Raw genomic sequence first — 128737 nt, 5'->3', positions numbered from 1 at the left:
ACCAAAATAATTCCTTCATCGAACTGAAAGGGCCGTCAAACATCGTTGATGGCACCTGCCCACCATCCAGTCGCACGACACCAATCCTTCTGCTAAGAGACAGGCTCAGGGCTACTCGCCTATCCGCGACAGCCCGCACTCCCTGCCCCTGCCCCAGGGAGAGTGAAGCTGACTCCCGGAGGCTTCGGGCTGCTCCACAAGGACCTGTGGGCATCTCCTTGGAGACCCTGCCTCAAACCGCGCGCCGGCGCAAAGGAACGCCCGCTCCTGCCCACTCACCGCGCCAGAGGGGGAGAGCCCTCGTTCAGGCCAATTTCTGAATCTTCCTCCTCATCGTTTCTGCTGCTGCCCCCGCGGCTCCGGATCGGGGGACCCGTCCCGCCCACCCCCCCCAACCCACTCCCTGTCCCCTCCACCTCGGGGACACCACTGCCTGCTGCACCGTTGGTACAATCAAATCCTGCTTTAGGCCACCAACCGGCGCTGGCTGAACCAATGCCAACACCTCTTCTTCCGCTTCGCCGGGGCACCTTGGCCAATCAGAAACAGCCGTGCTGCGGCGTACCGAGCGCCATAGCGACGGGTGACACCCGCCTCGGCGTTGCCGTAGCAACCACAGAACGCGCAGGTTCTAGCCCCAAGGCTGCAGGCAGGAGAAGAGGAAAGTGGCCCTTCGGGCTGTGTTGGGTCCAGTTCATCCTGACCTAGAGCTACAAGCCTACGTGCAGGTTTCTTAAACCCTGTGCATTTTTTTTTTTTTTTTTTTTGGACTTGGTGTGTGCAACTTTTAGCATATGAAACAAAACGGGTGGGATGGAGCTGCTGCTTCTTAGGGTGCTTAGTTTCAAGAACTGCTATGGACTAAAAAAATCAATTCTCTTCCAAAGCAAATAGTTTGAAAGGATCAATGCTACACGCTACATAGCTTTCATATAGTGCGAACACATTTTCGGTTATTCAAGGGCACTCCATACCTCAGGCAATGACAATAGAGTGTTGTAAAAATAAAAGGGCTGGGCATTCAAGACATCTGTATCTGTGTGGTTCACCTAGCATAGGCAAGTCTCTTCACCTTTTGTGAAATTCTGAAGCTTCTTGAGAAGAAGTTTGAATTGCATTAAAGTCAAAAAGATGAGTCACATTATGAAGCTTTAAAAAATGAAAAATATTCATGCTCATTTTATGCCAGACACTATTCCACGACATCCATGGATAGTAATTATTTTTCATCCTAGTTTAGAATTGAAAATGGAGGTAGAAGTTTCCTAAGTCGCCCAGCTAGTTACTGGTGCACCTACTAAGTGCTAGAGTCAGGGAAGAATGTACACAGTTCTGTGTAGGTAGTACCTACAGTTTGAAACGAGAGCCCAGTCTTAACCACACTGATGCTCCAGATTTCTTCAAGTATAGGGCCTATCCGATCCCATCTTAATATTGCTCAAAATGACCACCGTGTGTCACTTAGTACAGTGACTACAGCTCCCAAAACTTGACTTAAAACATATACAATGAACTTTTCCCCGATGTGTCTCTGCATTGAATAGTAACGAAAAGCAGACCTAATGGGATAACAATTAAAAATATGTATTCTAACCTACAAGAACAAGGTTCCATTTTGGAAATGTAGAAAGGGGAAATGGAAGCGACTCAAGGAAATACAACAGAACTAATTTAACTTCAGAGAACATAAAGCCAGCAAGGTTAATGTTACCAATTGGAAAACAAAAGTTGAGTGATGCAGAGTTGAAAAATGTTCTCTTAAAAACATTTTAAATATTTAGCTATGAGACAAAATGATTCCAATTACTTCTACCCTTCATCAGAATACTGAAGGTGCTTTCTATCTTTCTCTTTCTCAACAAAACGGTAAACTCATATTTTGGCCCTTCCTGAATAGAAGTGAAAGTTACATAGAAGATTCAGATGAAGGGCACTTGCCTCTCAAGAAGGAGTGACGAAGATCCATGCCCTGGGTGATGTTTGCTGAAGTTATGGCTTACGTGGTAGGGCTCAAACTTGGAAGACCTAACATCCATCCCCTTTTTTGTTTTCCAATACCCCTTCTACTATGCTGAAATGATTTCACAGACAATGTAAATTACATAGTTCAAAAGCAAAACAGAATGTCTGAACTATAACACAAAGAAAAAAATAAAATAAAATAAAAATAAAAGTAATGTAAACAGGCACCAAAATAGGTGTAAATTTTTAGGATTAACAAGAGGACAAAATCCCTTGCCCAAATTTCTAAAATACTCAGGACTAAAAAAGGGTATCTAAACACGCATGTACACACACTTTCACTAGAGGAATGAGAAAGATCCTGTAGACTGGCAGAAGGTGAGGACAATTTAAAGAAAAAGCAGAACTGAAAATGAGTCCAAAAGAGCAGCACAGAAACTGAAAGAAAGGTTTTCCAATCAGGAATGTTCTCATTCAAAGCCTAACAGAAGAAATGTATATGTTAGTCATAGAAAGAATTAACTGATACTCAAGAGATCAGATATGCTTTAATGAGCAAGATAAAACAAAATGAGTAAGATTTCCTTTCCTCTCAACTTCTTAAAAAAAAAAAAACAATAAACTCAAAGTTCTATACATGGGAATAATAAATTGACAAAAAACTTTTTCTTAAAATACATGTCAGAAAACTTTCAGATGAAATTTCTAAACTTCTAAGCACCTTTCTCACTCCCAAAGGTTATCAAGTTCATGTTGGGGTATCAGAAGCTGTTTCTTATTAAAGGGAAAATAATGGACCAGCCTACTCTGAAAGGGCTTTAATTTCGATACTTCTTAACTATTAAAAAGTCATTGTGAAACACACAATACTTTGCTTCATCTTCTTTTCTGTTTCCTCCCTGAAGCATATGAATATTAGGAAGCAGGAAACAGAAATCACTTAATTTCCTTCATCCCCCCATTCCTCTGCATAAGAAAGATAGGCAGCAATTCTAATAATCAAAGTACAAAATAAAGACATTATCCAACAACTAATTCAGTAGACTTTTATTGCTCTCAACTTCAATAACATCTCTAAAAAATAGTTTTCTTCTAACAGTTATGAAACAAATTTGAAAGGCAGAATTGTTCACATTATAGACTTGGTAGAGACCTGTACTTCATATAAATGAAAAATACCAGTTCTACATTTTAAATGTTTAATTTACCTTGGATTTTATTACAAAAGAAAATATTATCATTGTAATTATAAAAGTCATAAAAATTAGAACTGTACTGTGAAATTATACCAAGCTATCAAATACTATATAAATGAACAATAAAATTCAATTTCTATTTATTCAAACATAGTAAACATTGGAAGATAACCCCCTACAAAACAAACAAAAATCCCCCCAGATTTTTAATATTAAAGCAACAAAAGAAAAGCCACAACACAAAAATCAATCAATGCACAAAATCTGATTAAAAAACCACTGGGGTTTAACAATTACTATAAGTCAACTGTAGAAGTCAGTATGTGCTAATTAAATTAAAGTTTTAAAGTGACCTTTAGATGATTCCATTTCCAACTATATGTTTTCCTATTATTGATACTTATATTACTTTCTGATAATGTTAGAAAAGAACCAACTTTACATTAAAATTGCCAAATTTTGAATTTTGAACACTATTTTAATTTTCAATGTCCTTAAAATCTTTAAGCTTACTTTCTAAAAAATAAATAATTGTTGGACTAAACCAAAAAACATTTCACACATTTGTATTATATATGATTAACAATGATGTAATCTACATAAATAAATTTAAAACATTAAGTTATTTAATTTAAACATTTTTGAATTACAATGTTATATCAATGGCTTACACATCCAAAATCTGAGCACTTTAAAACAGGATTCACATGTTGAGCACATTTAAAGAACTGATGCACATGATATGATCCTTGAAATACAGCAAGCTCTGGTGTAATACCTCAGTTTCAGAAACCATTTTATGTTTTACAGAATTCTGAACCTGTCTTTGTGAAAGGAAAAACTTAGAAAGCCATTATATACATACATAAACTTGAAGCATGAGGAAGAAACAAATGCTTTTTGGATGGAGAAAACAAAAATCAGTAATTTTGAGTGGTAAAGAAACCTGCTTTATAAATACATGCATTAGCACATCATGTTTTACAAAGACTTGGCAAATATGAACATTGATATGCCACAGCTCTTTTCAACAACTGAAGAGATTTAAGATTTTAAACATCATTTTCTCTCTCTCTCTCTCTTACACCACACACACACACACACACACACACACAAAAGACTGTGTGCTTCACTTCAGCATATCTAATATAAGAGAATAGAAAGAATCATCCTTTTATCATAAGGAAGTTCGTTCATTGTTTTCTCAAAAGCTGCTATTTTAGAGTGAAATAGCATTCAAAAGAAGGTAAATTTCAGATGGTCAACATCAGGATTTATTATAGTCTCTGTAAACAGACATCTATAAATAAATAAAATAGGGTGGAGAGAAGAATATCCTGAGGTGGCTCTGTAGCCAGGGTATTCAGTAGCACTAAGCTCCATCCTGGAAACCAAGGCATCTAAGAAAGTGCAGGGCTGTTGATATTAATTTATTTTGTAAATGGAATATGTACAGGTTTAATTATTTTGCACCTTGAGGTAAATCAGTACACTGCAATTACTGCTCATTTATACCTATTTAAGGCAACATTTAAAAATTAATATATGTAGGAAATTATATTTTTCACTGTCTTGCAATGAACACTAGCCATGATTGTTATTTTTTTAAAAAATAGTGGAAAAATACTATAACCACGTAGAACAAGCAGTTAATTACTTAATAAACATGAGTTACCTTTGCTCTTCAATGGAGTAGTCGTATCAGATCATTTTGTAAGTCAAGTAGTCAAAAGAAAGCAGAAACCATTAACAATTAGAAATAGTGAAAACATTTTGAGTGCAAAGTATTTTGCAAGTCATGGTTTTTCTGGCACTGGACAATTACTATACATAATTAAATAAAATCACATAAACACTATGATCCCAGGTAGTTCTCAGTTTAAATCTTAAAATCCCTTCCTGTAAAATAAGCACATCTGTTAACCCTATGATGTCTAGACACAAAGAAATGATGTGAAGAAATCCCCTTGTTCGGGTACACCAGGGGAGTTTACAAAATATAGCAGCAAATACTGGGGTCTTTGGAAATGATTATGCTGCTACGAATAATAGGAATCATTTCAGTGGAAGCTCATAAAAAATAATAAGCACCGTGGGTAATACTCGATTATCAATTGTCAATAGAGTCTAACTCTTTTTCAGGCAGTACCAAATGATGCCGGCTCTATTTTCTAAAGAAAAGTAGCTACATTTCCAACTTCTCATTTGAGGCAGAAGTCGAATTCTTTAACTAGAATCAGACAATATGGTCTCAGATGGGGAAATTATATCAGCTACCGAGCAGTTTACAATGGATTCAAAACACTTCAGAATTGCTAAAATACCAGCTTTTGGCATTCCTCATGATACTCTATAAGATCAACTGTTCCTACTTTTGAACTTTAATTACAAATGTTTAAAGGGAGCATTGGAATTTCATTAAAATTTTCATCCTAATATTCATGTTACAATTTCGGTATTTCTGTGGCTTCTCAATACTCATTTTTTTGTAAATTATCCTCTTGCCAAATCACTTTCACAACCCCATTCATCCAGTCCTACAGGCTTAACAAGAATAACATTTATTTCATGTAGAGCGAAGAGTTTATAAAAGATGACTAAAAAGATTTGCTAGAAGTTAAAAATAGCTCAGAAAAGCAGAAACTAAATAACAAATACTAACACAAACTAGAAAGAATGCCATCAATCTGAGCTATACATAAAATGTTTAAATTCCTTTTAAAATACAAATATGGCAGTGCTTTATATCAAAGATGTAAAATCTGTCAACTGCTTTCAAAGATAATAAACCATAAATGCAAGTGAGCACCAACTATTTACATTAACAATTTAAATTATTCTGTATTTGCTACCTTTTCAAATGTTTATATATCTAAGTATCATATCAATGAAAATAAATAAAATAGTTTATAATAGGTCACAGATAACAATCTATTAAATATTATCTATACCATAGAAAGAATAACAACGTAAACAAGAAAATGAAAGGTAATTCTTTAGAATAAAGTAATACTGATCATAAACCCATTAGAAGAATTGTGATTCCTGATTATTTAGTCATATTACTTGTAATAGAAAAATAATCAAGAACTTGAACCTGATATAAACTTAACCATATTTTAAGTAAAAGACAGCAAAGGCAGAGAACAGAGGAAGCATTCTGGGCTCTTATAAAGCATTAGGATTCAAAAAAAAAATTCTACAAAGGCAACAAAATTTAACTATTATCAACTGGCATTTTACAGCTTCTAAAATCCATAAAGTTATGACTGGTATGGGGTTAAATTATAAAATCACCTGCAATTTTACTTGCCTATTCGAATAGAAACCTGGATGTGGACATTTTTTAAGATTTAAAATAAATTTTAAAGACACAAAGGTCAAGACTATAGTTCTTATCTAGACAGTTTCTATTGTTCTACCGTTAGAGCCAAAAGCTCTCCACTGCTTGTGAAACATGATGGACATCTGCATAAATGAAACATACATACAGAGAAGCCATGACATGTTACCATTTGTCCACAACAATGGCATAAAGACTCCCTGTTCTTCCCATAAAGAACAAAAGTGAAATAATATGTAAAAATTTTTAGTAGCTCAAGTAAAAATTATAAATATATGGACAAAGTACATCACATAAGGTTGGTATGAATTACCACTGATGAACAAATAGATTAAAAGGAAAAGTAGATTGAATGCATTTCCCCACATCTTTCTACTGCAGAACAGAAATTTTTTTTTCAACAGAATAAATATTTGATTAGTAAGAACCATGTACCTCATTTCTAAGAGACCATTTCATTATATACACAGTCTCCATGGTGTTCCTAACAAACTTTAGACACTACTTCAAAAACCCAGGAGCCACGCATAAACAGCATGACTTAAAATATTGTTATATATAATGACATGAAATACACACATTTTATATATATATATATATATATGCATATATATATATAAATAAAATATATATCTGTATAGCTATATATATAATTCCTCTTGGTTCAATACTATAACGAAGTTTCAGCATCCATGTATTTCTTTGTTGGTTCGTCTTCAAGATTTATTTTCACACTCACAGGTTTTTCAGGGCTATTTAAAACAAGGAATGAGAATAAATGATTCTTATTACTTTCAAAAAATGGCCAACACTTAGTATCCACAATAAGCCTTTTGAAATTACTATTAATACTATAAACATGTGATTCACTATTATTATTTTACTGCTTTCTTTTCCTACCAATAAATTTGATTGGAAAGACAAATATTAAAAATTCTTAGTTTTTTTAATGGATATGCTTGCCACTGAAATTCATGGTTTTTTTTTTACAACTGAAGAGGAGTTTCTTAAAATTAGTCATTATATGACTAAGTCTGATTTATTAGTTTTATTTTATAAATAAACAGTTGTAGCATGTAACATTTCACTGACAAATCCATTAAAAAAGCAACCTTTGTTAATATAGATAAGCATCAAATAATTTCCTGCAAAATGTAACAAATTTATAAACTTTCTCTCACCAAATTTGGTTTACAAATAAAAAATCAAAACACATATATTCTATATTTTCAAATTTATATCAAATACAATGATTTCATGTCCATGGATTTAAGTGACTAATTTAATTGTAACACATGAATATCTGTGTTTTGAAAAAACTTTTCAAATGTATAACACACTGGTTTGCTGCCTTCTCCAGACAAGACTGAAGGAAGGACCTCCAAACATTTTTTCTGTTAAATGACATAACCTATACACTGTTTTTCTTCCCCTGTAATTTGGAATTGAGAGGCAACCTCAATGAAAGGCAGAAGCATAAAAGATACTTTTATATTATTGTATAATATACAATAATATTATTATAAGGTCTTTACATTTGCAACTATACTAATAATCTGGGCCACAAGTGCTGACAAAGTGTGAAAAATTATTAAGAGTAAAAAGAGCATTAAGCTAAATTCTAGCCTCATGGAATAATCAAAATGACAAAGAGTTAATTTTTAAAAACTTTTAAGATCAAAGACAGAAAAAGGGAAATAGTCCAGCTTAAAAAATCAGAAGGCAAGAAGTGATTTAACAAAAAAAAAAAAAAAAAAAAAGTTGGGGGGGGGATAATAGAGATTAAGTAGGAGCAAAGCTCTAAGAAGAGGTGAGGAAGGAATGAATAAGACCTAACTAATTACTATCAAAAGACAGTGGCCAGAAAGACAGTAACTAATCAATCAGAAGCAGCCAGTGACCATTTGCCCAGAAAAAAAGTTTTGATCTGATGTCCAAGCAGAGTATACAGACACCCAACAGTGTCTGACACAAAGTGCACACAGAGTATTTGTGCAATATGAATGACTGCATGCACTACAGGATAATACCTCATTTCTCCACAGACCCAAGGGATTAAAGTAGTAACGGTTATCAAACTAGAATCCCTTAGATTCAGGCCTTGGAAGTGAGCGTAAAAAGAAAAAAAAAAAAAATGGATTCCTAACAAGAAATCTAAGAGAGGAGTTATAAAAATTGTCATGGAATACGTGGTCCATTATAAAACCAAATGGCGTTTATATCCATGGATTAAAAATTTCTTCCAACTATCTTCTAGGAAAATGTTTATCTCATCTGAAGAAATGCCAGGCTAAAGCAAAACAAGGAAAACAGTCATGTCTATCTTTTTTCTCGGACCATCAGAAAGCATGATTGAGGTAGTGTTCACTTAAAGAGTATTTATATAACCCCTAGTAATTATCTTTCTTTATATAGTTTTGATATTTTATATACTTATTCCATACTGCCATATGTATATATTCATTTTTATTATAAAATGGCTCAAATTCTTTTTGGAAATAGGCAATTATGAATTTAAAAAGTAACCAATCGGCATTTATATCTGATTTCCAGTATTCGGCAAAATGATGGATAGACAGATAAAAGGAAGAGGGGAAGAAAAGAAGAAGGCTGGCTTTGTTAAGAGAATATAACTTATGCAAATTTAGTTACATTTAATGGTTTTATGAAATAGCTATCTACCCATAAGTCGATTAAAAATTGGCTACAGTTAGAAAATGCATAAAGAGTTACAGCTACCTCGTGCTAGATCTGGTTACTTTGGTATTCTCAGTATTCATGGAAAGTGCCTTCCACTGTGCAGTTTTGGCCATTTCATCTGATATGTTAACAACTGAGGGATCAACACTGAAGAACAAATACACTTTTTGGTTAGTATTCAGTACTTGCAAAAGCATTAATATTGTCACTCTTTATTAATATTTGTCTTCATCAATTTTGAAATTGAGAAAACTCTTTGTCATGCATTTAAACCAAGGTCTAACAAAACATCAGAATTTCGGAGTTCTGTTATAAAGGTTTCATGGGGAATTACGTCCTTCTATATAACCAAAACTAGGAGTTAAGATTAATTAAATTGGCAGTGAAGCCCAAAGATGATCATCTTGGCTATACTCATATTATTGAAATAACAAAAGAATACATTACATATAAAAAAATACAGCCTCAGTCAATTAGAAAACTTTTATAACTAGGATAAATTTCAACCTCATCAACTAGAGATCCAAAGCACATAAGGAAAACTTAAGATCATGCTTTAAAAAAAAAACCCAAAAACTAGTTTTTAATAGTTCAAAAAAATCATTAAAATGAATGATGGAAAAGGCGACACTTTAAAAACAGTTCTGAAAATATTTGAACAGATAACACAGAAACAGACTTATAATATATCACTTTTAGCTGACATTCACGTTTTAGTTTCAAAGTGTTAGCCAATCAAATTTATCAAAATCAGAATCAAAAGAACAAAATACTGTCCTTTCATTGTAAGGGATAAAAGTAATCGTTCCCTGTCTCTATAAAATATTGCAAAATTCCTTTGAGACCACAAATTCAAAAATGATGATATCCATAAATAATTTTGGACTCAAGGTTGTCAGTTATTAACTATGAAGTTAATAGAAATATATTTGCAAGTCCTTTTTCCTCCCCAGAAGAGTAATATTTCATTCATACAAGTGACAAATTCAAATGTCAAATTAGGCCTTAAGTTCACAATGCAATGGCAGCTACATGATAAATAACTAAATGGCAGTAATTTTAGAGAGTGTTAGCTTTGTTCACATCTTAAATTCAAATGTCGTTTAAAATATAAGGCTTCTGAGAAATGTGACATGTCCCTGCAGAATCTCTAGAAAAGGTGGTTTACCAGGTCAGTTTATTTAAAGTGTACAAAATTTGAATGCTCAGATTCACAAGGACAGAGTCCACCAATTGGAAACTATCTACTCTGAGTAAATGTGTCTGTGGCTGGTTGCCAACTTCAAATAACTGAAGAGAGATATTCCTGAAGCACTTTCTAGCTTCAAATGTCCCCCTCTAAGAACTTTCCCATTAGTAGAAATCAAAACCTTTTTTTAAAAAAATAGTACATTTTGTTTTCTTCCCCAAAATAAAACGAGATGGGGTGAAAAAATTCTGTCTATATTAAATCAATTACTTTCATATTTTATGGAGTTTTATAGTTTCCCAATGTTTTTCTTTATTATCTCATTTGATTTACATGGCAAGTAATCCAAAGCTACTTAAGATTTTAAATTAGGACAGATAAACAGGTCAGCCAATTGCTGGCATTCTTTAATGTCCAAATTTTAAGCAAAGCAGCCTTTATCTTGGCCTATGTCATCACTTAAAAAGACAAAAGTAAATAGAGATCATCATTCTTTTTGTTAAACATCAGATTGTGTAAGTATACATTCCACTTAAATTTGTCAAGGCCTGTGTATAATCACACTGAGAAAGTGATAATGCAGGACCTATAGAAACTAAGTGACAAATAATCTCAACAAATTGATGAGTCAGTAATAACCATCATGGCAGTTCCTATACTCTTTTTTTAAGTACAACAAAGTTAATATATTAACTCGTTTAATGAACATTTATAGAATCCAGCAAAGCTGAGCATTATAGCTGTGTATATTAAGATGTCTGTATTTGGCATTTAGTTTAAAGTATATTATATAAGAAAGATTTGAAAGGTGACACAGAGTAATACCAATGATGAAAATTAATAGTAAAAAGTATAAAGGAATATTACTTGATGAATTCATTTATCAAAACTAATCAACATGTACAAGTCTAAGTAAGACCTCTGTAAAAACTATAAAGATTCATTAAAAATGAAAACAAACCCAAAGCTAATAAATACCAACAAACCTTTTCCATTAACTGGTCAGAGAAGGAACCTATATACATTCTAAAACTGACTTTTCTACTATCAATAGCTAATTAGAAATAGAAAAAATGTGGAACTAGGAATCAGATATGTACATAAATAATGTAGGTTTTTAATCTTTTAAAACTACAAAAAGGTAAACAAGAATTTACCACTGTCTTTAGTTCTTAAATTTACATGTAAATCAACAAAGTCATACATAATAAGCTATATATGGAACTCAACTTTTTCATAATAGGAGCACACTCACTGCCAATGGTCAAGTCACAATTTGGAAAGTTATCAGAAAATGGGTTACAAAGGTTAATTTTCCAGCACACACTGATGCAGACCTAATAAAGGACAGAGAGGGAAAGCTATACTGATTTTAAACTTCATTCAAACAGGAGTGATGCAACACAAATACTCTTGTCTGCTTGGCATGGAAGTTGGTTTAAGGCTCTGGTTCAAGTCAAGCTTTTTCTTCCCTCCTGCCTACAAACCTGCGAGGGGAAGGACCATGAGATTTCCCTTTCAAATTCCCGAAGACCTCCTTTAGTTGTTGACATTAGGCCAGGTATTGGTTTTGTCATCTTTTTAAAAACAGAGATCACTACTTTAACAAAGCATTAACATGGCTTATTCATGTACTTGACATGTGCACAAAACACATTTTACAAGATAAAGTTTTATCTCACCTATATTTTAGGGCCTTAACTGGAATCTGTAAGAGACTTCCCCCTTCAAATGGAAGGTGCACGGTGTCATCATCAACTTGAAGCATTCGTTCAGCTTCCTTCAGAGCACATACATGAAAAAATTACTTTTCCCAGAATATTTTCACAAGGACCAATTAATACCTAACATCTTCAAGAATTAGAAACCCAAACTGACAATATATTTAAACATATTTGTCATGACTGAAAAATTCCTTTTACAACTATAAACACATACTGGCAGCACAAAAGAAAACAACTACTTGTAAAGGCTAAATTTTAAATGGTTATAACTTTCATTTCTTTCAGTTACATGAATACCTCGTTAAAACTAATTTAACTACATAAATTTTATTATCAATTATTAGTATATAGTAAGATAAAATTTTGTAAAATCTGATGGCTTTCATTACAATACAATATAAGCAAAACCTCATTTGGATGAGGCAGGGTTTCTCAATCTTAGCAATACTGACATTTAGGGCCAAACAATTCTTCGTAGTAAGGTGAAGTCTTGCATATATAGGATATTCAGTAGCACCCCAGACCTCTGTCCACTAGATGCCCATCCAATTCTGACAATCAAGAGTTTCTCAAACACAGAAATATGAACCCTGAGGAGAAATGTCGCTCCAGGTGGAGAAAAACATATACTGGAGACATGACCTAAAATCATGATATCGTAATTACTGGGGACACATCAGGATGGACTGGGAGAACATCTACTCTTCTTTCTTACCACTAGAAATCCCACTACTTGTAGGTGACAATATGCCCAGCTTTTAAAAAATAATCATTAAAAAAAAAAAAAACAAAAAAAAAAACCAGAGCTAAATTTCCCAGCATTTGTAGTAACTCCACGTGGCCATGAGATTCAAGTGGAACTTACTAGATGACATTTCTGGAGACTTCTTAAAAAATAAGGATAGCAGGGGAGAACCCATTTTGCTTTCTCACCCCATCCTTTCTGCCATCTTTAATGCATGAGGGCTCAGGCTCAGCATTCATTTTGACCTATGAGGCTATTCTGAGACTGGAAACTGTGTGCCTAAGCTGGGGGGAAAGCGGCACAGGCTCTCCAGACAACTCACTCTTCTCAAGACTTCTATAGGAGAGCATAAACACTTGTGTTGAGGCCTCCTTTAATTTTGTCTTTTGCTATGTAAACTGAACCTTATTCTAACTTAATGCAGAAAATAATAAACAGGTAATTTTAACCTAAGTATTTTATGAATGAATTGCATCCTCTTTGAAAATTCACCAAAGCTCATAAACATTTACACATATTTCAGTTAGTATCCTAAATAAAGAGTCATAATTTCTGTTAAAAAATAAAAACCAGCAACTGTGCCATAAATTAGTACTGAATAATCAATCCAAACTATGTAAAAAAAAAAAAAAAATACCAAGGCCTAAACCCAGTTGTCTGTTAAGTTTTAACAAATCCATTTCCATAAATACTATACAATATAATAAGGTATGAATTATGTTGCCTTCTCTCAAAAATTAGGGGGAAAAGTAATGTTGAGATCCCTATTTAAACAGGACCACAATATTTAAAATATATATCTTTCTTCTTATCTTTGAATTTCAAGCAATATTCTCTTTCTAATGGGAAAACGGAGTCGGGTACTAAAATTGTACTCAATACAATCATCTATGCTACATGTGAACTTGCTACATGTCTACTTTTCCTTTTTACTAAGCAACAGCATTGAGCTGGTTATTTAAAAAATCAGATTCAGAATAAAATATTCATGTAAATCTCTGTATACAAAATAACTAATGGTACATAATACTGCAAATTAAGACTACAGTTTAACACTACTTTCTGTAAAAAGATTAAATTTAAAGTCCTTTTTGTCATTATGTATATGTCAGATTATTAAAATGTTAAAATTAAAATGTACAGTAAAATGTGCTTATGTATTTAATGTGCTTGTGTTACCTATGCTTTAAACTTTACCTATGTTTTAAAGACTGCTAAATTCTCTCACTTTTAAAATTAAGTACACATGTGATATATAATTTTTGGAAGTTTTTTTTTTGGGTCAAGGCTTTGGAGGGGCAACTTAAGTTGGTAAAATGGATTAAGAGCTAATGTTTGAAACCAGTTCCCTACTAACCTATGCTTCAGTTTCCTTATTTGTAAAGTGGGAATAATAGAAGTACCTACGCTTCATAATAATAAGGTTCTTAGGAGGATCAAAGGAGCGGATTCCTGTAAAGTGACCATAAGAGGGCCAGCTACTCGATACGAAATATTAAACAAATGAATAGCATAAATCTGAAATTCTGGTCTTTTTACCTCTTTCTCTTTTTTCTTTTTGTCATCTTCTTTCTTTTTCTTACTTTCTGGCATGAGATCATCAAGCCAACTAAGTTCTCTCTTTGTGAAACACAGATCCATGAGTTTGCGTACAAAGACTAATGCAAGAACCTTAAAAAAGTGGGGGAGAAACATATTAAGTAACATCTAAAAATATACAAATTATGTCATTTAAAGAGAGAAAAAGTATCAAATCACAAATAACAAAAAAGTACTTTGTGTATTTTATTTAAAAATCACTTCAGAGGCCCCTGCATGGTGCAGCTGATTAAGCTATCAGGACTCTTGGTTTTGGCTCAGGTCATGAGATCGAACCCTGACTGGGGTTCCACCCTCAGCAAGGAGTCTATTAAAGTCTCTCTCTGTCCCTCCCTGCCTCCTCCCCTCTCTCTCAAGTAAATTTTTAAAAAATCACTTTATATACCATCTTATTTCAAAGGAACTGAGTCACCTATTTATCTTTCAAGCTTCCAGCTCAAAGAAAACATATAAAAGAAATGGCATTTTTAACCTCTTCCTATATAAATCCCATACATTCTGCATAAAATTATAAAGCAGATTAAGCATGGTATCTTCACAGTATAAGATTATTAATTTTTATGATGACCTTAAACTATATACATTACATAAGCAGATATGTGTGTGTGTGTGTGTGTGTGTGTGTATGTATGTATTTATTTATTTATTTAGGAGAGAGAGTGTGTGGGGGGAAGGGGGACAGACAGAGAATGTTAAGCAGGCGCCATTCCTGCCCAGCACAAAGCCCAATGTAGGGCTCGATCTCATGACCTGAGCCAAAATCAAGAGTAGGACACTTAACCAACTAAGACACCCAGTCGCCCCCAAATTGAAATAAATTTAAAAATCTCTTGAGCAATTCATTAGAGAACCCATTTGCCAATAATGGCTTTAGACTTCCAATTACATACGTGAAAAAGATACACCATTACTTTAATTTGTTTTCCTTTAACTGCTACTAAGGTTCAAGATGTTTTCAAATGTCCACTGGTTTCTTCTTTTCTTACCATTTTCCTTATTACTATCTTTTGCCTGGTTTTCAATTGTCTTTTATGATTTTTATTCATGAGTTCATGAGAGCTCTGTGTAGTTCAGATAGAAGCATTTTATCTGCCCTGTATGTTACAAACACTTTCTCCTAGTTCACAATCTGATTTTATTACGTCCATATAAAACATTTAATTATCATGTGGTCAAATAGATCTTTCCTTTACAGCTGGGTTATCCTATCCTCTTGAAAGGATACCCTCCCATCACTAGACTACATAAATATTTTTCAAAAATTTCTACTACATTTTAACATTTAAATCTTCAATTCATTTATGGTTTCTTTCTGAATATGGTATCGGTTACAGAAGCAACCTTAGCTCCCATACACAGTCAAATCTTCTAAGACTATATACTCAATGTATATAGTTCACAATGACAACACCCTCTCTGAATACACACAAACACACATGTAAATAAAATTCATAAAATTCAAACTTGGAAGTGACATTTTTACAATACTAAGTATGCACAAAGAATATGATATATCTTCCCCTTTGTTCAGATCTAAATTTTATGTACTTCACAACATTATTATGGATTGAATTGTGTCCCCCATGAAAGATACATTGAAATCCTAACCCCTGGTACCTCAGAATATGATTTTATTTGGAAATTGGGTTGTTGGAGATATAATTAAGATGAGGTCATACTGAAGTAGGGTGGGTTCCTAATACAATATGCCCAGGGTCTTAATAAAATGGTCATAAAGACACAGTGATATACAGACCACATCACAAGGTGCCAGTTTGGAGTTACACAGTTGCAACACAATGCCAAACTTTCAGCAAACCACCAGAAGCTAGGAAGAGGCAAAAGAGTTCCCTTACAGGTTACAAAGGGAGCATGGCCCCATCCACACCTTCCTTGCAAACCTCCAGCATCCAAAGCTATCATATAATAAATTTCTTTTGGTACGTCAATCAGTTTTCTTGTAACCACCCACTCTAACAAAATTCTTGCTAATTCTACTAGGGCTTTTAGTCTTTTTTCATTTGAGTTATTTGAGTTAACAGGCAAACAATCATATTATCTACAAATGATGTTACCTCTCCCTTATAACAAATATTATATTATTCTTTTATCACAGTTAGAACCTTCAGTTCATATCAAATAACAACAGTAATAGTGTGCTTCCCTATATTGGAATTTATTTACAAATTTTTATGCACAATGACTACAATTTTATAAGACTTTCTATCTTTAATTATGTTGGTATTTTTTATTTGCTGCTGAAGTATCACACTCTATTTAATCATATTTTACTTAATGAAACACAAAAATTTATTTGTTAATATCTTAAGATTTTTTGGACTTATATTAGTTAAGTGAGAAGTCACCATCACTCTTTTTACAACTTTACTAAGCTTTGGTATTAAGATCTTGCTAGAATTTCATGAGAAAATAATGCAGACTTTTCCATCTCTTCCTTTCCTTTCCTAGAATAATTCCAGAAGTACTGGAATTAACTGTTCTTTAAAATCACTGGGCCTTGTGATCCAAGGGCAGATCTTTGGCCATTTTTCCAATCTCTTGTATGCAACTGAGTTATACAGATCCATAAATTTTCTATTTCTCTTTTGGCTAATTCTTGGAAATGTATGTATAGAATGGAAATAACCCATCTTCTCTAGACCAGCGGTAAACTAACCACAGACCCTGGGTTAAATCTTGCCCTACCTGTTTTATATGGCCTGTGACCTAAAATAAGCTTTTAAAGATGCACATTTGGAATTGATTTGATGATAGGGAACACTAACTTTGAACCTCAGCCCAGTGAAATATCTTCAAATGAAAAAGAATTATATTCTTCTCATTAGAAGTCTTTCATTTTAAAAAACTGTATAATTACTTTTTAAATTTTACCAATAAGAAATTGTGGAAATTTCTCTCCTGTTATAGAAGTGCCTATATATCTTGTGATCTACAAAGCTGAAAATATTTCACACTTTACAGAAATAGTTTGTCAACCTCCACACTAGATGTACAAACTTACTTCTATAGATTCATGTAGTACTTTCTTAAAGCCCCTCAAATCTCTTCCAATACTGTGATTACATTTCTTTTCTCTTTCTTAATCTTATATATTTTGCTCTGTCCTTTTCTTCTTTACTCAAATTGAAAGGAGCTTATTCATTATTGAGTTTTATAAATAAAAAATTTGGTTGCATTTTTTAAAAAGTCTTCTTGAATAATATATGTAGTGAAGGGTATACATTTTCTTTATGAACTTTAGATGTATCTCACCGACTTTGTTCCAAATTCTCTGCTGCAATACCCACAATGTTTTTTTAATTCAGTTTTCAACCCAGGGATTATTTCAGCATTTAATGTCTAAATACTTCACATGTTTTTAGTGCTTTTCATTATTCATTTGTAATTTATTTGTGATCAGGAAATGTAATTACCTGCATAATTTTTATAGCTTCTTAATTTTTAAAGACTTTCTCTGTGGCCAAATACATAACCAGTGTTTACATGGAATTTACGGAAGGATGAATATTCTCTGTTTGCAAAATTCAATATTCTGTGATAATTTAGTGAACAATGTTGTCTTCTTAATACTACCTAAAATTTTTATTATTTTTTAACTTCTAGATGTTAATTTCTGAGAAAGATGTATTGAAACATTTTGTTAAAGAACTATGCTGTTCTAGCTGCTTTGCTTTTTTATATCTAATTATCATCTTTGTTCCATAAACGTCCTAAACTTTAAAGTTGTTTAAAAATACAAAACAAGGGGCGCCTGGGTGGCTCAGTGGTTAAAGCCTCTGCCTTCGGCTCAGGTCATGATCCCAGGGTCCTGGGATTGAGCCTCACATCGGGCTCTCTGCTCGGCAGGGAGCCTGCCTCTTCCTCCTCTCTCTCTCTGCCTGCCTCTCTGCCTACTTGTGCTCTGTCAAATAAATAAAAATCTTTAAAAAAAAAAAAAATACAAAACAACATTCTGTAGCCCAGGGACTAAAAAACAAACAAAAATGTGGAAAATAACAAGCGAATTCAGTTTCTAAAGTGACTAGTTTAATAGCTACGAAAGGGCCAGTTCATATTTTGAAACACCTAAGGTACTTAAGGTGGGCTACTCCCTTTCTCAAATACAAATATTACTAGTATGTTATTATATTACTAAGAGAAAAGTAAAATACTGTTGAAACATAGAGTGTTATTAATTAGTGACAAAGTATGAAAAAAATTAAAAAAAAAAAAAAAAAAAAAAAAAGCCTTACCATCATGGGAAAAACTACCGCAGCAGCTGAAGCTTTTATCACCCACAAAAGAACCAGACAAGTGAGCTGAATGACTGTGAAAATATGGACTTTCCAGAGAGGCACGTAACGAAGATATATCAGATCGGGCTGATGCTTAGCAGGCATTCCAAATAATTTTATACGGTCAAAAAACTACGTATTGAATGGAAAACAAAACAAAGCAAGAAAAAGTTTTTAACAAAAGCATCATTTCTGCTACTTAGGAAATTATATACAACCTTAGAGTTTTGTGATTTAAACTGTAACTTCCTTAATACGTTCTGAAAGTACAGGAGAATACTGCAATACAGAATATCTGGACCCGAGGAGAGGGGCAAAAATCAGGGCAATCATTCTAAATTCATGCAATTAATCTAATCAGAAAACTCAAACCAAAATGTCTTAAGTTGGGGGATTAAAATATTTAGATATGCTTATTTGCTATAATCAACTGCATAAGCCATTTACTTTCTTTGACCTTGTTTTCTAATATTTACAGTAAAAGAACAACAATTTCCAAGGTTCTTTCCAACTCTAACATTATCAATGCTATAAAATAGCCTTAAGTCACAATTATTAAAGTTCCTCCCAACGCAAAGGAAACTATGAGCAAATTCCTTGGTCTTTCTGAACTTTAGTTTCTTCATTTATAAACCAGGAGTGAGATCTCACAAAATTATAAAAGAAAGTTGTAAAAGAAAAAATAAAAAAATAAAGTGAGTTAATGAGATCATTTCTTGACCAGTGGAGGGGAGATCCAAGACTACTGGGAAAAAAAAAAAAAAAAAGATGCAATCTCTGTGAAGCCTTGCCAGCCTTAGCTGGCAACATCAGACAATATGCTTTCCATGATAGGTGGTGGCCACGTGGTGCTAACAGTGCTTATGGAGCCAAATGTTTTACACAAAGAACTAAATAAATTTTATCAGGTTGTTTTCCAGGAATTATTATAAACAAGACAAAGAGAGTAGGGAAATCACTGGGTTCTAACCTTGGCTCCATTGCTTACTTGATTAAGAACAGTCCATAAGTCCCTCTGTTTCTTAGTTGACAAAATTAGTATTTCTTCCTTTCCTGCCTAACAAAGTTGTTTTGCAAATCACAGAAAATAATTTGTGTACTAGGTTTATAACTGTAATGCACTGCACAAATGGCAAGTATTAACCATTCCAGTCCTCAACATCCCCCCTCTTACTATATCAGTCTTTATCAATAGTTATAAGGCCTTTCACTGGCTTCTATTAAAAAGAGGTCATGATCAACTAAGGGTTGGCGGGGAGGGCAGGGAGAGGGTGGTTGGGTTGTGGACATTGGGGAGGGTATGTAATATGGTGAGTGCTGTGAAGTGTGTAAACCTGGCGATTCACAGACCTGTACCCCTGGGGCTAATAATACATTATATGTTAATATAAAAAAAAAAGTCATGATCTCATTCTTGAGGGGAAAAATGTGTAGTAAGCAATAATCACTTGGAAAATGTGAATTTGAAGTCATCAGCTAACCTGCCTCCCAGAATATCATCACTACCATTATAAATACATCACTACCATTATAAAAACAATCTTTGCAAATGTAAAATATGTTTTAAGTTTCTCTACAAAATTATTAACTACTTAAGACTTGCCTGGATTCCTTTTAATGAGGAAACTCCCATATAAAGGAAAACACCATACAGGACAGGCATTGGAATAAACTGTAAATAAAAAGACCACAGTTAGAACCTATGCTACTAAAACAATTTCATAGCAATAAAATACACAAAAACACAGTAAGTACCTATGGAGGTAGAATTAAAAGATCTTTCAGTGATGAGACCTCACTTATATTCTATAAGAAAAATGCTAGTAAACAAGAGCCTCCTTGAAAAACTATCTTCTACATGTTTTCTTCATTAAACGGGAGAATGTCCAGTGGTTAAGAATGTGAGCACTATAATCAAGACTGCTTGGTTTAAAAAGCCAGTTAACCTCTTCTTGAGCCTTAACCTCTCTATGCCATAATTTCCATAACAGATTGCATGAAGATTAAAGGATTTCAAATACTAAAATACTCAGAAAAGCACATGGTGCGTATCAATCATTCATAAAGCTTTAACCAGGAATTAAAATAAAAGCCTAATTAAAAAAAATTTTAAGGGCATTAGCCATTAATTTTGATATCACTACCATACAGTAACTATTATACAGTAGTACCATTTACTGATATAATAACTGAACTCCACTCCAAAAGAAAGTCCTTACTACTTTGGCAATTAGAGGGATCCCAACTGCCTATCTACCATGCCTAGGCATCCTATGGGAAAGCCATTAACAGGCTCCATCCACCTACTCAAAAACAAGAAACAAGACCTAACAGCTACAGAGGAAAACCACATTCATTCTCTATGAACAAATGAGCATGTCCTTCCTAAGAAACCCAGGAGGAAAAGGTACTACAGGAAGAGAAGAAAACAAGTTAAAAATCTAATAAATATCGTCAGGAAATTTTAGGAAAATATTTTAACCATAAATCAACTTTAGAATGCTAGGAAAAATAATCAGAAAGAAAAAGCCTTCTAGATTTAAACATATAATTATCAAAATAATTAATTTTGTCATAATGATTTTGATGAGACCAAAGAGATCTTTAAAAAAAAAAAAAAGGAAATTTTCATTAATAGTGAAGACATGGGATAGAAATATGAGAACATATTCAGAAGGTCTAATATCTGTAATAGGTAATAGGTGCTAAGAAAACTAACTGGGTCCTAAGGCTTGGGCAGTTATTCTTCAAGCAGCAACAGGAGCTTAGTGAAATAGGGTATATTTCTGCCTCCATGCAGGCAGATCAGATTGCTTAGTTCTCAGTGAACACATACGTATCATCATAATACTAATTATGTGTTCCCAGAGGGCTTACATTTTTATAATTTAACTTACAGAAAAAGCATGGACAGTTTAATTATAATTACAGCATAGAATGCAAATGTTGGTAACCATTACAATAAAACTAAAAACACAGTCAACCAAAGGCAGGTGATGGAAGGAAGACTGGCTGGTGGACACATAAGTGTGTTAAATCCTCATAAAACATCCGACCTTACATGACAGGCTCCCAAGCTTTTTGGTCTCAGGACCCTTCTAGGTTCTTCAAAGATAAACTGAGGACATGCTCCCCAAATACTTTTGGTTCTGTGGACTCCCAGAGGTCATCCTTAGACTAAACTTTGAGAATCACTGTCTTAGGTAAAGAGACTCAGTGTAATAATAATAAAGCAAAAAATAAAATTATAAAAGCATGTAAAACTATAATGGTTCTAACTACCAATATAACTTTAAAAAATAAAGATGTTAAAAAGAATTTAACTCTGGAGAGTTGGTTCTGGAAAGCAACGGAAAATAGGAAGACTAACTTCTCATTTTAGGGCTTTTCTGATGTTCTATTTGAATTTCCTGCCTATATACAGTCAATGCTTAAAAAATTTAATTTAAAGGCAACCTTCCTTAGTAGGGGACAATATCCCCAAAAGAGTGCACTAAATCTTTCTCCTCTTTTGCCAAGTACTTCCAACAATACACTCACCACAATGCAGTAAATGCCCCTTTCCCTCCCTATCTGCTTCACCAACTAGACTGCCAAGTTCTGAAAAGCAGACAATAATATATCCTATTTATTATTATTTCCCCAGTCTTAACAGCAGAGTAAGTACTCAACAAATATCTGGTGAATTAGTCCGTTGCTAGAAAGTTCATGAGATGAAGGCCAAAGAAGTCTAGCATACAACTTTAATTTTTTTAGTTAATATAGTAACATATATACATACTCCAAGTTTCTTCCCCAATATATAAATGTACATAGCTCTTTGCTTAATAGTTTTTTTTCAATAACTAAAACACCAAAGGAAAAAAATGGAGTAGAGCTCTTCCCACGATGAACTGAAAATCTCAGATTATATACTTAGCTACATTTGCTATGTTATATTTTTTAATCACTAGATCCATTAGGATATGTATAGTAAATACCAGATGTAACTAAAAGATATTTAACATAAAGTTAAAGTTCTTGCATTAAACGTAGTTCTTGCATTCTTCATTTATAGTAGCTGTGCTTATTTTCTAATGAGCGCTACTACCTTTACTTCATTTAGCTGATCAGAAATAATACATTTATTTAATTAATAGCAATTATTTTCACATTTTGGTCAAATAATTATATCAACCATATTTCACTATCTAAGATGCCTATAAAATCCTCTGGGTATATTCTTTTAGATCATAACAAAGCCATGGATTAACTCCTTCCAAAACTCTATAGTCTTTAATACTATCCTTTTATAATATTTCTAAAATGGACACATCTAACACTGAAATGCCTCCTATATTAAATACCATTTATCAGAATATTATTTTCCAAGTAAATTCCAGGAAATGAAAACTAATTTTAGATATTTTCATGTTTCATTTTCATACAAGCAAGTATAATTTTATGACAAAAAAGATTTTAAAATATTGCAGTAAAGAGATTTTACCTTTAGTACTGAAGTCATGAACACAGACAGGCCCATCAGAATAAAAATCATGAGCCCTGTAACTCGCTGTTCACGAATTCCCAAAAACTTGGGTTGCTCCCCGGGAGCAGAACATTCAGATTCAACTTTCAAGCTGTTGACATGACTTATTGACAACACTGTTGCAGCCACAAACCATGGAAGTCCCATGATAGAGCAAACTCCCAACATAACACCAACCATGAGCAAATCAAGGTGATAGCCAGCTCCCTTCTGAAAAGTGAAATGACATGAATATTTATTAGTCAAAACTGTTCTTTTAGGTTAAAATACTACATTACTTTATACACAGGGAAGAATTAATTTTCATCTCACACATTTTAATGTTCTAGTCATTATGAAAATATCTCAAACTCTTGAAGAAATTACAGACCTGAGGCAAAGTTTTAGAATTACCTTCAATTTGTGCTCCTTTCTGTTTATGATTACAGCCGTAATTTGCTGGTCCATAAAGATGAGAATGGTACAAAGCAGAGCTGGAATGGCAGCTATTAATAAAGTCCACCACGGGTTCTCTCCCAATGGGCTTATGATCCAGCCCCTACTTGGATCAGTGGGCTGTTAGAAAATTAAAGATAAAAAGACGTTTCTTCCTACTGCACAAAATTTCTGCAACATGGGTTGTGTCTATTCCAAGAAATTCCAAGGGGTTAAAAAGAACTAGATTAAATCTTGGAATGTGTAGTGAATTATCTGCAAAGATAGCTACAAGAATGCTTCCCATCCCTTGATGCAGGTCACTTGGCCATGTAGTCAATCTTTCCATCTACAGGAGAAATCCATTTCCTCCCCTTGGACCTAGGATGTCCTTACGGTTTACTTCAGCCAACAGAATAAAGCCAAAGTGACACTGTGTGACTTCTGAGTCTTGATCTCAAGGGACCTTGCAGTTTCTCTAACCCTCTTGGAACCCCGAGATTAAGCTGTTGAGTAAGCCTGGACAAGCCTTCTTGAGGATAAGATACAATATGGTGAGAGAGAAAGGAGCCAATTACCCCAGCTGCTTTAGCCATCTGATCTGAGCTCCCAGACAAGGGAATGAAGACATACTGCCACCATCAAAGCAATGGATGACTGCAGCCACACAGAAAGATCCCAAGCCACGAGACCAGACCAGTACCAGGCTAAGCTTAGTACCAACTGCCACCGATATATGAACAAATAAGGTGTTGCTGTTTTATAGGCTTTAGATTTGGGAGGTTTATTATAGACAAATAGGTAAATGAAGCAGAGTGTCATTTCAACATGCTCCTAACCTACTTCAAATAAAGTGAGGTCAATCTACCTACTAGATCAACTCCTAAACTAAACTGCTTTGAAGATCCTGCAGACTAGTGATCTTGGCAGGGTCAGTGCTAAAGGGTCAGAGGCAAGGTCAGAACTGGCCCTCAGGACATACTTTTCCAAAGATCTGGCAATTTATCAGACTCAAATACATTCCAATGCTGTAACATAAAATTTGTTTTGTAACAAAACATTTTAAAAGATCCTACGAGGTTAGTATTCTTGGAAGGCACGGAATATATTGAAATCTAAACATGTTTTCATTACCTGAACTTCATTTTAAGCCTGTTTTTTCATCACAAAAACATGTTAATACAAAAGGAACATTAAGTATTTTCAAATGCAGGTATTCCAATTTTCCCACACCGATACACATTAAGCTGTTTGCTATTAAAAATTCTACATGAATAAAAATATTTTATGTATACAATGCAAAGTTCTTAAGTGTTCCTTGATTTATTTCCCCAAATATATCTTATGCCCCTTGAAATCAGTTTGCTACTTGAAAGCTAGATCAATAAACGATTAACAAAAATATATTTAGGAATGAAAATAATGAACAGGGCCCAGGATTAAAGGAAATTACATCAGTATTTTGAACCAGTATTAATTTATAGTTTCATTTGGTAAAAGACTTGGTTTAAAAAAAAAAAAAAAAGAATTTCATATAGTCATCTTTTAATGGCCAAAAATCTTTAGAGGCTCAGTATCTGTGCTTTCAAACAAAGGTATCCAAATTTTATTATATACTTCCAGCAATAAAACAATAATTTTTTTAATATAATTGAGTATGCCCAATGGCTCTATACACATTTATGTTAGGTTACTAATGGTTTTCCATATAGTAAAATTCATATAGTAAGTATTACAAAGCTAAATTTTTCTTATTTTTAAATAAAAATTTAAGTAGACCTTCTTTATAATTTTAGTGGATCATTTTCCACCCGTGCACTCTACTTTGGAGACTACTGGTTTTAAAAATAATTTTTCCCCAGTGAGAAATAAAACAGACTAAAATTATATTCATTTTATTCCTTATTTCTAATCCCCTTTAGACCTTCTGTTTTTAAAATAAGTCATATAATTTGCTATAAAGATAAACATAACCAGTGACACAAATACTCAACTATAAGAAATTCCAGAAACTATTCAAAAGCTATCAACTCCTACTTAAAAGGGAAAACAATTTTTGAATGTATGTTATGCATATGCTATATTATGCACAACATAGCTACAGGCTACTGATGAATGCAAAGGGTTTATGGATGGTCACATAGGTATCATTCTTCTTGTGGAAAAATACGCTTAATTCTCTCCTCATTCTGCTAGAAAATGAGACATGGAGAATTCCATTTATTGTCAGATAACACTACCCTACTAATAACTAGGATCTCCTTGTTACAATTCTAAATTCAAGTTTGAGTCACTTCCTTATGAAGGAATAAAAAATGTTTCTTTCGCCTGGAAAATACATCATGAACTCCAGCTACAACAGCAGGGTCAAATTTTTTTAAATGACTCCCAAGTACCATGGGTATTTTCATTCACTATCCCTGATAGGACTAACTTTGATACCTTATTGCTTACTTCCTAAATAGGTTCACTTGTCTCTTCACATCTTGTCACCTTTTATGTATGTGAGAAATATATATTTCTATAAAGTGTCTAATTTTAAAATAGTTTGGTATTCCCAAGTAACAAATAACCAAATATTTTAATTCTTACCTCGAATTTTTCAGGAACATGAAGTTTAGGAGATGGAACTCCTACAAGGTAGTCAATTGCAACCATTATTACTATTGTGAGAAATACAGCAAAGTCACTGATTGTCGATCGCACCTATATTAAAGGAATTATGTTAAAATAAACACAGAGAAACTATGTGTCTTTTCTAAATAATTCTCACCTTTCAGATTAAAATATGCCACTAGAAAGTGTGAATAAGGTTTTTAATTAGTGACATGCCCATGAAATACATTTATATCTAATATCTTTTCAAAAAGAGACAAAACACATTTCACAACTAACATACTACTACCATCCCATTCCTCATGATACCATTATGTTCCTACTGTTAGTTCAGAAATGTGATATACATTTTTCACTATAAATAAGTTCTTTACCACTATTTGGTATCAAATATTAACCCCAAACAATGTATTACTGTTCTGAAAAAAATCAAGGTAACAAAAACTAAAAACATGAATACTATCAGGACTCCCAAAACCACACCCCAATTACCTTAGTAGGAAAATACCGCTTGGTCTTAAACTGCTTGAGGAATGAAGACAGAAAAAACGTTGTGAAAAATAAGATGACACACCAAAAGAGCACATCTGGAATATAAGGGCCATGAAGACTACAAGCTGATCCTACAAATACACCATGAAAGGTTCTACATTCCTGGGGAAAAAGGAGGAAAAAAAATAGAAAAAGGAGAAAATGAAGAAGATTCTCAGGTATCTAATAAATTATCAATGAACTCCACTGACTCAAAGATCCTAGTGACTGAAGACATGCCATTATTTTATATTTCACTTAGAAAGAAAAAATACTGCCAAGTCAACTTTAACACATCATCAACTATAAGATATACTCTGAGTTCAGAGATGTTACAGTTTGAAAAACATGTGTATCTTAAGTCACTGAACTGAAATACAGTGTTTTGCCAAGTTATACCCCACAATCCTTTCAATTCCATATTCCCTTTAGTGAATGTCTAGGAGTGCATAGTAATTCTCACATATATTGTATGCATTCTTGCTGATCCACAATTTTACTATCTTTTCTTTATTTCCAAACAAGTTGCTTAAAACAAAAGCAACCAACAGAAAATCGCTACTGCATCTACTTACAATGCTGAATAAGGAATGGCTACAGTGCTAAATTCAAATCAGGAATAAAAACCGGGTGGCTTTTCTGACTTAACTGAAAACCATGGGTTTGAAGCATGGGACTAGTTGCAGCAGAGCAATCATTCGAATAGTAATTCTATTTTTAAAAAATCTTCATCAATTATATGGCATAATATAATGTAATTTTCTATTGACCTAATTTTCCTCTTGGGGAAAAAGTACTGAAAGGCAACCAGAGATTAACAATGATACATATCACTAATGTTACTTATATTCTAAGGAGACTCATTTTAACAAACACAACTCAGGTTTACCAAGAGAGAAAGAGTCAAAGGTTCCATTATTCTTAATTTCTAATTGCTGAGATTAGTACAGCTACAGATTTACAACGTGGATCACAAAAATAAAAGCTGTAAGTATAAAAAACCAACAAAAACAAAAACAAAAACTGTGGGCCTTTTGAATATCAAGAAAACAAACGCAGAAGACCTTTATCTGTAGTATCAAGACCTCCTATTCACCATGGTATGAGGTCTCTTTTAACAGATAACTTTCATTTGAGCACCTCTATTAACTCTTTTGTAGCAAAACTGACTTTTTAATAAAACAGTGAAGCATTAATCTAGGTTGATTACTGATCTATAAATATGTTCTAAATCAGCACTGTCCTACAGAACTTTCTGTGCTGATGGAAATGCTCTATATCTCCACTGTCCAATGTAGCAGCCACACGAACTGACTGAGCTCTTGAAACATGGCTAGTGCAACTGAGAACTGAACTTCTAATTAATTGTATTTAATTTAAATTTAAATTAATTTAAATTTAAATTAATTAATTGGTTTAAATTTAGACACATTTGGCCAATGGCTACTGTAGTGGACCATACAGACTTAAATTATTAGTGAGATAAAATTGCAGATGGCACCCTTCCAATTATATATCGATACCCTTCCAATAATATAACTATATCTTTAGTGAGAAAACAATGACCTATAATATCTTATATGATATAAAAAGCACCAGAGAAGCTCAAGAGCTCTTGATTTTAATTGATATTGCCAGAATCACTTTATACCTTAATACCAAAGCCCAATCTGGGAAGTGCCCTGAACAGATACTCTATGGCCAAAACAACATTATAAGAACATGTGGTAGTATTCAGTACACAGCAGGTGCTCATTACGTGTTTTTGTCCTGTTTCCCTTTTTAGGTGCTTAAGTTACACTAGTTTCTACAGACTAGACTACAGAGTAGACTACTAAGCCACAGTTAAACCAAGTTCAGTTTGATATCGAGGACATTAGGAAAGGATTCGTGATCTTCTAAATAAGCTGTTCATGGAGGAGATAAACTGATACACAGAGAACAGAATAATGGATGTGGACTGTTCTATCAACCCCAGTATATTCAACCACAGTCCTAGTAAACACTTTCTTTGAATTTATCAATCTACAATCTACATGGAGTTAGAAACCAGAAGTATATTCACACTTTTTAATTAATTAAATCTTGGAAGTCACATTTAGTTCATTTTTATCCCCCTTACCAGGTTCACTCTTCCCAGCCTACACTTTTCACCACATAATACATAAACATGTGGTAACTCCTGTCTGCTCAGCACAACACTACACTCTGAAAACACACCATACCTACTGATCAAGAGGAAAATGTAGGTCTACTCATAAAAAGCTAAAGAACTAGGTTAATGTTTGCAAAATCCTTTATTTTATAATGTACTCACAGAAACAGTGAGATTCCCCCAGAAAATATCATCTGCTGTTAAATTCTTTTCCTTCCATATTTTTAGAGTTTCATTGCTAGGTTTAGGAGGTTCAACACATACACATCTGAGAAATGAGAACAGGATAAAATTTTAAGGGTCCTGCATTTCATGTTTACATTTTATTAAGTCAATCACACAATGTGGTAGCTTTTCGTTGCTGTTGTTAGATCTTATTTATTTGAGAGAGAGCACATGTGCACGTGTTGGGGCGAGGGGCAATCGGAGAGGGAGGAGCAGACTCCCCACTGAGCAGGGAACCCAGTCATGGGGTTAGATACAAGACCCTGAGATCAGGACCTGAGCTGAAGGCAGACGCTTAAAACACTGAGCCACCCAGGTGCCCCTGTGGTAGCTTTTAATTAAACTTTTTTCCCATGCTGCAATGCATGGAGACTAAAAAGTGAAAACACATCAGAAACAATGGAAGGGAAAAAGATTTGGCCTATGTATATAAAAACATAATTAATATACAAATATCAATACAATGATATTTTACAGAGTACCTTAATGAAACCTGTTACATATATCCCTTGGGGAGGGATACTATTTTCTTTAAAAATATGACAAGATACCACCATGTTTAGCAAGGTTACTCTCCACTAAATCTTACCTACTTAACCCTCAGGGGAGCTGTTCTGCCTCCGACCCACACATACACAAAACACACAGATTCCCAATAAAGCGATACTCCTATTAATGCTTTGTACTCTGACAAGCCCTGCCTACTCATGTTCATCCTTCACTGATCTTAAGATTCATTCTTACAGAAATAAAGTAACATGATTTTTCACCAGGACAGGACTAGGAAGGTCATAAGGAGATCACAGAGTTCAGTTTATATCCAGAACTATCTCATCTAAAGATAAGCTAGAAGCACACACAGAGAAATCTCTAAATGTGAATTTTAAAAAGAAAAAGAAAAAAATAATAAAAAATAAAAAGGAGAAACACACAGGAATATTCCCAGTTAGATTATGAGCTGTTCTGAACACAGGCAAGAGGCTGGACTTTGGATTCATTCCATGCTCTATCATTTACTAGCTGACTCAAGGCAGGTTTTAACCTCCATGAGGTTCAGTTTCTTCATATGCAAAAGGGGCTATGATACGAATAATCAAGTCACATGTGATATGAATTATGCAACACTGCTAACACAGTACCTGCAAATGCTCACAGGATGTCAGCTGACCGAATCATGATCACATGTAATTACTCAGTTAACCAGAAGCAAATACTGTTCTGATAGGCTGGCACTAGCTATAAAAGCCACGCTTCATAAAGATCAAAGGAACAGGAAAGAGGAAAAAAACAAGAATAACACTTAAAAAATTAACTAGTTTAAGAGCAAAGATGATAGCACTAAACAGAGTTGGCATCAGAGTGTCTCTCTTCTCCTCAAATAGGTCAATGTCTCATAGAAATTTTCATACCCCTCCCTACCCTGTCTATCAAAGTTGAGTATGCAAGGAAGGGATGGAGGGAAAGGGGAGAACACAGGGATTTGAGACTTGAGTAGGCAGAAGGAGGGAATTGTACCCCTGTTTGTTGGTGACCACTTTCTCCATATAAGTCAACCAAATCCAGGATCACATTTACACCAAGCATGACTGCTCAAAACAGCAAATATAGGTCTCTATCTACCTAGATACATTTAATTTTAACAACCTATTTGACTTTACTGAATATATTTGGCAACCATTTGTAACTATTATAATTACTTTTCAAATCTTATTTTATTCTAGAGTCTTTAAATATTTTCAATTCATGATTTTCTTATCACAAGTACTACACCAAATATTGCACATGAGAGTATACTGAAATTATACTTTAAAATAAATATTATCAGACTTCAAATAAAAATTATCAGACTTAAAAATGTTAATGAAAATGCAATATGCAAAAAATGTAAGAAACAGAGGAGTACCCGGGTGACTCAGTTGGTTAAGCGTCTGCCTTCGGCTCAGGTCATGCTCCCAGAGTCCTGGTATGGAGCCCTGCCTCAGGCTCCCTGCTCAGCGAGGAACCTGTTTCTCCCTCTCCTTCCCATTTATGCTCTCTCCATCCATCTCTCTCCCAAAAAAATAAATAAAATCTTAATATATATAAAAAAGAAAAAGAAAAATATAAGAAATATTACATCCTACTTCAGGATTTGGCTAAAGAATACAAGATCTAATATAATTGCCTGATTCAAATAGATGGTGGTTACCAATTAAATTTAAATTGACTGATTCAATTCAAACAGAAGACCAAAAATACACACACTTGAATAAGTTGTTTCAGGGAATAAAAATGATTGAATTTGTTCAACTGTATCTACATTCATGGAGTGCTCTGGTAAAATCTCATCTGTAACAAACAAGTCAACCTCCATATAGCTAGTTGGGTAGTTACAGCTAGATATACAATGAGCATCACAATGCAAAAAAATTCCTTTTTTTGGCTCAGACATCTCTGCATGTAAATGTAAAATACATTTTAATACTGGGGAAAACGGAATACACTTACGAGTAGTGGGTCAGTTCATCTAAATTGTTGTGCATATTAAATGCATATATTTCTCCTAAATGAAAGAGCTTCTCCAAAGCCTCATAGATGAATATGATGCAAATTAGAGCCGCAAAAGCCTCCTCTGTGAATCGAGTAATATAACACACAAGGCTGCTCGCATCTGTTGCAACCAAAACAATGCACAAGAAAGAAGTCCACAGACCAATACTGGTTCTTAACGACAGATAGGAAAGCTGATAATCTCTGTTTAGGGAAAAAACATGGACATGATCAACATACACACATGGCAATGGATATCTTTAATTAAAATTTCATAACAGGCAATAAAAAGAGTATGGAAACATAAGATCCCTTAAAAAAGAGCAAATTACCGGATAAAAATAACAAATAAAGAAAGCTGTCTGTACATTTCTTTTATAACTGAAGATTACAAAATTATAATGATTATATTTTACCTATACAAAAGATTTACAGTGAAAGTCTACCAGGTAATTAACATTCCAAAACCAAAGACCTCACTTTGAAATCAGTTCTAAGGAGTAAATGACAGATGTACATTCTATAGGACAACTGGATGTGACTCTCTGAAGACCCAGAAACTCTGTCAACATGGTAACCACATCCCTGTCCCCTTCACCACCACCACCAATACCATCCCTCCTGCCACCAGTGTCACTGCAGGAAGTGACTTCATTTTTTAAACTCAGTGTCAAGTAAGAAATTACTTTAAGACCACAGGGTCTAGAAGACTTCAGGACACTGCATTCCCTCTTAGTCTATGTACTTAGTATGCCAGACTGGAATCAAAATCAGCTTGTTCAGTGAACAAAGAATCAGAACAAGATGAGTTAGATGAATCAAATATTTAATAATTTAATTTAAGTTGTTTCAGGCTAAAATATTCAACTACACTTGTCTCACAAAAGGAACAGTACTGGCCATGTCAAATTCCAAGTCTACCAGCTATAGTACCATGCACTGATTCCCACTGTGAATGACCCGGCCAGTGGAGACTGACAACACACACAGATAGCTATGGCTGTCTGATTGATAAGGCCTGATAAAGTCAGCTTTAGCCTCCAAGATCCACCTCTTTTTAAAATTCCTTTGTACGACCAACATACCAACTAATCAACAATTAGTTTAACACTTTCTTAGTGGGTTGAAATTTGCTAGAACATAAGATTCTTACTGCCCAAGTGATTTGTTGACCAGGACTCAAATCCACTGATTTTATACTCAAGGTGACTGGGGTAGGAATGATAGTAGGGACCAGAGTAGGGTCAACTACATGGTAGCCCCAAAATGCTGAAAAAATATATACTGATCAGGTCCTCTTTTTTAGCTACTAAATACATAAAGTACCTTTAACTAAAGTTAATAAACAATGTAATTATACACATATGATAAGTAAATAACAATTACGTACCTGCAGAATTTAAATAAAATTTTTTCAAACACTAAAACTGGACCTGTGCTCCCCAATATTGTTAGAGGTTGCCCAGCAAACAACGAATAGGCAATCCCAGTTAATGATGCTCCAAAAAGAGACTCTATTGCACTCTGTTTAAGGAAAAAAGAAATGAATAGAAGTAATACATCATAAACCTATCTCTAACCTACTAAAATATATACATATAAGACATCTGGAAAATAAAAATACTAAACAAGCAGTTAAAAATATAAAGCAGACACAACTTTTAAGTCAAATTTAAATTTTAAATATGGAAAATTACAAATACATTTTAAATACATAGGGAAAACTGCTTTGTTTTCATATTAAAAGTGAACTTTTACAATCAACCTTTATTCAAAACATATTATTGTGGGAGGCCAGGAGGGAGGAGTAAGTGGAAGAGAGGTAGAGAGATTTTAACTCTATCTATAGGTATTTCATTTTTTAAGTTTGTGGGGAGTACAAAGACGTTTGTTACTTTGGGTGTTTTTGTTATGTCTGAAATAGTTCACTTAAAAAAAAACAGAAAACATTAAATATTCCATATGGTGTGCACAAAAACACTTTCAAGTAAATAAATCAGAAATTAACAACTGATGCTATCGTTCTCAAAATGATTTCTAAAAAGCAATTTTCTACACATTTTAAAGAAATTCATCTTATATGATGGGCTTAACTAACAGATATCAAAAATAAAATGCTTTTATCCTAATATAGATGGAAAATCTCTTTAAAAAACTCACAGCAACCATTAAATGAAGAGGTGGTTAAAAAAGATAAAATAAGAAAATGAAAGCCTCAGGAGAGTTTTACTTAAAGTGAGCATTTCGTTTCTGTACCACTACCAACATTACCTTCTAACTGATTAGGTTATTAGACAGTAAGGGGTACAGCCTATGCCACTAGACAGAGGGGAGGGATCAGAGAGAGAAGAGCAATTTACCATTTACAAACATCAAGGTCAACTGGAAGGCACTCTCAAGAGAAGAAAAGCCCGTCGTTGGTAAGGCAAGGAAAAGCAGCTCATGAGAAACACCCCTCCTGGACCTAGCAGGCAGCAGAGCAGCAGGCAAGAGTGGGCTTCAGAACCAGACTGAAGCAGGAGACCCATTTCTACTAGACTTTAAGCCATAGCCGTATCTCAAACATTTCAAGCCCAACCTTTCTCTTTTTTAAACAGGAGTGACCAAAGCCAAGAGAACTTAAGGAAGCCGTGTTTGGGCAAACACCTAGCAAGCTTACAGGCTGCCATACGAAGGCACTCAGTAAATGGCAGTAAATCTCATCATCAGAAATAACAACGTCTTCCAAAATCAAAATCACAAAAATAATAGTATGCAGTAAAAGCATTACTCAACTATTACTATAAAAACAGGATCAAACTCACATATTTTCGGCAAGACAAAGTGTCCATATTAACTGCTAAGCCATTATAAAATCCTTAGTTCAATTAGACTGTATAATTTAGGAATGAATTTAAGTAGAGCTCAAGTCAAAGAAAAAAATGTCTAAATGTCTACAGAGATAGAAAGCAGAAAATTCAGAAGAGAACCAAGGAGATGGCAAAGAAATGCTAACGGCGGGGGGGGGGGGTGAGAGGGATAGGCACAAAATTACAGTTTTCCTTCCAAAAATCACGTTGAAAAGGCAGAACCTGCCAGATGAAGACCTTCCCTTCACCACTCCCCCACTGCTCTCCCAACCTCTTATTGTCACATTCACTAGCTCCTTTACCCAGATCTATTCTTTTTCTAATTTTGTCTCAACTGACTTTATGTTCATTCCCAAACTGAAAGGTCTCTCTCCCTAAAGAAATCACTGCCCCACCACCCTGCCTTCCCCTCGTGACATTCACAAGTTTCCACTGTAGCCATCAGAAGCCCTACCGTTATCCTCCCCATACACCTCTCCACTGCATGGCACTGGCCACTCCACATTTCTCTTTCCTCTTTCTTTCTCAAAGCCTCTATTTTGGTTTTTGCAAAATCACATCATGGTGATTCCTCTTTTGAAGTTCTGACAGTGCCCATGTCTAATTTGCCATTTTCCTCCTCATTCTCATTCTTCCTCTAGTCCACAAATGTAACTTCCCACTTTTTCTCCTCTCCAGTCACTGTAAAATCTCTCCCTTGTTAACCTCATCTATTCCCAACCTTCGTTTTTCCTCCTTGCCACTCTACAAACTCTGGAACTGTACCTCCTACTTGAGGTTCCAATAAAGCACCTGAAAGCAAATGCATAATCTCCCCACCACTCTCCTCTGCAATACTGATTTCTCTGTTCCTGGTACTTCAGCTGCTACAGCTCTTCCTTGATCTCACTCACATGTGGCACAGCACACCATGACCTGTTACCTACATATACACTATGTTATCTTCTTCTCTTCGGTTATGGTCCATCTCACAGCTGTCTGCATTCCCCAAATGCCTCAAGCACTCCCACATGCATGCGGTACTAAACAGCAGGACGAGAAGGGCAGGCAGTGCTGGACAGTCGAAAAGCAAGCAGCATTTCCGTGATGGTAACAGACAAGACACATATCCAGGGGACCAGCAGAGTTACATGTACAGTTTGAGACAGCATATAAAAGCAACTTACTAAAAATAGATTCCCTTGATACAATTACTGTAGAATAAGGTAAAAGAATCTAAATAATCAAAACCAGTATAGTTTCAAGGAAATTTCAGTTGTCAAGTTTGTCTCAGGTTCAGCTCATGAAGTATTTTAATTATCATTACTTAGTTTTTGGCTATTTTTTAAATCTTTTATCTGTAAAAAATGAATTTCCTCCCAAGAGTAAATACAATTAAATAAAATACACTCAAGAATTACAAATAATCTCATTTACATGCCGTTAAAATGTATATAAACAAAAAAATTAGTCTTTCAACATTTTACAAAGCACTGGATACTCTGTTATCATGCCTCCCACAGCCCCTTATACAGCATTACCAAGAACAAAAAAATCATAAAAACTTTCATTTTAGTCATATCAAAATATGGGTGCAGTTTTCAGTTATACTTTCTAATTAAAATGTTATCTACCTTCACACAAATTTAGTAACAGCAAAATAACACTAAAAATCCACCATTTGTCTACAACTTCTGAAGACTAGTTGTAGAGTCAGGGCCTAGCCACCAGGGCTGATGAGTTAATAATTGCACAGCTCTAACTATCCTATGATGCCTTACAGAGTATCAAGTAGCCCTGCTAGTAAATCCCCCCACCCATGACCCACCAGGCATCAGTTCAACTTGTCTCCCACAGGCAACCCTTCCCCACTCCCCACAACAAAGACAGTACAAGCCTTTTACTCAATTTATAAAACCATTCATCCAGCAAGCCAGGTTAACCTTTTTTCTTTTTTTTCTCTTTTTTTTTTTCTTTATTTATTTTTTACCTCAACTGTGCATCTTCTCCTGCTCAAATGGCTTCCCCATGTTTTCCATAGCAATTACCTTTGGGGGAAGTCTGCTTTGGGACAGGTTAATCATGCTGTGGGGTAGACTCTTCAAATGAAAGTATGAATAGTGAGACAAATGCATACACACACTTGCCTCTGAAGAGCTAAGAGCCTGGCCACTACCAATCTTTGTACTCACTATTCTGCCTTCTGTAGCTTCTCCAAGCAGCCCTCCAAAAGTGATTACAGGAGACATACAGGCACAGTATAGGAAAAGAATCGAGGCCAGGCACTGTAGACTTAATGCATCCTTGAAGTCACTCAAGAAAAAAGGTGTTTTCCTTTTGATGTCAAGTATCAAACCACCAAAAAGCCTAAATAGGTGAGATGAAACTCGTCAAACTGTACACTAGAGGATTCTAGCTAGTTCACACTAAAACTATGGGCTACATAAAACTGCTGGTGCCTAGTGTTTCGTCAACAAAAATTAATATCCTATTTAAATCATGATATAAATTATAGAAGATACACTCATTTAGTCTAATCCACTGATAGAGGAAAGGCAGATCTCATTAAGTTAAAAGACACATAAACATCTGTATTTTATGGACTATATATTAAGAAGACTGCAGGCAAATGATTTTATATGAGTAAATGTAATTTCAGACACAAATGCACAAGAAAATATACAATAAAATAAGTAAGACCTAACACTCCATTCATGAAAATGAGCATAAGCAATTCTATCAGTTATTATCTACATTATAAATCTTAAAGGCAAATATCAGAAATATCAGGAAGGTAATTATAATATAAATCCTAAGTCCCCCAAATACCCTTTAATATGAATATAGTATGTTGTGCTTAAACTCAGTCAGTAGTGAATTAAATAATTCTAAAGACTTTTAAAATTAGTATCTCAATAACATAAGTATTTCTTGTCCAGGAGAAAAGCCTAAAAACCACTTCAAAGCATTTAATTTACTGAATATATACTCAAGTTCATGTGCACATTAGTAAAACTAAGAGGTTTTTTAATTAGGAAATTTAAAATCTGTATTTCCACATTAAAGCCTTATCATTTTAATGTGTTTTTTGTTTTTTTTTAATCAGACTCTTGGATACATCTTATATAAGCTCTGTGAGGGGTAGAGGCTTTTTCTTGTTCACTGCCTTTATCACCAGTGTCAGAACACTGTCTAGGACATAGTAGGTACTCAGTAAATACTAGAGACAACTCAGTAATTCAAAAAGGTTTTGTGACTCATAAACATACAATCACTCTGTAGAAAATACACCAAAAAATTAATCTTATGTTTTAAAATGCTTTGGATGTTTCAAGGTTTATCATTCTACCTTTTTTTAAAGTTAATACTGAAATAAATACTAAACACACATTGACAAGTATAAGTTACTCTATAAATAATCTGACAGCAAGGGAAATCAACTTGCAATAAAAAAGGTGCCAATCTAGAAAATGAAACTGTATATTCAAATCAACAACTCTTTTATATTTTATAGGAGGCTCTTGTGTGACCATGAAATCAATGGGAGTCCTACTTGGTATTTCTCAGTCACTAACCCGATCTCAGTCAGAGATCTAAAGAAATAACGCTAACAGGTAGTTTTAGACCACCACTTTCCGCACCAGGGCAATCTTATTCTCTATGATAGAGACTATCTCATATATATTCTACAGAGATTATTTTCTATGATAGAGATTATAATACATTAGGCAATGAATAAACTGTAAGTTTTAAGTTTCTCTAAATTTTATATTCAGGATGCCATTTGTTATTTTTCTTCTATATAGTATTCTTTAGGCATGTCATCAATGCCACCTAATAATGTTTCTGTATAAAATAACTTGATTTGCTAAACAAATATTTAAGATTCAAAATCTCTTCTGTTCACACCACCACCAATAGATAACAATATAAATATCCACATGCTTTGCTATGGTATGGAAATACTGTAACATTTCTCTACTTCTACAAAATATTTTAAGACAATGTTTGCACCCAGCAATATTTCTGTATTTATTGCAAAAATTATCATCTTTAATAGTTTTTCTAGCTAGGTTTCTAAAGCTTATTACCATGGTTTAATTATGCTTCACTCTCTAATTTTACATTATCTCATGATATAATGCTCATTTAAGAGTTTTAAGTGTAGGCACACACACAGAAAATATCAGTTACAATTCCTCTCTATTCCTATAATTCTCTACCTTCATATGGAGAATTTTAATAGCACTCCACACCTTCTTCAAGAACCTTCTGTATGGGTAATGTAAATCACCCTATATACTATGTAACTGCTTGATATTCTTACTGTATGATCCATAATATTTTCACTTTAAATTAAAACCTGATACTCAAAATCCAAGTATATACTAGTAAATTTATTTTAAAATGAATAATTTTCCTTAACATCATACATTTACAAAATACTTTTTTAAATATGAAAAAAACACTGTGTAAGACTAACTTCCATATATTTAAAAAGAAAAAGAGAATTTTTATGCCTTCTTCATCAAATCAACCCCTAGCCCCCAAGAAGACTCCCACACTGAATCAGTATTTGTACCCACCGTCCAGTCCTCTGTAGCTCAGGCCCAGCATGGTGGTCGGCCTCTTTAGGAGTATCACCTGAGCTGGGGGCAGATCCATTGGGAAATACAGGAATCTTTCTCTTTTCCTGCATTTCACAAAAAACACATTTTCAGAATTCTGTTTTTAAAAAGCTAAGACGGTACCCTTGAATTAGAGGGAATAGGAGATCTTATGTTGTTTACATATCTAATCAGTACTCCTAGAAAAAATGATTCCTAATATAAACTCCACTTTAAATAAACTGCACTTTAGAATAGCGTCTAATATTTGTCTCTATTAGTATTTTACGCTTATGATTGGCTTTTTATATTTTGTATTTTAATATCAAATACACTATGAAACACATTCATATACACTATTTCAAATTATGAATCAGCCATAGGAAAATAAACATCCAATAAAGCATCTCTCCAACCAGAATATTTAAAATACTGTTCATGCTAATGCAAAGTATTATTACATTAATAAAAAAGTAAATGCCATATTTATTTTATCAAACTATTTCCCTGAAGACATTAATACAAGAGTTCTCTGTTAAACACATTTTCATAAAAATAAATTTCCCATAAACCTTATTACTAATTCAAGATTCTTATGATAAAGGATGTCCCTGCCCCCCTCTCCTGAAGATAAAAAAGCTAACTTCTAATTTGTTACTTCTAGGGGTGAAAGGTTGTATGTGACACAGGGAGCAAGAGGGAAGGAGACAAAAAGAAAAACAGAAGAAAGAGAGAAAGGTGGGGGAGGAGTGTTCATCCTTGGATATCCCCTGAGTCAAAAGCTCTGAGTAAACTACAAACTTAAACTACTTGGTTTATATGTTCAGTAGCAAAACTTATCTATAATTGTATGTTTACCATTTGAAAATAAATTAAAACTAACATATCCTAGCTCAAAGGGGAAAGAGAGAACAAAATTATAGAATTCCTAAAAAACAAAAATAATGAAAAATACTATGTAACACAATCTATGCGATATAGCAAAAGCATCACTCAAGAAAATTAAGCACTTATATTAAGAAAAATGAAAGGATAAAAATAAATAAATTAAATATCTAACTCAGGAAATGTAAAAACAAAATTCTTTCCTGAAGTGAATGGAATGAAATAAAATAGCTAAAAGCAGAAACTGAGCCACAAAATGCTTTTTTTAAAAAGGAAAAATGAAATAAGTTGTAAAAGCTGCTCTATTTGAAAAAATATAAACCATTAGCTAATACTCAGCAAAAGATATGACAAGGAGGCAACTTCAAACTGAGGAAAATTTTCTAAACACATACACACACACACAGACTATACTGTATAATGTTATGCAAATAAATTAAAAAACCTTGATGAAATGGGTAATACACAAATAATACATAATTTCCCAAAACTGACACCAGAAAAACAGGAAATAGGTAATGTTCTAGGAAAACTTAAGACTGACCCCAGAAAAAAACAGAAAGCTTACACAAGCAAATCACCACAGAAGAAATAAGCATATTGCTGAAGCCCACCACACAACCAAAGACTCAGACTCAGAACACTTTACAAAGGAATTCTTCCAAATTTCTAGAACCAAATCATTCCAAGCCATTTAAAGTTTTGACACCACAAGGAAAGGAAAATTTACAAATTTACCTTTATGAAACAAATGTAACAAAGATGTCAAAGAGTGAATAAAGACAGCACAAAATACTGAAAACTAATCTACTTACAGTGATGCAAACAACTCAAACAAAATATTAGAGACAGGACGCCTGGGTGGCTCAGTTGGTTAAGCGGCTGCCTTCGGCTCGGGTCATGATCCCAGGGTCCTGGGATCGAGTCCCACATCAGGCTCCTTGCTCAGCAGGGAGCCTGCTTCTCCCTCTGCCTCTGCCTGCCTCTCTGTCTGCCTGTGTTCACTCTCTCTGACAAATAAATAATAAAATCTTTAAAAAAAAAAAAATTAGAGACAACCAGCACTTTGAAGCTGAGTCTGGGCTTATTCTATCAACATAAGAGTGTTTTCGTATTATATACTCCTTTACTATGGTTCACCACAATAATCGGTAAATAAAATTCATACAATCATCTCCAGAGATGCTAACAGGCTATTCGAAAAAATTTAACATCCACTTATATTAAAAATTTCAATGAAACAAAAATTAGGATACTTTCTTAGCATGATAAAAATGTGTATTTTGGCCCCCAATGTCAGTGACTTAATGAGAGAAACATTAAAAACATGGACTACAGTTCAGGGGCACCTGGGTGGCTCAGTGGGTTAAAGCCTCTGCCTTCAGCTCAGGTCATGATCCCAGGGTCCTGGGATCGAGTCCTGCATTGGGCTCTCTGCTCAGCGGGGAGCCTGCTTCTCCATCTCTCTCTGTCTGCCTCTCTGCCTACTTGTGATCTTTGTCTGTCAACTAAAAAATAAAATCTTTAAAAAAAAAATGGACTACAGTTCAGAACAAATTCAGAAATGCCCATTTAGGGGTGCCTGGATGGCTCAGTGAGTTAAGCTCTGAGTTTCAGCTCAGGTCCCAGTCTCAGTGTCACGAGATGAAGCAGAGTCTGCTGGAGATTCTCTCCCTCTCCTTCTATCCCACCCCACTCTACTCACATCTACACAGGAGTATTCTCTTTCTCGCTACATTAAATAAATTAATTTAAAAAAAAAAAAAAGAAAAGAAATGCCCATTTCAAGTCAACTACCACTTAACACTACTAGAGTTTCAGTAAGTACAATTAGACAATAGAAAATGTATTAGAGCTGGAAGAATGAGAAAAGGAGGGATAAAAATATCTGACTGCAGATGATATGACTGAAAAACTTACATACAATGAAAGAACTAGAAGGGAGGAAGATCAAAAAGAAACATACAGCAACAAATAGCATTCATATATAAAAGTAACAAACTGGTGATATAATGGAAAAAACCCTCATTTACAACAGAGACAGTAAAGACAAAATGCTAATGAATACACTCACCAAGAAGTGTGTAAACGTAGATAAGGAGAACTTTATTGCACTCCTTAAGGACTTAAGAACTGACTTGAAATAGGAAAACAAGTGAGGGAAAACATACCATATTCTTGAATGATTCAATGTTACAAAGATGTCAATTCTCCCTCAGTTCATTTACAAATTTCACAATTTTTGAAAAATCAGGTTTTATTTCTGGAAATTAAAAGCTGATTTTAAAGCTTTCATAGAAAAATAGACATGCAGAAACAGCAAAGAAAATTCAGAAAAGAAAGAGTAATAGGTCAAGAGGGAATCTAGACCTACTAGATATTCATATATGCTAAAAAGCCTCAGAAATTAAAGTGTGGAACTGGTCCATGAATAGACAGGCTATGGAAAAGAAATTCCAGAAACAGACCTGAATGAAAATGGAAATTTAGAAAACATAAGGCAGCAGCACTTAACACTTAACTTTTTAATATGCTAGAACAAAAAGGCAGCTAAAAATTTAGATGAAAAATAAACTTGGATGCATACTCCATGTAATACACCATAATAAATTCCAAAGGATCAACAAGTGAGTTCAATACTAAGAAAAGGTGTTTTTTTTGAGGGGGGTTGGAGTGATGAACTATAGATAACCAAGAATATTCAACTTCACTAATTACATAAATGTACATTAAAACCACTTTAAAGTACTTGACAAAGTAGGATAAAGATAGCTATCAGACTGATAAATACTGAAAGTCTGACAACACAGTTAGTGAGGCTGTAGGGAAAGGCCTTCATCAGTGTGGGAGTCCACAACAGTGCAACCCAGTAAGAAGGGATTCTGGTAATATCGACTAAAATTATAAGTAAGTTCCCATGTGAGCCAGCAATCCTATTTCTGGGAATCTACCCTACAAATACACCTTCATAAGACTAAATTGACATATCAACACTGTTCTAGGCTTTGTAAAAGCAAAAGCCTAAGCCCAGGAAAAGCACAAACTACGGGATATCCATAAATGACCCATAACAAAGCTGTGAGAAAATGAGAAATATTTCTAGGATATATTATGATTGAATCTCCAGGATATATTGTCATATGAAAAAAGCAAAGTGCAGAACAATCCATGTGGTATGCTAACTTTTGGTAAGAAAGAGGAAGAAATAGGACTATATTCATATTTCCTTGTACTGAATGAAAATTAGAAGGATAAATAAAAAACTAGTAACAAATGGCCCTCTCACAGGAGGTGGGTATAGGGTTTTATAAGAAGGTAAATGGAATAAGGTAGGAGTACACCTTCTCTGAGTGTACATTTTTATATATAGTTTTGATTTCTGAATGATATTCAATTCAAAAACATTTTAACTAAGAAAAAGTAATTCACAGAATTGTGTAGATTCTTACCTGAGAAGGAACACTTTTTGGTGGCTCTATGCGTATTGAAGGATCCCACTCTCCTGGAGGTAGGACAGTTACTTGATCTAAAAATTCATCAATTCCAGATAAGAGGTCATTTCTGTCTTTTGCCTTATAGGCTACATCATGAAAAATCTACCAAAAAAAAAAAAAAAATGGGTAAAAGGATTTTAAAGCTGAAAGAAAATTCTACACATAATAAATCCACTTTAGATATGATAAATAAGTCTAACAATTACAAATCTCTGCCCCAAATAGAGACAGCAGTCCTGGTCAATATAAGTCATGTTCAGTGAAAAGGTTCAAAAACGGAAGAGAGAAATTATGGAGAAAAAAAGCAGGAAGGGGGAAAAGACGAAATCCTGAGCAAAACCCAAAGAAATGATATCCTGAAATGCAGGATGGACAAAATTTCAAAAAAGTGGCCAATAACTTCAAATACGGGGGGATGGGGAGGGAGAGAAAAAGACCAAAAAGCATCCACTGATCTTGACAGAAAGGTCTCAAAGACCTTACCAAAGGCAAATAGTTGAAGAGGTAATAATATAAAACAGTACAGACAGCAAGGACAATTTTGTAAGCTTCACTATGAAGAAAAAGAAAACTAGAGTATGTTTCACAATCAGTGCCCACTTGAAAAGGATCTGAAATTCCACTTCTAAGAGATTTTATAATATGATATTCATAATGAGTATCTACCTCTTGGGGCATTTTAATTACCTCATCTGTCATGAGAGTGGCTATTGATCTTCCAATTTCATGGTACTGTGGTGCCTTGCCTGCGGGACCCAGTAACAGAAACAAAAATCTAAAGAAACATTAAAATACACAGACTTTAATAAAAAAAAATATACAAAAAGACCGAAGCAATCATAAAGAAATAATTCAAATGTAAACACAGAAACAACGTTCAGATCTCTTTCCCACCTCCCACACTAATCAGTGAGAAAAAGATGACAATCTACTCATAGTAAAGCAGACCACAAAACTAAGCAAGGCATTCATAATTAACTTTCTACCAAGTTACTGCTCCCCATCTTCTTTAGGGTAAAAAAGTAATTAGAGAATTGAGAGTTTTATGATAAAAATTCCCATTTTCTTTACCTTTTGAATCTGAATAAGCAATTTTATCTAATCTTTACTGATGAAAAAGTAAATTAGCGAATAATGGAAATACCAATCCCACTAAATACTTAGAAGTAAGGTTTACCTAATTAAAATAGCGCAGAGTATACACAAAAAATTCATAATCCCTCAAATTATGGTCTGGATAAAGACTCTACTGCGATAAATAAGGGACTATGCAGGGGCGCCTCGGTGGCTCAGTCTGTTAAGCATCTGCAGCTCAGGTCATGATCCCAAGGTCCTGCGATGGAGCCCCACCCCTCCTCACCAGAAAGCCTGCTTCTCCCTCTCCCTGCTACTCTACTTCATCTCTCTGTCAAATAAATAATTAAAAATCTTAAAAAAAAAAAAAAAAAAAAGGAACTCTGCAAGGAAAAAGAATTTTTATTCACAACTCCACAAATTTAACATCAAATTTCATATTATTTTATTTTTTAAATTTATTTATAAATGACTAATAAAAAGTATTTAACTTCGTACTTAGTTATATCCTCATTAACACTACAGTAAGATATTAATATTCACACCCAAATTGGAAGTACTCATCTTCTTGTTTCATGAGAATTTAAATGTGAATCTACAGAATTCTTTTTCTCACTTATCTTAATACTATTCCATTAATGTAACCCAGGAAAACATACCAGAAATAGGCACATATACTCTAATCAAGTTACAATTAATTCTTCATCTTTACTATTATAAAAATGATTTTTTTGAGTATTCTTAAAATTCTTCTTATTTACAATCAAATTTATATAGTCAGTAGCTAATAAACTGATTATCCTGTAACACAACTTGCTAATTCTTATGTATACTGAACAGAAATTTTTGGTCAGGTCAGAACAAAGCATTTTACCTAATTCAGAGGCATTTTATTACATTTAATCAACCCTATGAAGTAATCACATCTTCATTTTATAAATGAAGCTTAGGAAATTTAAGTCAGGCTTGACCTTCCCAGAAAAAGTGGCCCAGCAAAGATTCAATTCCATTCTGACTCCACAGAACATAATAGGTCTAAAATGATGAGCTGCCTTTTAAACCAAAGCTCCTAAAACACCAAACCTCTTATAAAGGTATAAATGCTAATTATTTTTTAAAAGGATGCTTTCTTTTTGTTTTTATTTTTTTATTTTTTTTTTTTTTAAAGATTTTATTTATTTATTTGACAGAGAGAAATCACAAGTAAGCAGAGAGGCAGGCAGAGAGAGAGGAGGAAGCAGGCTCCCTGCTGAGCAGAAAGCCCAATGTGGGGCTCGAACCCAGGACCTGGGATCATGACCTGAGCCGAAGGCAGCGGCTTAACCCACTGAGCCACCCAGGCGTCCCTCTTTTTGTTTTTAATTCCAGAAAGAAAGATAACTCTTTTATGCTCTACTAGTCAAAGCATTTGGTGCAATGACAATATTAACAATTAAAATAAGCTTTTAAAAGCAAAAATGCTCCTTCTAACCAATAGATAAAATTTTTTAAATTTGAGCCATGCTGAGAGTGTTAATCAGAACTAACTCTACCTCGTAGGAACAGGGACTTCAGTCAACCCTGAGAGGAGAACAGCAGGAGCCAGTCTCACAAATGCAATTATAGGTCTTTCCAAAAAGTCTACTTCTCCCACCAGAACATTGGATGCCTCAGCTCCCGAAGGAATTTTTCTCATGAAATTCATATCAACCTATTGACAAATAAATAATAATTAAAATCAAATTTATACGGTATTTTTAAGTCTACTTAGAGGTAAATAGGAAAGAAAAACTCCTTTTAAGGCTACTATTTGCTAAAAAACCAGAGATCTAATAGATGTAAAAACACCAAAACTCTCACACATATAAAGAACGGAGTAGACAAATACCAAAAAAGCAAGCAAAACACATCTATCAAACAATGCTCCCAACTGTTTTTTCTTTACTATTTCAGAGATCTAAATTTTCAAACATACAAACTAGAGAAAATTTTCAGTGATTATAGCACTATTCATTAAAAACTATTAACAAAAATATATTCACAAACTAACAATGGCTCATGAAATTATACACAGTGCTAAAAATTATTCATTTCATGATTATTTTTGTTTAATCTTAGAAATGAATTAGCCCTTTTATATTTTACATATATTGTTATAAGTCCTTTTTATTTTAAAAAAAAGCTCTGTGTATTCCTTGGTATTTTCATTAGGTGGCAAAAAACTGTTTTTATTTTTATTTAAAACTAAAGTAAATAGCCAGCACTGGTATAGATTTAGGATAGTGCTATAAAATCAAATTTAGTAGCCTGTGTATAATTACAAAGAAAAGGTTATCAACATAATATCAAAGTATGGGAACTTCATTTCTATGCAGTTTCACACAAGTCACTAAACGACCACTTACAGGGCTATCTATGAGAAATGAAACCAGCACTTACAGCGGGCCTCTTGAGTCCCACACCCAGTGTGCCACAACTACAGTGCCAGGAGGCAGACTCCTGCCCAACAGGAGACAAGGAGGGGTACACAAGGATAGGCCAAGTAAAAATAAGTAAAACTGTGACAGAGGAACAGAAATAAACGGCATCTGCCATGTCTAGAGGAGATGTCTAATGAAAGTTACATTTATCCATTTAACCAGAATTAGCTGCAGTATGGTTACTAAACACTTTCCACTCATCTGAAATAACAGAGGTACCAGTAAAAATATGGTCAAGTTAGAATAGAAGAATTAAAAATACTTTTATAATTTTAGAGCAAGAAGCTCAAGCAAAGCTATACTGCAAATCATTTATTTATACTCCTTTTCTGCAAAATGTGATTTATAGATTTTATACCATAAGAGGCTTAAGAAAATGCATCTTACTTGAAATAGTCACATTTAATTAAGTCTTAAATTGGATACAACGATGTTAAAATAGAGTGTCTTACAGCAAACTAATCAGAAGTTGTAAAAGCCACAAGGAATCAACTATTCAGAAGGAGTACTCATAAAGTATGCTTTAAATTCAACTGCAATTTGAACTTAAGGGTTTTTTTGCCCAGTTCTTTTGAAATGTTGAGTTTTCTATTTTTATTTCACCTAAATACTCATCTACCAAAATAAAAAATCACAGTTGAGATAGGTGAGTTGTATTTAAATCCATGCCTTTACCTACCCATGGGGATAAACCAATACTTTTCCCAGGGACATTCCAGAAAATATTGACACTGTAAGACAGTAATTCTGGGATCTTATTACAGCCAAGAAAAGGCTGAATCACCAGTGCTTTAACATAATTCCCAGAATTATTCTTTCTGCTGGAAGTAGCTCCAGAACAAATGACAAATTCAAAAGGTACTAAAGTTTCATGATATCTATGGGTAGGTATAAGATGGAAATACCATATTATTCACATATTCTTTTGTCAAAATTCCTGAAACTAGTAATACATAAAGATATTCAAATGCTCTTAAGACTGTTAACTTTCTCGTAATTTTTGACCTTAAGTATCACAAGTATCACATGTAGGCTTGTAATCACCAATCTATTAAAAAATTATTATAATCAGTGCTAATAAAGTCACATTGCTAGTAATTTTCTCAGTGATTATGAAAATCTCAGTGATTAAGAAAATTTACAGTGAATGACAGAATTACCTTGCTGAAGTCAACAGTACTATTTTCTCTGCTTCCTCCACCTCCATTACCTTTAATTTCTCCACTTTTACTATTGTCCAGGTTTCCAGGTGCAGATTGTGGAGAGGCCAAAATACCTGTATTTAAGAACCAAAATATTCCCAATCAGTAAGGAGGAAATTCACTTTGTAAACTGACTCTGCTCATATCCTGAAAGTGATAATTTATTAAAAGCAAATGTGCAAGGTTTAAAAAAAAAAAAAAAAAGTGCCAAGTGTTAGTATCATACCAGCAAGACTAGAATAACATTTTAAGCAATAATGAAGCTGTATATTTTAACATTTAAAAATAATATAATTGGAACTTACAAAAACGGTGGCCATTTGCAAAGAGAAGGAAAAAAGTGAGTAGGTGAGGAACACAGAAAATGGAAGACCTGAGTCTGACTACACCACTACAAATACTCAAGGAATGCACTTGCGATGTACATAACACACATGCCAACTGCAGAGCTTAATGATGCCAAATTACACTTGGCATACTTACATCAGTAACAGTATTTATTTTCTGATAAACCTTAAATGCAACTCAGAAAATCCAAGAGCTCCATCAACTAAATGTAGGTTAAATTTATCATAATCTTCCACCATAATGATTTCCTCAATAATTTCACTTCTCTTGAGTAGTATTTACGTGCTGCCTACTGCCATTACTCCTAAGAAGTATAACTTGAAAATATAATAGCAATGTTTTTACAGTATAAATACAAGAAGTTTTTTATACTCAAACACATCTGTGTTGAAATAAGCACCCTCGGCCACTTTGTAGCCGTATGACTTTAACTCTCTCAACCTAAAAGCTCAGACAAATCTGTAAAATTAGCTTGTTTAGATTACAAATGATAGATATACATTCTATCATTAGTATGCTCATTTCAAATGATATTCAGCAGCAATATTTCACAACAATAAAATAATCTAAAAAAAACCTATAGCCTGTGACCAATTGTTATCCCTATGAAGTCTGCAAAAAGCTCAAGTCTCAATGTTTATGAAGTACATAACACAGATTTCTACCACTAAATGTATCTCACTTTTTCAAAACACCCAGGATATTCTGGTTCAAGAATATAGCTTATTATTGCCCAAAACACTGAGCACAAGAAAAAACGTGGTAGGCTGACCTACAACAGACCTGACTTTTAGTTTTAACTCTGCCACTCACACAACAATCTAGCTACCCACAGAAATTCAATTAAGCAGTTTGTGCCTAAATCCTATAAACTTTAAAGTTAATATTGGTAAATTTCCTGAATTTTAAGCACATCGGATATATCTGATCCATGAGAGGGAATTTTCATTTTTCTAGAACACAGTGTAACTAATAATTGAATCTACGTCATTTGGGTTTACTACTCAAACTCAGTGACTGTAGACATTTGTGATATCCCCTTCTCTTGTTAAATACCTAAAACAGGATATTACCATGACCCAAAAGCCTAAGTATAAAAAGCATATGTAACTGTTGGGGTGGCTGACTGGCTTGGTCAGTAGAGTGTGCAACTCCTGATCTTAGAGTTGTAAGTTTGAGCTCCACACTAGGTATCAAATAAAATCTTAAAAAAAAAACAAAAAACAAACAAAAAGCATATACAAACAATTCAGCTACATGACCTGGAAGTGTTGAACAATTCTCAAATAAAAACTATATGCTAAAACTTATCTCATTTCTACCACTTTAGCTTAGCAGAATAGTTACTACGATTCCTCTTCTTTGACCTTTGCCTCTGAAATTCCAGAATAGAGTCCATTCCTTTATTAAAATACATGCCCAGTTTTGGGGGGGAAGGGTGGATAAAAAAAGGTTAACCAGTATTTTTCAACAGCATACCATTAAGGCCTTGGTGTCAAGGTGTTAACTGCACATGACCATCGATACATACACTTCTAACTACTAAACACTTCAGTCCACACATGTATAATCAAAAGAATATATATGCAATTTCCCAGAACAGTGTCAGCCACCAGATTTTAGAGAGAAGAGTAGAATGGAGACTATGGGGAGAATGTAAGGATATAGTGGGAGCGGGAAGAAGAAATGATGTGGAAATGCAATACAGGTAAAGTTAGAATAAGATCTGAAGTCATCCAGCTAACCTGGTCATCCTAAACCTATTAGAACTGGCATGAAGTATACGTTAGAGTTTTTCACCAGTATCTTCTCTATGTAGTCCTTCCCAATCTCAGCTAAGTTAAAGTTATTTCTCAACCAGTAAAGGAAGTCTCCCTGCTTGTAAAATAAATTCCAGTGCTCAGAATTAATTGAGTAAATTCCCCAAAATTAAAACTATCACTAGCACAGATAACTCAGAAAGACTGTACTTCTTGGCTTTAAGAAAAAACAATGTCTGTATATATATAAAATCAATACTTGGATTTAAAAATCATACTTTAGTAAATCTATTCTTTTGTCTTTACAGTTTTTCTCACAATAACATATCTATCTAGAGAAAGATAAATCCAAGATATCAGAGTCTTCTGCCACTAAAAGATTGAAAATAGAAGCAGCTGAAGCAGTGATGCACAAAGAGAAGATTCTGTCCCCCAAGAGACATCTGGCAATAGGGAGGGACATTTTTCATCACCACAACTAGGGAGTAATACTGGCAGCTAGTGCAGAGGCCAGGGATGCTGTCGAACATCCTACAATGCACATGATAGCCCCTCATGACAAAGATGAGTCCAGCCCAAAATGTCAACAGTGCCAAATTTGAAAAACAGGGAGTCAGAAGATAGTTACAAATACTAAAACTAAGCTTAACTCTTTTACATGTAATTATTCTCCAAAACATAATAGGAAACACCACTTTCTTTCTTACTATGGGTATGCACAAATCATGATCCCATGACACAAGATCTAGGACATCAGTCTCTCCAAAATGATGCTAAGGCCACTTTCCTCCTGTAACATAACAGCAGATTTCAAGGAAACTCAACCAGGGTGTCTAGGTGTTTTAAGCACCACAGGTAATCATACCAGGGAACAACATATAGCTGTTCCTATAATTTTAATTATATACCTTCTATACATGTCTTTTTAAACAGTAATTATGGGCTTTTCCTTGTCTTTAGAAATTCCTCTTTTCCTTCCATTCTAATTTCTTTAAATCTCATGGCATACTTATGGCAGAGGAGGAAAAAAAAGCTGAATTTCTTCAGTTTTCAGTTAATTGCTACCTTTATCTTCTTAACAACATGGCCTAACAAGCTACTGTGAAACTGTATATCATCTCCTAGTTCCCTTATAAAATTTATAATCCCTCATAGAAGCTGGTAAAACAAGAAATGTTCAGTATTACTGCTAGATATAAGTAAAAACAAATGCAAAGGATTAAGTTTAAAATCACTTTTCTTGGGACACCTGGGTGGCTCAGTGGGTTAAAGCTTCTGCCTTTAGCTCAAGTCATGATCCCAGGGTCCTGGGATAGAGCCCCACATCGGTCTCTGCTCAGTGGGTAGCCTGCTTCTCCCTCTCTCTCTGCCTGCCTCTCTGCCTACTTGCGATCTCTGTCAACTAAATAAATAAAAAATCTTTAAAAAAAAAAAATCACTTTTCTTCAAAGAAAAATAGTAAGTCTTGCTGGTTCTTTCTAATTAAGACTGTTGATTACTTCTGAGTAAATAATTATAGGTATTTCTATAGGTATAGGCAAGGTATTAAAATCTATAATGATATATTATACTGCAGATTTTGCTGTGGCTAGATCTGAGTTCAATTTCTGGTCATTTATGGCATGATCTTAGTAAGTCTTTGTTTTCTTCATTTGTAAAATAGGGAATAACAAGAACCTCATCAAACTGTTAGGAGAATTATAAATATATTTGAAAAGTAATACCACTGCATGTAGAACAAGCTAGAAAACAATGGAAGCTATAGTTATGGTCATAATTAATGTATAATGATTTGGCCACCATATGTCCATTTTTTACTTCTAGAAGTATGTAATTTTTTGGCACCTACAATAAGCCTTGATTAAATATACTTGGTATGTCTGGAGAAATTCAATACAGAGAAGGAGAAGTTTGTCATATATGATAGGACCTCAAGGATTTTGTCAGAGGACTTAGGCTATCACTTACTAATTCTATGATCCAGGGAGAAATTCTCTAGCTTTTCTGAGTTTCTGAGTTTTAGAATCTGAGTTTCTGAAAAATGGGTGTATCCACCTAACTGACACTAATTTTTATACACACTGAATAGCTAATACAATGAACATAAGTTATCAGTGAAGTGTTAAATGTTACTGGTATTATGAAGAAATGGAAAAATACTTATATGATTAAAACCACTAGCTAGCATTGACATGTCACACTGACACTTAGCTGTCAGTAAAAAAACAGCCACTAAAGAATACTTCTTTATATGAACTGAGTGGAAAGATATACATGTTTAAATGTACATATAACTAATATATTATGAAGAAACAAAATTACCATAATATGTAACACTTGGATGAATTATTAAACCTTTTAGCCACTTAGAAATAATTTTTCTAATTCACAGACAAAAATATATCCTAGCCACTACTCTAGAATCTCTGGTCTTAAGAATTTCAAGGTCAATTTGGAGTAAAGGTAGCTATGACATTAAACAGAGGACAAACTAAAGTCTATCCCAAAATATAATACTAGTCTTAAAATAATGATGATTCCAGATAGCCACTAGAGAACTTTGATCTTCTCAGAGACAAGAGGAAAAGAATATTCGATCCTATTTGTGTTAGGAAGGTTAAAATATACTGCAGTCCTTGGAAAAAAGCAACAGATAGTAGATGAAAGGCACATCACCTCATTGTAATTTATGTCCAAGATGTGTTCATTCATACTATGAAGGAAATGCACAAGAAGCCACCGTTTTTTTTAAATCTTGGAAAATTAAAAGATTACTTATAAAAATTTGTTTTTCTGAACTATTCAAATGCCCTGACCTGTAAAATCTCAGTAAAAATTTTTGAAAGGGCTTTAAGTTATGTGTAGTTCTTTGCAGTCTTTTTGTAATCTAAAAATGTTTAATACTTCTGTTCTTTTCTACAATATACTATAAGGGAAAAAAAAAACATGCAGAAGTCAAAATAAATTATAAGCATTATCTACATATGCTGCTAAAGCTCTGTGCTGAAAGGCATTCCAAGTGCAAGTGATCCGGAGGCAGAAAGCACCACACGAGGAGGATGCAAATAGTTGCCTGGAGTCATGTCAACATTTTCCTCCTTCTTCTGCTCCTGGCCTCTCAGTGCTTCTAAGTCTTCCTCAGGCGGATGAATTACTACTGTGGGAATATCATCACTGGCAGGTGAAACCAGTAGTTCTGGGGCCTGAAGCTGACTCTGCTGGGAACTTCTGGAGGTCAGGCGACTGACGCTAGGGCTGGAAGGAGGGCTGTTTTGAGGGGTGGGTACTGGGGTTGTACACCTTGAGCCTGCAGGGCTTCCAGCTCTTGAAGAAGGAAGAAGATGACTGAGAAGAAGAGATAAAGGCGATTCTCCTCTCAATGAAAGGTTTGAGGCAGACAGACCTGTTCGCAAAGAGTGGCGGGAGGCTGAAAGGCCTTCCCCTGAGATAAAACAAATAAATGAAAAATGATGAAGTTCATTGCAGAAGGCAAACAGACACACACACATAACATCAATTTACAATGTAAACTGCAAGCTTTAAAGCCCAAAATTTCAAATTCATGCTATCAGAGTTAGCATGGCGATCAGATGTTTAAATGTTAGAAAGGCAATGAAAAGCTGCTTAAATTATACTTAGTTCCCTGAAGATGTATCCAGAAAATAAAAAACAATGCAAATGATAGATGGTGGGGGGTAATATTCTGTTAGTAATCAGAATATTCAATAATGTGGCTTTTTAAAAAAAACTATCAATGCAAAGTTGATAAACAATAAATAGCAAATAAGAAGGTAATATAAAAATAATCTAAGAAATAAAACCTTAAACAAAACTTACAAGCACTGATAGATTATATTTAGTGTATTTTTCCTACACTATACCCAAGCTGCTAAAGATAATTCTCTCACAAAGAAAGTTTGTATCATCTAATAATTCCTAACTTAAAATTGATACCAAATCTTTACATTAGTCAGTAGAGCATCACCTACTGGTAGTGCTCTCAAGTAAAATTTTAAAACGTAAGGGAAGTTACAGGAATTTTTTTTTAAAAAAAGTGTCAATTTGAAAGGGCATTCTTCAGCCCTGTAAAGATACTAGTAATGTCCTAAAATATGCATCCATTTCTAATATAGCAGATAAAATTAAATACATACAATTTAATTTAGCTAGATAATAAAGTATTTCTCACCAACAGTGGCAAAGATGAAGTAAGTCTAGCTATTTCAAAAGGTCATATACATTTATATTTCAAAGACCTGGTATTCTAAGAAGTGTAGTTTAGTGGAATAATACTGATTTTAGGAAAAACATGAGAACTATGACAATCAATCCTATATGATCTAAGTTATCAAAGCCATATGCTCAAGAGATCCCAGAAATATTAAAAAGATGAACCTTAGTTCATAAACAACCACAACTTAGTTAAAACTAAAGCTGTATGCAGAAAAACTGTTAAATTACAACTATAATACAAAAAAATGGCATGCACATGCTAAAATGACATTTAAAAGAAAACAGCCATTGTCTTATGATTAAAAGGAAACAAATGACAATCAGGGAATATCAGGAACAATTCCACGTGAAGCATAAAGATTTAATAGGGTCTGAGTAAATGAACTCATTTCAGGAAAGCTAAGAATATACAGTACATGAAGATGAAAAAGACACAAAATGTGGCATGGATGGCTTAATTTTAAAATTGAACTTAGGTCCATAAGAAGAAAACGGACTTAAGTATGTCACGCTGAGCTGCAAAAGATGATTACTGTCCATTCCAGATATATTAAACCCCATCCCCAATGGCTGTTTGTTTGTAGAATACTTAAAAGCCATACTATTATTGCAGGGACAAAGAAGATGAGAAGAAAGACACTGCAGTCCATCAACCACCCCTCTTAACTCTAATCCTTGGGTAATGGTATCAGCTAGAGGCAAGAAGGATCCTCCTAAGCAACTCCAGCCCTTTGTACCTAGGTTTTGCAGAGTCACTGTCATCAGAGCTCTTTTTGAGAGCCAAAACAGAACCCCAGGGAAGTATCCTCTGCCTCCAGATGTGCCAGCCTTAAAACAGTGATGGAGGTGAATGGCTACAAAAACAATGCATCCCCACATAAGCCACCAGGTCCCACATAATCCACTGCTAGACCATGACAGCTGAGAGCTAAAAAATGGTCTGTGCCATTCTCAATGGTTTGGAAGACATCAAGGAGGTCATCCCTAGCTTAAGAACAAACCATCCATAAAAAACCTTACATAAAGTATATAAATAAAGGGCAGTCAAATCATCAAACCAACCCAAAAACACTTATTTATGCTCTGCAAATAAAGTATATTTGGGGAAACAAACAAAAAAATCACTATGAAAAATCTAATATAAATAATAAAGTTTCAAATCCAAGACTTAGAATAAAAGATTAAACTTACAGATCATGATTTATGTCTCTTTAATCAGTTATTCAAGTGTTCTTGACAAAAACAAAAAAGCAAGAAGTAATTCAGGATTGGCTATAGTGATAAATGTGCCATTATAACAAAGTGAATACTTGGTTTTTTCATCTGAATGATTTCTACAGATTAACTGTCATGTTATAAAGAATATTTTAGAAATAATATTTTTAAATACAAAAGTAACATTATTATTTTTAAAAAAATAATAAAAGAGATAATAAAATGATCTACAGAATTATCTGGAAAAAATATCTTTCTGCCCCCAAATGCTAATTGTACACTGGAATGCTGTTAGAGTAGAAGTGTTAGTGAAATTGGATGCCACAACTTATCTCACCATTCCTTTCAAGCAAGTGAGGGTCAGAATGTTTCTTGCCTATATCTGCAAAAGATCGAACAAGGGGAATGCGACTGGTGAATCTTTTCTCATTCTGATGATGATGTCTCTTCAGAAGAGCTTCTCTGACGTTCTCTCTTATGGACTCATCCAACTGGCCAGAGGCTATCATGTTATCCAATACCATATCTATTGAAAGAAAAATAACAGCCGCTTTTATTAAATAAACGAATACTTGGAGGGCTATAACATAAACCATAAAATGTACATGAAACCTTACTGAAAAATAAGACCTTTAAATAGTTCTGTAGAAAATATCATTCTCTTCTGATATTGAATAATGTATGCATAAGGATAAATATGTGCTAAAGGGGAGGTGGGTGAGGATGGGGTAACTGGGTGATGGGCATTAAGGAGGGCACTTGATGTATCGAGCACTGGGTGTTATATGCAAATGATGAATCAACATTCTACCCCCGGAAGTAATAATACACTATATGTTAACTAACTTGAATTTAAAGGAGGAGAAAAAAAAGAAAGAAAGATAAATATGAACATTATTTAAGAAAAGTAAACAAGTTACATGGAGACCCCTATCTTTTGTAAATACTGTTATTTCTAAAGAGGTCACTATTCTACACTAATAGCCTTCCTATAGTTGAAAGTGCTTTCTTGATATGGACACAATAAATTCTATTAAACTCAATATTCAGTAATATTGGCTTCCTAAGAAGTGAAGGTATTTTATTGCCTCACTTCATATTTTTTGTCAAAATTATAGATGAGTATTGGACTCTTTCATTCAATAATTAACTATTTACTGAGTACCTTACATGTTGGGAATACAGAATTTAGCTAAGGAGATCAAGGTTCCACTCTCACTCTACCAGAGGAAGAAAAACCAATGAACAAATGAAAGCATAAAATATCATGAAGTAATAAATTCTAGGAAGATGAGTATATCAGGCTGTGAAGGAGGTATGGGGAATGGAGAGATTGATGTAATGCCATATGATACATTATTGTAGTGACTGGACTATTTTTAAACTATAAAATATATATAAATATTTTAAAACAGTGCCACTAATTTGAGATAAAACAGTCAAGCTTTCAAACATAAAAGATTCCTCTGAGAGAAAACTGGAATCAACCTAATAGGTAGACTGTAACATTAACATAAGTACTACAGCCTACTATACAAAGGGACCTTGGATTAGAAGACATTACATTGTAAATAATTAAAACATTGCTCTGTGTTACGTGATACTTGCAAAGCCAAAGTAATGTCTCCTAATACTATTCAAGAAATCTGTATACTCACAGGGAACTGACTTCCATGTGAGATCCATACCTGTTTTTCTATATTTTTTAGACCTTTCTTCCTTCTCTTCCTCCTCCTCAGAATACTTTCTTTCTCCTGTACCACCTGCTCCTTGTTCTCATGTGTTCAAAGTCTATAAATAAGTAGTAAATAAGTAGTACATTTAATGTCCTTGTGGATTTTCCCCAGGTACCTTGGTCCAAAAACTGAAGAAACAAAAAGCTCTTTTCTCTACATTTCCAGAAACAGACTGCATATCTTGCTTATGGCACTAGTCACTTTCTTTTTGGTACTGTAGTTGAGCTTGTCTAATTTATTAATCTTCTAGACTCTAAGTTTATTAAAGACAAAGAGGGTTATTTATATGTGTACTCCTCATGCTGTCTTACCGAGGACAGAATTTCAACCAAGAGCAATTCATCAATGGTCTAAAATCCCACCTCATTTTCCTTATTTAAATATTGCTAATTTCAGCACAACATAGGTACTGAAAAAGTCAAACTGCTTAACCTGCTATTTCATCTAGAGTGCTTGCTCTCATGTCCAGCATCACTGTTCCATTTAGGATGCAACTTCTTAGTTCAAAAAGACTGTGCAAAGAAAGAGTTGCCACATAAGGTTTACTCCATCGGTCACCACCATCTTCAACATCCTCTTCAAATTTCAGCCATCTGAAATATGTCAACACATAAAAATATTTTGTAAATAATGATGATTTAATTTGCTTATTTTAATATAATAAACATACGCTTGTTCTTTTTTTTTATATATATATACTTGTTCTTTTAAAGAGAAAAAGATTACCACTACCAACACAAAATTTGGCTACAAACTCATTTTTACAAATCGAGCTAATGGTCCACTCTATTCACAAGTTACAACCTATACAGTTCCTCATTCTGTTCTAGCTACACAATAATAGGTCTACAAACACAAACTACAGATCCTTGTGGTTTCCATTGCTAATCCTCTTCTACAAAGACAAACTACAGAACCTTGTGGTTCCCACTGCTAATCCTCTTCTAAACTGAACATATGCAGCAGGACCGTGATTTTTGAAATTTATTTCTCTAATTAAAGACATTAAAATGTATAATTAACATAATTACTTCTATGCTATGTTGAAGTGGTAAGGATTACTTAAGAAAACCAATTTTGAGAATAAAGAGATAAACTATAGCTTCCAGAGAAGAAGAAATTCTCTCATTATTTTAAAGCACCCAGGAACTCACAAATTCATTATATTTACAACACAAGAAAAAAAATCAAGAAAAGCCAACTAAATACTGAGACTAATAATACAGGTATTATTACCTGGCAGTTTCTTTCCATTCATACTCTTCACCATCTCTGTAACACAGTTCATCCATTTCCGTAAAGAGATCATGCGGAATGTGCTCTTCGTCATCATCTTCAGTACCAAGAATGAACTGAACTCTTTGGGATGGTGTGTCTTGACAAAAGAATTTAAATACACTCAAAAATTGCCACAATTCCTTCAAAGATAAACTCAGTTTGAAAGTGAGATGCTTTCAAATAAATGTATTTATTTGAATATTTAGTATATTTCAATAAAAATAAATAAAAATACATTCCATCAAAACTTTTTTTAAAATACTATAAATCTGGAAGAAAACAAAGACCAACAATCCAAAAACAAAGAGTATCACAGAAAGATCACCTCCATAGACAAAAAAGAAAAATAATATCTTAAAAATAAACAAGTGAGGGGTGCCTGGCTGGCTCAGTCAGTAGAACATGTGACTCTTGATCTCAGGGTTATAAGTTTGAGCCTCATATCGGGTACAGAGATTACTTAAAAATAAAATCTTTAAAAAAAGTAAAATTAAAAATAAATAAATGAAACTAATATAACTGGTGTAAAAACAAATAAAAATATGCAATATCCGAAAACATGGAACACTGTATCAAAAATAAGACTCTTTTCTCACTAAAATTATAAGAAAGTGTTGGACAAAACAAATTTTAAAAATATGTAATTAATATGTAGCTAAGATCAAAACTGAAAAAGGAAAATCTCCCAAGGTCCAAAAAATTACGAGAAAAAGCAAAGCGAGAGGTATATAGAAACTGGCTTTTTGTATTACCACAGAGAAGCAAAACTCTGTCAGCTAAGGTTAGGGAGGCAGGACAAATCACTGATATGAACCAGAATCCCCACTCATGGCATCTGAATTTAAACTACCTACACAGTCAGTATAGGGTCCCTTGAAAAATTAGTATAAACTCTAGTCCAGGACAGTCCACAGCCCTAGGACAAGAAAACAACCACAAGCATCAGCTGAAAACAAAATCAACTCCTGCTGAATATGAGATATGAAGTCAAAATCAAAATCTACACCGAAGTAAACAAACTTGCAGGCACTTGCAGATGCAATAAACAGGTTAGAGAATAGGTTAGGACGATTAATAAAGGAAAAGACAGGGACACCTGGGTGGCTTAGTTGGTTAAGTTACTGTCTTTGGCTCAGATCAAGATCCCAGGGTCTTGGGATTGAGTCCCATGTCAGCTTCCTTGCTTAGCAGGGAGCCTGCTTCTCCCTCTGCCTTTGCCCCTCACCTTTGCTTGTGCTCACTCGCTCTTTCTCTCTCTCTCTCTCTGGCAAATAAATAAAATCTTTTAAAGATAAATAAATTTTTAAAAGAATTTTTTTTTATTTATTTTATTTATTTGACAGAGAGACACAGCGAGAGAGGGAACACAAGCAGGGGGAGTGAAAGAGGGAGAAGCAGGCTTCCCACCAAGCCGGGAGCCTGATGTGGGGCTCGATCCCAGAATCCTGGGATCATGACCTGAGCCGAAGGCAGATGCTTAATGACTGAGCCACCCAGGTGCCCCAAGAATTTTTAAAAATAATATTAATAAATAAATAAAGGAAAAGACAAAGCTGAAGAAATCAGACTGCATCAATAACAAACAAGAAGATGGAAAACTAAAGGTTCAGAAATGTAGAGAACAAAGTAAGAAAAATCGAACAGGAAAAACTCCAGAAATTAGAAAATACAGAATAGGGGAGAAGCAATAAAAAGCAAATTTGAAAATTTTCCAGTATGTATATCACATAGGTCCTCATATTAAAGGACCACCCTGAGACCTATGCAGGACAAACTAAAACATACTATGACTGAACTTCCTGATGTTTTGAACCTTCCAACATTTAGGTCTTACAGTTCTCTTGTCAGATTTACTTCCAGGCAATATTTTTGGTTCTACTGTAAGTGGTTTTTTTATTTCAATTTCTGATTGTTCATTGCTACTTGAGAAAAATATAGAAATATAATTGTATATCTTATAACCTTTCTAAATTCACTTAGTTCTATAATTTCACAGATTGCCTAGGATTTACATACATGATCTTATATCTGTAAATAAAGACAATTTTACTTCTTCCTTTGCAATCTGTATGCCTTTAATTTTTCTTGCCTTATCACACAAGCTAGGTGCTACAATACCATGCTCTACAGAAGTGGCGTAGGACAACCCTGCCTTTCTCCAAATGATAAGGGGAAAGCATTCCATCTCTTAGCACTAAGTGTGAGGTTGACAAAGTGTTTTTGTAGATGCTGTGTATCTGGTAGAGGAAGTTTTCTTTTATTCCTTCTTTGCTGAGAATTTTATCATGAATGGCCGTGGAATTTTGTCAAAGGCTTTTTCTGCACCTACTGAGACAATTACAGGGGTTTCCTCCTTTATAGTGTTAATGTGGTTATTTATACTGATAGTTAAATTTTATACCAACCCTGTTTTCCCACATGGTTATTATACTAATATCCTACTGCTGCTGTAACAAATTACCACAAACTTGGTGGCCTAAACACAAATTTATTTCTTATATAGTTCTGGAGACTAGAAGTCCAAAATGAGTCTTACAATGCTAAAATCATTGGCTGGTTCCTTCTGCAAGCTCTAGGGGAAAAATCCATTTCCTTACCTTTTCTAGCTTCTGGAAGCTGCCTATGTTATTTGGGTCTGAACCACTTACTACAACTATTTGCTTGCATGGTCACAACTACTTCCTCTCTGATCTTCTGACTCCCTCTTACTAAAGGATCCTTGTAATTACAACTGGCCCACTGGCATACTTCATTCAACTTCTCCATCTCAAAATACTTAATCTAATCACATTTATAAATTCAAGTTTGCTATAAAGTTAACATTCACAGTTTCTGGGCATTGGGAAGAGAGATATCTTGGGAACCATTATTCTGCCTACCACAGTAATGATACAGTATCCTTTTTGGATTATTACGGGGTAAAATATGTTTTTAGTTTGTTAACGCTTTGTGAATCTACATTCGTGAGAGATATTTATAGTTTTATTTTTTTGTAACAACTGTTATTCAGTTTTGGTATCGAGGTAATGTTGGATTCATAACAATGAAATGGGAAGTGTTCCTTCATCTTCAATTTTCTGGCAGTCTCTCTAATTTCTTCCTTATATGTTTGATCAGATTCATCCATGATGCCATCTGGGAGTAAAATGGCATTGTGGGAATGTTTTAGACTACAAATTTAATTTCTTTATACACACGGGGTAAGTAAGATTATCCATTTTTCTTTGTTAGTTTGTATTCTTAAGGAATTTCCCCATTTCATCTTAAATTACCAATTTTGTTGGCATAAAACCATTCATAATATTCCCTCATCAGTCTTTTAGTACCTGTACAATCTGCACTGAAATATTCTGATACTGGTAATTCATATCTTTTTTTTCTCCCTCATCACTCTGGCTATATATCAATTTTACTTATGTTTTCAAAGAATCAGATTTCAGTCTAACTGATTTTTACTCTTGTTTTTCTGGTCTTTATTCATTTTCTGCAACAGTTTTTATTTTTCTTTTCGTTTCCTTACTTTGGTTTAATTTGTTCTAGGTTTTCTCCTAGTTTCTTAAGTTAGAAATTTAGATCGCTGAAGATCAGATCTTCCTTCTTTTCTGATATAAGGATTAAATGCTTCAAATATTCCTCTATGCACTGCTTTAACTGCATCTAACGAATTTCAATTTATACACAGTCCTAACTTTGCACAGTACCATGCTAACAGAACCTGTACACCAGAAGCATGTCCTCACTTTGCAAGATTTTATCTCAATCATTGCCAGTACTGTGTTTTTATTTTTATGAGTTCAAAATATTTCCTAATTTCTTTTCTGATTGCTTCTTTAACCCAGAGATTACTGAGAACCATCTGTTTAATTTCCAACTATCTGGGGATTTTTCTTGGTATCTTTGTAATTTAATTCCATTGTGGTCACAGAATATACTTTCAATTTTTTCAGTGTATTAAAACTTGTTTATTGACTGGAATATAATCCATCATATACTAGGCCATGTACTACCTCTTAGTAGAGGCTTTTAAGAGATTCCCATCACATTTAGTCTCTCTAAGCTGAAGTATCTCCATCTACAAAATGAAAACAACAACCATCTTTTAAAAATGCAGAGAAAATGCGTGTGGTATATACACAATGGAATATTGTTCAGCCATAAAAAAGAACGAAATCTTGCCATTGGCAATGACATGGATGGAGCTAGTATAATGTTAAGCAAAGTTAAGTCAATCAGAGAAAAGTAAATACTATATGAAATGAATACCATATGAATGAAAATTCATATGTGGAATTTAATAAACAAAACAAATAAGGAAAGAGAAAAGAAAGAGAGAAAGACAAACCAAGAAACAAACTTTTAACTACACAGAACAAACTGTTAGTTACCAAAAGGGAGGAGGGTAGGTGATGGGTGATATAGGTGATGGGGATTAAGGAATGTATTTGGTGTGATGAGCACCAGGTGTTGTATGGGATTACTGAATCACTATATCATATACCTAAAATGAATATAACACTGTATGTTAAGTAACTGGAATTAAAATTAGAATTAAAAAAAATAAATAAAATTAAAAGCACAGAGAGAATTAAATCAAAGAGCATATGTCAAGGGCTTGGTGGAATGCTTAGCACAGAATTGGCACTTCATATATCACTATTTTCTTATGTTCACATTGTAGCTATATGACCCATAAGATTCTTTCCCTCTTTGTTACAAAAACATGCCTTTAGCAAGCACACAAATGCCTCCAAGGACAGCTCATGTAACTTTGCTAGAATGCACACACTAGAACCCACGGTGTAAAGATGGCCATGCAGGCCCATTATGTCCTAAAAAAATAATGATGCTTTATATGTCCACTAACTACAATATCCTAGAAGTCCTCCTCAAGCTGTACAGCATTTTTGGGGGGCTCTCACCATTTGCACATTTCAGGGCCTAACATTCTCTTTCCTCTACCATATGCCTTTTTTCTTTCTGATTTCCTCTGTCTATTGGCCCTTCTGTATTTCTCTTCTTTCAAACAAACCTCTGTCCTTTCACAGGCAGGCAATACTATCAAATGAGAGCACTATTTTTCTGCACAGATAACCAAATAGTTCAATTTAGTGGATAAATTTTTCTAGCCAAAAAATGGAAGAAAAATTAATCTTATCCAGGAGCCTGAAGATTCCAGATATTTGTTCACTGCACATATAAATAACGAAATATATAATAGAGAAAAATATTATTACTTCAATGAGTATATTCCTTGGAGAAAAAAATATTACTTCAATTAGTATATTCTTCAAGGTTTATAATGTGTCTAAATTACAGCAGACATAAAATTTAAGAAAGAAAATATTCTACTTTTTAAACAAAATTTGTCAGGAAAGAATTTTAAGGTGTTAACAAGGAACTACTGTTTTCTCTTACCATAAGAAGGAGACTCCCGTCCATCTTCTTTATCTGATTCTTTATCTTTTCTTCTTCGGTGGTGATGTTTGTGTCCACGATGCCTATGACGCCGACGACTCTCTTTACTAAATGGGACGTGAACGCCAATATAGACAGCTCGATGACCTAGCCAAAGGTTCAGAAACATTACTAATTTTCCAAAAAGGAAAGAATATACACAAAAGTATACCAAATTTTACTTTGATAAAAAAGAATTATATTTAAGCTCATGTAATTAACAATGCTATTTCCTGTTCTTTTCCTTTATAGAGCACTAAAAGAATGCTATGTCACGGGTTAATACCACTGACTGATAAAACAGTTACTTGTGTAAGCATTATTTTGGCAAGGTTAAAAAGGCATTTTGGGAAAGAAGAGGTTGGCCTAGCTGAAATCATACCATGTAGACATAAATTTATTCCACCAACATTTTGATGTCAAACCTAGTTAACAGACATCCTTAAGAGGTATGTTTTAATGATAATAAAATACCTTATAATCAATATTCATAGGCAGATATTTATAAATATTTATTAATTACAGTTTTGAAAATCTCAAATCAGCAAGGTCCAAATTACTGAAAGCTACATTAAATGTAAATGATCCAAATACTCCAACTAAAGGGCATAAATTATCAGATTGGTGGGGGGAAACAATACAATAAGGTTATCACATGCTTCTGGAATATGAAAAAGCTACTGCTGAATTTGCACAATTCCCAATTTGTATTGTGACCAACAAAATGGTTATGAAAGGTAGTCTCTGCTTTTGTCCACTAAATAAAACTTAAGGAACTAGAAAGCTAGCAGCACTATGTCAAATACTGAGGCATGAACTTGATTTCTTAAATAGTTTCAGTAACATTCCTTTCTAAGTTACATGGAGTGAAAGCAGTGGTGGGCTATAAGTTTAACTAATTTGCAACTCTACAAATGCCTTCTGACACAGTGCTGCTTTTTGACCTTAAGTACTTTAAAAAGTAACATGCTGAAATATGCATAGTTAATGACATTCTTTTCCTAACAAGTTCCACAAGATGGTCAGAAAATAAATACTTCAAGAAATTCAAGATCCTCAACATTAGATGAGATTTGAAAGTATAGTCAATCCTCATTATTTGTGAATTCTTTATTTTCAAATTTGCCAACTTCCTAAAATTCATTTGTAACCCTAAAATCAATACCCATGGCAATTCTGCATTCATTTACCAATATCCATTTACAAAAAAAATTGAGTTTTCTGAAACACACATACCCAGCTAAGTTTGAAAAGGGTGACTCTTGATTTCTTGCTTCAGATGCCAACACAGTAATATCAATAAACTAAGTCATTACATTTAAACTAAAACAGAACTAGATATACAATGGGCTATAGATATACAACAACTAAAATTATTTGCTTTACCATCTTCCAATGCCTAGTACATTGCCTAGTACACAGTACACACTAGATAAAAAAAAAATTATAGAAATTAAATACCAATTATTTTTTAAACCCAAAATTAAAAATCAATTTTATAGCATGGGGGGAGGGGAGATGATGGAAATGTTCTAGAATTAGAGTGGTCATGGTTGCACAACATAGTGAATACACCTTAAAAAAATTAACTATGCACTTTAAAATGGTGAAATTTATGTTAAATAAATTATATCTCAATAAGAAAACTAAAAAAATTATAACAAAACTCAATGATATTACTATTTAATTTTAGTGAGACTATTTTCTTCTGAATACTATAGAAAAGTGGAAATTAAAGAGTCAGATTCTCATCACTGAGCACTAGGAATTACAAGGTTGTACTCCAATTAGTACTAATGGCGCTGGCACACAGCCCTAATGCACCAAAATAAAAATAAATTATAGGAGTTTCCAATTTAGAAAGAATAAACAGGAATATGAAAATCTAAGCTTCGTTTATTTAGCTTTTATTATCAACCTTAGTGTTCTTGTTATGATTCTTTCTTTCCTTTCCTTTCTTTCCTTTTTCTTTAACCTTTACTCTGTCAAAGGGCTATTCAGTCAAATGCAGATAAACGTAATCTCTCCCTCAAACCCCATACTGAAATTTAGATATGTATCAAGTACGCAAAGCTAAAGGCTCTGGGGTAACAAAGGGAAGCAAAAAAAACCACATCCAAATGCTAGTCTTCATGTTCTAGATTGCACACATTTGAGAGGTAACATTATATGGTAATAACCTTGCAGATAACTGAGATTCCTTTCAGAAGCTCTAGGAAGCCTAGATTTCTAAAGATAATTTTAAAAGACAGGGCTTTCTTCCATCTCACAAAGTAAATATGGAGAACACTTTTTTGCCTCTTTCCGTCTCTTTTTTAAAAGCAACAAATTAATGTCCTTATATGGTACCAGCTTTCACAGAAGGCTTTAACTTAAAAACACAGTTCCCAAAAAGACCTCAAAAGTCTATCAGAACATTTGCCAGGAATACCACCCTAAGCAAGGGTTCAAAATTAACAATATTAATAAGTCACATTGACATCACATGTCCCCAGATATGATATGCTCACTTCTGTGGTAAGCTTCCCAAATATCAATAATCTCAGTTTGTTCATATGATAACATAAACAAACCCAAACTTAGAGACATTCTACAATGCATCTAACCACTACCCTTCAAACACGTCAAGGTCATGATTAAGGCACTGTCATAGAGGAGACTAAGGAGATGAGACAACTAAATGAACTAGTGGATCCTGAACTATTTGACATGATCCTGGAACAAGACACCAACATCAGTTGAAAACTGGTGAAATCTGAATTAAATTTAGTCTAGTTAATAAAACTGTACCAATGTTAATTTCTTCATTTTCATTAACAATGATGGTTACGTAAAATGTTAAATTTTTAAAAAGCTGCGTAAAGGGTAACAGAACACTGTACTATCTTTGCAACTCTTCTGTAAATCAAAATTATTTCAGTCAGAAGGGAAAAAAAAAAGAGAGAAGAAACCATTTGCCAGGACTTCTTCCTGGAAGACAGAATGACATATAATTCATTCGTTCCACAATTCTATGCTGCGGTATCATAGCACTTGAAAAGGCTGGTGCAACTGACCTATAAAATGAACATTTAGATGACTAGTAATAACTGTGGCTATGGCATTCTGGATTGCTAAAATTACCTAGCCTCTAGAAATGAAAAAAAAATAAAAGAATCAACTGACTTTTTAACTTTGGTATTTTAATTTCCAAGGTAAATAATGGCAACCACCAGGGAAAATTGAAAAGCATCGATTCTAAGGGTACCTAGGTGGCTCAGTCAGTTAAGCATCCAACTCTTGGTTTCGGCTCAGGTCATGATCTCGGCGTCATGAGATTGAGCCCTACATTAGGCTCCACACTAAGCGTGCAGCCTGCTTGAGATTCTCCCTCTCCCTCTAACCCATACTCCCCTCCCTGCTCATGCTCTCTCTCTCTCTCAAAAGAAAAAAAAAAAAAAAAGCACAGAGATTCTGAAATCTTTGTTATATCAATACTTCCAACAAAGAAAAATCAAGGAATATTCTAACTGCAGCTATGAGTATGGTTATATGGGTGTCTGTTGTATTATACCTTGAACTATATTTAGAAAAGTATTAAACGTTCTTTTAAATGTATGCTCTACCTCATAACAACAAAATGTTTCCACAAATAGGTAAAATTTAAAGCACACAAACAAACTTTCATTAGTAATTTATCCTGCTAAGCATAAGTTAAACAAACTTACTTTCTAGTTCTTCTTTTTCAAACTTTGTGTTCACAGTTGAACTGGTTTTGCCAAGATCCACAACAGCTTCTTCATCAGGACCCTAAAAAGAAATTATTCTCATATACTCATGACGTCAAATATATACTATATACCTACTAATAGGGGCATTATTTGAAAAAGCAAAAAAATAAGTAACAGATTGCCTTCCCCTCAAAGAAGGTAACTATAAGCTAACTAATTATAGCTAATCACATTCTTTTTCAACATAAGCTTATAGGCTTTTTTTTTTTAAATCCACAAAAGATTATTCCAAATTTCATGGTAAGAACTGAAGTGACAATTTTTTGTTAGTCTTCTATGGACGTTACTAAGTAACTGGTACATATATTCACTAAAACAGAAAGACAATCCAGATCAACAATTAGAGAAAAATGGGGGGGGGGTGAGGGAATCCCTTGGATATCAATATGGAATGCTTTTTTGGTTGTTCTTTGCTCTTAGGTCCCCTAATTAAAAAGGAAACACTTAACTCAGCTATACCAGATTGTATTATGGTTCCACATTAAAAAAAAAAAAAAAAAAGCATCTATAGGAGCGCCTGGGTGGCTCAGTGGGTTAAGCCTCTGCCTTCGGCTCAGGTCATGATCCCAGGGGCCTAGGATTGAGCCCCGTATCAGGCTCTCTGCTCAGCCAGAAGCCTGGTTACCCCTCCCCTCTGCCTGACTCTGCTTACTTGTGATCTCCATCAAACAAATAAATAAAATCTTAAAAAAAAAATGCATCTATAGACTAAACATGTAGTACACTTCCACTCATAAATTAACCAAGAGCCAATCAAAGTTACAAGAACTTATTTCTCTACAAAGGAAAAGCCACAGCAGAATTTGACCTTTAAGGAGGTTCTAACTTCAAATTGTCCAAGTCTACCTTCATAATTTTGTTCCCTTCTCCAGCTCAACAAAAAGAAACATATTTTTACAAAATACTGCAGACTATTTTTTTTTAAGATTTTATTTATTTTATTTATTTGTCAGAGAGAGAGAGAGGGAGAGAGAGCAAGCACAGGCAGACAGAATGGCAGGCAGAGGCAGAGGGAGAAGCAGGCTCCCTGATGAGCAAGGAGCCCGATGTGGGACTCGATCCCAGGACGCTGGGATCATGACCTGAGCCGAAGGCAGCCACTTAACCAACTGAGCCACCCAGGCGTCCCTGCAGACTATTTTTTAAATGAATAACATTTTAATTTTACCTTCCCTTCCCAACTTCAAACTTAACTTTGAAAGGAACATTAGTATGCTCAAGATTCTGCAGCACAGATATGAATAGCTGAGGAAATTCCCTTCCCTCAAAAAGTCTTCATTTTGAACTGTGGCCCATACGAAACCTTGCCCAGCATGGGTCAGCTGTAGCTGTCCAAGGAAACCTCGCCAACCTTTACCATTGTTAGGAGGCCTTGTACTTTGTCTAATATGACTACCGCAACACGTCTCAACAGGTGCACCCTGACTGGGTAGGCAAAGAAGACATCACCACTTCTAGTTCCTCAGGAAAGTCTATTTCATTTTAAGACTAGAGAATAGTGTACAATACTCAGTCAACAGTGAACAAGGACTCGGCTATGTTCAACAAAGCCAGGGATTGGGGAGACATACTGGAGAAGACATTCAAGAATTTGGAAATATATACAAAGGTTCTGAGGAAGAGCTGGCAATATTAAACAAAACTACGTAAAACTTTAAGAGTGACCTAGATCAGCTCACACAGTCTATGCTATATGTGGAGTATGCTGAAGAACCCAGGATATGAAACCTCCTTCCGCAAACCAATCACACCAGGGAGGTCCTATCCTATAATGCTTTTGTCAAAAAATCAAACTGAAAGATGAATGCAAGGAAAAGGATGGCCCAGAAAGAGGCTAAATATCCAGAAATAACCTGGAAGGCACTGGGGGGCATGACGAAGAAAGAGGTGGATAAGCTGAAACCACTGTTCAAAGCAGGCAAAAGGATGGGAAACAGGAAATGGACAATGCTCTGGCTCAGATGAAATCAAAGTACTACAAACCTTCCAAAGGAGGAGAGGAAAGAGCTTTCAAAAAAGAAAATAAATAACCTAATTCATTCTCTTAGAAGGTCCTTATGCTATAACCAGAAATTTTGCAGGCAACAGAGACAACTGGCGATAAGAGAATCAAATAATAAAATTATAATTTTAATTATTATACATAAATGTTTATATAAACATTTATATATAATATATAAATACATATAAATATAATTACAGTAGTAACATTAATTACAACATTAATATCCCACTGAATATTATTTTCCTAGAATACAGGTACTTTTTTATCGATCAAATTATAGCACTTTTCAAATTTTTCAAGACATATTTTCAGCCATTCCCATTTTATGGCTGATCTCATTGTCCAGGATCTCCTCTAACACTTAGAACAATAAACCAGAAAGAACACAGTTAGCTTCTAACCAATTTCAAGGGCCAAGCATAAACTGGAAGACCATTTAAGAAAGGATCCAACAGGAGGTTGGTTAAAATGATCGATTAACGTCTCCTCCAATTTTGATCTATACTAGCATATGTCTGTGTACAGCTTTTTTCAATGCATAGAATTCGTATACAATTGTGCCTTCCTACCCAGATTCTGTGTCTAAATTCTCCAATCTTTAAATCAGGAGCTGAATCAATTTGATTAACTTTTTATACAAATATCCTGCTATCCAAACTCTATTTGCGTCCCAAAATTCAGAACCAGAAACAATACATTAAGGCAATGCAGATCTCTTGATATCCAAATCCACTTTCTGATTAGACATTCAAATATATAATCAAATAATTTTAGAATTGAGTATCAAGAGGTTATTGTACAGAACTCTGAAGGATTGCTGTTCAATTTAATACAGAAAAAGCAGAACTCAAATGACTTGCTAAGGTTCCATATCTACAGGAGCGGGTAACAGACTGTGTATTTTCACATAATGGACTGAGAAAGACAGTGACAATAGTATATATGGTTCATCAAACTGCCTCACAACAATCAAACACCAATAAGTAATGAGGAAAGGCTAAAATAGGAAACACAAAAATACACACATAGAAACACACAAAAAACCAAAGTATAATTAGTAAGCATTTCATATTCTAAAACCTTTAGCTCTCCTCCAGTGATTTCATGTACAGGTTGAATATAAGCAGTCTCCTAAAAGATGATTATCCCAAGAGGTAGCATACTGTGTATTCTAAAAGGGATTAAGTGCTCCCATTCTAAACTTTCATTATCAGGAACACTGGCTAAGATAGGAAGGAAAACAACAGATTTTTCTCTTATCCCTAACCAAAAAAACCCTTTTATTTCTACAGATATACTTACATGTTTAGATGTACTAACAACACTATTAGCTAACACTCAAAATCAACTTAAGCTGGACATCTAAACATCTACCCTACCAAAAAACACCCCCAATATGTGCAAAAAGTGGCATGCTGAAAAAAGACTTATCTATCAGCACCTCCTCTCATGGTCCACCCAGCTCCCATTTACTCATGCCTGTGAGCCTTTAAGTAAGTCACTTAACTTAAAGCCAAGTAAGAATATTATTTTATTGTGACTGACTGGGTCTTCAAGAAGAATGTTCTCATGTGTAACTGGTAGAACAAACTAAAGTTCAAATTTTAAGAGTATAAGAAATTTATAATACTAGCACTGTAAACAAGGGGAGGAGCTCTGCATTCCTCCTTTCTCTTAAAAACTTTTCATAGCTTTTCAACAACTGTGAAACACAAATCAAAAAGGCAATCTGCTATAAATGCAAACATTAAATTAAGTAGGCCACACAAATAGTCATCTTGACATATTACAAGTAATTCAACAAAGTCTGCAGGATGCATATGACTTTATATACTGGAAATCCCTTAGAACAAATCCATTGATGTTTCAAGGGGACAATTCATTTCTGAAATAAATATACTGCATTTTAAATCCTATCATTTTAGGATAATGCCTCAAGCTGTATTTCTAAATAAAGAGCATGTTTATATACTATATAAAGTACACTTGTATTCTTTAAAGTATATACAAAAATGTATTACACAGTAATAAATATTTGGAAGGCTAACCTTCAAACTGTCTCATATTGATGATTAGGAAAGCAATAACACAGAGACAATCATATACTGTTTAATTTTTTTGTTACAACAAACATTTAATTTTAGTAATTTAAAAAAAGAATAAGTTCAAATTTCAATCTGTTAATATGTCAGTTATTTTTATATTTGCATCTAGGAAAAAACTTTTTTTTTTTTTAAAGATTTTATTTATTTATTTGACAAGAGTAGGCAGAGAGGCAGGCAGAGAGATAGGAGGAAGCAGGCTCCCTGCCGAGCAGAGAGCCTGATGCAGGGCTCGATCCCAGGACCCGGGGATCATGACCTGAGCCGAAGGCAGAGGCTTTAACCCACTGAGCCACCCAGGTGCCCTAAAACTTCATTTTTTAACTCCAAGAATATAATGGAAAACTAAATATAGTAATAGCAAAGAGCAACCCCCGACATCAAAATGTTTTCATTCTTAACATCAGATAAGTGAACGATGTAAGCCAATGCCTATAAAACCTTCCTAAAATGAAATAATCCCAAGGCACTGAGAAAACTGAAATACATGGAAGAATAAAAAAGCTACCAAGGGGCACCTGGGTGGCTCAGTGGGTTAAAGCCTCTGCCTTCAGCTCGGGTCCTGATCGCTCAGCGGGGATCCTGCTTCCTCCTCTCTCTCTCTCTCTGCCTGCCTCTCTGCCTACTTGTGATCTCTCTCTGTCAAATAAATAAATAAAATCTTAAAAAAAAAAAAAGCTACCCAAAGTATGTCAATGTAAGACTGACTCACGCTAATCTTTAGAAAATTATTTGCATTGGTTTCAAATTTCTATTCCATTTCTGTTTGTGAAATAAGGTTACTAATCAGATTATAAGTGCTCCGTAACAAAGAAGACAATAAAGAACTAGACATATAAGATCATAAAGAAAGTTTAAATTCTCTGTGTATGAAAGGACACATGTACAAGATTATTTATTGCAGCTTATAATGGGAAAAGATTGGACACAATCCAAAAGCCCCTTAATAGAGGAATGGCTATGCCAGTGGAATACCAAGGTACTGGGAGGTATTTTTCATGCCAGTACATATAGTGTGTAAGACCTATTATAAAATGAAATATACACAAGGTAGAGAACCATATATAAGGTCTGCTACTTTGTGTTAGGAAGTACCCAGAACAGGAACATTTTAATTTGCATAATGAAACACTAGAAGACATACAAGAAAACAGTAAAACCGGTTACCTCTGGCAGTAGATGTAGACTTTTGAATTTATTATTGTTTATATTCTCTGATTTATTTTTAGCCATGTGAATACAGAGGAAGACTTAAGAATGCAATCTTCTGAAAGTCACTTACTTATCTTGGTCCTCATCTACAGAGCATAATACCCACCTGAAAGGATTGTGGAAGGATATATTACATAAAATGCCACAAAAAAGTATAGAACCTATAGAAAATGCTCCCATTTTTTACTAAATTAAATGAGGAAACTATTCCATGTTTAAGGGGAAAAAAAAAAGTTTTCTAACTAGATTAGAGAGGGCTTACAAGTACAGAAACAAATACCTATGAGTTTCCTAATTAAAAATGAAGTGAAGATTTAAAATATATCCTAAAATAGTATTACGGTTGTATGAAGAATTATTCACAGGAAATACATGCATAAGTATCTAGGAGAAAATGCCAAGATACAGCAAGTAACTTTCATAAAGATATAAAACTATTACTTTAAGAGACTTTTAAATGTATTAAAAATTCAGGCACACCTAAAGAGTTTATTTAAATTCACCTCCCCTTGCTCTATGCTAGATGTGCTCATTCAGTGGGTTAAGGTGGGTAATAAGTATCTCTATCAAATAACCCCCTTATGCGATTCTAGTGCACACCAAAGTTTAAACACCACCTCCCTCCCTGCATTATGATTAGGACTAAAGTACTACACATGCTCTTCAATAAAGAGTGCTTCATGCTCTTAATCATTTTAGTAAGCCTGCCTGGGACTACTGTCAACTTCACTTACATTGTTTTAATCCTTCAGAAAATGAAAAGTATATTCCAATTCACAAGAAAATACTGTAAATTATACACTTTCACTGAAATACAAAGAAACCTAAATCAATAAATAGTAATTTAAAAGTTGATTTGTATGTCAGAATATTTTCCCAAAACGTGTAGGGCAACTTATCAAAATATGTATAAATAACAATGTTGTCCCCCCACCAAAATACAAGTTTCCTCCAACATTTCCAATGCCTAACCACATCCCCATCTACCACCAAAAGTTGAACTTATTTAGGAAACTATAAATTTATGGGCAAAAAGCTTAAGAATAGGGCAAATAATCTTTTCTAATCCAGTTAAAAGGAGATCAATCATCAATGCCTACCATTTCATAAAAATAAAAAGCCAAAGAATGATATTCATAGTTTCTAAAGAACTCACTTGGCATTTCTGATTCATTCCTCTAAAACATGCAGAAAAGACAGAAGAGGTATATGGGAAATTACTGCAAATTTAAAACAGCAAATTTCAAACTCAGGCAATCATGCAATTCCCACAGGGAAAAAAAATATATATATAAAGTCTTGAGAAAAATGCCTTGTGCCCGGTGCAGATAGATTAGAATGTTGGAGCAAAAAGCCTTCAACAATCTATTTTATGAAACAAGGTGGGATCGGGAGGGAGACAAACCATAAGTGACTCTTAATCTCACACAACAAACTGAGGGTTGCTGGGGGGAGCGGGGAGAGAGAGAGGGGTGGGGTTATGGACATTGGAGAGGGTATGTGCTATGGTGAGTGCTGTGAAGTGTGTAAACCTGTCGATTCACAGACCTGTACCCCTGGGGATAAAAATATATTACATGTTTATAAAATATAATAAAAAAAAGAGGATTGCTAGTGACACACTGTACTGTCACATGCTTCATCACAGGCACAAGAGTCATGAACAAATGGAAAGCCTCATCAAGGTTCTACTTGAAATTATAAATCACAAATATTTATTGTATTATTTCTATGGGGAAATGCATTCATTCCAAGTTCCAAATCAGTACACACACACACACACACACCAAAAAACATACAGATCACTTATTTTACGGTTATCAAGTAGTATATGCTTACTGAAATAAGCATAATAAAATCTATTTCTAAAACAGGCTTTTTAAAAAAACTATCACAATCTTATTAGTAATTAAAATGTGTAGAAAAGCACAGGCATTCTGCACTAAAGGGAAAACACACACACACACACACACACACAGATCCGATCAGTTTTTCAACAAAATAAGGCCCAGTACATGTTCTGTCAAGATTCCTCATCTCCGGTCAGCACAAGGTTATCATTACCTGGCTATTTTTAGGGTTCCTTTGTAGTTTTCTAGTAAAAACCAACAGGAGACAGCCAGAAAATCCCTTAGCAATATGGTCGGTTTGCCTCTTCTTCCACTACATAATAACCTTGTTCCCCGTAAATCCAATAGATCATGAGAGAAGTTTCATTCCCTTAAAGACTAGGAATTAAGGAACTCATCCATTCAACAAATATTTACTGAGTACAAACTATGTGCCAAGCATATTCCAGGTACCAGGGATACATAATTGAATGAAAAACTGTAATACCATCAAATTCCCAGCTTAACAGTTAATTTACAGCTAAAGTGGCTCTCCATGATAAAAAAAAAAAAAAAATCTAGAGGTAAATGAATTATCTTTTCCATTCCTAATCTTAATGAATGAGACCTCACAGACTCATAGGGATCAACAGGCTTTACTTTTTCGTTCAATGTTCAGATTTTATGCATACATTACACACACACACAGCTTAAGCGACATAAGATCACACTGTAAGCTGGTGAAAGAACTGAAATTAAAAGCCAGGTCTCTACAGAGTCCCAGTTACATGGGTTCTTTACCCCCAGGACAAGAGACCAAGATCACTATAATATGTGCTGAGAACACACAGTACTTTTTCTTTACAGCATCTGTTAAAACTTACAATTATATATTTATGTAACTACTTCTTCAATGTTCTTTACATACTTATATAACTACTTCTTTAACTTCTTTCTACTATCTTCCAATAGAACAGTAAGTTCCAAGAAGAGGGAAATAATGTTTGTTTTGTTCACAGTATACCCTAAGCATCAAGCAGAATTCTTAGTAAGCTCTCTAATACTGGAATGTTGAGTATGTTTCAAAGGACAAGACTACTCAGCGAAAAATTTACACTGGATTTACTTAAAGACTCCTTATGAACACAATTAAAGCTCAAACATACAAAGGTATTCAGTATTTTGAAATGTAATAAATCAGTTTATAAACAAAAAAGCCCATCACCAACACATGATAAAACTAAATTCAATTCACAAGCGGGAGTTCCCAGCAAAATCAAACTATTCGAAACAGACTTTGTAACTACGTAACACATTATACTAATTCTTCCGTAAGTTATTTTTCCATCTGAAAAAGCACAACCTGTGATTTGTTTTCTTGGCCAAATGACCAAAAACCAAACTTTAACAGGTCAAAGGCATAATATTAAAAAAAAAAAAAAAAAAAAGAATGTTAAAAGATTATTTAACAATATACCATAAATGTAGTTTTTTATCCTTTTTGGATATTTGAGGTTTACAAAATCTGTTTTAAAACAGCTTAAGATCCTTATCACAAATTAATTTCTTCATTACTTAAGACATATGGCCACAGGCCAAAAGTAATACCTCCAAAAAATTATGATTGTAACTACAAAGAGTTATCAAATATTTCAGTTTATATTCAAAACATACTTAACCATTAAAGACAAAGTGATTTCTTTCCCAGTATCTTGGCCAAACAGAATTTTTAAAAGCCTCATTCCAGTAATATTAACTGGTCAAAAAAACTAATTTTATAGAATAATAATGCTACAAACATTACTAACTTTACACCAGGATCTACTCTTTGCAGCATACGACTTCCACAGCCAAGGACACAAAGGATGATACTATTCTAAGCCAGTGCTAATAAGCCTGACATTTCTTCAAGCTTCACTAGTAAACTGAAAAAGTCAGATCTGTTTGTAAATAAAACACAAGATCACAACCAGGTACATACAGGTAACTTCTTCTCCAGGCGAAATCTTTCCATAGCAATATATAAATGGCTTGTCTTTGACAATGTAACGCAGTTAAGTCCCTTGAAGATTCCAGGGACAGTGAGTACATATCTGATTTAGGTCACTGTGCTTTGCACAGATGAACTCTCCTAAGTTGCTTTTATGGTACAGCCAATCACAGTCTTCTAAGTTACCTAATCTTCCAAGCTAATGACTACAACTTATATAGAGTGACAGCAAAAGAGACTAGGAGCATAATCCACACAGTTAGTAGTAATAGAAAATACCAAAAGAGAAATATAGCAACCAGTTTTCAACTGAAACTTACTGTAACAGTAGTTCAAAAGAGAACATACTCTAAGGATATATGGGGATGGCTACGTGAGTGAGTGAGGGTTAGATAGATCTTAGAGAATAAACTGCCAACAACATAGTTCGTTAAATCTAGCCCTTTCACTTAATTTCAGGAGGACCCAAAGATGTCTGCATCTGAAGAAAGTTTTGCCTTTAATTGTTACTCTAATATTTATACCAACTTATCACAACTATATTAATAGTATATAATAACTATATTAATAACAAGATTAATTCAACAAAATTATTTAATCACATTATGGTTTACAATTATTTTAATCTTTTAGCTAAAAGAGGAAAAAGAAAATGAGAAGCACTCCTCCAACTTTCAGACTCTCTCTTTACACTCTAAAAATTACAGAAGACCTCAAAGGGCGTTTGTTTATACAAGTTTAACATCTATATTTACTATATTGGAAGTAAAACTGAGAAAACTTTAAAACATTTAAATTCAATTTAAAATAAAGTCATTAACATTAACATAAATAGTATTTTAATGAAAAATAATCCTTTCCAAAAATAAAAGCTTTAATGAAAAAATAGGCTTTTACACATTTCTGTACATCTCTAGCACCTGACCTTAACAGAAGACAATTAGATTCTCATATCTAATTCTCTAATCAAGGATATGATTTGGTTGAATTATATAAAAATTCCAGATCCACGAAATACTCTGTTGTCAAGGGAGAAGTGGTTTAATACTCTTTTCAGGTAACTGTGGATATTCCTCACTGATACCGCACCAAATTTAAAAAGTAGTCATTTTTTAAAAATTTTTATTTATTTATTTTTAAATAAGCTCTATGCCCAAGGTAGAGATCAGGACCCTGAAATCAAGAGTCGCATGCTCTACTGACTGAGCCAGCCGGGCACCCCAAGAAGTAGTCATTTCTTAAACGTTAGTTTGCAAGGTAGAATCTAAAACCATTTCAAATAAGTGCTTTTGTACATGTATACTGAAATCCATTAGTCTACCATGCACTTTGAATGGCTCTCTCACCCATTTCTAAAATACGTGTTCACTGCGTACTAGAACTTTTCCAAACCTCACATTTCATTATATGATATTAAAAATATATATTGTTAATATCATCAATAACCTCATCAGAGAAGTTCAGCTGGTAGATAAAACTTTTCCAAATATCTTGTTTTATCATGAAAGCTAGATTTATTATCATTGGTAAAAATACTACCAGTTCTTTTTGTTTGAGACGGTAGGTTCACTTCCTTTTTTAGGAAATATCTGCCAAATGTCAAGTCTGAATAACCACAGTTTAGTCTGCAGTTACTTTCAAGTACAAAAGCAGCTAGCTTCAGCTCATAAGCCAAGCAATCACACCAGTGTTTATTCCAATTACTGTTACTTCAGTATGTAACAGAAGTGTTTTCATGCATACTTCCTATTTTGTCATTCAGAATATTAAAGTAATGTGCACTCAAAGACTCAGATTTACTAAGACGGTTTTTACTTCTTCATCAAGGACATTCCTAAGTGAAAATCTGTTTCATTTTTTAAACTGAGAATGCCTACTAGGGCTGTTTGGTGCCTCTGCCTTGTTTTGAGCTAAGGGACGAGCAGTTTTACTCATCATTGCTTCTGCACCCTCAGTACAAATTCCACAACAGTGGAAAAGGCAAATAATGTCTTGAACAATTAAAAATAGTTTTGACGTTACAGATCCCCTGATCTCAGGGGCTGGCAGAGGTCCATGGACAGCACTTTTAGAACTACTGTAAAAGGCTGTATCTTGAAAATATAGAATTAAAGTTTTGGGTGTGGGGTGGCTGGCTCAGTCAGTGGAGCATGTGAATCTGGATCTTGGGGATGTGAGTTTAAGCCCCACACTAGGCACAGAGCTTACTTTAACTAACTAAATAAATAAATAAATACATAGTTGTGGGTGGATTATATTCTTTTTAGTTTCTCTATGATATTGTTTGTTCAACAAACATTTTAAAGAATGAAGACTAAAAATTATCATTCTATTGTTCTGGGTATCTAAAAAATAAAAATACTTATTGAGCACCTATTATGTGTCAAAACTAGGCTAAACATGATGACACACACTGCATTATTACATAGTACATTTAACCTTCAGACATTTAATTTAATCCTCTCAACACTGACTAAAGCTCAGAGAAGTTAAATTACTTCTCCGAAGTCACAGATCTAGTAAGCAGTAGGTTTAAGATTCAAACCTAGTCTTTCTCAGTCCATGCTTTTTCCTCTATTCCAACGGTCTATAAAGAAAAATAGATGTAAGATATAAGACAGATATAAGAAATAGTGATATAAGAAATAGATATAAGAAATAGAAATAATAAAAAAATTTCAACTATAGATGATTAAAACAAAATTCTAACTGAACATGAATTAATAAAATAAAATGTGTACCAAATCCATATAGATTATACTCTTAATTTAGGGTACCTGGGTGGTTCAGTTGGTTCAGTGTCTGCCTTTGGCCCAGGTCATGATTTCAGTGTCCTGGGCTCCATCCTGGGCTCCCTACTTAATGGGAAGTCTGTTTCTCCCTCTCCCTCTGCCACTCCAGCACTTGTGTGCACTTACACTCTCTCTCAAATAAAAGCTTTAAAAAAAATTTTTTTAAATGCCTGGGTGGCTCAGTCATTGGGCGTCTACCTCGGCTCAGGTCATGATCCCAGGGTTCTGGGATCAAGCCCCACGTTGGGCTCCCTGTTCTGTGGGAAGCCTGATTCTCCCTCTCCCACTCCCCTGCTTGTGTTCCCCCTTTCACTGTGTCTCTCTCTTTAAAAAAAATTTTTTTTAAATAATTGTAATCTAAATTAAACTATTCTCTTTGGATAGATATAATTTCTCCCTGGAGCCATCAAAGCCTTTAACAATGCAAATAAATGATATTTTTTATAGAAATATCTATTTCCCAAAAACGAAGTCTTACTACCAGCTAATCCTGCAAAATTCAGATAACATATACCAGATAAATAACAAAGTAAGAAATTTAAAACCAAAATAATATATCAAACAGAAAAACAGTGTTTTAATTTTCCACAACTTTATAGGATACTGTACATAGCAGCCAAAAGACATACCAGAGCCTTCAAACTAAAGCTTCTATTTTATTAAACTTCTCTAAGATAGAAACTCCAGTGACATCAACAGTTCCCCTAAAGCATATAACTAATCATATTTTTAAAATATTCAACCTTTCTATGATTTATAGTTGGCAAATAAACATAAATTTTTAGAAAGCAACTAGAAAAGATATGTTAGTCAACAATTTTTTTTAAAAGATTTTATTTAGGGGTGCCAGGGTGGCTCAGTGGGTTAAAGCCTCTGCCTTCGGCTCAAGTCATGATCCCAGGGTCCTGGGATCGAGCCCCACATTGGGCTCTCTGCTCGGCAGGGAACCTGCTTCCCCGCCTCTCTCTGCCTACCTCTCTGCCTACTTGTGATCTCTGTCTGTCAAATAAATAAATAAAATCTTAAAAAAAAAATTATTTATTTATTTATTTGACAGACAGAGATCACAAGTAGGCAGAGAGGCAGGTAGAGAGAAAGAGGAGGAAGCAAACTCCCCGCCGAGCAGAAAGCCTGATTCAGGGCTTGATCCCAGGACCCTGGGACCACAACCCGAGCTAAAGGCAAAGGCTTTAACCCACTGAGCCACCCAGGCACCCCGTTAGTCAACAATTTTAAAAATTCTCAATACATCACAACCAGAATGAAAAGTGTCTGCAAACAATCAAGTTCAATAGCAAGTCCTACAATAACCTCTTGAAATTTACCTCCTGTAGAAACTCTTGGCCCTCCCCACTATATTTAAGAGCTTAACATCCTGGTCAGCCATAGGTCTCAAGCACTGGATTATAAAAACCCTGAGCACAGGGATTTAGGTAAAAGGAAGGAGGGAAAGCCGGGGTTGGGCGGGGGGAGGGAGTGTTGGACACATGTATAGGAGAGAGAGGAAAGGAAGGTTAAGAGTCCCCAAGAAAGAGAAAAGAAGGAATTAGGTACATACAAATTTTTAATTTCCTAAATTGCAAAACAAAATTGACTCTACATCAAAATACAAAAGATCCATTTCTGCAGCACATTACCTGTTGTGACAGTATCCTGGGTACTACTAAAACCAATATTCAAACTAAACTTTAAAATATCAAGTTTACAGATTAAATAGAAAGGTAAAGTAAGTTTTATTCTACCACTCTCTTGATAAAATAAAAAGATATTAACTCAACATATAAGGTACAGAATTTAAATCTATTTCTTTAAAGATTTTTCAGCAATCCTTATTTTAAGGAGATCTATTGAGGTATGATCGACATGTAGAAAGCTGTATGTATGTAATACATACAACTCTATGAGTCTGGAGATACACACCCATAAAACCATCTCCACCATCAAGGCCACAGACATATCTGTCACCTCCCAAAGTTTCCTCCCACCCCCCCTTATTATTGAGTGTGTGCGTGTGGTAAGAATACCGGACCATTATCTGTCAAAAAATTTTTAAGTATATAATACAGTTTTTTTTTTTTTTAAGGTTTTATTTATTTATTTATTTAACAGACAGAGAACACAAGTAGGCAGAGAGGCAGGCAGAGAGGGGGTGGGAAGCAGGCTCCCTGCTGAGCAGAGAGCCCGATTTGAGGCTCGATCCCAGGACCCTGGGATCATGACCTGAGCCGAAGGCAGAGGCTTTAACCCACTGAGCCACCCAGGCTCCCCTATAATACAGTTTTCTTAGCTATAGGCACTATGCTGTGTAACACATCTCCAGAACTTAATTACCATATGTAACTGAAACTTTGTACCCTTTAACCATCACCCCCCTCACTTCCTCCTACCTGCAGCCCCAGGCAACCATCCATTCCACTGTCTGCTTGTGTGAATCTGATATAAGTGAGAGCATACAGTATTTGTCATTCTGTATCCGGCTTATTTCATTTAGGCATACATTTACATGAATCAAAACAGTCTCGTTTATTCCCTTGTTCTCTCTGCCCCATTTTCAACCTTTTCTCCATTTCTGTAATGCAAATAGAAGTATATATATTCTTACCAAAAAAGAGAGCCATGTTACAACTCACTGTTATATACATAACTTGCTTTGTTCCAATTAAAAAATATACCCTAAAGATTTTTCTGTATCAGTACAAGGCAACTTCATCTGGAAAAAATTATTAAGTAAACCTGTACATGATAGAAGAAATCAAGACTTACACAAGGCTCCCTACTCCTCTCATATCATGTCCACTTACCAGACAGAACTACTTTCTGTTTTTGCCTTATAACTGTTCTTGGTAGCTAGAGTTGTCATCATAACTTTAAATAATGTATCATTTTAGGCAATATCTGCTTATTTTACAAAAAGAAAAATAAGGATTTTCCACAACCCTGACACACACACACACACACACACACACACACACACACACCTTTTTCACTTACATGAATTAGATTTCTATTTTTATATAAAGACTGATAACAACTACCTTCTGTTCCATATTTATAGTGAAGCCTTCTAAGTAAGCTGTGTCCTATGGTTAGTCTTGAATTTTAAAATCCATGTTAAAAATACATTTGGAGTACTAGGATTACTTAAACACTACTATCTAGTTCAGAATCAAGATTTATGACTGGACCATTAGAAAATGTCACTAAACCCCGTACTGCTCAAGAAACTCTCTCAAATATTACACTCAAGTTGATCTCTTTCAATATAACTTAAGTATAATTAGAATATGAAGAACCTGCCCAATAATGATAAATTACTGACTAGATACCAAAAGCAAACATATTAAAATGCAAAATAGTAAAGATTTCAGTCTTTGCACAAGTCATAAGATTCCACTGTCTCTAAGACAATCTAAGGGGAGGAGGGGACACTTTGCCTAAAAAAAAAATCCAATATACTATAAAATTATGATAAGTATGGTACCAACACAGAAACAATAATTATATATTTTATAAGGTAAAACTGAGTCAAGAAACTGAAACTAAGACTTCTTTGGTTTTCCAGTTTGATAAAACGAAGTTGTCTACTTCGTTGTCAAACCACAGGTAAAAATAAATTCTAGATGGATTACTTAGAAGGGTAGTATCTTGGAGTGGGGATATATTTAGTCAAGATGAGAAATCAAGATGAGAAATCTCATCTTAGTCAAGATGAGAAAGAAAAAGACTGATAAAGATGTATTTTACTCTATTAAAAACAAACATTTCTCTAATGCAAAGAACATCCTAAGAGACAAGGTAGAACATAAGGAAATATATGCAGAATGACAGACATGTCATTATATATCTCTAATACAAAAAATTTCTTGATTTAAAAAGGAAGTAAAAGGCATAAAAAATAGACAAAAAATATGAACCAAGTAATTTCCTTAAGAGAAAATATAAAAGACCAGTAACCGTATAAGACGGACATTCTCACTACAGGTTCAGCAAATTTTACTCATCAGATTAGGAAAAAAAAAAAAAAAAAAAAAAAACAACATCTAAACCAAAAAAGGAAGGGAGACACAGACACTCTCATAATTCCCAGTAGGAATATAAATTTCTCAAAACTTTCTGGAGTGTAAGCTAGCAAGAATCCATGTTTTTAAATCTTTAAGAATATTCTTTGTGCAGCAGTATCACTCCTGAGTATCTACTCAGAAATAAAAGCACCAAAATGTACAGATAAGGTCAAGCATGTTTACTATTCAAACCAGCAAAAGAGAAAACAACCTGAAAGTAAATAGGGAACAGCTAATTACCATTAGATATTAGTAAGACACAAAGAATGAAACAGAACCTGGAGGTTCCACCCTATAGATACCAGTTAATATATTAAGAAAAAAAAAGCAAATTGTAGAAGTATCATATTTAATATGATCATATTTTTATGTTTTATAAAGGATAAAACATTTGTTAGTAAGTATTTCTATAAACATAAAAGATAAAAAGTATAGGAGGATGATATACTGGTCTGTTTCAACAAAGATCACGCTTCTCTAAAGATGTTAAGGATCTATTAATTCAACATACAGTATATGATTTAATATCAGAAATAACCATTAAAAAGTTATTAAACATGAAAAATTATCATTTTAGTCAATTCTTCAAAACTGATCAATTCCAAGGTGCCTGGGTGGCTCAGTCCGTTAAGTGTCCAAATCATGGTTTCATCTCAGGTCATGATATCCCAGCTGTGGGATAGAGCCCCACGTCAGGCTTTGTGCTCAGTGCAGAGTCTCCTTCAGATTCCCTCTCCCCTCACTGTTTCATTCTCTCCCCCCCCCACCAAATAAATAAGTACAATCTTTGAAAAAAAAAATGTGATCAACTCATGTTTTAATAGAACTTTGATAACAAGGCAAGTAATATTTCAAAAGTGCATTTCATGAGGTCAGAAGATGGTTCAAAATTTTCAACACATTCCTGTTTTTCAAAAATGAATTTGTAGTTAAGAGTCTGTTTCTTGGGGCACCTGAGTAGCTCAATCCTTAAGCCTCTGCCTTTGGCTCAGGTCATGATCCCAGGGTCCTGGGATCAAGCCCTGCATCAGACTCTCTACTCAGCAGGGAGCCTGCTTCCCCCTCTCTCTGTGCCTGCCTCTCTGCCTACTTGTGATTTCTGTCTGTCAATTAAGTAAATAAAAACCTTAAAAGAAAAAAAAAAAAAAGAGTCTGTTTCTTGGTTTGCGCCCTTTTTCTTCCCCCTTTGCTCATTTATGATGGTTACCAGAGGGGAAGTAGTGGGGGATGGATGAAATAGGTAATGGGAGATTAAGGAGTACAGCTGTTGTGATGAGCTCCCAGTGTCCTATGAAGTGGTAAATCACTATATTGTACCCCTAAAACTAATACTGCACTGTGTATTAACTGGGATTTAAATAAAAACATTAAAAAAATAAAAACTGGGGCTCAGTGGGTTAAAGCCTCTGCCTTCGGCTCAGGTCATGATCCCAAGGTCCTGGGATCGAGCCCCACATTGGGCTCTTTGCTCAGCGGGGAGACTGCTTCCCCCCATCACTCTGCCTGCCTCTCTGCCTACTTGTGATCTCTGTCTGTCAAATAAATAAATCAAATCTTTAAAAAAAATAAATAAAATTAATTAATTAACTAAATTAAAAAGAAAAACTATAATGAATTTGTAGGCACAGTATAAACTAACAATTTTCAGCATCATATGGGAAAATTATATAATCACATAAACTGATTTTTTTAAATAAAATTACTTTCTTATTTTAAATTCAGGAAAAAAATAATACTAAAACAAAATTCTAACTGTGAATTTCAATCGGCCCAAGGGGCAAAATCCCCCACCAAACAGTTTGGTGGAGAATAGTACGAGAATCAAAAAAATGATTTTAAAAACATGTAATATCCATTTAGGTTCCATTTACAGTCACCTTTTCAGTATAGCAGTTTCCCACCCTGATCAGCAGGAGATGCAGTCCAACACCCCCAACAGATGCCTGAAACTCAGACAATGCCAATCCCTATATACACTATGTTTTTCCTATTCCTATACATACATAGCAATAATAAAGTTTAATTTATAAATTAGCCCAGTAAGAGATTAAAAAGAATAACTCAGGGCGCCTGGGTGGCTCAGTGGGTTAAGCCGCTGCCTTCGGCTCAGATCATGATCTCAGGGTCCTGGGATCGAGTCCCACATCGGGCTCTCTGCTCAGCAGGGAGCCTGCTTCCCTCTCTCTCTCTCTCTCTCTCTGCCTGCCTCTCTGTCTACTTGTGATCTCTCTCTGTCAAATAAATAAATAAAATCTTAAAAAAAAAAAAAAGAATAACTCAAAACAATTACAACAATATACTGTAATAAGTTATATGAATGTGATCTTTCTCTCAAAATCTTATTGTACTGTATTTGCCCCTTCTTGGGATGATGTGAGGTCAAAAAATGCCTACGTGATTAGATGAAGTGAGGTGCATGACACAGGCATTGTGTGTGTTAGGCTACTACTGACCTCCTGACAAAGGTCAGGAGGAGCAGCTACCTCTCAATCTCCATCATGGAAAGCCAAACTGTTGATGAGGCGGGACTACTATAGAGGAACACAATACTGTGGTAATTGCTAATGATGTGTAGATAACGCTGCTGACATAAAGCAGAGGACCCCGCAAAGTGTCTTTATCTGGCCAGAAAAAGGTGGAGTGTATCCTTTTTCCTAATTAAGAGAAAACATGTTTTTAAATTCTTTAAAATTGCTACGTTCTCATATTTTCCTAAACTCTTAAAAAAATAGAGGTGTGACGAGAACAATTTGCTTTAACAATGATGGACAGGGGGGCGCCTGGGTGGCTCAGTCATTAGGCTCAGGTCATGATCTTGGGATCGAGCCCCACACTGGGCTCCTTGCTCAGTGGAGAGACTGCTTCTCCCTCTCCCACTCCCCCCAGCTTGTGTTCTCTCTCTCACTGTGTCTCTCTCTGTCAAATAAATAAAACTAAAATCTTAAAAAAAAAAAAAAAAATGATGGACAGGAATTTTGTTGTGTTTCTTTCTTACTAGCTTTTATGGTATCAGAGGATAAAAGTAACATATATGATTTTTTAAAACTTTCTATATGCTTTATATACATTCTTTCATTTACTATCCTAAACATTTCTAGGAGTAGGTATTACTACCCAAATATATAGAAGAAGAAACTTAGGCTCTAAAAGGGGAGGTAATTTTCCCAAAGTCCCACAGTTTGCACCTGGAGGAGCTAAGAAATCATGCACTTTTCAGGCCACTTACAAACCTTATTTTTAATTCTCATAAGAACTCTGTAAGGTAACACAGCTGATCATTTTCCCAGGGCCATCTGACTATGCTCTTTCCACTAGGCCACATACCTTCCCCTAAGTTCAACTACATATTGTTTTATTTATTCTACATAAAATTTTAATTGCTTATATGCCTAATTTAGGAAATTGTAAGTAAAATATACTCAGTCACAAAAATATTCACCTAATTATTTTAAATACTACTTTAAATCTATTAGAAATTTGGCAATAGCCATACCATAAAATAACTATCATCAAAAGCAAAAACTTTAACACAATAAATCAGCATCAATATTATAATAAATTTATGGGGATATTGTTTTACTTTGGTTTCCAAAGAAAAATTTGAAGCAAAGAGCCAACAAAAAAAGAAAAAAACCCTGTAAAACAAAAACAGGTCTCATGTTTCAGAGAGATGCATAGCCAGTCCACACCTTTCACCATTGCTAAATATCACTGCTGAGTTCAACCGGCTTAATTCGGGCAATCAATTCAGTTTTCACCAAGTCTGTCTTTATCGACGTATAACATCGCCACCTGGTGGCGATCATTAGACACGCGGAATGTGTAACGATCATGGAGAGAACCACTCTAAATTCATGTTCTAGGCAGGAAATTCTGGGTTTGAAAAACTTCCATTGGAGCTGCTTTAAGAAACCTGAACACTAATTTCATTCAGATCAGTAGGTAAAGAACTATTGAGGGGCACATGGGTGGCTCAGTGGGTTAAGCCTCCGCCTTCAGCTCAGGTCATGATCTCAGGGTCTTAAAAAAAAATTAAAAACAAATTTAAAGAACTACTGAGTAAATATTCCATTTATATGTTAGAATATCTAAGAAATTATAGAGCTATATTTTTCATAAGGGCATTTTTACATGTACCACTGAATCATCAATGGGTTACAGGCAAAGTAGATTTTACAGGTTTTGTTTTTTTTTAATTGTTTCAAATACCTGCAGCATTTCAGGAATTTGGGGGGTTTTTTGTTTGTTTTTAAAGATTTTATTTATTTATTTGACACACAGAGAGAGATCACAAGTAGGCAGACAGCAGGCAGAGAGAGAGAGGGAAGCAGGCTCCCTGCTGAGCAGAAAGCCCGATGTGGGACTCAATCCCAGGACCCTGAGATCATGACCCCAGCCGAAGGCAGAGGCTTAACCCACTGAGCCACCCAGGCACCCAGGAATTTTGTTTTTAAACATATTCTGAGGTGTATCTATAACTTCATGAGAATTAAACAGTTGAAGAATCTAGTTCACAAATATAGTTTACTATAAGGTAAATATTGTCTTATCAGAAACTTTCCAGGGGTGCCTGGCTGGCCCAGTTGGTGGAGCATGAGACTCAGGATCTTGGGGCCATGAGTTCAAGTCCCACACTGGGTGCTGAAATGACATAAATAAATCTTTTTAAAAAATTCACCATTATAAAAAGTAGCAACTCTTCTTGGGAAAGTATCTTTTTCTTAAGATTAATACTTCATATTTAAATGCTAGGGACAAAGGAGATATAGTTCAATTTATATCTTCACTGAGAATATATTTAGTTGTAATACTCCTAAATGTTAATTATAAAGAATTATTCATTCTTTTAGGTCTCATCTTGGACTACTGTTAGGAAAATGTATCTAAGAAATTAAAAAATATTCTGATTAGTAAGAATTAAAATATAACTAAAGCTGGTTTATATACAGGAAAATCACCAAAGTTAAAATATAGATTAATATAATGCACTCAGTGATATTTAAACACAGGCTTCCATAGAAATGACTTCCTCTTTCTCCCTAAGGCATTCAAAACCAATTCAGGGTAACATCTCTAACTCCAATAACCTTTTAACCTTTTTGCTCTATGATCCTTGATTCTATATAATAGATTCTATACATCAACTTGGGCACCATCGACACTTGGGGCTGGACACTTCTTTGTTGTAGGGGGAGGGCCCATACGTTGCAGAATGTTCAGTAGCATATCTGGCCTCTACTTACTAGATGCCATAGCACAGAAATCCCCTCTCCCCAGCTGTGACCATCAAAAAACGTCTCCAGGAATGCCAAATACCCCTTTAGAGGCAAAAACACACCCCGATCACAAACCCACTGAGGAACCACTGCTTTAGCTGCAGTGGGAGCTACTACTTACTTCTTTAAGATCATATAAAAGAAATCAACAAAATCTACCAGATTCTTCCTCAAAAGTTGTCATGAATGTCCACAATAGTAAAGCCCTCATCCTTTTATAAAAGCTGCATTTAGCAATGAACCCTACGGGCAGAAATCCATCTTGAACTTGCATTTAAGATTAACAGTTTCACTGAAAGCTACCTATTATCAGTGTATTCCTACTATAGTTTTGACATAATACTTTTAAGTAAATAAAGGCAGGATGAAAATCTTTTTACATACGCATACTTTTCAGATACTACAAAACAAGCCCCTCAGGCCTTACCTATTCGCCTAAACCTTCACATTTCAAAGTGGTTTTGGTACAGAGCACCTCTATAGTAATTCCTTCAGATCAACTGAATATACCAGAAAATCATCGTAACTTGTCCCTGTATTTCACCATAAGGCACTTATTTAGTTAATCTATTAAATTAGACTTCTTAGTCTTAACCTTGCTTAGAAGGATTGAGACTAAAGACGATCAGCTTGACAGCAAAAATTAGATCGAAGCAGATGCAGGTAGAAGCTAGGAGTGACATCAAGCAGCACATCACAAAGCAGCCAAATGAGGAAGAGGCAGGTGAGAGAGAGCTGCACTCCAAAGCCACCTTAACACTTTCGGAAGCCTGTCCAGAAAAAACTCCATATACTTACAATAAAGATCTCTTTAACTATACAAGTTTAAATAGATTTCTGATCCCAGGCAACCAAAAGGACCCTGCCTGGAATACTCAAAATAATTCTATTTGTTTTTATTTATCAAGATAAAAGCTCCATTATAAACTGTAATAGTTTAAAAAATTAAAATTAAAACGTTACCAAATTTAATTATTATGCAGATAAACTGGCAGATCTTTACCAATTACAATAAATGGTTGTTGCAATTACTCTGATACTAGATCTTTTTTTAAAGATTCGAGTAATATTTATCTTTCAAAAGGCCCAAATTTGAATAAAATTAATACATCAGGCAATTATCCTCAAGCTCAAAAGCACATCATCTAACTTTAACTACATTAAGCAACTAATTTATCAAACAAACACTATGGTCAGACATTTTATTTTGCATTCTCCCTATAGTTTCCATATTTGTTCTCTAATAGGAGACACATTTTTATGGGACTAAAAATAAAGGTTCCTTCTAGGAGTAATTCATTTTACGCTTATAGAAGGCAGGGAAGTAAAGAAACATGATTTGAGGTCATCGAGGAACATGACAGATCAAAAACTGGGTTTGAGCCTATGTCTTCTTTCTCCCAATATTTATTAACATGATAGTAAAGCAATTTTTTAAAGGATAAGTTGACAAGTACAAAGAGGAAGAAGAAACTACAGGGATGCCTGGGTGGCTCAGTCGGGTAATCATCCAGACTCCTGGTTCCCACTCAGGTTGTAATCTCAGGACCTTAGGATCCAGCCCTGCTTCAGGCTCCAAGGTTGGCAGGGAGTCAGCTAGGGAATGTCTCTCTCCTTCTCCCTCTGCCTCTCCCCTCTGCTCACATGTGAGCTCTCTCTCTCTAAAATAAATAAATCTTTCAAAACAAAAAAAGAAGGCAGAGAAGAAGAAACTACAACAAATGAGAAACATCATAAAACCTCTGGAAGATATAAAGTGCATGTTGCAATGGTTAGCGCATTTGGAAAATAAACAGCAACCTTAAAATAGGTGGCTATGTGAGAAATAAAATCAGACTCAGAAAGCAAAACCATGTTTAAATAATGAACACTGTAAAATTTTGTTAATTGAAACAGCTTCTAATTAATGACCTAAATTATCTCTTTAAGTTACATTAGTGTAAAATTAACACTAAATACTAATGAAAATAGTGTCTATATATGTACACACACACACACACACACACACACAATGCAATGTGTAAACAAGTTTACTTTGGCTAAAGATAAAACATTACTTTAATGTGTATAGATTCTAGAATCAGATTGCCTGAATTCAAATCCCAGTTCTACTCTTTACTATGCAAAAGTGGGCAAATTACCTAATCTCACTGGATTTCAGTGTCCTCTCTTGTAGAATGTGGACAATAACAGTATCACAACTGACAAATTATAAAAATTTAGGGGCGCCTGGGTGGCTCAGTGGGTTAAAGCCTCTGCCTTCAGCTCAGGTCATGATCCCAGGATTCTGGGATCGAGCCCCGCATCAGGCTCTCTGCTCAGCAGGGAGCCTGCTTCCCCCTCTCTCTCTGCCTACCTCTCTGCCTACTTGTGAGTTCTGTCAAATAAATGAATAAAATCTTTAAAAAAAAAAATTATAAAAATTTAACAAGATAATGAAGGCAATGAGCTTAGACAAGTTCCTGGCACAAAACAATGTAACATTAAGAATTAGTACCATCCTGGGGCGCTTGGGTGGCTCAGTGGGTTAAAGCCTCTGCCTTTTGCTCAGGTCATGATCTCAGGTTCCTGAGATTGAGCCCTACGTTGGGCCCTCTGCCTGGCGGGGAACCTGCTTCCCCTTCTCTCTACCTGCCTCTCTGCCTACTTGTGATCTCTGTCTGTCAAATAAATAAAATCTTAAAAAAAAAAAAAAAAAGAATTAGTACCATCCTACTACTTGATCATCTTTACTGCTCATACTATGTTAATTTCACATTTTATATTTAAGTGAAATTGAATCTATTCTTAATATATTTATCACCATTTCCCAACTAATTTCAAGGTCCTTGGAGATATAAATTTTTTTTTTAGAGATAGAGATTTGGGGGTGGGGGATAGAGAAGCACGTGCACACACATTGGTGGGGGGAGGGAGAGAAGAGGAAGAGAGAAAATCTTAAACAGGCTCCATGTCCAGTTCAGAGCCCGGACGGGGGACTTGATCTCACAACCCTGAGATCATAACCTGAGCCAAAATCAAGAACTGCACACTTAGCAGAACTAAGCCACCCAGGCGCCGCAGAGATGTAAGTTTCTTTACACAGAATTTTATTAATTCTGTACATATACAACAAATTCTTAGTGGTAAAAATGAAATATTCCTTGCTAGTTTACATATGATACAAGTCGCATATGGCTTTCTTTTCTTTTCTTTTCCTTTTTTTTTTTTGGCTTTCATTTCGAAACATGGACATTTTGAAAGGTAAAAACTAAAAACAAAAAAAACTGATCCCAGCATAGGTAAGACACATACTGAAACTTGCCTTTCCAATTGTGATAATGGTTTCATACTCATTTGAGTCCCTCCTTATGAATTCTAGGAGACAGAGTAAGCAATCAGTAAATGTAGCCAGGAAATAGTATTCAAACCTGAATCTAGGGAAATTGAGTACCAACCTTTATACCCAAGGCCTGTTCAATGCAAATGATTTTCCATTCATTTTATACAAATTTGCATCTTACTGAAAATATAGTATGCACTATGATAAATATCCAAGTTGCCCTTGCATTATCACAAAATTCTTCATTTGAATACAGGATTTTAAATCTACCTTTTCACCAGCTAAATCATTTGGATATCTATATATATTTCAGAAATGTTTATACCTATCCTTATACAACATACTTTTATTTGTTCTTTTATCCACTTAATCATCTAACAGATATTTATCAAGTGCCTACTATGTGCCAAGCACTGTGGTAGGAGTAGGGATATCATATGCCCAGACCCAACGATGATAAAGTCTACTAGCTTCAAATAACTAAAAAAATTTGACTATGGTTGAAATGCAGAAAAGAGGGAAGAGCAATTAAGACAGATAAAGGTAGAAAGGGGGAAAAAGCTAGACCTTTCAGGGTGTAGCTAAGTTTTATTTTTTTTCTTTCCTTTATTTTATGTAAATTCAATTAACATATGGTATATTATTGGTTTAAGAGGCAGAGGTCAGTGATTCATCAGTCTTTTATAATACTCAGTGCTCATTACATCACATGCCCTCCTTAATGTCCATCACCCAGTTACCCCACTCCCTCATCCTCTTCCCCTCCAGCAACCCTCAGTTTGTTTCCTCTGATTAAGAGTCTCTTATGGCATGTCTCCCTCTCTGATTCCGTCTTATTTTTCCCTCCCTTCCCCTTTGATCTCTGTTCTGTTTCTTAAATTCCACATGAGCGAGATCACATGGTAACTGTCTTTCTCTGATTGACTTATTTTGCTTAGCATAATACCCTCTAGCTCCATCCATGTCACTGCAAATGGCAAGATTTCATTTTTTTGACAACTGAGTAGTATTCCATTGTGTGTGTGTGTGTGTGTGTGTGTGTGTGTAGCACATCTTTATCTGTCAATGGACATCTGGGTTCTTTCCATAGTTTGGCTATTGTGGACATTGCTGTTATGAACACTGGAGTGCAGATGCTCCTTCGGATCACTACACGTGTACACAGATAAGTTTTAGATTCACCCTGAGAGCAATGGACTTTAAAAAGGGGAGTGTATGCATTAGTACGAAGACCCCCCGAGCAAGGAAACAATGTAGAAACTGGTGACAAAGACTCTCTCTTTTGACCAAACTTTAATCAGGCTTCTCTAAGCAGACCTGGGGTTTCCCTCTCTGTCTTTGTGGGATTCAGTTTGAGTGAGAATCCTGATAAATCATTAATGAAAATCCCTCATCCTTGGTGTCCTGCCATCTTGGATATTTCACCACTCTGTCCTGCCTTCCAGATTCTGCCAAGTTGACTTAACAAGAACCCCCTTACCCTCTGCTGTTTGCTCTTAGTAATTTTTCATCTAATGACCCCCCCCATCCTTGCTTCTTGGATATAAATGCCTCTTGTCCTTATTAGAGTCAGAGTTGGGTCCAATCCCTCTCCTCCACTGTAGTGGTCCCTACACCGATTTCATGATGGTCTCCCTTAAATAAAGTTTGCTTTATCTTCTTTAGCAAGTGTCACTAAATTACTTTTTTCTTTAACACTGGAAGCCAACTGGAAAGATACTGCCTTATTCTAGGCAAAAGAAGATAGAGGCCTGAACTACAATGATCAAAGGAAGTATGGAGTAAGGAAACCTATCAGAGATAGGATGCTGAATCCGCTGGATTTGGGGTTTGAGTAGAGGGAGAGAAAAGTCATGACAGTGCTCACATTTTCAAATTTGAGCCAAGCAGATAGTGTGCCATTAGATAAGAAACACAGGATAAGATAAGAAACACAGGAAGAAAAGGTTTGGTAAGTCCCACATAAGACACCACAAGTTCCAGGTGAGCAATCCAAGTAAATGAAGTGTATGAAGCCCCTTCTGGTTTCCTCTAGTGGCTCTGTGAAGAAAGTAGCAACATTTAAAAAGACTGAGGGGTGAGAGAATACATTTTGACCAAAGCAAGAATGTTTGGTGTACCCACTGCAGAGAACAGGAGAGAATTAGACAGGGGAGTATTTTCTGTTTGATGAGGAACCAGAGGGAAAGAAACAGCGATGCACGAGGTACCAACCTAAAAAGCTGGGTAACTTAATTTTTTTTTTTAAAGATTTTATTTATTTATTTATTTGACAGAGAGAGATCACAAGTAGGCAGAGAGGCAGGCAGAGAGAGAGAGAGGAGGAAGCAGGCTCCCTGCCGAGCAGAGAGCCAGATGCAGGGCTCGATCCCAGGACCCTGGGATCATGACCCGAGCCGAAGGCAGAAGCTTTAACCCACTGAGCCACCCAGGCGCCCCTGGGTAACTTAATTTTTCCAGTGGGTCTGAGCATCTTCAACACAGTTAAACTGCCTGAGAATTAGGAATTTACTGAAATAGTTAATACCAAGAGACAGGATGATAAATGTCCTTAAACAACAAAGCAAATGCTGGAGATATGGGCCATGGATTCTAAACTGGACAGAAAAATGCAGGCAATAGACCAAAACAAAAATGAAAGGGAGGTTAAATAACCGGAGAGCCTCAAGGTTCACAGGCTAGGAATTATGGGAGGATACTGTTACCAGATCACATTTACAACATTGCAAAACAGAAACAAATATTTCTACAAGAGCCCACTGAAGACTTCTCAAACAGTCATCAAAAGCTCAAGCATCATTTAGGCTTTAAAACCTGGTAAAGGAAATTAGTTCTAGAATGGCATTAATTTAGAGGACCTCTTATAAGATGCTAGTCAAGCCTAAATACACTTAAACCTATCAAGAGCCTAAATCTCAATAATATGAAAATTATTTTCACTATAACCATCTTTACAGTTAAAAACTCAACACAGGGGGCACCTGGGTGGCTCAGTGGGTTAAAGCCTCTGCCTTCGGCTCAGGTCATGGTCCCGGTGTCCTGGGATCGAGCCCCACGTCGGGCTCTCTGCTCTGCGGGGAGCCTGCTTCCACCTCTCTCTCTGTCTGCCTCTCTGCCTACTTGTGATCTCTGTCTGTCAAATAAATAAATAAAATCTTTAAAAAAAAAAAAAAAACAACACAGTGGTCAACAGCTAAAGCTACTGCTAAGGTGCTAAGATGATCCAGTGAAAAACATGACCATTTCATCCAATCCCTAAAAAATAATTTAACTCTTCTAGGAATAATGAATCTGGGTAAGAAGTGGCTGTAAGAGAATAACTTCAGATACTTTAAAATACTTTTATTATAGGGGCACCTGGATGGCTCAATCAGTAGAGCACACAACTCTCGATCTCAGGGTCACACAGTTTGAGCCCCACATTAGGGGTACAGTTTACTTAAAACAATATATATTTTTTATTATAAAAATAATATATGCTCTAGGACGCCTGAGTGGCTCAGTTGGTTAAGCGTCTGCCTTCGGCTCATGTCATGATCCAGAGTGCTGGGATCAAGACCTACTCCTTGCTCAGTGGGGAGCCTGCTTCTCCCTCTGCCTGCCTCTCCCCGCCCCACCCCCGTCTGTGCTTGTGCTCTCTCTCCCTCTCTGACAAATAAACAAACAAAAATCTTTAAAAATTTTTTTTTAAATAATATATGCTCTAGGTAAAAATTTCAAAAACTAGTAATCTTCTATTTACCCTTAAATTCCACATCCAAGATATTCAATATTAATTTTTACATATTTCAATATTCAATATTAATAATATTCAATATTAAATCACCTTCCAATTAAATGGAATCATAAGGAACATATTTTGCTTTCCTCACTAATACTTAATCTGCAAATATACTGAATTTAAATTTAGTTTATCAGGGTCACCTGGCTGGCTCAGTTGGTAGCACAAACAACTCTTGATCTCAGGGTTGTGAGTTCAAGCCCCATGTTGGGTGTAGATATTAAGAAAAAAATTACAGCTTATCAAACAGAATCAGACTCATTTCTCCTTACATCAATAAACTATTGAACCAAACGGAATCTCCTTCAGATCCCTCTCCAAAAAAAAAAAGCCTAAGTCAATACGGATTATCCTACACAATATATACAATAAACAATGTGTCTTCTTTCAAACCTTCTCTATGTATTTACATATACACAGAAGAATTACAGTTTAATGCCATTAACCAGTCCATGCTTCTCATCTTGCTTCTTATTAAATCTCAAAGCAGGTAATGTACAGCAACAGAGAACTGATTCAAGTGCTCGGGTATTAAAGGTAATATTTTTCTCTATGTTATGTTCCATGTAAGTCCTTTACAAATGATCATCTTCATAAAAATACTACAATACCTCAGCTACTTGTGGGTCAAACTGACTAAACTGACTAACTTTTTATTTACACACATACATATAGGTTGTTTTGCTGACCACAATCCTAAAGCCTTAAACGGTTGATGAGAGTTTAAAATTGAACAGAAGAATATTTGTTGGAAATTCTTCTTTCTCATTATATCTCACTTATTATACATGGAACCAGAAGTTAAATTCTGCAATATAAAACCTTCTGATGTAGCATTAACTTGGACATAAAAGATAGTGTTTAATCTAGATATTTATTTGGATTTGTCAAAATTTTAAATGAAAAAACATTATACACACACACACACACATACACACATATATATATAAAATTCCCAAAAGAAAATAATCAAATGTTAACCTTATAGAAATGGATTTCCAATTGTCTCTTAACAGGAATCCCTGGGACTACAGTATACACAGTTACCTGTATACATCTACATATGCATATGTAATGAAAGTTTCACAAAACAATTATTCACCCATGTATTGTTTGGTATTTTCTGTTACTTTTTTAATGCTTGTGATAACCCAATAAATTGCTTTTGCAAATCACTAATAAATCACAACAGTTTGAAAAACTGAGGAGAAGATGCAGGGAATGAATATCTAGGGTTATCCTTCCTAAATTTTATTTAACAACACCTACTTTAAAAGCTGGACAAGCAGAGGCTAGTCGAGTTTTTAGCTTTGTAACTATTGAATAATGAGGGACAAAATGAAAAGGGGTAAAACTAAAATTTTACTTCACAATCGACACCATGAATAAAAAGTTGTGATTAAAGGCCCTAGATCTATGCTCTAAAACAAAGGTCAACTTCATTTATGTCATACAACAAACTAAAGCAAAAGCCGTTATCCCTTGAGTAATTAAAGGCATGAACATTAAAACACTAACCAACAGGTCCAACCGAAATTAGTCTATCAGTGCTCACTGATTATGATGTACGTGCCATTCTCTTGAGGCAGAATGAAAAATAAAGCTGAAACAATATCATTGGGCTTTCTACAAAAATTTTTCTCGATAAACTGTACTTCTCTAATCAGATACCTCTACCTATTGTAGAGATAGGAAGATGCAGCAACCCTTGATAATCTGAGATTCACTGCCAACAAATCAGAAACTCAAACTGCCCCTGTTTGAAGTGCACAACCATTACTGAAGCACTAGCACTCTAAGTATAAAACAATCCCTAGTGGTCAATCCATTCAATATTTACTACTTAAACTTTTTAACCCATTTATTGCTAAATCAACCCAATTAGGAGATGATAGCAAAGTAAATTAACATAAAAATTGAGTATAAATGCAATTGTGTAAAAGATGGAATTTGTATTTTTTAACTGTGATCTGAAATGATGAAATTTAATCTAAAACTTCTTTCCCTTAGAGAAAAGGGAAAGAAGGGAACCCTCTTACCCCGTCAGTGGGAATGCAATCAAGTACAGCCATCCTGAAAATAGTATGGAGTTTCCTAAAAAAGTTGAAACTAGAACTACCCAGGACCCAGCAATTAATTGTACTACTGGGTACTTACCCCAAAGACAGAAATGTAGTGATCCAAAGGGGCACCTGCACCCAAATGTTTATAGCAGCAACATGCACAACAGCCCAACTATGGAAAGAGCCCAGATATCCGTGGATAGATAAATGAACAAAGATGTGGTGTGTATACACACACACACACACACACACACACACACAGGAATATATAACACATAAACACATAAGAAATCCAATATCAAAAGAAAATAATTAAAATAAGATTTTAAAAGACCACAACAGTCTAATAGCAGTAATCAGCACTCTATTCTCAAAAGGAAAGACCTATATTACATTTTAAATGTTTTGTCAAGTGGTTAAATAAGAAAATAATCAGACTATGGTTTAAACTTCTAAATATTTTGTCCCTGATCCCTGACACAGAGCTCTTAAATCCCTTGGCACTTCCTGGATGAGAGGAAGGTCTCTTGTTCTAATGTGGTGACTCCTGGATGGGGGCTGGTCGTGGTTAGAAACTTGGAAGTCAGCCCTAAGCCCACTCTCCAAAGAGGGGAGTGGGGAGAAATGGAGTTAATGACTGTCATGCCAACTCGATGAAATCTCCATAAGACTCCACAAGTATATGGCCTGGAGAGCCTCCAGGTGGCTGAAGCACGTGGGCGGAGGTGCTGGGAGAGCAGCCCTCACAGAGACTGACAGAAGCTCCACAATCCTTGCCCTATGCATCTCATCCAGCTGGATGTTCATCTGTGTCCTTTATCATATCCTTTTAGAATAAGGTGGCAAACAGTAAATAAAATGATTTTCTGAGTTCTGTGAGCTGCTCTAGCATATCAATCGAATTCAAGAAGGGGGCAGGGGAACCTCCACTTCCTAGCTATCAGTCAGAAGGACAGGTGACAACTTGGACAGGGCCTGGTCATCTGAAGGGGCAGCTGTGTGACTCAGGGTACTTAACTCAGGGGATCAGATGCTATCTCCAAGGGGACAGTGCCAGAATTGAGTTAAATAGCAGGACACCCAGCTCGTGTCACAGAATTGCTTGGTAAGAGAAAACACCCCATCCCACATCTGTTGTCAGAAGTGTGGTGAGTGTGGCAGTCATGTGAGAGTAAAGAAAAAATACAGGTAGAAGACTGAATTTTTCCCAATACCTAACCCCTTCCCACAGAGCCATCCAGAATATCTCAATGTCAGAGGATAGTCAAGACTTTATTTTCTGTTTCTTTTCAATCAATATGTAGACTAATTGTTTTAGAATTCTGTTATATGAGGTATTTCATAAGAATACAGGTTGGTTACTAATTACATGTTTCCACAGGCACATTCAGCATTTTATGCACAGTATACTCTTTTCCCTGATCCTGAAGAAGCCCTATAAGTATTATAATTTCAATTTTATAGATGAGAAAAATGAGATTCAAAGATGTTAGTTGCCCAAGGCCACCTGGTAGCAGATTACATATGAGAACCCGGTGTTGTGTGAAACCCAAGCACACACTTGTCGCACCAGGGGCTAAAGTTAGGCTGCATCCAAATTTTACCTTCTCCTGAAAATAAGGTTTTGGCCTCGTGGTTATTTAGTGCATTTCCTATTAACTGAATAAAAAGAGTTCAATAAAATAAAATGAAATACAAAATGAAGGCTAATTTTAGTCTGAATGAATACCTTATTCCTAACAAAAGGGAGACCAATTTGCCCAGATTTAAACAGGCTCCTAAGGATACTGCTAATGGTATGTGCAAAAATGGATAAGGAAATTCCTCCTGAACATATTATAAGGTCATCTGGGAACAATTACAAGCAAAACAAAAATGAATAGAGAATATTACTGAAAGGACTCTACTGAGTCAGTGCACTGGCCAGTTATGGCACCTGTGCAAACACTGATGCATGGACTGGGAAGTTAGGGAGGCAGAGTCCAAGAAGCAAGAGGGCCAACAGACCACAAAATCACAAAATTAAAAGCAAATGAACAAAGTACATATATTTTTTATGTAAGTAATAATCCTTGGGGCGCCTGGGTGGCTCAGTGGGTTAAGTCTCTGCCTTCAGCTCAGGTCATGATCTCAGGGTCCTGGGACTGAGCCCTGCATTGGGCTCTCTGCTCAGCAGGGAGGCTGCTTCCCTCACCCCCTCTCTGCCTGACTCTGCCTACTTGTGATCTCTATCTGTGTCAAATAAAAATAAATAAATAAATAAAAATAGATTAAAAAAAATCCTAACGAATTAAGAGAAATAGCACAATTTCAAACCAATATATATAACAGCTGACATCGTATCTGAAGTTTGAGATCTCTTTTCTTGCCATTAGTCCTTTTATAACTGTATACATTAAAACTTGCAGATTTTCAAAAACCATATATTACACAAGTATTAATGTATTTAGAACTTGTGAAGTATCTTAAGAATCATAAAATTTTCATTTTAATGTACTTAATACTCACTTGTTTGAATCATATCTCAGTTTAAAAAAACATTAAGTATTAATTACTGTTACTCTGAGATCAATCCAAAGTGTATTTATTCAATATTTCCCCTCAATAGAACCAAGGCAAAAAATATTCTCTTCTACTGGCAGTTACATCAACAAAGCAGTCTTTTCTTTGATAGTAACACCCCAGATTCCTATAAGATTCCTTAACAGACTGATTAAACAATTAACCGTATTTAACTTCAAATCTTAGGAGTTCATATTATCCTAATATTCATTCCCTAACCAAACAGTCATTGACTGCTTTCTATGTGTTAAACCCCAGAATAGACCTAAATTGAGGAATCAATAACGATCCAGAAAAATGTATTAGATTCCATGAATCTGGAGTCAAAGAGGCAAATTTCTTTGAGATATTTAATTTCCATTAATATTAGCAACAAATTCACAGAAGTTACAGTAATAAAAACCTTTAAATATAAAAATACGGTTAATTATCTAAGGCAAATAGAGCTTTCAATTATCACACATGTAAAATAACCTAACGTGATTAATGTTAAATGGTAGTGACAAACAGGATCACTGACTACTCAAGGCTAATGAGAAATGGAACAAGAGGGAGAAGTGGTGATTTAGCATAGACCATGAGCTCAAATCTTAGCTTAGCCTCCTACTAATTGTATGGCCTGGGAAATTTCAGGAAATCTGTCTATAAGTTCACATCTGTAACAGGGGTAATAAGTGACTGAAAGATACCTAATAAAACACATGCCTCAAAGCAGGCTCTCTCTAAAGTTAGTTACCTGTTCTTCACTTGCCCCAGAGCAAAGGACAAAATCATAAATCCTAGACTAGCGATTCACAATAATATGAGAATCATGGCATTCCTCCTCCTTACCCAGCGCTCCCCTTCGAAGAGGTTTCATTATTCCATCTGAAGTGCTGGGAAGTCTCAGAATACCACTGAGGTTTATACTCAAATATAAATATAAAAATACTTCCAAGAGAAGAAAAAAAAATGATTCTCTCTTCCAAATTAGTGGCTTCTAAAAACTGACTAAAGAGAAATCATTTCTTAGTCTTATTTTTAACTAGTTGTTTTAAATGTAGGGACTGACATTTCACAGAGAATACATACAACAGGAAGAATCCATAGTGACAGTGATGTCTTCCCACAGCACTGCCACACTGCACAGTTCTATGGGAAAGCAGTCACACCGCACTCAAGGTAATGGGCCCTTCTAGAGCAAAACAAGGAACACAGTTCAGTGGTGGCCCTTGCAACTGTGCCACTGTAATCTCAACAATTAATCGTAATTAGTCTGGATGATTTCTTTCTTAACACTTATGATCTTCAGTTGAAGATAAGTATAAAAACCGAAAGGAAAATTCTAAGTGTAAGAATATATGTAACCAAGCAGTTCTTTCCTATACCTAAGGCACTTCATTTACAACACTTTTCTTCTTTTTCCACATGCCTTCTACTTACTCCTCCACAATCTAAATCCCCGGAGAGAAAGGAGTTGAAAGTGAGAAGAGGATCAGGACATCAGGAACATGCAAACTCAAAGCTGTCAAAGGACCAAAGATTCAGTAATAGAGGTAGACATGTAATATGTGATTTTACTCATAAGTATGTATTAACAACTCTGCCATTCTTATGGTGCTTTTTTAACATGAAAAATTAAGCAGCCGATATCATATTAAATTATATCAAGTCACTCATGAAATAGCTAGATATGTTAATCCATGACATAAAGTAATGTAAGAAACCATCCTATTTTATTGAATACTGTGTTTGCACAGTTCAAAAACCAAAACCACATAGAAAGGTACATATTAAAGTTTTGCTCCCACTCCTGTCTCAATTCCTGTTCCCTCATACCCTTCATGGCAACCATTTTTTGTTGGTTTTCTGTTTTCCTTTCCCGTGTATTTATAAAAATACTAGTAAATACAAATACACATTCTTATTATCCCCATAAAGAAAAAGCACTGTAGGGGCGCCTGGGTGGCTCAGTGGATTAAAGCCTCTGCCTTCGGCTCAGGTCATGATCCCAGGGTCCTGGGATCAAGCCCCGCATCGGGCTCTCTGCTCGGCAGGGAGCTTGCTTCCTCCTCTCTCTCTCTCTGCCTGCCTCTCTGCCTACTTGTTTTCTCTATCTGTCAAATAAAATAAAATAAAATCTTAAAAAAAAAAAAAAGAAAAAAGAAAAGAAAAAGCACTGTATAGTGCCCTCTGTCACTCACTTTTACTTTTTTAATCAATTTATCCTAGAGATCTGTCCACATCAGTGCAAAGAGATCTTCCTCAATCTTTTTTTATAGCTGTAGTACCTCACTCTGTGGCTATACGATAATTTATTCAACCTAACCTTATCAGGTTGTTCCCAAAGCGTCTTCTTAAGTGATTATTTTTCGAATCTCTCCTGCTACTGTAACAAAGTGAATTATCACTATCACAGGCTTTGCTTTCTTAGACCTGTATTAGGACAGATTAGTGACCTACTGCTCATATTTTGTAAGAACCACCAGAAATTTCCATTTCACTGGAAATGGAAATATCCATGACTATATTCTCTCCCCACCAAAGTTTAATGTATTTATTATAGGATTTCTCAGAGCCTTTAATACACCATTATGCAGTATGAATCTCTGAAAAGTATAGTGTGTGACATTTCCCAAACTTAATTGGCAAAACCTGCTACAGATTAAATATTCCACAAAACAAACCATAGCAAATACCAGGGCTATAATAATTATTGTCATCTATTTAAGCAAAATATAAGACTTCTATGAACTTCTAAGAAAACCAGCTGAGCTAACTTTTAGACTAAGCATTCCTTCCACTACTTTTTGGATTATAAACCCCTTTGAGAGCTGAATGTCAAGCCATTTGATCCTCTCCCGGAAAGAAAGCATACAAGCATAAAATTTTTCAGTTTCTGGGGGATTCATGGATCACAGTCCCCATGGTCTTATCTATTTGGGAAACAATTTTGAATATAAGTGCTGTTTTACCTATGGCACCATTAATACTCCAAATATTAGGACAGAACCCAGAGCTAATGAAAAAACAGCAGAGAATTCACCATGAAGTGTACCTTGGTGCAAAGCAAACAAAGCACACTCAAAGGGATCATGTTTAACAATTAATGGTATCAAGCGAAGTCAAGTCTACTAAATAATTATGCAAACTATCATGAGGAGTTATAGTCTGATTTTTACACAGGGGTCTTTCATTTTAAATACATATATTAGACTCTTACAGGATTAAAAAAGTTGGGTCTTTAATTCATTTTGTACAATATGATCTTAACATCCAGGATTTTCAAAATGCAATACATTTCACATCACACAGCAGTATCTGCTGCAGATCTGAATGTGACAATGTGAATGCCCAGAGGAGAAAAAAAATCCTGGGAATTTAAAATGTATAGCAAAGAATCCCCAAGCATGATTACAGTCCAGTAGGCAAAACGATTAGAGCAGAAGCATTAAATTGAAAAAGCGAAAAACGTGGGGCTACCATATTCAATTTGGGATTGGTATCCTACAGAAAGGCAAAAGGGCTTTCAGGGAGAGCCGGTGGAGACTCAAGTCCAGACCAGGCTCCTCTCATGGAGTCTTGTGCTAGTGTGAATCTGCCTACAAGGGGCATATGTTGTAATTTAGACAAACAGAGTCCAATAATACCCTTCTTCCTTCCATATCCTGACACTTCCCCCCAAAACCCTACCTACCCATGGCAAAAATTTAAAAGTGCTACAATTACAATAAAGAAAAAGATGTTTTTCTAATCACGATGACACCCCACCAGCCAAACTATAATAGAAAGGAAATCTAATTTAAATTCTTATCAAAAAATTTGTCTCTTTGGGGGCACCTGGGTGACTCAGTCCATTAAAGTGACTGCCTTTGATCATGATTCCAGGGTCCAGAGATGGAGCCCCAAGAGGGGTTCCTTGCTCAGTGGGGAGTCTGCTTCTCCCTCTGTCCCTACCCCTGTCCCTGCTCCGTGCACACACTCTCTCTCAAATAAATAAATAAAATATTTTTTAAAAAATTTGTTTCAGGGTGCCTGGGTGGTTCAGTCGTTAAGTGTCTGCCTTCAGTTCAGGTCATGGGATCGAGCCCTGTAATAGGCTTCCTGCTCCAAGGGAAGCCTGCTTCTCCCTCTCCCACTCCCTCTGCTTGTGTTCCCTCTCTCGCTGTGTCTCCCTCTGTCAAATAAATAAATAAGATCTTTTGAAAAAATTTTTGTTTCCTTCTTTGTTTCTTTTTTTTTTTTTTAAAGAGAGGGAGAGAGAGAATCTTAAGCAGGCTCCACACACAGCATGGAGCTGGATGGGGATGCTCAATCTCCCAACCCTGAGATTAAGACCTGAGCTGAAATCAAGAGTCAGATGCTTAACTGACTGAACCACTCAGACACCACTCAAAAATGTGTTTCTTAAGAGAACTTTCTTTCTTAATGAAAACCTCTCCAAGTACTACCATGAAACTCAATGGGAAGAGAGTCTGCTACATACATTCCTATCTTTGTTGAATACATCAATTGTTTAAGTAAGAGTCTGTGTAAGTATCTTCAGTATTTTTCCAGAATGAAGAATGGTATCAGGTGCCTGGGTGGCTCAGTGGGTTAAAGCCTCTGCCTTTGGCTCAGGTCATGATCTCAGGGTCCTGGGATCGAGCCCCGCATCAGGCTCTTTGCTCAGCAGGGAGCCTGCTTCCCCCTTTTGCTCTGCCTGCTTCTCTGCCTACTTGTGATCTCTGTCAAATAAATAAATAAATAAAATCTTTAAAAAAAAAATGGTATCAAGCTGAAAACAATCTGCATATAAAAGAACATGCACCAAACATAAAAGCACCAAGTGTTAATTATATGCTATAGCAAATGATAAGAAGAAGAGATTAAAAGTATCGTGTTTTCCTTTCTCATGCTCTTCTGAGAAATCAGTCCACAGTCCATTCTATAATATAAAGTATGGGCAGGCTGCACATGTGAATCCATTTTCAAAGGTATACCCAATTCCCAAGTTCCTAGTCAGGGATGACATATAACTCAACAGGTTCTCCAAATCAGGCAATCTGACAAAAAAGAAGCAGTACAGTCCTGAACTCCAGAGAAAGAGGACAATTCTATACTGTCTGACAGGTAAACAAAATAAAAACTAGTGACACTAATCTCATATTCTCTACAAAAGAAAGAATATTTAAAATATTAAATTATCTTTTCTATTTCATTATGAAAAGGCAGAGTATGCTTTACCCTTCACTTGGACATTGCTCAAAAAACAACTCCTTAGACTTATTAAAATCCAAACTATGGCTTAATAAAAATTAAAATATTTAAAAATATCCTCTTTGGAGTAAATATGAAAATCTTATAGTCAAACTAGAACCGTTCTGCACTGACAAATCAGCTCTAGATCAAAGTGCATATTTATGTCATAATCACATTATCTTCCTAAACCAAGCACTGAAAAAAAAAAAAAAAAAGTGGCCACTCTCATCTTATAACAGTCATTAAAAATGTCCAGCTCATGAAGTGACGAATCACTAATTTAGGAAACCTAGCAATACTCGAGGCTGCTAAGTCCTGTGCCCTCAGGAAGACTGTTAACAGCAACAGTACCAAACACTATCCTAACATCATGCCAAGCATAGACCCTTCATGGTTTATTATCATCATAATTACAAATAATCCTAAATGTCTCCCCAAGTTATAAAATTAGATGAATATTACTCAACAAAATACATGAAGTAGTTATCTAAACAAAAACAGAGGCAAGTTTCACTGTAAGCTAGACTACGTGCTATGTACAGGAACCAAAAATTCTCTTAGTTCAAAAGTGGGCTTAAAAGCTTCTCAGCAGGTTGTGGCACCCTTACATAGAGAAACACTGATCTTTATTACTGATACATGCTTACTGCAAAATTAGAAATACTGTATCCATAAAAAGCAGACAACTAGAGAATCTACAGTCAACAAAAAGAAGCTATAATATAAGTCAAAAGCCACACTGACTATAGCACTAACCCTCTGAATCTACCTGTATGCTCCTTTTATGTAAATAGCCCATTTTGTCAGCTGCAGATCCTATCCACTTTAAGATCATATTTGTGGTAAAATATAGCAAGAAAGAAGGGGAAAGAAAGAGGAAGAAAAACAACCCATTACAGGATGTTGACAAGTTTAACTACTAAGGCTTTAAAATATATTGGTTAGCATACCACATACCACTAAAATAAACCAGGTTCCTCTAACAACAGGTTACTTTGGCTTTCGATTTTAACCTACTCAAGAAACAGAAGACTAGTGTAAAAAAAAATTCTAATTTTCATACCCTAAGTTCTCTTAGAAGAAAATCTATACTTACCACTCTCAATTACCAAATAAAACAATTCTTCAATCCAACTCAATTGTCCTACAGTTTCATTTGGACAGATGAGATTTCCTGTTTCTCCCTTTATTACAACTCCATGGACTGTGATGCAGAGAAACCAACTAAAGGCAAAAAGGTAACTAAAATTCTGATACTATGCTGGGTACATATTATCTCTTGAGTTATCAATACCTAACCACAGATCCCAAAGAATATGCTTACAGACCCACCAGAAAAACCTTCTACTTGCCAATCACCACTGAATTCACAGTATATTGTTATTAGCTTTTATTTACTGAATGACTACTTTTTAAAAAGCATTTCTAATGAACTCAGGAAAATGTTTGAACTGGCACTCATAAATAGAATTAGCAGGAATGCAAATGCTATCATTGTGTTCACTATACATGCCAAAATAAACTCAGTTAGGACTCTACCTTGTGTGCCCATAACCCCAGTGCCTGGCACCTAGGAGATAATATAATACCCATAAAATAAATGAAATTGTGAAACAACAAAATTCATGAAACAGACCAAAAATTTCAGTGGTAACAGAACTATGTTAAATAGTGTACTGCTTAAAAGAATAAATGCTTGCCAAAACTTGGGAACCTTCTAAACAGTGTTATCTGTTGTAACAGAGTATTTAATACCAGAAAATAAGACTGACAGTTCACTTCTAAGGGAGGCCTGCAATAAGTTTCTGTAGCAAAGCAAACAAAAGTTGCGTTTTTATAAGATAAATGACTTTCCTCCTACCCCAAAACCATGATCAATGAAAAGAACAGAGTTTTAGAAGCAGAAGAAACCTCAGAGCCTAAATTATGGAACAGATGGGCTTGTTTCAGAGCAATATAAACTACCACCAATTTATTCAAAAATTTTGCATAATCACATACCCAAGATAGCATTTTATAAATATTAATTTTATTCTACTTTTTTGGCTATGCCAAGTAGCTGCCTGTTTAAGAAGAAATGACTGATGAATATCATAATCTTACATTTTTATGACTTTTCCAGGGGAAAACTGATGAGAAAAAATAAGTATCAAGAGAGTTCCTCTCTTCCCAGTTTTTAAGTTACAGTGGTCTGTACTACTTCAACCAACAGTTCTCCTGTTCTTCCATTCTGGTTTTAGACTGTGTGCTGTGCCTGCTTATTATATTTGATTTCTCTTACTGATCTGTATACGTCTGCTGTGGCCAAGTCTTTACCTTCCCAAAGATTTAGAAGGTATACCCTTCCAAAGTGCTCCCCGGCCAGGCCATTAATAAGTGCTTGATAATTCCTTTGTCATTCATTTGAATGTAAGTTCTAGTATAGCAGAGCTGGTTCTGTCTTGTTGAATACTACAAAATAGGTTCTAAGTGTTATTACAATGAACGAACGAATCACTGATCTGGAAGGCAATGGCATTACTATGCTTCTTTTGCTAGCTAAGTAGACAGTATTTGAGAAGACACAGCTTCCATCTAGCTTTATGAACACTAGAACGTTCTTTAGCTGCTCTGAATTGAAAATTTGCAAATGTGACAACACTGTTTGATACACATTAACAGAGAAAGTGCTAAAAAGAAAGAAAGAAAGAAACCTCCAAACTCAGCTTATTCAAATGTCACACAAAGAATTACTGAAGATTCCTTAGAACGAGTTTCCAGTATTCCATTACCATCCCTGTGACTTGATCTTCCCCCAAAACCACCGCTAAATGACTTCACTGTCTGGAGACTCCGTTTTACTCCATGTTTTGAGAATTTGTTAAGTGAACATACTGAAGTAATAATGAATGACCAGTCTCCAGGGCCTTACAATATTCTTTAAAAAGATTGGCGAGTTGGAAGAAAAGTCTTGAATAAAAACACACGAAAAGCAATTTTCCTGTTAGTTGTGAAAGACTGGAAAATTTTCAGTGCAACCATCCCTCCTTTGCTGGTCACAGAGTAAGAACTGGAAGTAGGAAAATTTATAACACTTCCATGCCCTTTTGAGTCAGGAACTACGAAGAGAGAAAAGAGAATCACAACTGTGGGGACACATGTATTCTAATGAAAGCAGGAAGTCAGTTTCTCGAGCATGGGCCGCCGGTCCAGCATCCTAAACGGGAACGCTGGCCTTCTAAAAGCCTCCCCCCGCAACCCCCTCCTTGAATCCTGAAGCCAAAGCCACCGGGATACGAGATTTTGCTAGGCTGATGAAAGAAGGAGCAGCTCAGAGGGCTCAAGACACTTTCCTCTTTCTACTTGGCCTGCGGCAGGAGGATACTCCCCTGGTTCTCGCCAAAAGAGGAGGAGGCGGACCAGGCAGAGTCAGCAGCGAAAAGCAGCCTTGGCCGCGAAGGCAGCTCGTCCACGCGGCCGGAGAACTCACCGAACAAAGCATACCACGCGGACCCGGCAGGGAGAAGCGAAAGAAGGGAAAAGATTCACCCCAACTCTTCACCACTGCCTGAGGCTAGAAACAGGTGGAGCCGCGCTCAGAGGGAGAAAGAAGATGGGTTTTCGATGGGCTAATCTGAACTCCAGCGCCAAGGTAGCCGGAACGAAGACCCCGGCCAGGAAGAACGCCCGGGAGTAAGGGAGGTGAGCGCTGAGGGGAGAAAGGAAGAGCTGGTCGGGGTCAAGGGCGGACAGACGGCCCCTCGGGGCCGGAGCCACAGCGAGGATGCGGGTCTCGAGGATGCCCGCGGCGCGCTGCCGGCTGCCCCCACTCGGGCCTCCAGGGCGCCGCCGCCGCCGCCGCCCCCTCGCACCCGCGCCCTGGGCGGCCACACAAAGGGGATGGCGAGGCGCGCCGGCTGCGGGGCAGCGGAGGGGCTCCGGGCCCGGGACGGAGTGGCCGGACCGCGACGCCCGCCGCGCCCCCGCCTTTGTCTGCCTCATTCCGCGCCCCCCCCCAACTCCCGCCGAGGAATCCCGCCGCCCGCGGCGCCCTCACCCTGTTCGTTACCCGGGTGAGTAGCGGTCTCATCTGCTCGCCGGCCCCATCCGCCTCCATGGCCCGCCGGCCAGCCCGCGGCGGCCGCTACCGAGCTGCCCCGCGCGGTCCGCCCGCCGCCGCCGCCGCCGCCGCCGCCGCGGCCCGGGCGCGCGAGGGAAAACGAACGTGCGTCCGTGAGCGAGGCGCGCGCGTGGGGAGAGCCGTGCGCGGCAGACGCGGGGCAGCGTGTGCGCGCGGCAGCCGCAGCGCTGGTTCTCGCGGGGGAGCGAGGCCGCGGCGTGGAACGTGGAGCGAGAACTGAGCGAGCGGGAGGTCTAGGCGGGGGAGGAGGAGTAACCCGCGTAGGGCCCGGGGGCGGGGCCGCAGGCCGTGACGCGCGCGGCGCCCGGGCCCCGCCCCAGCACGCCCCCTCCCCGCCTCCCTCGTCACGCCCCCTGCCAGTTTGGCACCGCCACCCTGCTCCGCGCGCCCGCGGGTCCTGCCGGCAGGCCACCGGACACGGGGAGGGAGGGAAGCGGGACGGGCATTTGTTCCAGCCAATCGGCGGCTCGCAGAGGTCTGCGTGCACCCGCCCCCCGCCACCTCCTCACGAGGCTCCGCCCCTCTCTGTAAAATCTTTACTGAAACAGAGTGTCTAACTCGTTTTTCGGGTGGAAGGTTCTCCTGAAGCTTCCAAGTGCGGTGGAGTTTACTACCGCACCTACCTCCTAACCACGTTCTTTAGAGTAGCAGGAAGATGGGAGGACGCCACCCTTTTGAAGGACGCTCACAGGAACCCCAAAGGAACTAACGGGTCTTCAGGACTCCTGCAAGGTGTTTTTTTTCCCCTCTCAGTTCAGGAGGTGTGAACCCCAGCTCCGGGCCTCTGAAACAGGGAGTCCTCCTGACGAGGTATCCTCGTGTGCTTGTCCCTTTGACCCGGCATCACGGCGGCTCCCACACTCTTGAGTCCACCCCCACATATCCACACCTGGAGCGCAGCTCTCAAGTATCTACAGCTCCAACTGGGAATGATGATGGGACCTGCCACCGACGGTCACGGAAGGGCTCAGTGCCTTTTTATCCGCAAACCTGCGTAACCCACAGCATGCTTATTATGGGCATTGTTGATAACAGGGTTATCGTGTATATATTTTTTAAAGATTTTATTTATTTATTTGACAGAGATCACAAGTAGGCAGAGAGAGAGAGAGGAGGAGGAAGCAGGCTCCTCGCCGAGCTATCATGTGTATTTTTAAAAGATAAGAAAGTTAGCTAATAAGAGCTTCATGGGTGCTTTGGAGGGAGACTTTATGTTACAGAGGGTTCAGAGCACATGTCTTATCCATCTCCAATAGGATATTAGCAAAGCCCTTTGTCAGAAAATTAAGGATGCTGCAAGACTCGTTCCTGGTTTGGGTCCTAGTACCCTTTTGTTCTCAACTTCCCAGAGAGTTACTTTGAGGCTAGCACACATAGATCCACTTACTTGGATAAGAGCAGATGTGCTTTTAATAATAGCTACCACTTAGGGACGCCTGGGTGGCTCAGTTGGTTAAGCAGCTGCCTTCGGCTCAGGTCATGATCCCAGCGTCCTGGGATCGAGTCCCGCATCGGGCTCCTTGCTCGGCAGGGAGCCTGCTTCTCCCTCTGCCTCTGCCTGCCACTCTGTCTGCCTGTACTTGCTCTCTCTCTCTCTGACAGATAAATAAACAAAATCTTTAAAAAAAAAAAAAAAAAAAAAAAAATAATAGCTACCACTTAAAGAGGCCTGCAATTAGAGACTGTGATGTTTTGCAAACATGCTTCATCTTTAATCCTCACAACACTACAAAATATGTTTTTATTATCCCCACTTTATGGATGAGGAAACTGAGGCTCATAGAGATAAGTGGCTTTAGGTCCTAGTTAGTAAATCTGCTCTTTCTGTTGCACCATTCCAATGCCTCATTAAAGATAGTTGAACAACAATAAGAAGAAGGGAAGAAAAGATGAAACAAGAATGAAAAGGAAACGAATATGGAGAAAGAAGGGACCTGGAATTTAAAAAAAAAAAAAAAAGCACCTTATAAAGTTGTTGAAGGCATCCATCACTTGTACCCATACCATCACTCTCTAAGATGAATATGATTTATATTGAAGAATTTGTTCTGGATTCTCTTACAACGTAGCCATTAACTGTAATTAGTGTACACAGAACACCCTCCATTCCCTTTCTCTGCCTTATTTTTCTGTACAGCACTTACCCTCTTATAACATTTTATATATGTTATGCTTTATCATGTTTATTGTCTGTACACATACATTAGCATAGTTTTATGTATGCTTCATTCAAGCAGTGATGGGGGGGGTGCGCCTGCTTTGTTTGTTGTTAAATTCCTAGTACACCCAGAAGAGTCCTTGGCCCTTGTAAGCTCTACTTGGGTTAATTGAATGAAGTGGGGGCACAAGGGAACATCCTTTAAGACCTAAGAGCATTCTGGGTGACAGCTGAGGATGTGACCAAAAGTAGTAACAGGAACAAAGTAGGAGCCATGACCCTTGGAGCCAGAGTCGAAAGAGCTAAGTAGTCAACTTCAAGAAGGGCTTAACAATATTCACTCAGGAGGGGCTCCTGGATGGCTTCATTGGTTAAGCCACTAACTTTTGATTTCAACTCAGGTCATGATCTCAGGGTTGTGAGATCAAGCCCCACTCAGCTCTGTGGTGAGTGTAGAATCTACTTGGATATCTCTCTCTCTCCCTTTGCCCCTCCCCCCTCTCAATAAATAAAATCTTTAAAAAAAAACAACATATATATATACATATACACACTCAGGAAACCATGCTAGAAAATGAGTTTCTCTTCATCCATCTTGCAAAAAATTTAAAAAAAAAATTAAAAATAAGCCCTTAGTTTATTTAATTCACAATTATTTTTTGAGTGACTTCTGTGTTGCCATGCACTTTTTCTACTCTTCACTTGATCCCAACTACTAGAAAAACAATGTAGTAAAGGTCTGAATTATAGAATTTATTACTCTCAATTGCCCATTTAATTCTGGCTTAGCCAGAGTTCATCCTGAAGTGATACTGTGGTGAGTAAAGAAGGTAATGTGTTAAAATCACTTTCATCAGGGCTGCCTGGGTGGCTCAGTGGGTTAAGCCTCTGCCTTCAGCTCAGGTCCTGATCTCAGGGTTCTGGGATCGAGTCCCACATCGGGCTCTCTGCTAGGCAGGGAGCCTGCTCTCTCTCTCTCTCTCTCTCTCTACTTGTGATTTCTCTCTCTACTTGTGATCTCTCTCTGTCAAATAAATAAAATCTTTAAAAAAAAAAAATCACTTTCATCAATTGTCAATGACTGTAATGTTCCAAGGTGCTGAAAGGCAAATTATTATCTTAAGTATTTTAAATATTCATCCAAAATGTAGCACAGGGAGACAATTGCTAAACAAAGGTGGATGTGAACCTAAATTCATCACTAACAATAGATTTATAGCACCTAAAATTAATGACATTTAGCTGTAGCCCAAGACACTTCCCAGGTTTCTGGAACAGTAGGTAATACTAGCAGGGACATGGATACAACATCTTGGCAAGATCTTCATCCTGAAGAGAAATAATCTTCACCCAACAGGTCTCTAAGAAGCCAGGACATATTCTGTAAGGACAAATAGCAGCTTCTGTGTCATTTTGAAAAGCGTGAAACCAACCTTTAGCGGAAGATCCATTAACAATTATGAATCTCTTCATTACCTCTTCTAGTCATGGCTGAAATTTAAATGTTCCCAATCATCCACACCCATTAGGAAAACTAAACTCCTTGGAATAGTGCTTACAAGAACACCAGGGCAGTTGTAAGGGGAGGAAGACAATAGGGAGATGACTGGGAGGGAAAAATGAAGTAGCTCTTTCAATAAATTTAAAAAACGGAACAAAAAAGCAGACCTGTTCCCTGATTTCGTGGAGTTCAAGGTGGAAGACATTGGTATACAGACAAATGCCAACAATGCAATGTGTGCAGCTCTAATATGATCGTGGGAACCTCAATGAAAAAGAATAGAATGGTTTTTGCTAGAGGAGGAAGGGAATGAGGGCTGCCAGCTACAGGAAAAGGACAAAAGTGAAGGCATTTGGAAAAGTTACAGAGAAACACATTAGATTTAAACTGATTTATGAATGTTAATGGTATTACTTGATCAAACTGCTGGGGGAGGGGAGGAAAGAGGTAACATTACAAGCAGAGGTAATGACAAGATCAAGGGCACTGGGAAAAAAAAAATCAGAAACAGACTCATAAATACAAAGAAAAACTGGGAGTAGCCAGAAGGGATGGGAGAAACAGGTGAAGGGGATTAAGAGGTTCAGCTTCCAGTTATAAAATAAATAAGTCATGGGGATGAAAAGCACAGCATAGGGAATATAGTCAATAATATTGTAATAATATGGCCTGTTAAAAAGACAAAATTCAAGAGTAAATTTGAAGATTTAATTGACCTTATTAAAGGATTCATGCATCTGGCAGCATCCTACCTACCAAGTAGAGGGGAGGTCCAAGGTGTCAGACAAAATGGAAGGTATTTACAGGAAGGAGGGTGGGAAGAAAGTTGTAAGCAAAATAAAAGAAAGGATTATTTTAGGCAAGATCATCCTCCCTTCCGGGGAATGGCAGAGGGTCTTATTATGAGGATTACTTCATCTTTCTGTAAGGAATGGAAGAGAGTCCATGTGACACATTACCTCATGAACACTGCTCAGAAAATCCCTGACTGACCAGTTAAAACTACATTTCTGGGGGATATTGAAACTGCAGCTGGGGGACACCTGACTGGCTAAGCATCTACCTTCAGCTCAGGTCAGGATCCCAGGGTCCTAGGATGAGTCCCACATTGAGCTCCTTGCTCAGTGGGGGCCTGCTTCTCCCTCTGCCTGCTGCTCCCCCTGCTTGTGCTCTCTCTCTCTCTCTCTCTCGCTCTGAAAAATAAATTAATCTTTAAAAAAAAAAAAAAAAGAAACAAACAAACAAACTGCAATTGGGTTTGGTGACTTGGCCCGACCCAAGTGACATTTTGGATCTGTGGTTTTCTTTTCAACAGGGGACAAAAGGTAACTACACTTAATCATCGTGAGCATTGTCAGCATGTAATTGTTAACTCACTATGTTGTACACTTGAAACTAATATAACATTGTATATCAACTATACTTCAATAATAATTTTTTTTTAAAAGATCAAGGTTATTGATCGGAAGAAACAGGGTAACCCAGTGGTGAAGCATCCCTCCTCATCCAGGCAAACTTCCTGAGACAGATTGCCTTTGTGGTTGTTCTTATGTTTTTGAGCAAGACTTCACCTTGTCTGCCTTCTTTTTGAAACTATAAATTGGAGAGAATCATAGTAGTATCCTCCTGAGTTTGCAATGTCAAAGATTAATTGAGAACATCTAGCACAACACCTAACATATAGGACAATGAAAATACCATTTGGTCACATAATAATGTACACATGCCATTATGCATATGTCTAAATCCAAGGAATGTACACCACCAGGAGTAAACTGTAATGTAGTCTATGGACTTTGGGTGATTATGATGTGTCAGTGTTGGTTCATCAGTTGTAACAAAAAAGTATCCCTCTGGTGGGCACTGTTGTTAAGAGGGGAGGCTGTGCTGGTGTGGGGGCAGGGAGTACAGGGAAAATCTCTGTACCTTCCCCTCAACTTAGCGCTGAACCTAAAACTGCTTTAAGAAAATAGTCTTAAGGGACACCTGGGTGGCTCAGTTGGTTAAACTCCTGCCTTTTGCTCAGGTCATGATCCCAGAGTCCTGGGATTGAGTCCTGCATCGGGCTCCCGCCTCAGTGGGGAGTCTGCTTCTCCCTCTGAGTCTCTCCCCTCTCACGCTCTCTCTCTCTTTCTCTCTAAAATAAATAAATAAAACCTTTTAAAAAGTAGTCTTAAAAAAAGCCTAAAGAACAAAGCTTAAGTTAGTGCCATAGGAAACAAATAAAAGCATTTTAATCTGCTTTCACTAATAAAAATGGTGGGTAAAGTATATGTTTAGGTACGTTCATTGATACATTTTGATAGGAAAAAAACTGGCAATACTATGTCAGCAAGGCGGATTGGTTAAATATATTTTGGCACTCCAAATAACAAAATACAATTTAGCACTGAAAGAATGAGTTATGTAAGTATGCCTATAAGAAAAGGGTTTCAAGATATATTCTTAATATTAAGTTACAGAAAAACAAAAAGCAAAGTGAGTAAATGGGTATATTATGATGCTTTTTGTAAGGAAAAAAACAATTATATACTTATATCTATATCTTTCCTTCTAGAAACACATACAAAATTATTTGTATGTCTATTTCTGAATTATCTTATGCACATATGGGGAAGGAACTATGATTATTGTACAAAGTACAATTATGTCAAAGACTATAAGCACTATCATGATCAAATAACAAAGCAAGTTAGGAAAGGCCCTGGGACTGAATTCTAGACTGAGTAACACTCAGCTCATTGTTTCTTTAACAATGCTGATTTTTTCCAAGTCAGTTCAAAGTCATTGGTCACCATCTAGTTTGCTCAGGCATTAGGTGAAATACCATAATCCACCATTGAGTAACAGATGGCAAGTGGGTACAGAATAGTGTACATTGGCACTTTGAGATATGCCAGCAAACTTCTTTTAAAGATTGTTACACTCTTTGATTTAGGCAGTGTTCTTTAAAAGTCAGAGTCCATTTTGGTAACACCTAGGTACACCTGGGTGTGGCTTGTGTTTTGATTGCTTCCCAAGGACCATTCCTCTCTGCATTTGGGCTAGGAAAACATTGAATGATTCTTGTCTGGTTTTTGTTTTTGTTTTTTTTTTAATTCTCAGCACAACTCTTTAGATATACTTAAACCCCTTTTATGAAAGTGGTCCCTTCAAGCAGGTCCACAACTGAGACGACAATGAATTCTGGAAAATAACTCATCTGAACCAATGGAGAAATCTAAAATCCCAAGGCCCATCTTGAGAAAGAGAAACAAAGGTTTAAAAGATTTTTAGGGAGGCAAAGATGGAATCAAATTTCTTAAAAGGTTACCATGCATTAATGAGTTTGGGTTTTGTTTTTTTTAAAGATTTTATTTTTAAGTAATCTCTGTTTTTTTTTAAGAGTTTGGTTTTTTTTAAGATTTTATTTTGAAGTAATCTCTACACCCAGCGTGGGGCTCAAAACTACATCCCTGAAATCAAGAGTTGCAAGCTCTACTGACTGAGCCAGCCAGGCGCCCCATACCAGGCGCTAATGTTAAAATAAATACTCGGGTTGCTTTATTTTTTTTTTTTTTTTTCGGGTTGCTTTAGATCATCTTGAAATATTCATAATCATCTTATTTTATGATCATCTAAAACTGACAGGAAAAAGACTTAGGTTCTGCATGACACTGCATGTTGTCACTAACACCTCTGGACTTCTGTTTCCTGATCTGTAAAATGGGGATAATTGAGACCACAATCCTTTACCCTCAATTGCAAACTCCATAAATCTCTGAAAAACTAAATGATTTTCATAACTCATCTAACTGCAGAAACCTCACCTAAACTGATGTGAAGCTGTTTATAGTTTTTTTTTCCTTATTGTGAATATCCACTTGTCTCATTACCAAAATAATGGGTCTGATAACAGGCTGATACCCCAGACCCCGTTTAAGGGTGCTTCATAGCATACACAATTGGCATTACGTCATTTGTCTAAATTCTGAAAAATTCTGAAATCTAAAAGATCTGGCCCTAAAGGTTTCGAATAAAGGATTGCACACCTACAATACTTGTTCCCTTTATTTCAAAGGTGTGGCAATGGCCAAATAAGGCAATAGATAATAAAATACTTGACAGAATGAGTGCTGTATCTATTTTAACTATAGGGAGCCCTGAAGATCCTACTTTCTATAACTTCTTCAGTATCTCTCCCTCCTGTGCTAGAAACAGCTTTGAGCTCCTGCCTGTCTTACGCTTCTCCTGTTCCAGTCATGCTGTCCCTGTCCTTAAAGATCTCTCTTAAAAACAGTTCTGTGTGATTAGGGGTTCACTTCCCACCCAGGGCCTGTCCGTCTGGATCTCTCTTGTAGTTCTATAGCTTTGCTTTGCGAAATTCAGGCTGTTAATGAATTGCCAATAGAGAGTGAAGAGAGATCAGATCAAGTGGAAATTTAAGCACCTCAGGGTGCTTCCAAATGCTCTCTAGACATCCTAGGGACTTCTGTAATCTTTACTGCTTGAAGCCAGAAGCCAGTATATGGTAACTTATGCCTGTAGGTAAAAGAGTACACCTATTCTCTCTCTCTCACACACACACACACACACATGCATACATGCAACATAAGCCCTAATCTTAGGAATTATGGTCCTAGTCAACTAAATTATGGTTCCTTTCTTACACAAACTGATTCATTTGGTGGAAAGAGCCAGTCCAGCACATGTCACTGGGCACACTAACCCACATGACAACTCCACCTAAATATAATAACCGTGTCCTTGTAGCCTGGGGTCAGTGAGGCCTGAGAAGTGGTAAGCTTTCCTTTTACTTGTTTTTCATAGTTGAGTTCCATTGACATATCATGCACAGCTGAAAGCTGAGAATGGGGAGGGAAGATGAAAAAGATCTTTTACAAAGTATGAAGCTACAAGCACTGCATTTTTTCTTCTCCTAAAGACAGTTAACCAGAAAAATCACCAAGAATTTGAAAATGTTTCCACTGGAGGACTGAGAATATATCCCCCACCAATGAGAATACTAGTGTTATCATTTACCAATGACTCCCTCACTGTATCTCCTCTTTAAATGCCAATTTGCAATAATGTTTATAATATGAATAGAGATCCAGGCCATGGTGCCGCTCATAAGCTGCCCTTTGTATATGAAGATGGCATGACTCCTCATCAGTAACATATATTCTATAAGACTTTGGTACAATAGTAGATGTAGTTGATAGGGCTCTTTCTACACCCCACCTATACTATTCATTGTGAAACTAGGTTGTCAGAGTTAGGAATACAAGTCTGGGATCACGGAACACAGGGAGGCTAATCAGTGTATCCATAAATCACATCCATTTCCTAGTGCTTATTGGCCCCTATGGATCCATCTAGTCAAGGGTAATTTCTAGCATCTCCCTCTGAAGACACCCTCTGGGCCTAAATTGGTACAGTCTTTCTGAAAAGCAATTTGGCAACATGTATTAACAATCTCAAAAAATAGCATGTTCTTCAACCCAGTAATAGCATCACGAGGAATGTCTTAAAAGATGGGTCATAGATATGGACATATATTTGTTTATATACAATGGGGTTTATGCCAATGTTATGTTATGAAATGTATATATGAAAGTGAAAAATTAAAAACCATCTAAAAATGAAGCAATGAAAAAGTATTAAATAAATAAATGTTTGCATATCTTCATGATGGAATATAATGTACTCACCAAGACATTCTAAATTTTCATAGAAAAATGCTCACTGTATCAAGTTTTGTTAAAAGACCTATATACAAAGCTGACATAAAGTTTAATCCTAATTATAATTACCTATCAGTGAATGATCAATTAAACTAATATATTAAAAGTTAACGATAAAATGATTAAACAGAAGTAGATGAAAATGCTGACAGTAAATAGGAATACCGGTGATTTTTCTTTATTTATCTTAAAGATTTATTTGAGAGCATGTGCCCACATATGCATGTGGGGGGGGGAGCAGGGAAGGACAAAGGGAGAAGGAAAGAATCAAGCAGATTCCCCACAGAATGGGGAGCTTCATGTGGGGCTCCACCTCATGACCTTGAGACCATGAACTGAGCTGAAATCAGAAATGGAATGCTCCAAGGACTGAGCCACCCAGGTGCCCCAGGAATATAGGTGGTTTTTAAATTTTTTTTTATGTTTCTGTAAATTTCTACAATGAATAAATTACTTTTATACTAAGAAAAGATAGCTGTAAACATTTTTTTTAATGTTATTTCACAATGGTTTAGAATAAGAGTATTTGAAAGTTAAATATCACTTTAAATAAGCCAAGCACAATAGTAGTAACTAAAACTAAATAGTGCATAAGAATATTCATAACTTGTTAAGAGGGATCACTTCTCTCATTGAGGCCAAGTCAAAACACTCAATGGGTTAGGGGTGTCTGGGTGGCTCTGTTGGTTAAGCATCTGCCTTGGGCTCAGGTCATGATCCCAGGGTCCTGGGATAGAGTCCTGCATCGGGCTCCCTGCTCAGCACAGAGCCTGCTTATCTCTCTCCTTTTGCCCCTCCCCCTGCTCCCTGCTCCCACTCTCTCTCTCTCTCAAATAAATGAATAAAATCTTTAAAAAAAAAAAAAAAAAAAGCTCAATGTGTTAAAGTCAAGTCTTCCATGAGGTCTGTAGAGTATGCTGTGGGCATACAAAAAAGAGAAGAATGTTTTTAGAGTAAATATTCCCAATGGCATCTTTTCTGGATAAGAAAAAATACATATTTTATCAAAGAGATAGAAAACAAAGGAGTTTCAGAAAGTCTCATGTCCAGGAAACTAAACCCAAGTCAGTAGAGCAGCCATTGCCTAGCAACCTAATGAGGGTTTCATAAAGGTGGCATTTAAGTCCATAGGTCATCAGCATCAGCAAACACAAATTTGAAATGGAAGCTTTCTGCCAATTATTACAACAAACTTTCGAAGACCTGTCAAATAATCCTTCTTTAGAAGGAAAGCTTCTAAGATTACTGCCTGGTTGGACAAGGGTTTTTGTTTTTGTTTCAAATTCCCTTAGACCAGGGTTTCCCAAATTTTCTTATTTGTAAGTGTCACCTGGGGTACTTATAAAATATGTGGATTTCCTTAGAGATTCAGCAGGTCCAGGATGGGTCCAAGTACTCCCCAATTTTACCACGGGCCCTCGATGATTCTTCTGACCAGCAAATTTGAGAACTATTACTATAAACTTCCATTTCCCTCCTAGCACTTCTTACTCGTTCTAATAACGTGCTGTCCTTACCTGTTTGCTGACTTGTTTAATGTCTGCATCTATCACCAAGCAGTAAATTCCATGAGAACAGGGGTGCTGTGTACTCATCCCTGCACCTCCAACAATCAGTATGGTATCTGGCATACATGAGTAGGAGCTCAGTAGATATTTCTTGAATCAATCAATCGACGAATCAAAATGTACTTTGTTGTATCAAATAAGAGCCCAATTAAAGTCTCAGTAGTCCTCAGGATTGTAGAAAAACCCCTGCCCCTGGAAAGCACAAGGGAAATACAGAATGCATGACACTCTGTCAGGGACCTTTTTTTACCTGAAGGAGAGTGTCCACGCAAAACTAGAAGAATATTGCCAAAGAGGACACACTGACTGCCAGGCACTTTAAGACATCAAATTCATAAAGAAAACAAATATCCTCTCCATTTCTCCCAATCTGTCTAGATAATATCTATCACTTAGGCAAGCGTATTGCATGCTGATCTGATATGGGGTGGGGGGGAAACATTAGCAACAACACCACAAGACCTAACTCCCTGGCTCCTTTGAGGTTACTCCAGGGAAAGGTGATTGCCAACCAGGTCAGGGGTCCCTCTTTCTCCTAATATTTAGGCTCACCAATTACTGTAAGGCTAAAGAATGTTCTATAGAAATCTGGGGTCTGCAAACTCTCCCTTTAGGACAAAACTACTCTCTAGTTTTTAAAAGATTAAATTCCATATTAACTGGATGAAACAGGGCATCTGTGTAGATACATAGTAAACCTTTGCATACCCAAGGATTCATTGAACAGGAGTTTCTAAAATGTGCACTGAATCAATGTGTCAGGACAAAACTAACTCTGGCAAGAGAAATACAGGGAGCTTTCCAGTTGTAGCCTATCTACTGCACAACCACAGCTACACTTCCATGGAGATGCTCCCCACCCTGCCCTCACTTTGGGCAATCCTATCTATAGAAGCTTATTAACCACTGTGACCTGGGCTTCAGATGTTGGGTCACTGTGGCTCTGTTCTTGACTCTTGGCTAAGCCTTCCTCCACCACTCAAACTCAAACCCATCATAAAGGCCCCGATTAGGGACAACAAATGAATTGCCTATGGACCAGATCTAACCAGCCACCTGTTTTTGTAATTAAAGTTTTATTGGAAGACAGTCATGCCCATTCATTTGTATATGGTCTAAAGCTGAGTTTGGCATCACCACAGGCTAGAGTAGTTGTGACGGAGATCATTGACACACAAAGCCTTAAATATCCACTGTCTGGCCCCCTTAGAGGAAAAGTTTGCCTATTCCTGGCCTAGATGCATAGGGCCAGATAATAATAATTATTGTAATAAAAATCTTAATGTGGCATTTACCATATGCTAGGTAGTATTCTAAGGTCTTTGCATATATTAATTTATTTAGACCTCCCTACAATTTTATGAGGAAACTAAGGCACAAAGAGGTTAAGATAACACAGCTATTAAGGGCCAGACTACATAGGAGAGGTATTATAACATAAATAGGTTATCATTAGGTTCTAAAGCTGATGAACAAAATCATAATTTAGAGGCTCGAGTAAAGCAGTAAACTATTGACAGTAAAGGTTATAAGAACAATGTGGTCATAGAAGCAGGTTATTACTAATAACCACGTTCAGATCACTTCCAAATTCTTTTACATATGAAACTAAATGAAAAAGTATGTTTAAGAAAATAAAATAGAAGTTACCTAAAACAATTCTTTTTTTTTTTTTTTTTTTTAAAGTATTTCTGGGACGTCTGGGTGGCTCAGTTGGTTAAGCGTCTACTTTGGCTCAGGTCATGACCCCGGCATCCTGGAATCAAGTTCCACATTCGGCTCCTTGCTCTGCAGGGAGCCTGCTTCTCCCTCAGCCTCTGCCTGCCACTCTGCCTGCCTGTGCTGTCTCTCTCTCTCTCTGACAAATAAATAAATAAAATCTTTAAAAAAAAAATTTTCTACCAGAGCTTCTACATTTAAATTGTAATTTCTGCTTCAAGATAGTCACCTTGGAATACTCCTCCTTTATTAAAAGTAATTCTAAATGGGCTTGAAATTTATATTTGGAAATTATCTTCTGAATCAGTTTACTCACATAAGAAACCCAATGTTTTTAATTTATGGTTCCATAGTTATAAAGTTTATTTTAGTCCCAACTAGTATTATGGTTACTATTTAGTTTTATGGTCCATGTTATTCACCAGATGTGGCCCCTAGCAACATTTGCCTTCTTTAGAAAAGTAAATTCACTGCAAAACAATTCTAAGGATAAAGATTTTCCATACCCTTATCTAAATAGTTCACTACTATACACCAGAACCTGGTACATAGTAACAGTTCAAAAATAATCATTGAACAAATGAGTGACTTTCTCAAAAAGAAGTTTCAAAAATGTTTTAGGAAATGACAGCCCTGTTGGAAAATCTCTTTGGGCAATTGCTTAGGGGAAACAAACAAACACACACAAACAAAAAAACATACATTTGGTTCATCAAATTTCTTTGATTCAGCTATTCAACAAATACTCATTGAAAGCCAGGAGTAGCTACATAATACTATGTGGGACCCAGTGCAAAATGAAAGGCAAAATCCCTTGTTCAAAAAGCAGCAAACAATAGTGTTTTCCTTTTTTCTGGGGCCTCCTTCTCAACCTGTCACTGTGTTTTTTTTTTTTTTTTTTTAAAGATTTTATTTATTTATTTGTCAGAGAGAGAGAGAGGGAGAGAGAGCAAGCACAGGCAGATAGAATGGCAGGCAGAGGCAGAGGGAGAAGCAGGCTCCCCGATGAGCAAGGAGCCCGATGTGGGACTCGATCCCAGGACGCTGGGATCATGACCTGAGCCGAAGGCAGCTGCTTAACCAACTGAGCCACCCAGGCGTCCCGTCACTGTGTTTTTTATTTGCTACTCAGCGTTGTGTTCCTTTGGATGAGTAGGGACTCACAGAGAGTACTGGACTCACAGGCAATATGACTCTGTGCTTGACTCCATATGTGGACACAAGAATCTAACCAACCCTTCCAGGTTCCTGCACCAAAGTGGGTGTGGCGGAGGGGAATAGGAGAGGAAAGGCAGCAGTGGTCACTGGATGGAGCAGGGAGCATCCCATGAGGGGGGACCGGGGTTCCAAGCCTCTGGTGTATGCTCCATTGTTCCACTGGACTTCACTTACAAAACATAAGCCCAAAGACAAATGATTAAAAAGTTCAAGGGATGCCTGGCTGACTCAGTCAGTGGAGCATGGGACCTTAATCTCCAGGTTGTGGGTTTGAGCCCCACCTTGGGTGTAGAGATTACCTAAAAATAAAATCTTTAGGGATGCCTGGGAGGCTTAGTCAGTTAAGTGTTTGATTCTTGATTTCAGCTCAGGTCATGATCTCATGGTTGTGAGATTGAGCCCCCCATCCTCTACTGCCCATGGGCTCCGAGCTGGGTGTAGAGCCTGCTTAAGACTCTCTCCTCTCCCTTTGCTTCTCCCTCCCTCAAGTACCTGCCTGCATGCACACGCACATACAGGCACTGTTCATCTAAAATTAAACAAAACAAAATAAAATCTTAAAAAAAAAAGTTCAAGACAACAACTGACAGGTATCAAAACCAAAACTCCTTCCTAAGTGCTCATAAAGCCAGGCCTTTCAAGAAGCCACTGTGCGGTAGGCAGTAAATGTATGGCATGAACAAGACAAGGATGGACCTTTCTGTCTAACAGAGAACAGACAAGGAAAGAGGACATTACCCTGTCAGGTCTAATAGCATCGATGTGAGTACTGGTAGCTTCAGTCTTCGGGTCAAGAAGGAGGCCCAAATACAGAGACTGCTAAGTGAGACCTAAAGTATAGGAAGAAACTATAGAAATGATCCCTGAAAGTATAGTCTTTGAAGTATAGGAAGAATAAAAGCAAAGGTAGAGCAGTCAGAGGAAACAGCATTTGAAGATCTAGGGGTGGAGAATATGAAGCAGGCATTCCGGAAGAACCTGAAGAGATTGGCTAGAGTAGGAATACACAATTTAGGGCTGGCACGTGGGGAGTGGGGACTTTCTGAGAATAATGGGGAGCCACCCCACAGCATTAAGACAGAGGCACTTGATCAGAGCTGTGTTACGTGAAGTCACCCAAGTTACAACGGAAAGAAGAAACAGACCATGTGGGGAGAAGAGAAATTCCAAAGGGCAGGGAATTTGGTAGGGAGAGCAGTCAGGCAGGGTCAAAGGAGAAGAAGCAGAAAGCAGTTTGAAGATATGTGGGAGGCACTAGATATCCACAAGGGGCTCACAAGGTGATGAGAAAGACCCAGAATACCAAGACAGATGCATCTAGAACCCATTTCAGTAGCCATCTGGTAGCTGGGGACCAAAGGTATCAAACAGGCAGCAGGCTAAACCTGCACTGACTGTGCCTCTTTGGGAGGCCTCGACCAGATCAGCCACAGACTCTTACCGCTCACTGTTCTAGAACTGTCACACAGCACTGAGGCCTGACACTTGTTCCAGAGCCAACAAACGGCACTCATTCCACATCCTTCATTACAAAAGAACTTACTCTGCAAAGCAAATGCAGTAACCCTGAGAAAATGCTATCTGAGCAATCCCATGAATGGGCCAGAGGTAAAATACAAAGGCAGATGTTTCAGCTTCTTAAAAAAAGCGCAGGATATGTGCCTGTGCTTAGTCCTTAGGGCTATGTGCATGGGACAGCATCACAGGCTGGTCAATGCTGGGAAGACAGAATCCTAACACATTCAATTTAACACATACAACTTTTTGAGTCTGTGAAGAGTCTACCAGATCATCAGAGTCCCCGGCTTGTCTGTCAGGTACAATAAAAGTGATCAATGGCTTCAAAAGTCATGTTGCAGCTACAGAGCTGATTGGCCAAGCAGTTTGGCAAGGCCTGTAGGGGCTCAAAAGGTGGTCAGATGAGCTTGCTGGGCACCATGATGTTTAGAAAACACAGCTCTTAAGATGTCCTTCCTGACTTTGAGAGGTTATTATTTGAGTTGGGAAAGCCATAAGAAACCACTGAGGGCAGGACTCCTGGGTGGCTCAGTCGGTTAAGTGTCTGCCTCCGGCCCAAGTCATGATCTTGGAGTCCCGGGATCAAGTCCCATGTTGGGCTCCCTGCTCAGGGGGTAGTCTGCTTCTCCCGCTTACCCTCCCTCATCTTGTGCTCTCTCATTCTCTCTCAAATAAATAAATAAAATCTTAAAAAAAAAGAAAGAAAGAAAGAAAGAAACCGCTGAGGGCAGAATTTTAACACCTGCTGAATAATTTAGTGTGAAATGGAAGAGGTCTAAGATTTAATGAGAGAAGGGCTATTGGCACCATTAATTTCTCATAGGGTATCAAACCACTATTTCGTGTTGGGTTGTAATTAATTGCCCCCATGCCTTCCTTCTCTATTGAATACCAGTAAGTTCCATGAGGACTGGGAACATGGCTTTCTCATTTTCACCTCCCTCTCGGCTTTCTATATAGTATACATAAACTATATAAAGATTTGTTAAATAGGTGAACTGCTCAACATCTTCCTCTTTGGCAAAGGGATCCTGGCTGATTTTTTTTATAGACGAAGTTTGAGGCAGGGAGCGGATTCTCTTAGTTAAAACGTGAGAGGATGTTCAGGGTCAGGATGTTTCTCGTTCTAGTCTTTCCTGCGTGTACTGGAAGCCACCGAATCGCTCTTCAGCTCCCTGTGGGAGGAAAGAATAAAGCTGTCCCTGATCACACCACAGTAATCTGAGTCAAGGATATGAAACAAGCCTTTCAGGAAGTGAGCCGATTAAATGTTATTTCCTCAGATATGAGGTTAATAAACAAAATTTAGTTAAAGAATCAAAACACTTTAGACTTTTATGTTCCCTAAAGGGGTAGAAATAGCTGAGATCCTGTGGTAAAGATAAACGAGGACCATGGGAAATTTTTCTCATTTTCCCCATCCCGGGGTCTTATCCTTCATGCTTCATGCCCAGAGTGACGTTAAAACCAGAAGAACTTTTTTCTTTCCCCTTTTGTCAGAGGGTAAATACCAGCTGGAGTTTTGTGATCAGTGAGTAATACACCTGGCACAGGACCAAGGTAACCACCACCTGAAAACTTTCCACTCTGCTATTATTCTCTAGCTCGGGAGTCTAAGGGTCTGACTGGGTGAACAAAGGATGCTGCCTTCATGGGCTCTCCCCCACAGGACGTTTCCTACAGCTCAGACTGCCTGGTTATGTCAACTCTCACTTTCTCCTCTACGCCCTGGCCATGCCCAAATGTTTGGAGATCTCAGAATGATTTCTTCTTCTCAGCATACCTTTGGCTTCTCTCTCCCTTGGCCCCAGCTTGGAACATCCTCGGAGATGGAAACCAACCTTCATATCATAACAAGAAAAATATATTTCGGGCTGTCCATGTAGCAGAGGCTACACTGACAGGTTTCTGCACATAACCCTCGGGCTTTATCTGTAGGCTTCCAACGGTCAGTACCTGCCTCTCTGTCCCCAGGGCCATTTCCTTAAGCCCGGGGAGGCTGCTCTACCTGGCACAAAGCAGGCCTCAAGCTCAGGAGAATCAATATGGCCAGCAATAGCCATAACCCACTCCAATAGCAACTGGGGACTGATACCCTGGCTTCCCAGCCCCTCAGTTGAGATAATTCTAAAGTGTATGCTTCATGGTTCACAGTGGGGCTGAGCTCCTCTCATACCTTTGATTAACGGCATTCTCCATCCCTACATCACACTCATGCTACAATACTATTTCCTGTCACTCCCACATAAACGACTAGCTACTGAGTCTTTGTCTTGGGTCAGCTGCCAGGGACACCCAGACCAAGATGGTCAGCAGGTGCCTCCTCAAATTCTTAGAATGGATTCCAAAGTCAAATAGCCATAATTTTCTAATCATCCATGGGATGATGAAAACTTGATAATTTTTCTGACTGAAAAATTGGCTAAGACTGAAAGTGGCTAAACTTAAGTTCCTTCATTTGCAGCATCCATGTTCTTCAAACTTGCTTCTTCATGCTCTGAAAGTGTTCTTCTGACTGAATGACCTCTGTTGGTTAAGTAGTTTAACAGAATGCATTTCTGATCAGTTTAATGTGCTTTGGAGGTTACAGTACAAGCCTTTGAATCATGATTCACAGGTGTTTTCCAGAACTCTTTCTGATGTACCAAGTGACCTTAGCCATTTTAATCCCTATGTTCAACCAGAATGTGCTGTTTTGTGAAATCATAGTCTGTACCTGGTACAACAGATGTTTTAGTTTTTAGACTTATTTAATTATTTTTCATGATTCTTTATTTTCCCTTTTCCCCAAATACCTGATTTATTATTTTTCTTCTCTTCCCTTTTTACTCACATATCTCCCTCCTGTTACTTTTTTTTTTTATGACAAAATGGTGCAATTGTTGATAATATGTGTACAG

The 128737-nt window shown here is 36.1% G+C and overlaps 2 protein-coding genes across 10 annotated transcripts in view; both read right to left on the bottom strand.

The window, feature by feature from the left end:
* The window catches only part of LOC111155077 (NIMA related kinase 10), a 215373-nt gene extending 214945 nt beyond the window's left edge, over window positions 1–428 (bottom strand). Inside the window, exon 1 of the mRNA XM_022515118.1 lies at window positions 280–428. The gene's annotated coding sequence lies outside the window, so the exon portion shown is untranslated. The remainder of the gene's footprint in view (window positions 1–279) is intronic.
* A 6682-nt stretch (window positions 429–7110) lies between these two features.
* Window positions 7111–110440, bottom strand: LOC111155170 (solute carrier family 4 member 7). 9 transcript variants are annotated; one of them, XM_022515250.1, is made up of 26 exons: window positions 110358–110440; window positions 68032–68113; window positions 64286–64432; window positions 58829–58967; window positions 58025–58185; window positions 56194–56382; window positions 53482–53850; window positions 48259–48374; window positions 46172–46329; window positions 44253–44340; window positions 43521–43667; window positions 39166–39272; window positions 36772–36946; window positions 33142–33275; window positions 31710–31955; window positions 29160–29265; window positions 26804–26965; window positions 26288–26401; window positions 23675–23836; window positions 23240–23491; window positions 20357–20425; window positions 18712–18885; window positions 14399–14530; window positions 12073–12170; window positions 9241–9348; window positions 7111–7253 (listed from the first exon to the last, which is right to left on the bottom strand). In XM_022515250.1, the coding sequence occupies exons 1-26, from the start codon at window positions 110403–110405 to the stop codon at window positions 7172–7174; spliced, it is 3765 nt and encodes a 1254-aa protein (XP_022370958.1). In that variant the 5' UTR covers window positions 110406–110440; the 3' UTR covers window positions 7111–7171. The 9 variants fall into 9 exon arrangements, with proteins under 9 accessions (XP_022370958.1, XP_022370959.1, XP_022370965.1 ...); XM_022515251.1 differs by lacking the exon at window positions 110358–110440 and adding an exon at window positions 77224–77256; XM_022515257.1 differs by lacking the exons at window positions 53482–53850; window positions 110358–110440 and adding exons at window positions 47058–47117; window positions 77224–77256.
* Window positions 110441–128737: the final 18297 nt, after the last annotated feature.

This window comes from Enhydra lutris, unplaced genomic scaffold, assembly GCF_002288905.1.
Source record: "Enhydra lutris kenyoni isolate GAN:26980312 unplaced genomic scaffold, ASM228890v2 scaffoldscaffold39, whole genome shotgun sequence".
Lineage (NCBI taxonomy): Eukaryota > Metazoa > Chordata > Mammalia > Carnivora > Mustelidae > Enhydra > Enhydra lutris.
This window is presented reverse-complemented; position numbering and strand designations above follow the sequence as displayed.

Excerpts from the sequence above, each read along its gene's own strand:
- LOC111155170 (XM_022515250.1), bottom strand. The coding sequence starts at position 110,405 with ATGGAGGCGGATGGGGCCGGCGAGCAGATGAGACCGCTACTCACCCGG. Across the intron at positions 48,375-53,481 it reads AAATGTTGACATGACTCCAG|GTATTTTGGCCTCTCCACAA; the intron begins GCAACTATTTGC and ends TCTTAAATACAG. Across the intron at positions 12,171-14,398 it reads AAAAGAAAAAAGAGAAAGAG|GAAGCTGAACGAATGCTTCA; the intron begins GTAAAAAGACCA and ends TGTGCTCTGAAG.